Source organism: Molothrus aeneus, chromosome 5 (genome assembly GCF_037042795.1).
Source record: "Molothrus aeneus isolate 106 chromosome 5, BPBGC_Maene_1.0, whole genome shotgun sequence".
Classification (NCBI taxonomy): domain Eukaryota; kingdom Metazoa; phylum Chordata; class Aves; order Passeriformes; family Icteridae; genus Molothrus; species Molothrus aeneus.
The window spans coordinates 56468785-56602203 of NC_089650.1; the positions used below are offsets into that span (position 1 = coordinate 56468785).

Below are 133419 nucleotides of genomic sequence, written 5' to 3' on the forward strand. Positions count from 1 at the left end.
CTCCAGCACCTCCTGGGCAGCCCGTTCCGATGTCTGATCACCTTTCTGTGAATAATTCTCCCCAGTGCCCGAGCTGAGCCTGCCCAGGGCAGACTGAGGCCATTCCCTGGGGGAAGGACCCGAGCCCCAGCGGGCTACAAGGCCCTGTCGGGGCCGGGGGGGAGATGAAGCCACCCGAGCCTCCTCTTCCTCCTCTATGCGAATGCCAGATAAATACGGTTCGAAAACCTCAAGTATTTCCTCCAGTGAGAATACCAGTTAAAGTTATAATGAGTGTAAAAGAAAGCTTTTGGAAAGCAGGTGTAACTTTATATGTAATCCCCGATCAACAGCAACTGTAAAGAATGCTCGGAAGTATTTCTGTCAGAAAGTGTCATGCTCTTCCACGGAGGCAGCCGGTGCCGAACGTGGGCAGTGGGGGTGGACGGAGATCGGGCTGCTGGGGAAGGCCGGCAGGTCCTTCCCCACACGGGCTTCAGCCCCTGGCGCTGGTAAAAGGGACTGCAGGGCGCAGCGGCTGCCCCGGAGCTTGGTGCGGGCGGGAGTTCCCCCCCGGGCCTGGGTTGGTGTTGGTGCCGGTGCCGGTGCCGGTGCCGGTGCCGCCTCTCCTTTCCCGGAACCGCGGCTACCGAGAACCGAAACCGGGGCCGCTCCGCGCATGCGCGCCGCCCCCGCCCGCCTCGGCCCCGCCGCCCGCTCAGCCGAGCGCGCGCCGCTTGCTACAGACAGAGGGCGCTCGCCGGCCGTGCGGTGACGTCACCGGGCGGGCCCCGCCCAAACCAAATGAAAGAGAACGTGCGGCGCGGGACGCTTCTCGCCCGCCCCTCCCCCTGCACCGGCCAGCGGCGGGACCAATCGGAGCCCCCGCCGCGCCCGGGCCCCTCCCCCTTTGCCGTGACGTCAGGGAACCGCCTTCGGTGGCAGAGCGGTCCAACCAATCAGCGTCCCCGCGCGCGCCCGCCCAGGCCGCGATCCCGTGTTTCCGCCCCGCCCCCTCTCTCCGTGCTCCCCCCGCTCAAAACGCCAGCGGTGGCGGCGGAGCCCGGTTCTGTCCGTGCGGGCGGCGGCACCTCCCGGGGCTCGGCGACATGGAGTGCGCTGCGGCGGGAGCCGAGTTCAACATCCTCCTCGCCACCGACTCCTACAAGGTGGGCACGGACAGCCGGGCGGGAGAGAGGGGGTCACCTCTGCGGACACCGGACCCGCCGGTGCGCACCGTCCGCGGGACGCCGAGCCAGGCCGGTCCCGCCGCCACCGGCCCCCTGCCCTCCTGGCCGGGGTTGGGAGATCCCGCGGGGCGCCAGTGAGGGTGCCCGGCCTCACCCGGGCGGTGCGGGGGGAACGGCGCAGGCCTGGCCGGGGCTGCCCCTCTCGCCCCCGGCAGCCCCGAGCCGCTGCCCGCGGGGTGCCGGGGGCCGCGCAGCCGGGGGGGCAGCGGCGGCGCCAGAAAAGAAAGTGAAAGCGGGCGGGGTGGGCGCCGCCATCCCGCCGCCTCTGGGCGCGGGGGGCGGCCATGGCGGGCACGCGGGAGGCGGGGACCGCCCGGCCCCGAGCATCGTCCGGCCCCGCCGGGCTGCCCGCCCCCCGCCCTGGCCGGGGTCGCGGAGGGCGCGCACGGCGCTGCCGCGGGGCAGCCGCTCCTTCCCTCTCCCGCGCCGCGTCCCTCCCGCCGTGCTCCGCTCCGCCGCTCCTGCCCGCGGTCGTGCGCCTGGCGGCGATGCAGCGCGCCCCGGGAACCGGCTGGCGCAAAATCCGTGTTCGCTAGCCCTGTGCTCAGCTCCCGGGCACTGCGGTGTCACATTCGCTCGGCGAGGTAGAGGTTAGAGCGGAGAGGCGCACGCACGGCCCTCCCTTCGTTTCCTGGAAATAGCGGGGCTGACAGCGGTGACAAAGTGCAGGCGCCCCGGGCCGGAGCTCTCTGCCCCGGCAGCGCCTGCCGTGCCTCGCCGCCCGTGTGCCCGGGCCGGAGCTCTCTGCCCCGGCAGCGCCTGCCGTGCCTCGCCGCCCGTGTGCCCGGGCCGGAGCCGCCGCTGCTCCTGCCCCTGTGCCGCGCTCACGGGAGCGCTCAGCATCCAGGTGCTGGGCGCAGCCCCCGTGTGACTCCCCCGCCGGGCTGGACACGGGTGCCCGGCCTCTCCGGGGCTGCAGGGATCACTTATTTCCTTCAGGACCTGCGTTGCAATGTCCACGAGGTTGTTGTAAACAAAACTACAGTAACAGTCCTGGTTGTCGTTGTAAAGCATTTATTGTGTTTTAGCTCTTTGAGCGTTGGGATGCTGGGACGAGTTTTCAGGGATGAGGATACTTCTGGATAGAGGAATTGAAAAAGCAAAAGCTATGTTGTGACTAGCTCTTGTTACTGAGTAACTACCAAAGTACGAACCTCAGCAGTTGCTGACTTGTGGTGATATTATTATTACTATTATTTTCATTTTTGTTGTTATTACTATAAGTTACATCAAGACATAAAGAAAGTTAACAGCTATTGTTGCTGTTTGTGGGAACGAGTTTTGGGAGATGCTGATAAATCTTGGAGGACCTCAATCAGGGCATCCTGAGTCTGCAACTGAGGGCTTGCAAAGCTGCTTCCATTCTGAGTGTAATCTGACTACAGTGCTCTTTATGAACCAGGTTTAGGTGTTTGTTATCTAACTTATTCAGATATGGAAGATGCACTTTTTTCCATGTCTGAAACTAATCGCATTAAATACTGCAGGCCTGGATTAGAACAGTATCTACTTCAAATCTAATTTGCACACTACTTTTTCTAAATGCTCTGGGTGTGCTCCAGGATTGCTGGCAGTTCAGCACACTGGAGTGACATAAAACCAGTTTGCTTCTGTTGTGTTTGCTGTTTCATAGTATAGATGACTTGGTTACATTCCAGGAGTGGTAGAAATCTTAAAGAGGTCAAATAAAGGCCTGAGGTGTTTTCTGGGTTTTTTTCCCAGTTTAAAACCAAATTTGGATGAGGTTTTCTGTGGCAGCTTAGGAGCATTTTGCATTATCTTTAGAACAGTTGCCCCCCTCCGTTGCTTTGTTAGGACTATTCAAATTGTCTGTCTTTCCATATGCTTTTTTCCAAATCTTAGGAATTGCAGTGTCTCTGAACAATGCTTAAACAAGTAGCTGCTCTTATCTTGTTAGGTAATATGAGCAAACATCACTTATCTTCTCCCTGGATGATACTGTCGTTTCCCAATCAATGAAACTCACTTAGTGAGAGCACTTTCAGTAAAACTGCACTAAAATATCTGGTAGTTTGCAATGTCAAGCTTTTTACAGGAGTTACCAAACACTCCTATTAGCAATTAAAACAACTGAGAGTTGATTGGGGAATTTTTTCTTTTTCTTTTGTTTAGATAGTTCTGCTGTATCCACAACTGTAGCATCTGTTTGTGTATGCAGAACTGTCTGTACATAACATTTAGACTGAGAAAAAACATGGATCAGCTCAGAAGTTTACTTGGTGATCTAATTGCAGTAGATGCCAGTCCATACAAGCTAATGCTGGTGACAAAAATCACGTAGAAATAAACACCTGTATGGTATTTAAACAATACAGGTTTAAATACCATAAACACCATATGGTATGCAGACCATAGTGAGTGGTACCACCCCAGCATAGGCAGTTGTCCATCAATAAAAAAGTTGTGGCATCTCAGGGTCATGTCTGTCACAACTTGTTAGTTTTAGTACTAGCTCCAGTGTCTGAGTTCTCTGTTGCTGCAGTTGGAAATTTGGGGTGAAAACACAACTCATTACTGTTTTAGTGCCTATACAATTTCAGAAACAAAGTAATTCAATAGGCAAAGATTTGTCTGTTGAGAGCCTATCCAGCCTCCCCTCCTTCTACACCATTTTCCTGTCTGCATGTGCATCATAGGACATTTCCTCTTAAACAGTAGAGATTATTAAATACTCAGTTTCAAAATCTTTCAAGTGTTTTTGAAAAACTGCTGAGTATCATGCTGATTGCTAGTAAAGTGAATATTCCTAGACAGGAGTAGTTCCCAGTAGGTGAGAACGCACTGGTTCCAGTACCGAGCTTCTATTATACACTGGAGCTTACTCAATTGTACAAGTGCTCCAGGATTTTGAGGCTTGGCTTCAAATTATACAGTTTATCTCTAAACACAATAACAAGTTAAATGTTTTTACATCACTTAGATTCTTCTTCCTGTGTACTTTGTTCTGTATTCTTAAGCTTTTACAAATCCCCCAAAAGTATAATTGCTCCTGTATGCTGGGAATTATATGCCATCCCCTCAGAGTCTGGGCATGGGCATTTGGTATAGCGTGTGTGCAACATGCTGATAAGTAACAGCAGTCCTTTTAATTCTTCTAATCATGAGACTCTCAAGAGATTCATCAATGCAGTGTTATCTGGGGAACCTCAATGTCTTAATGTGCACTAGAGCAATGGCATTTCTATTAGTGAAGTTTTCTACTGGTGATTTGGTATTACTGAAAAGGGGAAGTATTTGAAGTTAAAATCCTTGTTGATAGAAAACTGCAAGTGAGGGGGTATCAGCTGGCTCCTTGAAAATCACTGTGTGTTGTGTGATGTCTTAGTCTTGTGTCTGCATCAAGACACAATTTATATAGCTCCATCTATACAGCTAGCTATACAATAACATTATACAACCACATTATACAATATTCTATAGCAGTCTTACCCCTCTGAGCCAGTGGGGTTCTGTTCACTGTCTGCCCTTCCCCATGAAAGGATCCATGCCCTCAGTGCCTCATTTGTCTGACATTGCTGACACACCTCCTCTGCATTTTCTTTCTCTCTGATTCCCAGTGCTCTGTTTAGCCTATATTTGTTTATTTCTGTACAGGCCAGAAATATTCCAGAGTATAGGTAGTCTGAAACGGTGTTGAGAGGATCAGCTTGGCAGAGCTGTGCTGTTCAGTGGGAAGACAGCCGTGACTGGCACGGACCAGGCCTGGGTTGGATGGACCATGAGCTGCAAGTGGGGAAAGGCTATTGACTGAACCTTGTTTGCTGCAGTAATAATTGCTTATTTTGCTTTTGCCAATGAGATCTGTTACTGTTGCTTGGCATGTTTCGTAATTAAGCTGATAGTTATAATAAGCTGCCGTGCAATTACTTCTTAGGAGGAGCTGACTTGCTATCTAGACTGTAAATTAGATCTATTTCAGAATTAATTTCTTTCTGGATGCTTCAAGGAAACCCAAAATGTATGTTTAAATTCTGTATCCCTTACATGTTGAATTTTAAGTATTTGTCACTTCAGATGACTTTTTACTCTGTGTGGATGTAGGAGAGCACTGAGTTCTGAAGCCCTTCACGTGAGTGTGTGTTTATTCTAGGCTCTGACAGCCTGTATATTCTTTATTTAGAAGACTAGAGGTATGTGAGGAAGAAACATGAGTACTCTTTAGCCTGCTGGATTTGACTAGTACTTAATGACTGCAAAATATTCTTTACAACAGCCCATATTTTTTTTTCTTAATTACAATCTTGTGGTGGGAGTGTGAGTGTTATCTCCTGTAATTCTGCCAGTGGAAAGCATCGGAAGCGTCTGGCTCGACACTCCTTGTAAGACACAATCTTCACACTCTCTAGATTCCTTATTTTCCAAGTTTTGATTTGCAGTCACACGGTCCTGCTACAAACCCCAAGACACCATTGCTCAAAAGGAGCACTGCAACTGTACAGTATTCAGATAATCTTTAAATTAATGGGAAGCAGCCCTTCTAGAACCAGTGCAGCTTTCATTGTTGAAAGGTAAATGTTTTTCCTTTTTCATTAAGGAGCAGGAAACTTACCACAGTGTGTGTGGTAGTACAGCAGACTAGTGACAAATGTGTAGAAAGTAAACATAAGGCATTTTGTCATCTCTTTTGTGATAGTCTTGGATGTAAAACTGCTGGCTTGACTGAGGTAATTTTCTTCCTAGTAGCTGGTATGAGGCTATGTTTTGGATTTGTGCTGAAAACAATGCTTATAATTCAGGGATATTTTTGATTTTGCTGAGTAGTGCCTGCACAGAGTCAAGGCCTTTTCTGCTTCATACACCATCCCACCAGCAAGAAGCTGGGAGGGGACACCAGGACAGCTGACCCCAGCTGACCCAAGGGATATTCCATACCACATGACATCATGCTTAGTGAATAAAGCTGGGCAAAGAAGGAGTAAAGGGGGAATATTTGGAGTAGTGGCATTTGTCTTCCCCAGTAAATGCTACACAGGCTGGAGCCCTGCTTTTCTGGGAATGCCTGAACACCTGCCTGCCCGTGGGAAGTGATGAATGAATTCCCTGTTCTGCTTTGCTTACATGCAGAGAAGTTTTGCTTTCCCTATAAGACTGTCTTTATCCCAACCCATGAGTTTTCCACTTTTACCCTTTGGATTCTCTCTCCTGTCCCACTGGCAGGAATGAGTGAGTGACATTTGAGGCTTGGTTGCCAGTTAGGGTTAAACCACAGCAAAAACCATGAAAGTCTTTAGTGGTAAAGCAATCAACTGCAAATTGTGGCTGTTTTTAAGCACTGTGTTTTGTCTGAGAAATTTAGAACACTTTTAGTTCTAGTGCTTACACTTGACCTTGTGTTTTAAATAAATGTGGACCTGGTCATGTACAGCAGCTCTGCTATAATGTGCAGCTTCCATAGGAATTCAGTTGTTTGCATGTGCTTTCCTTATTTTTCATAGTACTGACTGGTCTCTTAACTTCTTTTTTCTCACCTCTGGTCATCTTATTTTTCAATACACATATAAGAAATGATGGATGAACTCAAATATGGAGACATTAGAAGTGGTACAAAGTCATCATTCAGTCATAACCTCCATTAGCTTATCTCTCTCATCTCATAAGAGCTGATCTCTCCCAATATTCTCACTTTGGTTCTTGAACATTGTCTCATTCCTGTGCATTTTAATAAGGGGTCTGGAGCCTCTCTAAGGCTTTTTTTTCCCCTATGGTAATCTGAAGCTCATGTAATCAAAATAGTAAGATTCTATTTGACTCTTAGATTACTTTTTTTAACTCACTTAAGAATGTCTTGCACTTTACCTGCTGTTGTTGGATGCCCTTTCTCTTGAATTATTAAAGCTTGATTCTTCTGGCATTTCCTCTCTTGTTCAAATAAATTTATCATTTAACCATACTGGCTTTTGGTTTGGTTTTCATTTCCACTGTCACAGTGTGCATTCCTTCTGTGATTGCTTGAATGCTACCAAAGCATCCCTGTGGAATATAACTGTTAGGCACAGTTGTGTTGGGTTTTTTCCTGAAGAGGCTCACAATGCCTTATCACTGCTGTAAATTACCTCATCTCAGTGAGGTACATCTGATAGAGCAGTCCCTTTGCTCCTAAGTCCTGGTTCATCTCCTTATTGTTGCTAATAATGCTGTTTTCCATGTAGATTGTTGGCAGACTTTGCTTTTCGCTGCTCTGTTGGCTAAATCTCCTAAAGGTTTAGGTAAAGCAGTATTGCATCCATGGCCTCTTTCCATAATGTTTGTAAATAATATGTAATACCACAATTCATGGAGGTCTAGGGGTGCTTTGCAGAAGTCTCCCTGGTGTAAATACCAGCAGTACCACTGCACTAAAATTGTCTAACTCTGCAAGGCATACTGGGGGTGAGGATCCCCAAATGTCTCTTGCAGATCAGGGCTTGCAGTGCAGTGACCAGCCTGTGCTTTGGCCCCTGTGCTGCAGACCTGCAGTGTCCTGGCCAAGTGGCCCCGGGTCCAGGCCATGCTACCTCTGCCTTACCTGCCACCTGTCCCTCTGAGTCCTCGTGGTTGTGGCTGTGTGGCACCATGGGTGCAGTGGCCAGGTTGTTCTGTACCCATTTAGCACTAAGGATTTTTCAAAATAGCTGCAGAAAGTTCAAATATTGTCTTACTTGAACTGGTATCATCTTATCACGTGAGAGTTACAGTGCAGGCAAGATCCTGCTGGGTAAATGTTTGGGGGTTTGCTTTCTGCACTGTAGACAGGGCTTGGAAGCATCTTTCTGATGGTTCATGTTGGCATCTGACCTAGGGGGGCATCAGCAATTACCACCAGTGGAGATTTTGGCCACACCTGACTTCTCATGTCCTATCTGTTTTTCCCATGTTTTCAAATGGTTGAATTACATTAGGCTTAAATAATATTTTAAAGTGAGTTTGTCATGATATCCTGTACAACAAAACTTGTAGATTGTAAGAATATTTATTTTTTTTATGTCAAATATCTTATCTAGCATAGAAAAATGCAGCATTTACCTCAGTCATCCCTAGTTTATGATGAATACCCATTAATTCCTTTTTCTTAAAATGTAACTCTTAATGTTTGGGGTGGTTTTTTGATGATCTAAATGCAATTTGTGGTTTATGTTTTTTCCCTCAAAAAATTTGATTTAATTAAATAGATGTAGTCCTTGTTGAAAGTATTCTTTGTGCAGAATATACCTTTATTTGCATTAAATTAAACAAGGAGCTATCACAACTGGAATAAAAGTGCTCTATTTCAGTCATAGTACATAATCTTGTAGGTAGTAGTGCCAAAGCTGTTTGTCATATGTTTTATAGACAAAACCTAAACCACAGCCTTTGAACTAAACATCAAAAGGCCTTTGAAGATACTTGGGAGAGTTGTTTTCTTGTAAGGGTCTCTTAATCCCAGTAGAGGCTTTTGTTTGCTTTTCTGTTTGTTGGTTAGGGTTTTTTTCTTCCTGAAGAAAAGGGATTTCCTACTGACTTTATAGTCACCCCTGCTTATCAAGAGCTCGTCTGTGCAAGTCCTGCTTCTGTCATCCCCTAACTGAAAGCACAGAGTTCTCAATACTGCCTTAATCTCTTAAGTCACATAAAATTTAATATCAAATATTGTACATTGCTTTTGGTTGTTCTTTCTACTCTCCTTTAGGATACAGAAAGATGCAAGTCTTCATCAGACAACAAGGATCAGGCATTTTTGAAGCATAGTTTTCATTGTCCAAGTGCCTTATAGTGTTGTGTCAGTTTTTTTCTTGTTGGTTGCTTTTTGTTTTCAATTGCATTCTTTGTGTCTTCTGTGAACTGTTCCCACTCCTAGACCTTGACCTTTTTTTCCACACTTTTTTTTTACCACCAGGCATTTTACTACATGCCAAGCCTCCTGACCACCACTGTGGCAGATAGGTACTATTTCCCCATGTAGAAACCCAGAAATGACAGCTAGTACAATCAGCTGCTGTGACATTTTGTGGGCAGTCTGAATCTGCCCTCCTTGAGTTTAAAACCATCACTCCTTGTCCTGTTGCTACAGGCCCTGCTAAAAAGTGTGTCCACATCTTATTTATAAGCCCCCTTCAAGTAGCCAGTGGTTGGGAAGTGTGGTGCTTTTAAGATTGTGATTGTGCCTTTAAATATTGAGTAGTATTTAAAAGGCTGTCTCAGCTTTGTAGGTAAAACTAGCAACTTTGTGGAATGTCAAATGAAGTATCATTAAAATTACAGCTGTAAGGTTTGCTCAGATGTAAATATTTTAATTGCTAGGGACGTGTATTTTCACTGTTTAAATAGATTTTAATGTGTGAAGAATATAATGGAATACCATACATGTGACTTGCAAAGTTAGTTCCTTATCTCTTTCAAGTACTTACAGCAACTTAATTGATAAAATTATATTTCTGTCGAACACGAAACTTTCATATATGTTTTAATCCCTAGAAGTAACTATCTACTGGACACTAGCTAGTATGTATTTTCAGGTTAAGATCTAATCTTACATCAGAAAAGATAGCTAAACCTGTGATGCAATGTCTGAGAAACCTGAGTGGGGTTGAAACTGTCAGCAAGAAGTCAGGAGGAGCTGTGTCCCCAGGTATGCAATATAAAGGATAAATCTGTTAGCATTTCAGCCTGATTTCAACTCTAAAGTTTTGCTTTGCAGCCAGAGCACTGTTTTGTGATCATTCTTCAAAGCAGAGCTAGAATAAGTCCCTAAAAGAATGTACTTAAATGCAATAAGGAAAGGTGGCACCAGCTCAGTGGGTGCACTGTGCACCCTAAGTTAATTTGGGCCTGTAACCATTTTGACAGAGAGAAACATTTAGCAGGAGGAGATGCCTTTGAACTGTCAAAGTCGAATGTATTTTCCAGATGTGAGCAGAAGATCACACAGAAATCTGTGCAATGTAGGTGTTGGCTTCAATAACTTGCCCATAGTTAGTAAGTTGTATAAACTTATCAAAAGAACTCTGAGTGTCCTGTCTTGTGCAGGTATAGTTTTCATTGTTTGAACTATTGTGATGAAAACAGCAGCATTGCTTTGCTTTGCTCTCGAGCTTGCCACAAGGAATTGAGATATTCATGTGGAAAATTGGTCCTGGGACATGTGCTGTGTACACTTGCAGCTGCTGAGCTGTGTCAAGCCTTTACTCTGAAGTCACAAACTCAAAAGTCCAGTACCAGTTGTAAAAATGAGCAAAATTTTTCATGAGGTTGCTGTAACTTATCTTGGTGGCACCAGTGCAAGGGGAGGAGTTCCCACTCTGTGTCTTTACAGTGCATGGACATTCTAAGGATTTGTTACAGGATCTTTTTCTCAGAGTGCATTTAATACAATTTAATACACAATATGTATGTGTTCATATACCCACTAATTAGAAAGACATGGCGCCTATTTTTGTCTGCTCCATAGTAAAGAAGAGAAGATGGTGTGTGTGTGTTTTCTTTTGTGCAGGGATTTCGTTTTCCTTTAAATGTGGTGATATCATGCAGAGAGTTTTCTTTGAGCTGGCAGTGTGATGTACTTCTTGGAAGTTCTGCACAGAACTAGAAAAGGGCATGTTATAATTTGTGAAGTGAGACATTTATTAATAGCTAGAACTAAATCTAAAAGCTAGGTTTTGTCTTTGGGTCTAACATTGCTACTCTTAGGCATTCTGCTTTTGAGTGGCTGTGGAATTGTGACAGAATAGGTTTGTGCTCCATTAAATGCCTGTGGTGCCATGCTTTGTTTGAAGGCAGGGCAGAAAACGTGCAGTGACAAGCTTGGGTTTTATTTGATTGGCCTTGTAAACCTCATACAAGCAAAGACAATGGAATGATCTTTAAATTGACCTTTCTTGAATGTTTCCCTGCAGCATTGGAAACACAACCATAACAGCCTTGTGCTGGTATAGGAGAACCAGAAATTCAGTTGAGTAGCTCATTGTCCAATCTGAGTCAAATACTCAATTTAAATGACATTTGAGAGGAGAAGGGAAACTGTCCTTTTAAAATCCTTTAACATACAGTTTTAGGAATACAGGTAAAGCAACCTTCAAATATTTTTCTTTGAGGCTGTTGGAGATATATTTAAAAAATCAGGACAAGAAGGGAGAAACAGTAAAACTATCCCTTTTCCAATTCCTTGTGGCATTAGAAACAGAAAATTTTAAGGTTATTTTGCGTAAGTAACAGCAAGAAACATATAATGAATTAATACTCTAACCTGTAAATATGGGAGTTTGAAAAATATTCAGACAGGAGTTTCCAACCGTTTGAATTTTGTTCTGATGCACAGTGGTGCTTTCTCAGTTGTAGGAACAGTTTTTCCTTATTGAATGTATAGACTTGTTCACAGACTTCCCATCATAATTTAAGAAAACTCTTGATACCTTCAACTTTGGGGATACTTTACCTTGATTTGTGTATTCTGTAATTTAAACATTGATAGTACCAAGTTTCTGTCATTGTGTATTCTTTTTGTTCAGTATGGAATTAAGGATTTTGCATGGAGTTTGCTTTTTACACATTAGGAGATGAAATTGTACAGGTTTAAGGTTTTAAGTGTTTATTAGAGCGTACTTGTTTCAAATGCTGTTATTACTCAAAGTAAATTTCTGGCTAAATTTATTATCAGGAGCTCTGAAAAGCTGTAATAGTTGAATTCAGCTCAGCATTATGTGTTTTATGACCAGTTTCCATGTAATATAGGCAGCAACTTCTCATGCTTCCTTTATGTGAACTTTTTCAAATTTTGAAAAAAAAGCCCATTTAGCAAACTTTGTAGGGAGGCACAAACCTCAGGTAGATTTTAGCAGCTTTACTGACAGTAACAGGTTTGTGAACTGGCTTTGGTTGTAACCAGAGTTTGAGAGACCCACTCTGCTCACTGGGAATGGGACACATGGGTAAAGGCCATTGCCACTGCCTTCTTCAGTTAGGGTGGCTTTATTTGAGCTATGGGATGGTGGGGGGCTGCAAAACTGAACTCAGATACAAGCAGGTGTTTGGTAGAGGCATGGAATTTTGTGCTTCCTGTAGCTATTAGGCTTGGTGTGCTGGAGCAAAAACTGACCTGGCACATTGGCACTCAGTGCTGCTCCTGAATCCTAGCCAGAGTCTTTCCCAGTTAATCAAAGCCAGGTCACCAGGGGAGGGGAAGAGTAACCTCGGGAAAGAAGACTTGATAAAGAAGCAAGGAGTAACAGAGGGAAGACAGTCCTTGGAACTGAAAATTGAAAAAGGTTAAAAGCCTGGAAATTCTGTAAATACTTGTGTAGAATGTGAATGGATAAATAATCACAGTTCAGAAGAGCTGGGAGTTATATTTAATGTACAAATATGATTTCTCTTGTGCTTTGTAGTGATGTTTTGAGTTCTTACTGAATTTTTTCTTGATGTAGGTTACACACTACAAGCAATATCCACCGAACACAAGCAAAGTATATTCCTACTTTGAATGTCGTGAAAAGAAGACTGAAAATTCCAAATTAAAGAAAGTGAAATATGAAGAAACAGTTTTTTATGGCTTGCAGTACATTCTGAATAAATATTTAAAAGGTAATTGTCTTAAATTCCAGTAAAACCTTTTCTCTAATTAAATGTCTAACTTTTTTTCAAGCTTGTAGTCTTACAGTTGAAACAATTTCAGGTTATCCTGATACACCACAAGTAGTGACATGCATAATATCTTATTTATGTGATTGTGAAAAAAGCTATCCACCCTCATAAATTGGTATTAACTTCTTAATCCAGACACCTCTCTACTATCTTTATTTATGCCAGTGGTGTATTAAAACTGAAAAGGTGTTCCTGCTCCAACTTCAGGGGGCAAAATTGAAATGAATGGAAAGAGACCAAAGCTGTGCATAGAGTCACAAGCAGAGAGAAGATTTGATGGAAAATACTCTTTGCATTTTGAACATTAACTTCAGTTCTGTATTTGCTGGTTTGTTTACTGTGTAAACCAATAATGGTTTTAAATTTCCTTAAATTAAATTTTAATTTTCCTTAAATTTTGGATGTCCCTCACCTTAGATCATTGAGTATGGCAGCTACTTGTGAAAATGGTTTCTGTACTGATAATTTTAAGAGTAACATCTGAAAATTCTTTGGTGAACTTTAAGATCTTTTTTGCTTTTTTGCCTTATGTACAAATATCACCTGTTCTGACCTGAGTGCATGTTGCCTTCTGCCAAGCTTTAAAGGAAAACTTTAGTTAAATGTCTTACATGTTTTTGTCTTGATCCAATCAACATCTCTGCCAATTCTACCCAAGACTGAAATTCCATAATAATCAAAACACTTGATCATTTTGTTTTTGCCTTTAGCAATCTGAGGGTTGTTCTCTAAGGTAGATGACTGCCCTACAGCAGCAGCATGCTAATTCAAATAATGTGGTGAGTGTGCTGGTTCCTAGCACAAGTGGTCAGTCAAAGGTTGGTTGCAAAGTCTCTCCATGGGGATTCCCCCTGGAATGGCACAGCCTAACCCTTGTGCTAGATATGTCCTTGCTGCATGTACCAGCTTGCACAATCAACACATTCCTCTGTGAAAAGCACTGCTCTTCAACCTCTTGACTGGTTTTTGACTGTCATAAAAGAGGAACAATCTCAAAATTTTCCTGAGTCATCTGCAAACCACAAGTGTATTTTACCCTCATGGTTTCTTGAGCATTCTAATCTGTATAATAAGTTAAAGTTTGATTTAAACATTCTGCATTTGACGTTTCCTTCATATCTTTGTTGAAGGCAAAGTAACTTTGCTGTGCCTGAACCTTTTTGTTATTTATTTTATCAGTTGATGAATATTGCAAGTTTCTAAGCTTTAATCTGTTTCTGAAACTCCAGGTAAAGTGGTGACCAAAGAGAAAATCAAGGAAGCCAAAGAAGTATATAGGGAGCATTTTCAAGATGATGTCTTCAATGAAAAGGGATGGAACTATATTCTAGAGGTAAAAAAATTTGCTAAAATAGTTGGAGATCATTGTGAAGGATTTCTGAATCAACAGTAGAATAAATATGGCAGTCTCTCCTTTTAATCTTGATAGTAAAGACTGGATAAATTTAGCTTTTCATGTTTAGAGTAGAGGGAGTAGCAGCTGTCAAAGAATAATCATATAATTGTAATTCCTTAGAGAAAAGTAATTTCCATCCTTTCCGATGCCAAACGCGGCTTTGCAGGTAATGAGGATTTATGGCTGCCGTCAGCCAGCTCCTGTGAGTGAGTGGGGGCTCGTTGGCAGCTCTCCATGTGTGATGCAGCACTCAGTGCTTGCCTGCATCATTTACATTTCTCTCTCTAACTAGTCATTAGTGTTTAATGCAGAAAGCATTGCAACTGCTTGGCTGTATAAATAGCTGGAGAAAATACACATTTGTTCAGTTGTTTTATAAATTTTTCAGAGATATGAGTGTGGATTTTATTATAAAATACAAGGCTTGAGCACTTCTGACACAAAACCTTTCAACTTTAGTCTTTTCACAATTATCCTTTTCCCCTTTTGTTTAAAAAGTGTTAGGCTTCAAGTAATTGCAGACATCTCTTCTCTGTAAAAGCAGCATATTCAGACTAATAGCATTTATCAGAGATGTACTAATCTCTGCAGAGTAATTAAATGCTTAGTTACATTGTGGGTTTTGGTGAGTGAATATTTTTGGCATTTGAAAGCCCCTTTTTTAGTCCTCTGCATTTATATTTCCCTGGATACCCTAATTGTATGTACTGTTATGGTGGCATCTCTTTGTTAATGTATCTGGGTGTTACCCTGCCACTGGGGTGGACCATAGGTGGGCAAGAGAAGAGTGATTTTCAATTAAGTGTTGCAAATGGCAACAAGGTAAATAAACCCACAGTTTTCTAAGAGGGAGTTACGGAGAGGTTTGTGGAGGACTTGCATCCAATTCAACTAACTACAAATGTGAATTCAATCCATATTTGTGTTTAAGCTACATTATACATTGTGAACTGCTTTCATCTGTGTGAAAGTAAGCTTGATCCCTCTTTGGATAAACAGAATTAATACACTTTTAATTTTGCATGTCTGTCCTCACTGATTTGTAATGTGGCTTGACTAAGTCCATTCAACTTTTGTTCTAGTCAAAATAAACATTCCTGGATACCTTCTGTGTATGTTTATGCCTTTGTCAAACTTTCTTATTAAAATTGTGTGTGTGTGTATTTATATATATAAGAACCCCAATATGGTTTTCATGTCTTGATCTCATATGCTGGTGGCTCTCAAACTGGAAGTGTATGTACTCTTTGAGTCTGTGTGTGCCCTTTATGCACAGAATTCCTGCTCCCAGAATTCTAGTGTTTGTTCACACACCTGCCACTGTTCCTCCCTAGCTCAGTTCCTCAGGTGAGGTAGGGAAAGTGGAGGGTGCAGTGGCTGTGGGAGGGAAGTGCCAGGATGGATTTGAAATGTACACCCATCAGTTTGGACTTGAGAGTAAATGAATGGGTAAATACTGATAGGGTGAAGGGCTGGAAGAAAGAAAGGGATTTCCTGGAGAACAGTGGGCTGGTGTAAAGGCTGGAAGTTGGCAGGAGTCAGTGATGAGTGATAGAGACAGAAGTCCTAAATTGTACAAGTCAAGTCTATCCAAAATTTTTGCAAAGGGCAATAATACAGAGCCATGGCATGATACCATTTTTTCCATGGGCAAAATCAACACCTACAGCAAGTTTGAAATCTTTTTATTCTTTTTTTCACTTAACTATACTTTTGCCTTTATTGAATTGTGAATAAACTATTTTGAGCCTTTTTGAAGGCTTTGTTGTCTTTTGTTAATCCATTATCTTCAAATCTGACAACTAGACCCTGTGTGGTATATAAACACAGTTTGCTTCAGGTTATTACATTTTTGAATAAACTTTTAAACTGTAAGGTAGAAGAGATTTCCGATGTCTGGAGAATGTTTTGGTGCTACTTATGAATCTGTAATTTCTCTGAATTGATGTGATTTTTGTTGCCTTTAACAGGATATCTCATGGGAAGCTTTCTGTCAAAATATATTACCATCCAAAACATTTTCAGTATTGCCAGTACAGCTTGCAGAGCTCTTTCTGAAAGTTATAATTAGTCCTTTAGAGTTGCTATTTGCAACTCTACTCTTTTTCAAAGGGTATATTTTACACAATGTTTAGTCCTTTGGGGATAAAAGACTGACAAAGGAATTACACTCCAATGGAAGACTTCATGTTTAAGAAGTTTCAGTAATTAAGATGAAAATATTCTCTAAAATAGTTATTAAATGGATCCTGCTGTAATAAATGAACAAAGCACACATTCATACTAAGCAAAACTAGTGGGTTTTAAAAAAATATGAATAGCAGCTAAACTTTTTTTAGCTTACTACATGTCAAAGCATTGAAGAAAATGAGTAGTGAGTATTTCTCATTCTGTGGGTAAAACTTAGGTATTTTTATAGAATGCTTAAGTTCTCTACCCCTGGGCTCTATTTGCCCAAGGAATACAACTGATAACCATATTTTGTTTTGATAAAGAGACTGAGTTTTAAGTTACATGATTTTTGTCCTTTTTAAAAAAATATGGATTTTTAAAATTTATTTGCACTGGTGGGTTTATTTTTAGAGTTGAAAGAAATTAAGAAGAAAGCTCTTATTTACTCCTAGCCTTCTGTTCATTGTGGTTAAATCAAAGAGCTGTAGGTCCTAATCTTTCCTGTTGTCTAACAACATTTCTGTCCCTTACACAGAAATATGATGGCCATCTTCCCATAGAAATAAAGGCTGTTCCTGAGGGCTCTGTAATTCCCAGAGGAAATGTTCTTTTCACAGTAGAAAACACAGATCCAGAGTGCTACTGGCTCACAAATTGGATTGAGGTAAGTTGGAAATTTAACACCATTTTTCTAAGTAAATATTAGTGCACTTAAAGCTTGAATCCTGTATTGTTTTATGGGAAATCTTTGGCAACTTTCATTTTCTATTTTAGTTCTTTTCTGTAGTCATCTTACACAGACCTTTTTCCCCCACCTGACAAAGGATCATAATTACAAAAATAATAGTACAGGAAATTCACAGCAGTACTTTTATCCATAAAAAAGGAGGATGGGGGAACTGTGTGTCAGTAGTTAGCTAGTGATAACTCCTGGGAAGGTCAATACCTTGCCTACCTTATAAAGGCTAATTACTTAAGCCCTAAAGCAAACTGTTGGAGGCATCAGTACTTTCTGAACAGGGAATGAAAATAAATAGACCTTTTTGTGCCTGAATGAATGCCAGCTTGGCATTGTCAAGCTCTAAACAAATATGCAACTAATATTATGATGGATTTTGTTTTAGACAATTCTTGTACAGTCATGGTACCCAATCACAGTGGCTACAAACTCTAGAGAGCAGAAAAAGATTTTGGCCAAATATTTGCTGGAGACTTCTGGCAGCTTGGAAGGACTGGAATATAAACTGCATGACTTTGGCTACAGAGGAGTTTCTTCACAAGAGGTAAAACTGCTTGTCTAACAATTGGAAAAGTCTGATTGTTCCTAGCTGTGAGGAGTTGTAGATGTGTCTGTTAACCCCTGTGGCCCTGCTCTGCCCTGAAATGGTGAATGCACAGAGCACTGTGTTTGGGCTAAGTGCACAGGGGTGGATACAATGTCTGAGCTGTGAGCACTGGACTGGGAGAGGTTTTCTCTGTATTCCCAGTGTAAGTGAATGAAGGGAATATTAGTGAAGTGGGAATTGAGTCAAAGTCTTGCTGTTACAAACCAGTGCTGGGTGGTGACTGGAGGCTTCTGTATCTGGCATGGAAACTGACAGTTGCATCTTCTTCAGACTGCAGGAATAGGAGCTTCAGCTCACTTGGTGAACTTCAAAGGAACAGACACTGTAGCAGGAATTGCATTAATTAAAAAGTACTATGGTACAAAAGATCCAGTTCCAGGATATTCTGTTCCAGCTGCTGAACACAGGTAAGATACTAGTCTAAGCTTTTGTAATATTGGCTTAACAAAATGTGATTATTTTCTTACCCCTCTTTGTATCCAGAAATATATCATACAGTATTAGCCATGACTGATCCAGCTGTTGAAGCTGCAGTTCTGTACTGATGCCTCTGTATGTTCTAGGGGCACATAAGTAGCATGCTTGTTCTTAGCTATAAATGTATTTTAAATGTTTTTAACTTTAACCTTCTTATCAGTTCTTTTTAGAGTAAGCTTGAAGGTTTATAGTCTATAGATATTGAGAATTCACACTATGAAGTTCAAATTTTGTTTTAAATATTATATTGTCAATATAAATTGACAAACTCTGTCAGTTATACATGTGAGTTACAGTTCTGGACTCTGACTGTTCATGTTCTCCCTCCAGAAGAGGCAGTTGCTCTCAAGCTTCTCATCAGTGTAACTTGTAATGGTAAATCCTTGCTATATCACTAAGAATGGTGAATGAGTTTTTAAGAGTAAGGAAATTGGCCTCCAACATTTGGGAGTGAGAGCTCTTACTTTTTTCAAATCCATGTCCTGTACATGGTTGGGAGTGAATGCAAATCCTTGAATTTCAGTTGCATGTCTACGCACTGAAATGAGAATATAAAACAAGGTTGGTTTTGTGTTTCACAGTGAGCACAAAACCCAGTTAAATATTTACTATTGATTTGAAATAGTTGTTATTCACTTAGGATTGCCAGAAAGGCTTACATGAATAGCCCTTCTAGGGTAGTGATCATCTTTAAAGCAGCACTGCTTCATAGAACTTCTGTACCATTGCTGTAGTGCCACTCTAGAACTCCTGCCTGACCAACAGATGTGACAGTTTTTGTCTGAAATATCTGATGATCAAAACTACTATAAATTTTTTTGTAATGAAAGCAAAAACAAATACATGGAGTCAAGATCAAGTGTCTTTTGCCCAGGATATTAAAGTGGTGGCATTAGAGCAGAGACTAATCTGCCCTACCTCAAGTTTGCACTGCAGTCACCCTCTCCCAGTTAATACACAGAAAGAGTCTCATACAAGAGACCCAAATTTTTACAGAATTGTTTTACTGTTCCACAACCTCCGATACAGGGTGGTGTTGTGAGCATGGTGCTTGCCCTGGCATGTCAGTAGGGCTCTTCTGAGACTGCACCAACCTCTGTGAAATAAAGTTTGTTTGTCTCCCTCCTACCATGATCTGGGGCTTGGCCACACAGCAGATAATGCTGGAATTTTAAGGTAAAAATTCAGTGCCCACTGACTCTTATGTTGTGCATAAGAGCATTTTTAGGTCTTTGCACACAAGTTACTAAAGCCACTAATGTCAGCTGGTCTGAGCAGCTACTGCAGATCAACTGCATTCAGTAATTTACTACTGCTCTCAGCAGCTCTGTTTTATGTGCTCTCCTGTGGCCTTGTACCAAGGGTAATGCTCTGAGGTTCCTCTAGAGGACTGTTTGTATAAGTGAGAATATTTGTTTTATATCACTATTAAAAAAGAGAATAAATTCTGTTTTCTTCTTTAGCTTTCTCTAACACATGATGATGAGGTGCTTCATTCTTGACTTTGCATTTTGTAGCATGAAGTTGTCAGAGCAGATGTTCTGTTCTTGCATCTGTAGTTCCCTAACTGTCTGAATGAAGCCTGTTTATTTAGCATATAGTGTCTTTATAATCCATGCAACACAGACCTGATAAGCACATAGTTTCTGCTGTCATGTAATCATACTGCTTATCATTGCCTTGAACAGTTACTGGTAGGAAATGCAGAATGACATGTAAATGCAATTCTAATATGAATTTTTCAATTGCCTTTGCAGTACCATAACAGCTTGGGGGAAAGATCATGAAAAAGATGCTTTTGAGCACATAGTAACACAGTTTTCTTCAGTGCCTGTATCTGTGGTTAGTGACAGCTATGACATTTACAATGCTTGTGAAAAAATATGGGGTGATGACCTAAGGCATATAATTGAAGCCCGAAGTCCAGAGGCACCACTTATTATTAGACCAGATTCTGGGAATCCCCTTGACACTGTTCTAAAGGTAATCCTTCCTTGAAGCCATTTCTATACAAGATTGGGAGGGCAATTGTTTGGTTTTTTGTAATGACTGGCTAGCAAACATATAGGGCTCTAACTTGGTATGCATTGTATATATTTGATGCTGGCTAATTTGGACCTATGAAATATGTAAATGTTTACTTCACCTCAGTGTATATATATCTGGAAACTCTTTTGCAGTCCAAATAGTTTCATATTTTTCATCAATCCCATTCTTTCATATGGTTCTTGAAGCTTTTTGCAAGTTACCAGTTTTGCTGATGTAGTGATGTTGGAATGCTTTTATAAAGAGAAACTTTTATCACTTAACAAATGCAATGGGAAATCACTTCAGTGCTAGTAAATGCCAGGCCAATAACAATTCTTACTACTAAGTTTAGGTATCTTGGCATCCCACGTTAATGTAATTCATGATTTTGTGCTATAAATACATGTGTAGCCCTCTTCTCTCTTTAATAAGATGTGCATTTAAGTCAGTGGCACTGAGTCCACATGGAAAAATGCTTCTTGCCTTATTGCTCTTTAGAAAGCATAATGATTGTTTCAGTTTCATAATAAAAACTGTTGATACCTCTGAATTTGAGTAACTGCCAGCACTGTCCAAGTAAGAAGGTTGGGGCAATGTTAGTTACATTAGTACTCTATCAAATTAGATCTACACAGATTTAACACTTTTTTTTTCTTCTGGGATAAGTGGCATATCACAAATAGGAACTCTGAATGATCTTTATCAGAGCTGATAAGAAAACCTCCGAGCTGAAGTGTTTAATTTTAAATATCTGTGCCTTACAAAATCATAAAAAACTGAAAGGCTCATCCACCATCTTAAGGGAAGGCAAAAGAAGGGCAGGATCTTCAGCTGACACATTTAATAACAAAAATCACATCAAGCAAAGGGAGAAAGGGTGGAAGCATGGTTCTGATTAGCTCTTGGGTGCAACTTCTTAAAGACCATATTGTCTATGACTGCTTTAAGGGCTTCCACCACAATGGCTGGCATGCTTTTTCTGTGTGTGGATAGATTTAGAGCATGTTTATGTGGGTATATTTATGGACTTACTTTAATTTTTTAGAAAAAGCATGACTCAAATGTGGAAATTGTTTTTCTATTGGAATGGCAGGTTTTTATTTTAATTTTGAACTATCTTCTTTCCACTTTTCAATAGGTCTTGGAGATTTTGGGGAAGAGGTTTCCCATTACAGAGAATTCAAAAGGCTATAAGTTGTTGCCACCGTATCTCAGAGTTATTCAAGGGGATGGTGTGGATATCAACACATTGCAAGAGGTAGGAGATCCTGTTCATGTGTCAGGGTGACACTGATGAGATTGATATTTAATCTGGACTCTGTTACAACTAGTCAGATGTTGCAGCAGAGACTGCTGACCCCACCCCTGCCCTTCATTCCAGGCACTGGCAGTGATATCATAATGCATAAAACAAATTCATTAATACTCCACAGGAAATTAAGATGCATAAAAAACCCTAAAAGGCATTTTCTAATCCCCCTGTTGTAAGCCTTCTCTTTCCACTGTCTCTCCTTTTGTTTGCTTTCATCATGCTTGTCAAGTCTCATTGAGATCAAAATGTGGCAGTGTTTGGTCATTTCATTGATGTCTAAGGCACACTGCATGATCACTGTGCTGCAGCAGTAGTAATTAACTGCTTTGGCTCATTAGTTATGTATCTGAAGTCTGCTTGTCCTCACATATTGAAGGTGTAGTTTTGAAGGAAACTTTTTAAAACCTGGGGTAAGGAAAGCAAGTTCCTTGATTGAGCAAGTAGTGGACTAAGGATTAGTTGAGAAGCCTGGAAATATGTGTAAAAGGTTAGGCTATAGTCTGAGTCAAAACTGCAATTTTACCAAAACATAAATTATTTAGTAAATTCTGCATGCTTGAAGTAAGTCATAAATTCACCACTATTGACTAGAGGTAGATATGGGGTAATGCAATATGGTTATAAAGGTACAAACTGCAGTAGCTACAGATGACAAAGGGCATGGAAGAGAAAGAGGATTTGACTTTGTCTGGTTTGTCCTGAGTCTTCATCTCCAGCTGTATTAGAGTTCAAACCCAGAAATAAGTTGAATTAAGTTAAGATTAATTTTACTTGAATTTATTGACACTTGTGTTAGCTTTCTAGACTGACACATCTTTAGGTTCTTCTCAACAAAGCTGACTTTTGCTGTTTCTAAAAATGATGAGCAAGGGAGGTATCAGTTTTGGGTTTTAGTTAGTCTGAAGCCATCTGCATGTCTAATGTGGACACATAATGTGAACCTCAATGACAGAACTGAGATTTGTCACTCAGATCCCTAGGGAGCAGTTAATACTGAGATTGTAATCTGATAGACCAAATGGAGTGCAGTCATGCTCTGCAGGTTTTTCCCCCTCCAATGGCCTTTAAAGTAAATTCTATTCTATTTTTTTGTCCCATGTGGCTTTTTGAGAATGTACAACTATGCTAATATGCTTAACATAACACAAGCATGAGAAGTTAATAGTTGGAAACAGAGTGTAATCATTAGATAGCAGGGGAAGACACTCTGTTAAAGAGAGCAAAATCCACACAGAAGAAAAATATTTCTGCTTATTCTGACCAATGATCTAACAGGGCTCATGGCTGTGTTAGGCAAGTGTGTTATGGCTGAGATTTTCATGAGTTGTGAGAGGACAGAAACTGGACTATTCTTTCTTGTAAGGAACCCTGGTTGCTTTTTCTAAGTTATACTGGACAAAATACAAGGATGTCATATAGCATCAATTCTAATTAAATATTAAAGCAAGTAGTTTAAAATCTTTGCACTAGAGGGAAAAATGCTCTGCTCTCCAAGTTCTAAATAGAGCAGTAAAACAATTGCAACAGCTATTGGGAGAGAATGGGAGGCAGAATAAGCAATCCTTTGTTCAGGTGATCTGCCTGTTTATTTTCTTTATGAGGCTGTAATTGATTATGAAACAGCTACCTGTAACATGTAATAAAAGAGAGCAGAAGATCCAGTTCCCCAAGACATACAGAAGAAACAGATCACTGCTGCCCAGTGGCTGTTCCTCATGTCATTGAACCACTAGTCATTAAAACAATTTAGACCCCAAGTGTAGCAGCAAATTAACTCAGCCAAAAGGGGACCACTTTTGTGGTTTAGTGAATTAAATTGTACCCCAGTAAGGGGCTAATACTTGCCAGCACTATACAGAAGAAAACAAACTTGTTTTGAGCTGGGAGAAATGGGCAGGAAGGAAAGTGGCATTTTTCATTTGACAGCAGCAAATTAGGTTGGAGCAAAATGACCATGATTTTGCAACCTAATTTTAGTTTTATTTAAATATTGTGAATCTCTTCATCCTTTTATGTCAGCAAACCCCAGATTTTACCATGCTGACTTTTAGAAGATTGTGTAATAGCCTAACATTTTTTAAAATCCCTAAAACAACAACCAAAACCCAAAATAAAACAACCCACCAAAACCAAACCAACACTGAAGTATAATTGATTCTTTTCCAAAAGGAGTTCACATGAACAAATACAAATGTATCACTGTGGCCATCTTTTTTCACCCTCTTTTTTCTCTTGTAGCCTGTGCAAGATTTTTATTCCAAGTATTCTGTATCAGCTTTCAATTCTAGGCATGATTTATTGTTACAGATCAGATGAAAGGGAATGGGTACAGTAGGAAAGTCTAAAATGGGTAATGACCAATAATCTGATTTAGCTCTCCAAAGTAGCTGAAACAACAATATAGAAAACAACTCAGAGTATAAACTGGATTTTAAAATTCTTTGTTTTAATAGGGGATGCTGGTAGAACAGGTAAGGAAACTTTTTTGACTTACTTTGCATTTTCACTTTTAAAAATCATTCCAATCTGCTAACTCCACACTGTCAAAGGATTTTCTTTGAACATTCAATTTCCAGATGTCTTTAAATTTTTATACAAAATTAATCCTCTAATCTGGAGTCACAGTTCATGTATTAATTATGCTCATAATGCTCAGAGGAAGCTGGTGAAAACCTTGACACATGAATTGTTCTCCCTGTATAGGTTTGAAAGTATGAAGCAAAAAATTCTTCTGTATTTTTTTCCTTTGGGGGAGGCTTCAGTTGTTTCAGATCTCTCCCTTTTCTTCCCTACTACCACTGCTGTTTGCCATCTCTTCTCCATACCTAAGGAAGAAATAATAATATCTGGGCCTTGGCTGTGGGTCACTGGTACAGTCAGAGCTGTCTTTCAGCTTAGATTGATCTTTGTCTGGTGAGGAGGGGAAGGGAAATCCAGCCTGAGTAAGGAAGTCCCTTGAGAGAATGGGAATAGAAGCTAGTTCTTCACCCAGAGTAAGTGAGGAGTTGTGCCTGTAGCACGAGGTGAACAAACCATGTGTAACTGAGAGCAGGAACAGGAGCTGCAAGGGGGCTCACGTTTCTTCTCACCCAGGCACGAGGGTTAAGCAGCCATGCCCAGCTCTGCTGTTCTTGCACTAACATCTGTTAACCTGCAGGTATCAATTAACATGAAGCCTCAGCACCACGTGCCTTGGTGTAGGATGTTGTTTGTACAGGTAATTGTTACCTTGCAGCTGTGTTCAAGTGAGTGCAGTGTCACTCCTGCCCTTTGCAGCTGCACATTGAGGTGGGCAGAGCAGCCTGGCTCAGGCTTGGCCAGCAGCTCACATGGCTTCAGGCTTGCTCAGGGTCAGGACAGAACCATGGGGAGCTTACCTGTATTTACTCTTTAAAAGACAGCACTGATAAGTAGAGTCCATATCCAGGCCCAGTTAAATCTCATTTCTTATGGCACCACTGGGCATTGTTCTCAAGTAGAAGGTGTACAAAATACCATTTCTTAGCCTTCCTTTGTCAGCTGTAGTTACTTTTGAGGTACTTAAAGGAGAATTTAATTAATTTCAATTGTTTATCTTCCTGAGTGCCTCTTTTAACTGCTTCCAGGAGAGACTAATTACCTGAAAACAAACATAACTTTTGCTCTTGTTCACTGAGAGTGTATGATGTCTACTGCTAAAATCCACAGGACTGTCATGTATTTAAGAGGGCACTTGTTCGGGATATAAAGCTTACAGAGGGTTCTCTTAAGTAGAAGTCATGGTGGTAGAGCTTGACATTAATTTTGCTTGACTTGCCAAGTGAGGCTGGGTAAGTTGGTACCATTGGAATGATGGAAACTCACTGATAAGATTTCTCCTGGGGAAATCTGTGTCAGGAGTGTAGTGGGAGGGTGTTCCCAGCATGTCTTGGGAAGGTGATGGCCCTGCTGTCCAGGTGTCCTGTTGAGTGGCCTTGTCAGGCATTCAGACTGAGAGTACCTGTGAAGATAGTCTGCATGTGACTAAGTGCATAAGCAAAATACTAGTGTGTTCTTTTGTTTACACTACCAGTTTGTTACAGTCTGAAATTGAAATTGTGTTTTCCATTTTTTTCTCCCCTTCTATGAGCCTTAGCTGTCCCTTAAAAAAGCAGCTTGACATCAGCAGCTCCTGAAACAGTCCTGTTCAGTGTTATGCTGGCATTTCTTCTTGATGCAGGACACTAAGATTGCCCAAAATATTACCAGATTTCTGACTATGCTGATTTTTGAAACTCTGCATTTTTCCCCATAGATTATGTTCTTCCATTCCGCTTTTCATCTTCCTGTTTTTCTGGATGGATGGTACTTTGCTGTCTCACCCACTCTGGTTTTCTCACCTGCTTTTGATAGTGAAATGTTAGAAGAAGAGAGTTTGAACTCCTGTTTTGGGGCTATAGGCATCATTTCAGGCTGTCATAAGAGTAACGGGTCAGGGAAACAAATCTTGGCCCTTTATGAGCATGACTAAATGAGCACCCATTACTCCAGGCTAGAGGATGTCACATTTGTCAGGGTAGAATCAGGGTGGAGGGAAGTGGTACAGTAACTTTTACCTCCACTCTTGATAGAGTGCAGTTCACATTGATCTGTACCTGCTGGAGAAGGTGGCAAAGCAAACTCTGTGAGCAGTTTTATGTAGTCTCATTTCCCATCTTTGTCTAGAGTAACATCAGCAAGTTCAATGAGATTTTCAAGAGAATTGCTCTGTTCAAGTCATTGCTCAGAGAGGGTAATAACTTTCTGGAGTAGAGCAGGATGGCTGCATTCTCTCAGGATACAGCCTCTGCTTCCAGGTCTTCCCGTAATTCTGAGAAGTTGGAAGGCTCTGAAATACTCCCAAGAAGTCTTTTATTTTCTGTAGAGCTCTGTTTCTCTGGGCATTGCATCACTGTGCCACCTTAGTTTGGGAAGTGTATGGCCTGGTAATTGTGCTACAGCAAAAGCTTTCCAGTTCCACACTGGAGCTGTAAATAAAAATGCTAACAGTGTCCCAGGTATTGACCAAATTATTACATACATCTCCTGGAAACTGAATGTTAGTTGGCTTAATTGTCTGTAAAAGCATCTTGCTTAAGTAGTATAATTTTATGGGAAAATGGCACGGCCTAAAAGTATACTCCATCATAATTTTCTCTTTTTTTTATTAGATTGTGGAGGGAATGAAGAAGAATAAATGGAGTATTGAGAATATTGCCTTTGGATCTGGTGGAGCTTTGTTGCAGAAACTAACCAGAGACCTCTTAAACTGTTCCTTCAAATGTAGTTACGTGGTGACCAACGGCCTTGGGGTATGTCTGTGTACAGCTTCTACCCCTCTGCTTTCTGGAGAGGCCTCCCCATTTGAAAACCTGTTTGATTTCCTGTTCTGTTACCACCATCTGCATTAGGTCCCACAAAGCCCTTTCCTCCTAAAAAAAATCCTCTTCATTTTAGATAAATGTCTTCAAAGATCCTGTAGCCGATCCCAACAAAAGGTCAAAGAAAGGACGGCTGTCGTTGCATAGGACACCTGCTGGGGAGTATGTGACACTGGAGGAAGGCAAGGGAGATCTTGAAGAGTATGGACAGGTATGAATTTTCAAAATCTATACCATCATTCTTCATGCAAAAATACACTGAGATAAAGCAGGTTATAACTTAATTTCAGAATTTATTTCTGCTCTGTCATTTTGTTCAATTCCCATCTTATTACCTCAAAAATTACCTCAGTACCAAATTTGGGAACAGCAGAATGTTAGAATGACAGTAGAATGTTCAGGCTTTACAATTACAGATCTTTGTCTTTTTTTTGTCTTCAGAAACATGAGACCATTACCACTTCTCCTCAAAACTAAAGTCTCGTTGTTGCTTAATATAGACTGGCCAGGTAGTTTTGTTTGGCCAATATTGCACAATTTGAGTAGTGACTCTTGGTGGAGGTGGAACAGCTGTAACTGCTTTAGCAAGAGTGTAACTTTAGTTACACCTGGAACTAAAATGTGTTTTACTTCCCCACTGAGATTTTTTTTAAAATGATTCCTTCAGGAATTAATGCTTTGTACACAGAGTAATTCTACAGTTTTTAAAGATTCAGGAATTCAGTTTCCCTGTGAATTCTTTACAATTGTAAAATGGAATGCTATTTCCATGAAATAAGCACAAACTTTATGCCAATCTCAGGCTTTCAGTTTGATATGTCTTGTGTTTCAGCATCCAACAGCAAATCATTAAACTGCATGTTGAGTCTCTTCCCAAGTTAAGAGGACTGAAAATAAGTTGTCAAATTGCACTTCTGCTCTTAGAAGTTGAAAGTTTTCTGGTGTACAGAAGCTGGTTTTGTACCGCTAGGCAGAGGGTACTTACCAGGCACACTGCTTTACATAACTGTAAGCCTAAAACTTACATCTCTGAGAAATTTCAAGATTAAAAAAATCTGATTTGCACACACTGAAGATACTATGCTCTGGACACAAAGATATTATATATATTTGTAACTTTTCTATGCACATATTCCTGTACATATGTTAATTATGAACATTCATATATATGTAGAGAGAGAAGGACCTAATGGTGAGAAATCTCTTCAACACAAACTGCAAGACTTTGGCTCTGAAATTAGGCAATATGTTGTCCCTTCATTTTTGACAGGTCAAATGATTCATTAAAATGTTTTGGTCCCAGGAAATCAGAGAGGGTCATTGGTGTGGTACCAGTTCTGGGGCTCCCTGGAAATGCCAGGGAAATGTCCCCTTCTGTGGGCCCATTTCTCTAAAGGTCCTTGCAGTAGGTCACCAAATGCAGGGACTGCTCAGTGTTGCTGCTGTGCTGACTTTTGTTGTGCTTGTTGCCCTTGCAGTGTGCTGTGTGCCAGCCTCTCCTGATATGCTGTTTTACAAAATATATGAATAAAAGGCACAGTGAAGAAATACTTTTTTTTCTAGAGGTAGAAAATACTTCATTTAAACCTCTGTAATTGAATTGTATTTGACTGGTTGGTTGCATGTTACCTTTCTTACAGACTGCCCTAGCAAGGTGTATTTGGTGTGTATTTTGCTTTGGCCAGGTGTAGATACCACACTCAAGGGACTAGGGAGCACAAAGCTGCTGTCTGTGCACAGGATGACCCAAGCCCTTTCTTCTGTGTAACCATTAGTGAAAGGTGTCAGAAAAGGCTGTAAAGATTCAGTATCTTGACAGTCTAAAGTTCCAGCCTTATCAGGCTGGGTTTGTGTGCTTGCTTTGGAGTTTGTGTAACCTGTGTTTGCCAAATCACTCTTGCTAAAACAGCGGTGTTTCTTGCAGGACCTGCTTCACACTGTATTTAAGAATGGAAAGGTAACGAAGTCATATTCGTTTGATGAAGTCAGACAGAATGCCAGGCTGAAGAACAGTGAATTACAATCAGCATCTCACTGAGTTCCATTCCATGTCTGTGTACGTGTGTGTAACTAGTTCGTACTGCATAGCTACTGGTTTATTGTACAGATTTGTGTGTTTGTGTTTTATGACATTGTAGCCAAATTATTTGTTGGTTTATGGACATACTGCCCTATCTTTTGCCAGTCTTTAGAAGATGAAATCAGGAAATGGTACTTACCTTGTAAAACATATTTAATGCTGAAGTGTGCTTTTTAGGGCCCTTTGCCAGTAGTGATTCAATCTGGTATTGATCTTTTCACAAATGAGACAGAGCTGCGAAACTTTTTTATATATAACAGAATATCACAAAATGGATTTACATAAAATTATCATGATTGCTTTATGTTTATATTTAACTTGTATTTTTGTACAAACAAGATTGTGTAAAATATATTTAAAGTTTCAATAATTAAGTCTTTCCAACTTTTCATAATTTTTATGAGCACAGACTTTCAAGAAAATATTCAGTGGGGGGGGAATCCATTGCCTTTTGTCCATTAATCAGCAAATAAAACATGGCCTTAAAAGTTTGTTGTGACATTGTTCCATTTGACAACTAAATCAGGACTTGTATCTCCTTAAGATCCCATAGAGTTGCTGACCTCACCATTTCTTGTAATTGTCTGTATTAGTAAATCTGCATTAAACAAAATTACTGTTCTTTCTAGAAGGTTTAGGTATTACTGACCTTGCTGGCACAGTAAGGTATGTAAGTGAAATGCCAAATTTGAAAGGATTCTCTACTGCAACTTAACTTGCCAAGTCTATCCCACTTGGTATATGCACCTCAATATTTTAAGAGTAAAGTTTTTAAGAGATCTCCTCTTCCACTATAGAATATATGTGTAAAATACTGAAATACGGAAGCGGTGTATTTTAAAGTAATTACACTTCTGGGTTTATTTTTCATATACTGTAAGTGACATGAATTTAAAGCAAAATACTGGACTGGGTAGTGCACTTTTTTACTTTTTTGTATTTTTTTCATTGATTTGCCTTTTGTCAGACTGGATGTTAAATTGTAAAAATGTTTAACTATTTTTGTTAACAACTTTAATAAAACTATGCTAGCCAAACTCCTACATGAATGGCAGACCTGTTTCCCCTTCTCACCCCATCTGTTTGGGGTGAGGAGGGGCTTTTATTTTGCAGAGGGTAACTGTAAAACAATGTGTTTGAGAGATACTTTTGAACTGTCTGCACTTGATTGTATTTGCTCTCTGCATATGCTTGGTATAAGTATCTGCTGGAAAATGAAACTGTTGAGGATTTTATTTGAGAAGCTATGTAGTAACCTCTGAAATATTTGATAGTACTGTAGGATGGCTCTCACTAGAAAAGTACCTCCCTTAAAGACAAAAAAACAACAGCAAAAGCAAACAGTTCCTGTTCTGCTGGTGATCAGCTATCAGCCAATTGCTTAATATACTGATGTAATTAATGCTTCTAATTAGTAGATGATGTTACTGGAAAATGTTAAGGCCTAAGATAATTTAAGCCTACAAAATTTTATAAAACATGCTTTTAAAGGAAGATTGAAAAGCCATACTTCATTGTTCTTACTCTCTCACCAAAAAGGGCCACATCAAGGCATCCATAATATTTCCAGGGTTTGTGGTTAAGATGTTTATGCCCAGTCTCAATAGTTCTTGTTAATAAAAACCTGTTTTTCACTTGTAGTGTATGTAATTATACATTTAAGTGATGTATTGTTTCAAGAATAGTGTTTTAGTAAAACTAATGCTGACCTTTCACACTGAGGAACTGCCTTCCCTTAGCTATTAATTATATTGTTTGGTTTTGGCCTGGAAAGATTTTGAATCTGGCCTTAGGATCAGTAGCAGGTAAATAGTACAGAGCCTATTTCACTCCTCCACATGTGTACTAGGGAATTTTATGATGTATGGTTTAAAAAACAATAAAGTAAATGCTGCTTTCATTCTGTACCAATAAAAATTTTGATAACTATTGACTACCCATAACTGATATTTTTGTACTTGAGAACTGAGGATATACTGTGGAAGCACTGTTTTCATGTGTACCATGAAATACATTATAATTGTTCAGTATTGTCTAAAACTTTTCCAGCTTATTAGTTGGAAACTCAAAGCAAATTCTCTACTTGTGCATGTCACTTTCAGAAAGTTGTAATGTCACTCATTTTATTAAATGTTAATAACTTTAAAAGGGGGGGGGGGGGGGAAGAAAAACACCTGGTGCTATTCAGACCTGAACACTTGTCTCTTTGTGTTTGGCAGTTTGACATTCTGGGCATCAAGGAGTTGACAGAAATTACTGCAGTGCTTGAACCATACAATATCCTAATTCTTCCACATGAAAGCAAACAGCATGTTTGTTTGCTTTAAATTACTAGATTTGTAGTCATTGATATATTTTAATTATCCCCATTTCATAATATAATACAGTATTTGTATTTAAAAATAGGAATTGGGAATTTTGTGTTTAATACTCTGATTTGTAACCATATTTAGCGTAAGAAATGGATTTTGTAAGACTATTTTTTTTCTTCAGCTGCATGATTATAAAAAAAAAATATACTTTTTTGGTACTTTGAAAGATCTGAGGAGAGAACAGAAGAGTACTTAACTGTTTGGTTTGCCAAAATCAAAACAAAGCTTAAACAGTTCTTTTCTTATAGGTTTTTACATTCCTTCTTGTTTAGTGAAGAATAAGTATTCCTCACTTAAATCCTCTGTTAAAGTAATTTTAATGTACTTGGCATCAAATACCAGTATGTAATACACATGGAAATAAAGTTTAGTTCTGGCAGTGAAAATCATAGCCATCTGACTGTGTCTTCAAGTTCTGATGTTGGGCATCAGAGATGTCATCCTGTGCTCTCTGTTGCCAAGCCCAGGCCAGAGCAGGGCTGTGCTGCACTGCATTCCTTTAAGGAGAGCTGCTCAGCTGCCTCAGTCGGGCTTACATTGACAGCCAGCTCAGCTCCAGAGAAGAGAAAGCAAACTCAGCTCTTTTTTTCTTGTTTGGGGGGTGTGTGTGTGTGGTTTGGGGATTTGGTTGGTTTCTGGGGTTTTTTCCCTCCCTTTTTTTTGTGTGTGTGCGTGTGTGCGTACATCCATGCTTCATTTTGTCTGTGTTGAAAAGTAAAGCACTTGGCTTTGAATTTGATAGAAGAGATTATCCTCTATATTTGACATAATCCTTTCTCAAATAAAGTTTCATTATTTCAACTTTAAAGTCACTATAATGCTTGTCTAAAGGCAAATCAACCATCAGTGTTGCATCCTTCAGTTTGCTGCAGTGCTGTCAAAAATAATGTCAGCTCTGTAGCAGAGAGAGTCCTTTGGACAGGATTTTTGTATCTGGAGGAAGTTACACTTTAACTCATGGAGGACTTTAAGTTGCAGGTATGGTACCAGCAGGAATGTGTCAGTAATGGTGGATAAAGCACCTCCTGTGATGCTGTCACCATTTGTTGCTGCTCCCTGCAGCTCTTGCTGTAGCAAGGGGCTCTTATAGCCCACAATAATGCTTGAATTTAAAGGTTCTGTTCCATGATTTGCAGAGAGCACCCACAGCCCAAGTGCCAGGGCTCCCCTGCCTCCTTTGCATGGAGTTAAAACCCAGGAGCTCCAGCACTGCTGATTTCCTCACTCCTGCCAGCCTTTGTGCAAGTCAGGTCACTCACCAGCCCTGAATGGTGGTGATGGCTCCCAGGTCAGCTGCAGGAAATCAGCAGGGAAATTCCAGGCCTTGGCCTGTGCAGAAGGCAAGGGATTCACAGGAAGAGACCTATTTATGTCCTCCAATCCTACTGTGACAATTAAAATTATAACTGCTGAGCTGCTTGAGGCAGGGGCTGTGAGGGTGCATTGGTGTGATGGTAATTGCATTTCTGCATGAGAGTCCCATCAGGGTCCTGTAGGTGCACATCTCCATCAGATTTGTAAACATCTGAGTGAGAGATCATCCTCTTAAACCTGATGAATGTGGCCTTATGTGGAGAACCACATGCCTTCTAAATTACCAGGTGATAAGGAAATAATGAGATTAAAGATGCTTTGTAAAGTCATGCCTACTAAATCCCAATTGCTAACTATGGATATTATGTTCTTGGAGGGATCTTCCTGTTTTACTAGCAGCACAGCTGATCTTGGTAATGACTTTAAAACACCCTTCACAGAAAGGCATTTGGTTTCAATTAATCCAAAAAGTACTTAGCAGTAGATAATTTCCAAAAAGTATTTGACTGTGGCACCATATTTTGTTGAAAGGTACCCTGATGTCTGGTATAATCCAGTCCAGAGCAATCCAGATGATACAGGAGAGAATCACCAGGATTCTTCTCAAGTAACATATTTTGTTCCATATAATTTCCTTACTAATCTTTGCATGAGTACTCCTAATTGCTTTTTGAACAGAATTTCTAGAATTTTCAAGTTACGGTGAGGTTTCCTGGCACCAGAATGGCAGTTTTCTGCTTCTGGCTGGAGCAGAGGTCTTCTAAGGACAGATGAGGAGCCATTGTGCCCCTAGCAAGGTTTTTACTTCCCTCTTACACAACTCTTCTCAGTTCAAGGGCAAATTTATTGGTTTTTTACCATTGAGAAAAAAAAAAATCAGTAAATTTGGGTTGTATAATTCCTTTTTCTTCCCAGCAGTTTAGTTTATGTAGAAATCAATCCAAGATATTTCACAGGATCATTAGATAAATTTACATGAGCATACTCTAATTTTTAGTATATGTATTTATGCTTCATTGATAACTTGTTTGATCTGAGGATCTGATTCTTGGTAGTTGATCCAATGCTCATGTCAAGTAATCATACTGCATATAGCCAGGTAATTATAAATTGCTGAAAATAGCTTCAGAATCTTCATATAATTACAGTGCTTAAGAAATTCAAGTGGGTAGATAATGGATGCATGGAAGGTTCTGAGGGCTGGACATTTTTACTTCTTTGTCATTAATTTTTGTTATTAATGTAGCTATTTAAAGCTTCTACATCATCTCTGCTAGGAAACTTGTTTTATAATGTCTGAGTACTCTTACCATCAAAATATTTCTATAAGTAGTACACATGTCAAACAAGCTGCACAGACTCTGAACCTTATAAAACAAGGGGAGAACTTCAGCCTCAAGCTTAATTCCCTTTCCTGCAAACAGGAGAAGAAATGAGCTGTTTTCTTCAGCCTTTGGGACATGCTTTCCTCAGTTTCCTGGTAAAGAACAAGGCTGGTGTGCTCTTCCCTTTCAAGGAAGTTTTCCTTATTCCAAAAGATGCCACCCTATTTTAAGCATAAGGAGTTGCAGCTCGTTGTTGGATGTGTCAGAAGGATGACATAGCCCAGCAATTTAAGAGGATAATCTCTGGGTGAGGTGGCTTTGGGTAGAGATATGTCTGTAAGTCACAGAAAGGTCAGTCAGAGCATGACAACTAATGTCCCTCTGGTGGAGGTGCCTCCCTGCCATTTCTGTCTCAGCTGAGCAGGTTCAAGTCTATCCTGTAATCTGCTGTGAAAACATTTGAGTCTGTTCCACCAAAACAGTGTTGCCAGGCCCCTGTGATTACAAAGCAGTGGTCTGTTAATGTGCCCCAGTCTAACCTTAATCCATTTTTCAAGCCTTGTATCTTGTATCTACTTCTTAGACCAAATGCCAGTGACAAACTTCATAAAGCTCCTGTTCCTCACCCACACTGTGGATTTTGCAGCCTCACCTCCAGCACTGCTGCTTGAAGACCATTATTTGTTTTTATTGCTACTGTAAATCTCCAAAAGATAACAAGCATTATTTCACCTCTGTACAAGGTTTTGCAATCATTACACCTTCAAATCAAAGCAAATAGATTCACACGTTAAGATCAGAGGGAGGTGACCCTTTGTTACCTTTTGTGTCCAAGTTGTGACCATGAAAATGTTAACAGACATGAATCTGGCAAAAATAAGGATATATTCTCCTGAAAACTGGTTTCCATGTAAAAGCCCTATACTTTTACATGGAAACATACATTTAGAACTTTTATAGTCATTAATGAATCACTGCTGGATACTCAAGCACTGTAGCTTGGTTTCTGCAGGTGCTTCTTGACCAAATGCCAGTCCCACGTGGGTTGCCCACAGGTAATCCCATCAGACAGGGGCTGCACTGGCACATGGAGTAGCAAGATAAAGTTCTTGAGTTCCTGGAGACCACAATCCTGGGCCTTGTGTCTGCTGGGAAAGTCCAACACTCATGAAATAACCTATCCCACTGCCATCCCGACCACTAAAGGTGGGTTTGCTGAGCCTAATTCAGCTCCAGCTCTGGTTGTAGCTGTGCAGACTTCCCATGGCTCTTTTCTTTGGAGAGAGCACACATGGTTAATCCCTGGTCTGTCTTTCACAGCCCATTGTGGATTAGGCAGGACCTGGGAAGAGTTTCAGTCATTTCTTCTCTGTTACAACAGAGTCCTGCCCAAAGGCATTTTGAGACAAGAACCCATATGGTTATTGAATATGTGGTGTGCTGTAACCCAGCACGAGAGGAGGGAGTGACTTTGGGGCTCGTGGTATGACTGTAAATAATAATTCCTTCCCAAATCAATTGATTAGACACAAGTGCTGTCACTGGGATGGTTGCTATAAAATCACAGCAAAGACAAGGCAATTGTGGCAAGTTAGCTAAGGCCTCTGGTTCTTTCCCAAATGACTTTCTCTATCCACTACTCTCTTAAAACACATGGAATTTAGGAATCCATGTGTAATTTTTACCCATGTGTAATTTTCCTACAATGGCATAAATCTCTGTGTCACACTCTGTTTTTGCTTGGCCTTTGAATTGCCAGGGTTTGGTTTGGCTTGGCTTTAGTGCTTCTGCACTTTGTACTGACATTTTTATTAAGCTATTTTTATAACACCAGGACTTTCTATTTAAGAGGTAGTAGATGAATCATAGTATGTCACTTTATGCAAGGTTAGGATTATTTTCTCCTGTGCACATCGGTTTATGCCAAACTTCATGTCCTATTATAATTTACATTCACAGTGTTTCATAAAGTCCTTTTGCAATTCTTCACAATCAGCTCCCACCTTTATTGCTGTGCATGACTCAGCACCTCCAGCAAGCTGTCACCTCCTTGCCCACCCTTCTCTACATTGTTTAACATGATAAGCAGCAGGAGCTCCAGCACAGATCACCAAGTGGAGTTTCACTCTCTGAGAAAGCTGAGTAACTTCCTATTATTTTCTTTGATCAATGTTGTGTACATGTAGGGACCGCTCCTCCTGTCTCAAAACTTCTTAGCTTCCTTGAAAACTTTATTATAAATCTTGTTGAATGCCTTTTTTAAATTAAAGTAGGTTATATCCACACACCTATTGACTCCTTCAAAGGACTTCAAAGAAGGTAACTTTCTCTTGCATTTATCTATCAGAATCTCCCTCAGGAGCTTAAATTCATTCTTTCTACTGTAATTTCTCCCTTAGTCTTACTGTGCCTTTGTCCACAAGATCAAAAGTCTTTTGAAAATTTGGAAAATCCAACTCCAGGCAGCTCAGGGAATTTTGTGAAATTTGTGATTCTTGTTCTCATGCTGTCTTTGTCCTTTTGCAGTACAGTGCTTGATGGTGAATGGCACAAGATTCTGCAGTGGGGGACCTTGGCATAAAAAAACCAGTGAACCATCGGGACAAATCTGTTCTTCAGGTTTGGATTAAAGAGGGACAATTATCAAGGGACAGACCAATTTATGGGAGGCTTCACCTGGTGATGCCTCTCAGGGACTTGCATGAGCAGGAAAGCTGGACATAGCAAGAGACAGCCCCTCCAAGCACTGTGGGCTAGAGGCAGAGATAACCTAGTTTGCACAGTGCTCATCCTTGGACTCTAAAAAAAATTCTGTTCAGCAAGGGACTCAGGATTAAACCAGATTCCAGAATATTTTGAGTGAAGAGCCATTTGTTTTAAAACCACAGGCATCATCTTCATGTCCCAAAAAGATAGATTCTATACTTGAAACAAGGATGTATTGGAAGCAGTAGTTCCAGTGTGGGTGCCTCTGTCATGTTTGTTGAGCATCAAGTGAGCCCTGGCATTGGTATTTTATATAATACTCATTGTATAGGGATCACATACACATCTGTAGAGTTTCTGCACACAAAGATGCAAATCTTTCTATATATGAATAGACAGATGTTTACAGATGTGTATATATTCCAACTATAGAAGGAAATATCCATAAATACTAAGGACATTCTATTAGTGATTGTTCATGGACTATGATCTTTCATAAACTCTGTTTACCTGGATCATACTTGCTCTGCTTCTTTCTGATAACTTCATTTTATACATCAGAGGGTTGTGTAAGCATCCTTCTCAGGCACCAGCTGACTGGCAGCTCAAGCTGAAATGATAATCTATGGTTACTCCCAACTCTGGCTCTGAATTGCTTCTTGCCAAGACACTGCATGTCTGTCTCTGGAGTTGTGTAAGTTGGTATTTGGCTACCTGCCAGTGGATGTCATGGGACTGTGATCAGGCAAGTCAGGTTTGCATTACAACAACCTGTCTTTGCTCCTCTTTATTACCCCTGATTTTATCAATGGAAGGTTTATGTCATTGTCTAGGTCACCACTGAGCAAAAGAATTGTGGCAAAGAGATCCCAGTCCTGTGGCATCACTGCTAAATGTGGTCTTGCTCATTGGTGACCTGCAATGATCAATATTTTGAGATCAATGAAACAACTGGTTTTTAATCCACATAGTTAATTACCTGGCAGTTATATATTATTTGAGCTCTCAAAACCAAATGTAGTGTTGTACTAATGCCTTGGAGGAATTGACATTGCATTAAGATTTTTTCTTTATTCAACAGACCTGGAAAAATAAAATAACAAAAGAAAAAACACCAGCCCAGTTTCATTCCCTTTTTACTACCAGCTAGCAAAATGCTCTGAATTGCAATGTTAGGGAGAATCTTCTTTCTCCACTTGGGATCTCCTCCTTTTAGCTTTAAACAGGACCTGCTGCTGGCCAAATCCTTGTTTCTACTGCAATACCTAACGATGAAAAATAATGTCTTTAGGTAAAGAATGTGTTGGGAATATTTGGCTGCAGAAAACACAGCCCCAGAGAAGTGGGATCTGTTCATTAGCTGGGTAAAGTCACAGGAGGAGCAGGGTGACCTGGGGACAGCCCAGGCCTGTTCTGTCAACCATCCCTGGAGCCTGAACTGCTCCAGCCAGGACCTGACAACCCCTGGTGGCTCAACAAACCTCTCTGGGAGAGGAGCCTGTGCAGCTTCAGAGCAGCTCAAATGCAAATGTGTGCTGTATTTAGGGATTACCTATGGTGCATCAGAACAATGCACCATAATACACCTCCAGGGCCTGCCCTGGGTACCTGCCTGGTTCCTCCAGCCCTGCTTGCTTGCTCAGAGTCAGGAGTGTTCATTTGCTGCAGAAATACTCAGATTCCCACTGCAGCCTCCATGAACAGCTTCCTGGGGCCTATGAGATCCATGGGGTAACAGAGAGCTCTGCCTGGGCTGGTGTCCACCTGTGCAGGACAGACACAAAGCAAAGCAAGGTTGTGCAGAGCAAAGGAGCCTACAGGGAGCCAGCTCTGGGAATGCCAGATCCCTCTGTCTGCATCTAAGAAAAGCCAGAGGGATGAGCACTGCTTTGTGTATCCTGTATAGCTTTCCTGTATAGCTTTCACTGGAGACTTAGCAACTTCTCAAATCTTGGCTATAACTTACTGAAGTACACTTTGCCTTTACTATCACACCTGAGGAAGGGAGGGAGGGAAGGAGGGAGGGAGGGAGGGAGGGAGGGAGGGAGGGAGGGAGGGAGGGAGGAAGGAAGGAAGGAAGGAAGGAAGGAAGGAAGGAAGGAAGGAAGGAAGGAAGGAAGGAAGGAAGGAAGGAAGGAAGGAAGGAAGGAAGGAAGGAAGGAAGGAAGGAAGGAAGGAAGGAAGGAAGGAAGGAAGGAAGGAAGGAAGGAAGGAAGGAAGGAAGGAAGGAAGGAAGGAAGGAAGGAAGGAAGGAAGGAAGGAAGGAAGGAAGGAAGGAAGGAAGGAAGGAAGGAAGGAAGGAAGGAAGGAAGGAAGGAAGGAAGGAAGGAAGGAAGGAAGGAAGGAAGGAAGGAAGGAAGGAAGGAAGGAAGGAAGGAAGGAAGGAAGGAAGGAAGGAAGGAAGGAAGGAAGGAAGGAAGGAAGGAAGGAAGGAAGGAAGGAAGGAAGGAAGGAAGGAAGGAAGGAAGGAAGGAAGGAAGGAAGGAAGGAAGGAAGGAAGGAAGGAAGGAAGGAAGGAATCAGGAGCTGGCTGAGCACACTTGGAGCTCGCTGCTGCCCTGGAGATGCCAAGCTGCAGTCAGCAGCATGGCCAGGCTGTCCTGGGCCCTGCAGCAAGTGCTTTCCATCAGCTGTTGCCACCCAGATGCTGCTCTCAGGAGGGGCCTCTGAACCTGCAGCCCAGCAGCCCCTGGGCTGATTCCACTCCCAGATCAGCACAGTCCAAAGGTTGGCTCAGGCTCCAAAAGGAGAGCACACCCCTGGCTGATGGGCAGGTGTGGCACAGCCCATGGGTGTACTGTGTACTCCTGCCTCATTCATTGGCACTTCCTTCCAGATAAGATCCTCTCCCTGTCAGCTTGGTGCTGGTCAGAAATGGGCAGCAGCAACACCTGGAAGGGAAAATAATTTCAAAGGTGGAAGAATCCGGGATTCCCTGATGTCTTTCTCTGCTGCATGAATAACACACCACACAGCCACAGTGTTTGTAAGTAGACTCTCTATATTTTTAGCAACTGATCTATGAGATCATTCTGCTATTTTCTGTTGTTTGTGACTTGGGATTTTTCTGCTGGGAACATAGTGAGTGGGAGGAGCACATACCCTCAGCTTCCAGTGAGGGCCTGAGCAGACCCTGTGTACCCAGTAAATAATACTCATTTTCTGAACAGCTTACCTCCTGGAGCATCATCAGTGCAGGGCATCTGCTGCAGTCTAGAGATGCCCTGAGAAATGCCACCAAGATGCAGGAGAATGAGCACACAGCCAGGAAAAGTCTCCAGTGAGCTGACCAATAGCTTCCATAGAAGCAGGCAGTCTGCCTGAGGGCCTGGCTGGGCTCTCCCATGCCCCATTCACAAGCAAACAGCCTCTTGCTTAAAGCCAGAAATACAATTCCTGCATGTGCCCTTTGGTGCCTCAGTGGATTCAGTGCAAGGGGTCTCGCAGCACATTTCCATATCCTGCAGGTCCTGCACCATTCCCAGTGTCCACACAGTGCTGGCTACAGCACCCATGTCTGCCAGCTGGGCACCATGAGCAGGCCTGGCCTTCCAAAGGGGCAGCTTGAGCATCTCCTGCCCCTCTCCTGCTGCTCTGGGGCCCTGCAGTGTGCCTTTACTGCATCTCTTATCTCAAAGCACACAGACTGTGACCCTGAGTGCTGCTGTTCATTCATCGAATAGGGATGCAATAATTAATTGACTGAGAGATAAACCACAGATTTAATTGTATGTTAAGCCTGCAGGATTCCCTCAACAGCACCCACATGTGCTAAAACTGTTGATTTCTGCACTGATGGCAGAATTTTAACACACATTAAAGAGAGACATCCTTTTGCCCCCAGAGCCAGGCTCAGAAGAGGTGATTTACTGGGGCTGCCTGTGCATGGCACAGCCCTGGCAGGGCAGGGGCTGGAATGCAGGGCTGCCAGCCACAGCTCCAGGCCCTCCTGCCTGGCACCTTAGACTCTGCCTTAGCCCCTTGCTCCACCCAACAACTTGTTTCACATTGTAGATGTGGTTTCCTGGTAGCAGCCCGAGTTCTCCCTTTTCTCCCCCATTGGCAAGGTATGGACATCACCCACCTCTCTCATGGCATAAATAATCTCCCACTGCAACAGGCCCTATAAAAAGCAGCTTATTCTCCTTCCCCAGCAAACCTGCACCACATCAGCCACGCTGCACCAGTCCCTGCAGCCGTGGCCACCAGCACTACCATCCTCTCTGCCCAGTGTTCCCCCAGCCAGGCCTGGGGGGGACACTCACAGTGTCTGTCTGTCCTCACAGGGGCTGTCTCACAGCAGGACATGCGGACTTGGCTCACAGCCCAGTCCTGATGACCTTCAGACCTTGGCAGAGCAGCAGGGTTTCCAGCCAGCATGAAATTCTGGCTAGGAAAACCCAAGGGCAAGCCTGGGGCCAGAAAAGCTAAATTTCACCTGTGCACACCCCCAAGTTCCAGCTCATTTTTGCAGGTTGAGAGCTTTGGCAGGACTTCCATGAGTGATGTCTGAACAATGACCCAAAAACCCCGCTGGAGCCACAGGGCAGTGGAGGAGCTCCCAAGCAGCCTCATGGCCACCTCTGGCTTTCAGTGAGAAACAGCTGAGCCTTGGCACTTGGGTGCTTCCACAGCTTCACGTTCGCCAGCTCAGCCACAGAAGTTTTAAGCTACTTTACTGCATTTTTTATAGAGATTACAAGAGTACAAAATAGCACTTTTAGTACCAAAAGGAGGCTGTTTATTTTTGTTTCCTTTGGGTTAGAAAATGAGAGTGAAAGAAAATATGAACTTGCTTTCTCCAGGAAAACAAACTGACCTTTGAGTGTTATAAAAGCCTTTATACAAGGATTTGGCTGAAGGGGACTGGAATTTCTTCTGTGAAACATATTTTTCCTTAAAAAATGCCAGTTTGCTAAACCAGAACAGTTTGCAGAAAGGCTTGGTTTAAGTGAATCTGCCCATTTGATGGCTACTTAGAAAAGTTTTGAACTGCTGAAAGGCTGAATTTGTCAGCATAAGTCTTCAAATATGAAATTAATCTACAAGTAGAATTTTAAAAAGTAGAACTTAAAAAGTAGAAAAAAATACGATTTAAGTTAAAATTAAGTATTTTTGCATTATTTAAATCCAAAATGCTTAAACTGACCTATTCCAAAACACATTGTGATCATCACAACAGCTGTGAAATGTGCCTCTCTGGGGATTGGAAAGTTCACTCCCTCCCAGGTAAAGCTGCCCTGGAAAGCTTCAGGCTAGTGTAGACCAGGCTGTGGGTGGAAGTTTCATACCTGTGCTCTAGAGAAAACTGGGAACCTTGCTCAATGAAACAGGTGATTCAAGGGTCATAAAACATTCATTCCATAAAAAATAAAAATGCCTGGAGCTTTTGGAGTAAATCAAGTACAAGCTCAAAGATCATCAGTCAGGGATGCCTTTAATAGATATTTAACTAATCAATCATTGGATCATGCAATTCCTAGTTCCCTTCTAATAGACATTTTACCTGTTAATAGTTTATCTGTGCACTGATCTCACACCACAGCCCAGTGTCCTTCTCCCATTCCTGTCCATCTTTCCAAACTCCTCTGTTGTTAGATGGAACTTGTTTCTTTCAAGGACCATCTTTACTTTAACCATTTATTTAGTAGATTTATTTTGACAATCAAACTAGCATTAAAAATGCTGGTTTTAATCCAGCCCCAGGGTAACAGCTTTGGGCTGAGCTGCTTTAGATTTCAGACACAAGAAGCCAGTGCCGGGCTTGCTGAGGGTGCTCAGTGGCAGAATGTATCACACCCAGCTTTGCCTCTTGCATCTTTTCTCTCAACAGGACTACAAGGTCTTGTACAGGGAAATTATTTATAACCTCTACTATCATAAAAGAAATTAGGTAGAAGCGCACATAGGAACACTCTATTTAGGATCTAGAACTGCATTTTGCCAAAAGAGAGAGCTGGCATCTCCTGGAGTGAAAGATTGCATTTGTTCCTCCTCAAAGAACAAGAAGATACAAGGATGTCCCCACCCCTGTGGACAGATGGACAGGTATGTCCATCCTGCACCTCTTCAAAGGTGCAAAGCCTTTGTGCCCAGTGGGGGGTTCACCCTCAGGCTGTGCTGCTTCCTGGAGGCTGGGATCTGCTGGAGCAATCCCATGGGCACAAGAGCACGTTCATGTGTTTTGGCTCAAGGGTGACACCAGAATACCTTCACAGCAGTGTGTTGGAGGAGGCTGCTGCTCAAACTTGCCACTGTGTGATGGGATTGTGAGCTTTGGGAGAAGCCAGTATCAATCAATCTCAGCACCTTCAGCACCAGCCTCTGTTACAGGAAGAGCCATCTGATTCTGTGAGAGCACTTTCCCCACATCCCACTATGGAAAGGAAATTTCTTAGCTGTCTCCTCACTCCTGTGCTGGGGCACTGTAGTAAACCCCATAGATTTAGGAAAAGCACCATGGAGAATATGAACAATAGGAATGCTGAAACAGCAAAAGAAAATTCCTGTTTCCCTGTCCTCCACCCTTAACCTATCTCTGCAACCCTATAAGGCAATGTCATGTTAACCCCTTACCCATTGGTCAAGCCTGGATCCTTTCCAACCCTATAAAAGCAGCATACTGTACCCCATTAGGGGAGAAAGAAGAAGAGCAGAGACCCTTCACAGACCTCCCCCAATAAAGCCATCTCCGTGGAACAGCCTGCGCCTTCTCCTTCTCCTCTCTCTCCGTCTGCTGCAGCCTCAAGCCCGGGGCACCACTACCAAGCAAGCAGAGCTGAAATCCTGAGAGCTTGCAATCCCTATAGAGCTGATAATCACCATGCTTGCTGGATGGCAGCCCCGCGGCGTTGGCATGAGCGAGCCAGCTTCGGGCACCCGGTCCCACTCAGGGACTGAGCTCCTGAGCCCTCGTGCTCTGCTTTATGATAACGCCAATGAGAGGCTATTAGGGCACTTCTTGTTGGGAGGGTTGTTGGGGATAAGGTCTCTCTCCCTCTGTGCTCCCAGGCTGAGTAGCTGCTCCCCAGCTGGCAGGGACACTGACACCCCCATCCCCACCATGGAGCTCCCTGAAGAGAATGTGGCAGCACCAGTGGCTGCACAGCAAGTGTGTCACACACGTCACCATGTCATTTGTCACCCTGCTGCAGAGGGACTGCTGATCTCTCACTGATTGTAATTCTTTTCAATGAGAGTAGATGGACTTCAAAGTTCCAAAGGAGTGATTTCAGGCAGGGGAAGGTCGATGCATGGCTCAGTCTTGCTGAGCAACTTTGTGTGCTAAGGCTAAGATGAATTAACTGGTGGTGGGTGAGAAATGTGTGGATGTGCCTCTGCTCCAGGAGACTCACATCCTGCAACCCAGGCAGCCCCTGCCTGCTGTGACCTCCCCTGGCTCTATGGGGATACAAACACATTTTCTATGATTTGCCTTGGTGGCAGGATGCAGATCTGTGTTGGGCACAGTCACAGGGAGGGATTCCATGAGGCTCCCATGGAATGGGAGGGAACAGCTGGCAGGGAAATACTGGCAGGGAGCTACCAGAACCACTGGAAAACAAGCCAGCACAGCTTGGCCACTGACCATCAACCTGGTGAGGCCACTGCAGCACGTGTGGGCTTAATCTGTGGGTGCAGGTATGGCTGGGAGGGGTTCAAGCAAAGGAGAAGAAGATATCATGTAGACAAAAAGGAACAAATGTGATTTTTTTTTTCCCAAGGAAAAGCTACTTTTAAAACAAAAATGGAGGAGTTTTTCCCAAGGAAAAACTACTTTTAAAACAAAACCCCCTGGAGGAGTTGGGGTGCTGCTGCTCTGCCATCCTTGCTGTGAGCAAGGCAGGGATCTGGAAAGCAGCTGCCAAACAAACCCAGGGAGTGTGAGTCCAAGGCACGTGGCAACCACGCTGGCACCCCCCAGGCTTTGTTCTCCTGGGACTGAAAACCCATAGGGTGGCTGTCCCTGACTCTGCTCTCATATAAATCACTACAAATCAGGCACAGAGTGACACTGGTGCCATCTGTACCTCATTCTCAGACTCTCATATGCCATTTCACAAGGATTCCCTAACTTCTTGGTGCAAATCTCCTTTTCCACACATTTTAAAGGAAGTTAATTAACCTGAACCTGTTAATGTGTAAATCAAGTTGAAATATTTGCCGGTAGAACACAGAGCTTGGGTTAACACTGACAGCTATAAATGGAGCTAGAGCAAAATGTAGCATTTGGAAACAGAACACCTGGGTATGCACATGAGGCTGAGCTGGTTTGATGGGAACCCTGATTTTCCCCTACAGTAAATTGCTGCCATGACTTCTCAAATATTCCCTGTCCCCACTTTGTTCCAAAGCCAAGAACCACCTGCAGCACTGGAGAAAGGATGGATGAAACAATTGCTCTTTTCTGTTCTTGGCAACACAGGAAGAGCAAATTGTGAGGGGAAAGAAAAAAAGAAACAAATACATCTCTACCAAGATGAGATCTGTCCTTTTGGCCAGTGGGCTGAGCAGAGTTCATAGCATCTTTTTCAGAGGAATCATGACTGCAGTGAAAATTACAACACGGGTGTCTGGAAATTCAAAGCTTTCCCACATGAAATGACCAGAGGAGATTTTTTGTCACTGAAGACTATTAGCCTCTTCCCCAAAGACATCACAGGATTTAAAAGTGCAAGCAGATTTTCTCAAGTGACAGGATATAAATCTCTGTCTCAAGGGCAATAGAAATGGAAGTACCTCAAGTACAATTGGAAAATCTTTCATTGTTTCTTACTGGGTACAACCAAACAAAATTAAATGTCTATTTTTTTCCTTACTCAGGGCTATGCATCTTGTAGATAAAGGAAGACAAATGTACAACCATCCACCTCTGGCAGCTTGTGTGGTTGATACTCTGTGCACAGGGGCTGTAGAAAACCAACTTGCAGAGTGAGACATTGACTCATCTCTACTGAAATCAGGCCCTATTTTTCCTTTCAGCTAGGGAAGATCCAATATCAACATTGCTGTCATAGCAGTTGCACAGGAAAATAAGTGATTTCCTGTCTGAGTGTGTTCCATCACTCAGCATTTTATTTTTGTGCTGAACCAAAGCCAGGAATGTCACCCCACCCTGAGCTGGGGCACTCGTCCCCATCCCCTGCCACTGGAAAGGCACTGGGAAAACATCACAGGGGTAAAACCTGACACAAGAAGCCCCCTCAGGACCTGTGCCAAAGCCTTCTCCAGAAGTGTGTAACCAAGACAGATTTTTTTTTTTTTTTAACTTCTGGAATAGCCAAAGACTATTCTCTCAGCATATACCCCTTTCTCCCAGAGCTGTCAATCTTGTGCTGGGATAGAGTTCATTTATTTACTTAGTAGCTAGTACAGTGCTGTGTTTGGGATTTAGTATGGGAATAATGTTGGTATCCCGCTGATGGTTCAGCTGCTGCTCAGTGGTGCTGACCCCTAAGTCAAGGACCTTCAGTGTCCTGTGCTCTGTCAGGGAGCAGGTGCACCAGAAACCAGGAGGAGCATGGCCAGGACAGCTGACCCAGACTGACAGAGGGATATTCCATGGCATGGGATGCCATGCCCAGTCTATAAATGGGGGGACTTGGCTGGGAGGAGCCAATCACTGCTCAGGGATGGGAGAGACATTGGTCAACAGGAGGTGAGAATTGTATTGGGCATCCCATGTATTTTCCCTTGGATTTTATTCCTTTCCCTCTACCTCTCTTTTCCTTTACAACTGGTTCTGCTAATATATTTATTATAATTTACTTTATTTCAGTTATTAAAGTGTTCTTAACTCACAGGCTCTACTTTTTTCAGATTCTGTTCTTCATCCTAATGAAAGAGTGGGAAGTGAGCAAGTGGCCATGTGAGGCTGGATTGCTGCCTGAGGTTAAACCATGACACCTTGGCACATCTTCCAGTCCAAACTTGCTGCAGAACCCAGGAGAAAATGAAACCTTCTGTCTGGCAGTGTAAATAATGGAGGAAAAAAAAAAACCCAGATATTGTCCGGTCTTATTTTATTATTTTTTTTTCCTTTCAGTAGTAATAATTCTTATAATAAGACAGAAGGGTTAGCCAGCATCCTAAAATCCTCCTGCTTGGGTGCAGTGCCTCTGATGTCCGTAAGAGGGCTATGGGCAAGCGCATGGGTGTTTCACACTAATACAGAAAAATACAGAAAAATACAGAAAAACGCTCTGCCAGCTGCTTGCAAAATCCATGGGCAGCCCCTGCTGTTGCACAATGCCTGCTCTCAGCGAGGTGCCCTCGGGGCAGAGGCAGCAGCAGGGTGCAGTGTCACCTCCTCTGCCCAAAGCAGCCCTGGCAGCAGCAGAAAATCCATTAAATGACTCCATGTGTCCAGGGGTTCTGCTCCCACTCCGGCTCCCCACAAGCTTCTGGGCGATTTTTAGCATTGCCAGAGTGTTTGAGACAAGTGCCAAGGATTGATTTTCTTAATATGGCAGTTGAAATAAACCTCATTTTTATCACACGCAGCTGAAAGATTCTGTCAGATCCAAAATTATATGTTTTGTGTCTGATCAGGTAAGAATTTATTCTCCTTATTAAATAAAGAACATTTCAGAATAAAAAGTGCTTCCACAGTGGAAAAACTAGAGCATTTGAACAGAAAACATGTAAAAGTGGAATCTTGTCTCTAAATAAAAATATTTCACGCCTTTTTCTTCTCTGTATATATCATACCATCATTACCTTAATCCAAAAGATGCTTCCTAAATTAGATAGAATTTTTGGACAACATCTGAGAGGTTTTGGGTAAGTGATCTATAAGAAGGAAAAGAAAAAAAAAATAAAAAAAGAAAACACAAACCCCTAAACCTTTTCTAGATCAGAGAGTTTGTTTCCATTCACTTTTGCAGGCCCCAAGAGAGCTGTTGGCTCTTTTGAGTGCACCTTGAAGGAAATTCAATCCAGTCCTGAGGTCAACATGAATGTCAGCATTACCTAGATGGACAGGTCCTGCTTGAGAGGGGCATGATCTATGGACTTTGCTGCTTGATTGCAAAGGGCTGAATGTGCCCTTTAGATTGCTCCTTCATCTCATCTGAGACTTTGTACATTATTTTTGGGACATTAAGCGCAGCAGGATGAGTCGTCCAGGGAAATTGTGCAGCGCTGCCAGCATTCTGATGGCTGGTCCCCTGGAACTCGGTGTACTGCTGTCTCCAGCTTCAGGAGTCATATGATTATGTGAGGATCTCAGCTTTCACAACAACGAAAAGCTGGGTTTTAGTCATTGAGACTGTGGAGAAAAGCTGTCAAATGTGACCTCCAAAAGGTCATGGATCAAAAAACAAATCAAAGGGATCTCAGCTATATCAAGCGCCTGAATTTTAAATGCATAGCTTAAAAACAGCATCATTTTGAAGACTACTGTTAAATTTTGAATAGTTGGAATTTTTGTGAAGAGGGAAAAATTGCTTCTTGCTTTTTTTCTTCTTCCCTCCTTGCACTTCTTCCTTCCTTTCTAAGGCTCCATCCTGTTGCTTATGCTCCTTGGCTGCTCTCAGTCTGGAGCTGCCAGTGGACACCAGTCAGACAGAGTGTGAGCACTGGGAATTTTCCAGGTTTACAAAATGTTTTCCTTGCAGCTGCCAAAGCAGACGGCAGCCGTCGCTGAACGCGTGCCGCTGGAAAATCACAAGCGGGCCGGCTGCCAGGGATGCAGGGCTCTCCGGACCGAGGCACGCCGGGCGCTGCGAGCGAGGAGGACGCGGGGCAGGGCCCGAGCAGCGCTGCCGGCCCCGGGCGCGGCTCCCCCGGCAGCGCCTGCCGGGAGCTCCGCCCGCCCTCGGGAGGGAGCCTTCACTTGTATTCGAACAGCTTAACGGGAAGTAAAGTGTTCCGCAGGGAATAAACCATCTCAGCAAATGGCTTGCTCTCGGGGTCTCTAGCTGGTCAGAGTGACCCCGAGATAAGTTAGAAAGTCTGTTCCCCAGCCCGGCGCTCGAAGAAGGAGTCAGAGCTCTTCACTTCTCGGTCTCAAGGTTGTTTATTGGATCTTATCCATAAAATTCTTTCTCCTGTCCTGCCGAGGTCCGCTCAGCAGGACAGTCAGAGGCACTCTGCCTGCCCCTGGGGTGGTGTTATCTTTTTATACTAAAAGTTACATGTACAATATTTACAGTGACTTTCCAATCCCTATCACCTGTGTTAGACAGTGAGCTTCTACTCTAAACCAACCTAAAAGTGCCAACATCACAGCAGAAGACGGAGGCCAAGAAGAAGAAGGAGAAAGGCAGGACACGCCCAGATTCCTCCATCTTGCCCCCTGAACCCCATTCTAAAAACCCCAAAAATCTATTTTACACCCCGTGATAAATTCACTATCATTCTACTTAAACTTTTGTGGCTTGTAATCCTTAATACGAGGTTGGTAATTGGTTTTTCCAAGGGCTAAATCAAAGGCACAGGGGTCTTGGGCTCTGTGCCAAGGTCTCTGAGCCCCCTGGGCAGGGGCTCGAGTCCTCCAGGGCAGCCAGAGGAATTTCCTGGGTTCCAAAGCTTGCTGACATTCTATCACAGTTCAACAAGGACATTCCCAGCACCCCTTGGATCTTGTGCCAAGCCATTAAACCCTCTCACTTGGCGATGGGCGTTTGCAAAAGGAGGCTAAAAAGGAGGCTGCAGAATAATTATGTGTCAGAACCCAGGAAATTCCTCTGACTGCCCTGGAGGACTCGAGACCCTGGCAAGAGGCTCAGAGACCTTGGCACAGAGTCAAAAACACCTGTGCCTTGGATTTTAACCCATGGAAACAATTACCAACTTTATGCAAAGAGTTACAAGCCACAAGAGTTTGAATAGAATGATAGTGAATTTATCACAGGGTGAAAATGTAGAATTTTGGGGTTTTAGAATGGGGGTTCAAGAGGCCAGAGGGAGGAATCTGGGTGTGTCCTGTCCCTCCTGCTTCCTCTTAGTCTCCATCTTTTTCTGTGATGGTGGCACTTCTGGATTTGTTCAGAGTAGAGACAGACTGTCTAACATAGGTGATAGGTATTGGAAAGCTATTGTAAATAATGTACACATAGTTTTTAGTATAAAAAGATAACACCACCCTGGGGGGGGGGGGGGGGGGGTCAGTGTGCCACAAACCAACCTGCCAGACAGACCTCAGTGGGTCAGAAAGATAATGTATAAGATAAGAGAAAATAAACAACCTTGAGAGCCAGAGCCAAGGAATCCTGTCTTCTTCTTCCGTCTCGGGGCTGGGAAAAAGAGACTTTCTTACACCTCGGGGTCATCTCAACACCTCGTCAGTTATGTACCATGAGTGCAAGAAGAGGTGTGGTATGGGAAATTTAAAATTTATATTGCCTGTGTATGCCCACACCATCTGGCAGTGCTCAAAACTGGGGGAAAGGTATCTAAAAGTTTTTTGTCCCAGCCTTAAATGAGATGTGACACATATGATTTGGTGAGGCAGTCCATTTGCTATTTCATTTGTTAATTTTATAGCAACTTAATGAATTTATAGCAACTTAATTAAAAAAAAATCAAATCTATCTTACAGAAGGTCTCATCAAAACTTTTAGGGCCTAAATTCTGCCTTCTATTAACAATTTTCATTTTAAATAGGTGCTTGAAGTTCATATCTTAATGTAGATTATGTGCACATATATTTCATGTCAAGCCTATATATATATATATACCTGTTTGAAGAAGATCCTAAAAAACCCACACTGTCTGTTTTGGATGTTAACAGAAGAGCATGGAGAAGGTAGAAATTTTAGGCACTATGAACAGCCAAGAATTTGGTGCATGCTCAGTGCCGAAGGGATGAAGGGAGGAAATGCAAGTGGATTTATGGCTCTGCAACACCAGCCTAACTGGGACAGGCTCGCAGTTTGCTGCCTGTGCTCCTCAGAGGCTGTTGCAGCTTTATGTCCCAAAACGCTGCCTGGGGTGACGGACTTCCAGCAGGACCGATTAAACCAGCTACTGGAAAAATCCCCGGGAACCTTGTCAAAACACAGCATTTCCAGCCCTGAAACACGAACTGTGTTAGTGCCTGGAACCACCTCCTGGGTTCAGCTGTTAGAGTTTCCCGATCACACAGGGAGGTGGCAGCACTCGGGTGCCACCCCCAGCACAGCTGGGCACTACTGACAGGCTGAAAGACACATTGCAGTGGCACCAGCAGGTGTGTATGACCCCAGAGTAACCACATAATTCAGAAACACAGATCTTCCTTCTCAGCTTTCTGTTCTTCAAAATTTTCTCTGTGCAAAGGGCTCGGTGGTGAGCATGATGAATGGCTCGGGAAATGGCTTGTACAGCAGGATGCTGACAATAAAATGGATTTGGAGCATAAAAGGCAGTGTTATTATTATTCCTGTGCCTGGATGGCTTCTTGCCAGCCTCCTGCTGCCTTCTATCTGCCATCCCGGGAGGATCCCCCAGGATCGATTAGCATGAGAGAGACCTGTGAGAACAGAGGCGGTGTGAAGGAGGGAGGTGATGGCTGGAAGGAGAAACCAGGCTTGCAAGCACTGACACAAGCACCACAAGTGCCTGGAGAGGCGGGAGAGTGATGAGAGTCTCCGCAAGAGGGAATGAGAAGAAAATCCCAGGCAACTCCTCCCCCTATGGGTGCTCCAGCCCTCCCAGAAAAATGCTGCTCTGATATGAGGAAAAGTCAAGAGTGGCAAGGGGAGCCACCTGCCCTGGAGTGCTGGCAGTCAGCAAATTGGTGAGGCACTGCAGGGCAGGAACTGGTCATGCAGACAGACATGCTGCCAAATAATTCCCAGGCACATTTCAGGAGTGACAGTGGTCCAGGGATGGTTACAATCAGCACACAGAGCCACCATGGGTTGGAGGCTGAGGCTTTATGAGCAGAAAGTCACAGAACACCATGGCAGCTGGCTCAGAGTTCAGGGAGGCCCCTGGCCACATTTCAGTTACTGCAGCTGAAACATCTTAGGAAATGAAGGTTTTCTGCTGCATTTTCTATTACATTTTACTCTGCATTCATACTGGCACATGCTGCATTAATAAGGTCTAGAAAGTTAAGAAAACTTTTTTGAAAATTGAAAAGTCTTAAAGCAACTCTTACACATGACTTCTAAATTCTTTCTATAAGGCCCAGCTTTTTACAGCCCAAATACTTGAAAATCTGGACTTCTCAGGTCACATAAAGGAGATTTTTTTCTTTTGTTTTCCCTGTGATATTGCTTTCCTAGGATAATTTGCCAACATTGCAATTTCTCTTTGCTCAATTTTCCTGCCAGAGGTCATGCTCCTGTTGAACCCTGCAGTGTGACAGGCAGGTAGCAGTCATGGCCCAATTTATTCCCTGACTCAAAGAAGCAAGAAAAGACCAGGATCACTGTGTGCCCACTTGATTTCTTTCTGCTGAATGTCAGGTGCTGAAGCAGTCTTGAGGAAAGATGTTAAACATGCAGTTGCCAAATTGCAGTGCCAAAAGTGCAGTTTGCTTTTTCTACCTGAAGATGATCTTGGCCAAATTCTTGGCTTGCACCAAAAGACAACTCATCCTTGCATTTGAAGGACTATGAACTTTTAGACTAAGGATTTATGAACTGAGTAGTATTTGCATTTAATGACATTAAGAAAGGCTTTTTCATTTACATGGGCTGCTTGAGACTTATTTAGTTTCTGTTTCAATTTCTAGAGAATTTAGTCCAATCAGATAATAACTGAATTAACTACAAAGTGACATTTTAATTTTCTTGCATCCTCTATTTCAGTTTTCACTTTACTTCTCATAGCTGTTTGCATTTTATTTAACCTTTATGTATTTTTGAAATTTATGATCTAAAATATGTTATCTACTCAGTGCATTTCATTGCTTTGAATTTTGAAACAGACTGTAACAGTATCTATTTTGTCTCATTTGGCAGACAAATACTACCTGTTTGACCATCTGTATTCCTGTATAATTATTCCACCCAACTCCACAGACTTCCTTTCTCACCATTTAGAATAAGAAATATTTGTACTGTTAAACAGATTAATTTTTATTTTGTGGACTGATGTCCATGACCTGGATTTGAGTTATAAACCTGTGATTTGCCAGGGCTCATTATCCACTGATTGCATAAGCTATTGTTACCAGGATAAATTTCAAATTCATCTGAAAATCACAGTTAACCAGTTGACAAGCTCTACAAATAAGGTCAGCCAACATCTCCTGTCCCTAAGTTCAGTAAGCTCAGAAGCCAGACTGACTTCTGAGTTTTAGCTGCCTTGCTTTGTGTTATAATGAGAAATATCTCATTTCAGATTCAAATTACAACATTAGCTCAAGTGTGTTGGCAAGTCTTTTAAAGACTCTCATATTCTAAATATGTGCATAGATGATAAAGTAGCAAGATCTGAAATAATTGTTATTTATATCCTTCCATTGTTTCCTCCAAAAACAACACTTTAGACTTAGATATTGTTTTCAAAATTATTAAGCTGACTCCTAGAATGTTTTTCCTAAAATGTTTTTGTTTTTTCAAGTCCAATAATGCTTCACAACTATTTCCATCTGGTAGTAATAGTCTTGTTTATTCTGGAACATCTTGGTTTATATTATGCCTCTGTGTAACAAAATCTATTGAAATCATGCAAAACACCAATTTCTCTGCCAAAGTCAATAAAATTACTACTTGTTGAAGAAAACAGTAAACAACAGAACTTCATAATGATGTCATTAGCACATACTTTGTCAACACTTGGAAAATCTGGAAACTTCAAGAACAATAAAGAGGGAAAAAAAAGTAATGCATTCAGCTCAGCTGTATAATTAATTATACATAAAGTTTTAATGAGGTTTGGTTAAAAATGCAAACAATTTTATAGCAGCATTTGCTTCACAGCAGCATGGCAGCAGTAGTTCAGCAAGCAGAGTGGATGCTGTGTTTTACCCATCCATCAAATAAGTGGGCACATTTTAAATCTTCTGTAGTGCTGAGGCTGAGTGTGCTGCAGCAGGCCCTGAGCTGGTCCTGAATCCAGTTCAGGAGTCCAGTTTGATACCTTTGGGAGCTCCAAAGGCATTTTGTCCTGCCCTGGACTTTCTGCTGGGAGCAGAATTCTACTCTCACCGTTCAGATGCTCCTGGGACGTTCCCTCAAAACACCTTCTGCTTTGTGCATGCACAAGATTTTTTTTGCATCCATTTGGTACGAAAAAATACTATTTATGGGTTTATTTTTTTGTCCTGATCAGTTCAAATGCATGACAGTATAACCTTGTGCAGAAAAGAGTGCAGCCATGGGTGGAGCATGTTTATTTAGCTGTCAGTGCCAACCAAATAAAACATAAAACACCATAAAACCCAGAGGATGGCTGAAGCATTAGGGGCAGATATTGCCTAAAGTGGCACGATATGGTCAAAAGTTAATTTACTAGATTAGTTCTCAGAGATTACTCTCAAGAAATGAAGGAAAAGAGGAAGGGTTTTTCTGATTTCTAGATTGATCAAAAAGTAAATTAATAGTAGCCTAGAGAGTTGTGCTTTGCTGTGAGGTACAGATCACGCGCAGTACTAAATACAGTGAGACCAGTGTATATTCAGAGATGCTGCTGGTGATGCACACTGAATTTAATAAAGACCTCTCCTGAGAATGAGCCCTTTGCACCGCGTGCGCTGTCTCAAGGCGCCACTAGATGGTAGAACAGGACTCCACACGGTGCCGCCCCGACAAACCCTTCCAAACCAGAGAAACCCTTAAAACCAGAGAAACCCTTCCAAATTCCCAGACAAACCGACGAACCCTTCCAAATTCCCAGACAAACCCGACGAACCCTTCCAAATTCCCAGACAAACCCTTCCAAAAAGCAGCCGAGTCAATCCTGCCTGAAGATTCACAGCTCTACAGTACAACTTAGCATTTTTATTCCAGCTGCATACATCATATTCTTAGTCCTTTACAGCTAATTCATGTCTTCTAGAACTCTCTCTTCAGTGACAGTTTTCCCAGGAGTGCTTGGAGAGCAAGGCACACCCCAGCCCACTGCCCAGGGGAGTCCCATGGCACCCAACCAACACCTATGCTGTGATAAATTATGGAAATTAGGCCACAGGACTGTAAACTGTGATCCCCTGTGTAAATCACACTGCCTGGGGGGCAAGGGCAGCTGTAAGAAACTTCTGCTCAGAATCACCTTCCAGACAAGCCACTGCCTCTCTGGGCAGGGCTGTGTGCCCTCCTGCCCTTTGGAAATGGGCACAGAAATGTGGGGGTAGGGGACAGGACCACCTGCTCTTCTACAGGTATCCAGGAGAATAATGAGAGTTTTTCCAGTAGTAGAAAATTTAAATTCAAGGCAGCAAGGATACCAGTAATAGTTCAGAAATAACTAAGCTGATATGAGTAAATGAAAAAGAGGCAGTGGAAAATTACTGGATTTCTTTTTTAATGGTACAATATCTTGTGAAATCTAACTTGTATTAGCCACAGAACTTAAAACCTGCTTGGATGTGAAAGATGACTGGCACATGTGGTGAAATATGTCTCAAGGACTTTCAGCAAAGATCAAACACATTAACAGTGATTTCCAACGTTTTGGACTAAAGGCAGAGGTGTGCTACAGAAGTCAGGGAAAAGGAACAATTTAACTTAATGTTGTTGTTAGAGAGCCAGTGAGAAATAAACTGAATAATAAATATACTTACAGGTTTAAAGAGGAAAGATTTAAAGCATCAGAGTGAGTGAACAAGCAAACAGAATTATGCAGGTACTTGAAAACATACAGGAAACTAAGAAAATGCAGATTATTACATGACAAGGAACTATCTGCAGACAGTTCTGTGGCAAGTTTTAGTCCTTTTCTTTCTCCCATAGTACATTTCTTCACCTGGTGCTTCCAGCCCTGCTGAATAGACAGTGCTGGGGACAGAGCAGTCCTGGGCAATGGTTCCTCCCCTGACAGATAAGTATTAATTTAATCACCCACTTTGCTTTATCTGCAAACACAGAGCTCAGGACTTCCCTGAATTAATCCTTGTTTGGACTGTATAGGGGATTGGATGGGCAAAGAACACAATGAACCATCAAGGGTTTTTTCCACTGCTATCACAAACAACAATATTGCAAGTATTCTGAATTCCCTATTAAACAACTTTCAGTGTTTGTCTTCTGTTGGAAGATATTCTCAGAATCTCACACTTTATGTTCAATATAAATTATATTCTTTGATTACACGCCGGATCCTTTTGATAAACCTGTCTCTTTGTAGAAATCTGTGCCTTCCCTGTGTGTCCTCCCTTGAAGGCCAGCAGTAATACCTGTTAGTTACCCTTCATTTTGCTAAGCCACTCAAGTTCTTTCAGTCTTAGAAAATGAGCTCTCTGTGACTCCTCATCATCCAGGTAGTTTGAATTGATCTTCTTCAGGCATTAGTAATGAGACTGTTGCACAATGCTTCAGGGGAAGCCCCTCTCTCCTCACTTTGCTGTCTCTGTTGCACACACATCAGGGACAGCCAGGAATCCCCCTGGTCTCTCCCACAACTTTGTCAGACACCATGAGGCCAGATATATAGAAGCCACAGGTTTTGTCCTTTTTTTAACCCCCAAGGGATGGGACTCAGTATTCTGAGAAATTTTTTCAATTTTTTTTTCACTAATTATATTGATTTTCAGTTAAAGTGCATTTAGATACCTGTTTTCTAATTAAATCAGTGATTACATGCGTTTTATATCCTTCTAGAGTCACCCAATAAGAGGCCAAATACCCCACAGAACCTGAAACTACGTTACAGTGTCAAACACTATCTGTCAGCCCAGCCTTTTGATCACCTTAAGCATTGGCTAATCAGCAAAACCTGGCTCCCAAATGACCCTGCAGCCTGACATCACCTGCATTGTTCTAATTTAATTCTCTGTCAAGAGGGTTCTGCATCAGTCCCCCCTCCCTCTTTTCCTAGGAGCAGAGATAAATGGATAGGCCAGTGCTGCCATGGCAGGCAGACATGTGGATCTCAGGGTTTCAGAGATGACCTCAATCATTGTCCATATTAAGAGAGCTCCTTTATCAGCCCTGTCCAAACTGGGGGTGCTGGGTATTGACAGCTGATATAGAAGCTTTAGCAGATGTGACTCAGCACTCCCCTGAGCCCTGCTGGAGTGGAAAGGATTTATTACATGATTAGCATATTAATACTGTCCTGCTTTTTCCCAAATACAGAGTGCAATACTGGCTGTTCCTGCTTAATCTTCTTTCCCTCTTTCTTTTTTTTTTTTCCCTGTAGTTTTTTGTACTTTGATCACTTTTCTCTCTAAGCCAAGCAGATTTTACAACCAAAAGAACTATTCTTTTGTAATTTTTTTTAAGTGAACTTTTTCAGTGCTCCTTACAAATATGGAGTCTTTCTGCCTAACCCTTTCCTTGCAGAGACTTGATCCAGAGTTGCTTTCAGGTTATGATATAAGCTATTTGGAGGAACCACCTACATTTAAAATGTTTGGTATTACTCTTGTAGAATAAAATTCTCAAGCAGGAATGTTCCAAAATACTTTTAAACTCAGGGAAAAAAATAAGTTATATGGAGTGAGAAATTAAGAACCTTTCCAAGTTTCAGTTAATGAGCCCACAGCTAGAACATCGTATAGAGTTCAGAGTACATCCATACTGGACATCTGACATCTGAGAAGGCTTGAGGAAGAAAAAAACATAGAAATCAGGACTGAGAGCCTTTCTGAAAAATGCTTTAAATAATGAAATTATTTTAATTAACTGACAAGTGGAAAAGCAGAGTAATCAAACCAATGTCTATATATATTTTAGGGAGATACATTGCTTATAGGGTTTAAGTAAAATATGCAGAAGAAGGAAGACAGAAAAAATTACAGAGGCACATTGGATGAGAGGACAGAGAGTTAATTGGTTCATTTAGCCTGAACTAAGATTGTATATGCCACATATATGGAACAGATTTTATTTGGCATGGAGGATGCCAAGAAGATGAGCAAATAGACATTCCACCTTTGTCTATCCCTGGTTTTATACTCCTGTTTTACTCCTTAAAGGCACTGGCTATCCAGGCAGAGAAGCTAACCAAGGTGGCTTGAACCCTCAGCACTGCTTGTCTGGATCATGTTGGATTTTCTGGGAGATTCATATGCTAATTAACAAAGCAGCTAAAGAAAGGAAAGAGCCATCCTTTCCACAGCTTTAGCTTGTACTCCCTCAGGATCTGCAGCAGCAGGCAGATGTCAGCACCTCTCTGGTCATTGCACAGAAAAATTCTCCTTGAATCGTGAGAGGATGGCAGAGCCTGCAGCCACTCAGGCAGTTTGCAGCAGTGCAGCCCCAGGCCAGCTGAGCACTGGCTTTGTTTCCATTCTCACAGGCAGTCCCCAGCCTGGAAACTTCCTCCTGTATTCCCACCCTTGGCTGGCCTCCCATGGCTTATCCACAGCAAGAGCATCTGTTACACAGCAAACTCAGCCAAGCCCCCATCCTCCACAGCCTGAGCAGTCCTTCCTCACCTGCTGGTTTCAGCTCCATAGAGCACCTTGTGCTGCTGTTCACAGGGGTCCCAAGACCAGGGAAGAGACGAGAATCTTGACTCCATGTGTCAGAAGGCTTGATTTTATGATATATATTATATTAAAACTATACTAAAAGTAGAGAAGAAAGGATTTCATCAGAAGGCTAGCAAGAAAGAAGAAGAATGGAATGATAAAATCCTGTGACTGACAGAGACAGTCTGGACAGCTGGGCTGTGATTGGCCATTAATTAGAAACAACCACACGAGACCAATCACAGATGCACCTGTTGCATTCCACAGCAGCAGATAACCATTGTTTACACTGTGTTCCTGAGGCCTCTCAGCTTCTCAGGAGAAAAAAATCCTAAGGAAAGGATTTTTCATAAAACATGTCTGTGACAGTACCTCAGCTTGTCAGCCCCAGGACTGGAGAGCTGCAACCCCTCAGCAGCTCCATCTGAGCCAAGGGAGAGCTGATCCTGGCAGTGCTGGGACTGAGACCCTCAGCACACCTCCACCACCACCACCACCACCACCACCCTCACAGCTGAGCATGCCCCTGCTGCTCTGTGGAGGCTGCAGGCCCCCTTTGGCACAAGCTGCTGTAGCCTCTAACTACAGCCAGGAGCTGGACCCAAAGCCAGCTCTTCCACTGGCATCTCCTCAGCACCCTCTGCAAGGCTGCCTGGCAGCAGTAGTGGCACTCAGCTGGGACCCAGGGCCTTTGGCCAGGATCTGCTTCAGATCTTGCTATAAACTGCTAGATCAGCTGGATCCTGCTAGAAGTAGCTTCCTGTAGCCACCCCTTCCCAAGAGCAGCACCTGACATTCTGGTACTCCTCAAAGGCCCACAGCAAGCCCAGAAGAAATTCCTACACGATCTTGAATCAGAGCCAGGAAACTGGCAGTGAGTGCTGTGCCCATGGCCACCTTGGCTATCCATGGTCTCTGGCCAGGGAAGAGGGCAGCCCCTCTGACATCCTCAAACCTTCTTCACCATGAGCTTTAGTTCTTCGCTTTCACTGATGATTAACATATCAGCAACAAAGTGCGGTCACAGAAAACAATTAAAGCTTAAATAGTCAAAGGCAGTCAATGAGATTCTGGCAAGCACATAGACAATTAAAGCTTAAATAGCCAAAGGCAGTCAATGAGATTTTGGCAAGCACACAGACTGTCAGGTGCTTGTGCCTCATTTGCCATCAAATTATCAAGCTCAAGGTACAGCACATACAACTGTCCAAAGCGTGCTGGGTGGGAGAGAGGGAGAGGAAGGAGCTGAGGAAGAAGTCACTGCTGCCTCATTGCACAAATGGCCAGTGCTGTTCCCCTGGTGACAGCCCCCAGCACCATTTCCCCAGGCTGAAGAGCCCCAGCTGGGTATCTGTGGGTGGGTCCATGCCCACCTCCAGGTGAGGGGTGTGGCAAGGGCTGCCCTTATAGGGACATGCCAGGGATGCTGCAGCAGTTGGTTGGTGTTGGTGCTGGCTCCCTTGGTTCCTCCCAGGATGGTGGGCTTGAGGATGGACATCAGCATGCTCCTGGAGCCTCTGGGCTTTGTTAAGGTCCTTGAATGGGTGAGTGGAGCTGGGGGGGCTGGGTATCCCTGGGGAGGTGTGAGCCCCCGGGTTGCTGCTGCTGGGTGTCCAGCACTGGGCTGCTCTCAGCCTCACCCTTGGACTGCAGATCCATAAACTTGATGTGGTAATTGCAAGTGTGTTACAGCAGCACAAGCTGCTGTGTGTTATGTGTTCTGATGATTGGGGATTTAAGGTCTGGATAGTGAGAAAAGAGTGTGGTAAAAAGTGATAAAAGCTATTTAGAGAGTAAAGTTGATATGTGATACTCTGAACATGTACTTTCTGTTTGAATTCATAGTTGTGGATATGCAAGATTTGTAAGAATATTTCCTGTATCACCTGCAAGAAATACTATGCTGGCAGTTAGCATACAAAAAAAACTCTGACAAAATACAACCCCCAAAAATTTTTCTGTGCAACTGAAAATAAAATATACAGAAAGCACTTTTAGATGAGCTTTGGTTAGCAGTGTTGCTTATGCTTTTGGATTTTAGAAACTTGACATTTTCTTCTTGACATCCCTTCATACTTCAGCTTTGCTAACTTTGTTGCTATTTCTTGTCTTTAGCTATTTCAGCTAAATGTTGAGTTTGCTCCCTTTGAGCTCTAGTGGTGTGCACTAATGTGTCTGTGTATCAATTCATACAGGTTCTTGCCATCTTTGTTTTTGCCACATGCGGAGGCTTTCGAGGTGAAACTGCTCTTCTAGTTTCCTGTGAAGGTGTGGTAAACAAAACAGTTACAGCTGCTTTTGCTTATCCATTCAGGTGAGCATTAGCTCTTCAGTTATTACTTGATAACTACTTTTTATTCCCCTTTTCCCTATCTGCCTCCTTATGAACATGTGCTTACTGTATGAGTGAAGATGTGAAACTTCTGGCTTGCTCTGTAGCAGCAATAAAATATTTAGTTGAAGTCATTCAAAGCACTGGATTTGTTAGTACTTTATAGAAAGAGGTAGTTAGAAATGGCAGTAGGCTGTTATGCTCTGTATTACTCTATCTTAAGCTCCAGTCTAGCAGTGCATGAATGTAATTAGTAAGACAAAAACCACAATCCATTTTAACAGCCTAATTCTTCATCATTTTGTAGCTGCTTTGGAGGTCCAGATAAGATTATTTTGAATGTGCCATTATCCTATTTTTGTTCAGAGACTGAATGGAAGATTCTTTTCAGTTTATTCCAGTATTATCTTGGTGAAGCTGTTGGGCACAAAAAAACCTAAATACTTCAGTGTCATTGCAGTGCTCCTGTAGAGAAAAGCTCCTTTCCTGGAGCAGAAGGAAAAAGGTTTCCTCTTAGCTTTTGCAGCAGCACAGCTGCAGAGTGCAGGGTTGGTGTTCCATATGTGTTCAATAAATGTAATAACATAAATAAATACAGAGATTGATTCAATGGACAGTCAGTAAAGAGCACTATAACTGTTTAGAATTTTGTCACAAACCCCAGCATTTGGAGGGGGTAGTGAGGATCTGAAATAATTCTGTGCTGGTCACAGAGTGGTCAATAGCAGTCATACAGCTTTATTTATTCAGCTTCAGTGTTTGTGGGTTTTGTAGCCATAACGCCTTTTAAGTCCTGATCACCTTGTTTAACTGCAAGTCTCTCAAGTAATGTTGCTAAGTCTACTTCCAAATTGGGAATTTTTTGTTCAACTGCTCTAAAAATGCAATTAGGGTTCTTCTCCTGAAGGTACTGTTGTATACCTTAGTGCAGGATTGGATACAATCTTCAGAGAACTTGACAAATCTTTGTGTTGCATAACTGATTATTTATATATCTATAGTGTATCTTTCAGAGTAAACTTATACAATCAGAATGCTGAAGCTCTGTTGCTGAAGCATGGAGTATAATTAATGAAGTATAAGTAATGAAGCAAATGAAGGTCCCACTGTATAGCAAACTCTGACTACATGGATATAATCTTCACAGGCTGAATACTGCTGTATTTAGTGCACCAGACCCAAAAGGCTGTGGTGGCACTTGGACTGATGTCTGCCTCACGGGTGACTTCTCCTCTTCTGCACGCTTCTTTGTTGCACTGGCCGCATTGGTGTTCCTCTACTGTGTTACTGCCCTTGTGGTATATATTGGATATAACCATGTGTATCAGCAAAATAACAAGTTGCCACTAACTGTAAGTAATACTGAGATATTTTAATGCTTTGACTTGGAAGCTGCAAAGGGATGAGAACTACTGCTAATGCAAGAATAATTGGTGAATATCCGGTAGTTACAAAAGTTAAATGGAGTGTGAGCACAAGTATCTCAGAGTGGTCCCTACAGGGCTTGAGCAGAAAAGGGGACCCAAAGCCCTTGGCCAACCATGGCATCACACCTTATGCAGTGGAATGAACTTTCACTTTTTCAGGTGAACACTTTTTCAGTATCTTCACCACAACTTTTCTTTTGTATCATGGAATTGAGTGTATTGTTCCATAAGTGGGATGTCCTCTGTTAATCTGAAATTTTTTCTCTGTATAGAGGACCTGCTGCAATTGGCAGAGGAAAATAGTTAAACAGTTACATTGTGAATTTTAGTCACCTTCAATATTGAAGCTCTGAATGAGAAAATTCATAACATGCTTGAAAATGGACTTAATGACTTTTCAAACCAAACTTTAGCCCATCAGCCACCCAGATTTAAATCCTCTGCCCTTTTCCCATCACCCTTGCTTTACTTAACTTTGGTTTAAATTCTCATAAAATAGGTGCTAGGCATCTGCTTTTAGAAACAGATTTCTTAGGTTAAGATTGTCTTTTGCATCTATCAAGCACAAGCATATAGTTTTGTAGCTGGTTATCAACACTGAGTTGTAACTATAACATTGTTAATGACTAAATTTGCTTGTGATTGTTAGCATTGATGCAGTTATCTTGGTGATATAGCTCATACTGTCTCTGCCTTGCTCTCATGTATATGCCTGAATTTTTTTTTAACCTGTTAATGAGTATTTCTCTTGTGTAGGACTTGGCAATCAGTGTCTTGATAGCCTTTCTGTGGCTGGTCAGTACTTTTGTTTGGGCAAAGGCGCTTGCTGACATCAAGGTGTCCACAGGAGCCAGCATTGTTCCAGGAATTGAATCTTGCAAAGCACCAGGAACAACTTGCCATTTTCTTTCTGTGACCAGCATGGGAATTCTGAATGTGTCAGTGGTATGTATGCCTTCCTCCATATGGGTACAATAAATGTGTTGGGAAACAAGAAATGGCACCTGAGAGCCCTGTTCTACTGATTGCATGTGTTGCTCTGTGTTAAGATTTCTTTATGGGTTATTTGTCATCCAGGTCCATTAATACTGTGGTAAAACACTGGGCAAATAATTTCTTGGAGGAAACAAGTTTTTTTCTAAAGGAAATTAAGAGAAACATCTTGCAGGATCTGCCTCTAGAGCTGTTACATGCAGCATTTCTAGACACATTTGAGTGTCTATTTATGCTTTTAGCCCAGAGCAACTTAAAATATCTTACTGAGCCACCCACGTGGTTTGATGAGTGATATAAGTAAAGAGGAAATGCTGTGCTGGTGCTGAACCTAGCTTTTTACTCAACTGTGAGCATTTTTACACATCAGATTGAGGTTCCTTGAAACATAATGGTATGAAGCTCATGTTCATACAAAGAACCCTTCATATCAGAGCAGATTAGGCTTATTGTGTGATCTTCCTAGTGAATCCTACCTTTCAAAACTCAGGCTGTTTATTCATTGGCCTAATAATCAGTCATTTGGTATGAGGGTGCATAAGTGGGGGTGCTCAGTGACTGAAAAGAATGTCTAATTCTGTGAAAAGTATGGAGTAAGTTTGACTATCTGGCCTACAAAGAGCTCTGTTAAAAAGCCAAAATATCTTATATTACTCTGAAGAATTTGGAAATGTCTTTTCCAAATGAAAGGGGTGCCAAAAATAGTGCTTGTTACTGGTTTGTCTTGAAGAGACTTTCTGGCTTGTTTTAAAAAAAAGAAAAACAAAACCCAATCAAACACAACAAACTTAATATTACATTTTCCCCCTTTTGCTTTCTCTACAGGTATTTGGCTTGCTTAATATGATTTTATGGGCAGGAAATGTTTGGCTTGTATACAAGGACACCAACCTGCACAGCCAATGGAACAGAATTTCTGAAAGTACAACTGAAAGAGTATAAAAACAAGTTGATATTTTGAAGTGCTTCTACTTTCACATCACACTACCAAGAGCATGAGGCCATTAGGATTCATTTCAGTAATGACTGATAATTCATACAAACTTCTATTTTGTACTATAGTTTGATGGAGGGTCTTGGGTACTCCAACTGAAGTGTTTAATTATCATTAAATATATTGTGTCTTTCAAGTGCAGCATTGTATTGCAGTTTTTGAAGAGCAAAATGAAGAGGTTATCTGGATGCTGACCCTTTCTGGTTCTTAAATTAACCTTATAGGAGGCATGGCTGAGAAGCAACTCTATCTGGGTTATTACTGCATCATGTTTAGTTCTGCCAAGTCTTCTCTGAAAAATGGAAAATAAATTCACCCAGGGCAGGTGAAAATGCAGTTTTGTTTCTTCCTGCCACTGATACCTAGCAAAAGTCTCCTGAGTAGAATTCATAGCTCTGTCAAAGTTGGAGCCAAGATGTGTAGGTTTCCAGATAGTCCTATCAGATCTACTGCCGAGCCTGTCAGGAAGGACATTACTCCTATGTTTAATATGTAGTAACTGTTTAATGGTTTGTGACAATCTCTGAACAAGGCAATTTGTTGAATGAGTTCATAGCTTCTAGTCTCACTAATATGAGAGTTTGTATATGGGTGCAATAGATGACTTCAACCCTTGAAGGAGGTGGGGGAGGGAGTAAAGAGAAAGTATGGCCCAAAACACAAATACTGTAGAAATCAAAGTTGATATAGTCTGCTACTTCTTAGGCTTCTCTCTGTTACTTTTGAGGTGCATGAACAGAGTTTGTACATGAAAGGGTGTAAGGGGAGATGTCTGAATATAACAAACTCTTCATTGATGTTCAGCTCATTCATTAGGAATGGTATTTGGGTCTTCTCATGTGGACTTCTTTATTAAGGTGCCCGACTCCCTGTGAATTGCCCGGAGAGAATGCTTCAACAAAGTTAATACAAAGGCTGTTCAGTTCTTTTTGTTTTGTTTAAACTGTTTGTGATGAACATAGACATAGTAGTGTGTATATAATGCAAGTTGTAATTGTTTGGTGTGCCAGAGCTATTGACCTTCTGATAGCAAACTGTAGTGTCAAAGAGTGTAATAAAGTCATGAGTGCTGCTGAAGGAACGTGCCTTGGCTCCTTGCTGCTGTAGCAGTGCATGCAGATGCATTCATTGGCTTTGCAGTTTCTGGGGCAGGGCTTTAGCTGTGGCTGGAGGAGTTACCTGTGCTGCAGAAGGGGCTCTTACATTGGGGCCCTGCAGGTTTTTTGGTAAAGAGGGCTATGTATCACTCCTGCAGGCTTCTGCTGCTCAGCACTTTTCTGTCTGTTCAGAGCAGGGGCTTTTGTAACTTATAGCTATCCAGAATTTCATTTGAATTGCCTTTTGTAAGAGGTAATAAGGGCAATTTTCATTTGTTTGCATCACTGTGCAGGTTTATTTATTTAAAAATACATATTTCATCCTAAAATCTGAAACTCCTATTTTCATGTTGTCTAAGAAAAAAGATGGTAATTATACATTAAGCTTTTCAATCTTTGGGACTTAAGGTTATAGATGATGTGGCTAAAATTTTTTTATTAACCTTTAATATTTTCAACAGAACTATGTTCCTGTCTATTTCTTAGGTGCTTATCTATTTTGTCACAAACAGATCTCTTAGTCAATGGTGTGGCCTAGTTGTAAAATGGTGAGTATTTTTGCACACATTAGAGCTGTAATGGATTAGATCAGTATACGCCTTATTGATGGCTGAGTTCTAGCCAACAAGTGAAACAGAGCTGGAAAGCTTAGCACACTGATTGTTTCAACAAAAACTTAAATTTCATACTCACTCAAAAAGACATCCCTTGTTTCCTTAGGCTGAAATTTACCTTTATGCTTTTTGTAGAAGAAACAACTGTGTCGCATCCCCAGAGTGCTGCCCTTCAAAACATGAGGTGATGGAAGAGGCAGGGCTATAGCTTGTAAAATAGAGATTCAGAAATAAGAGGTTGTGTTTTGTACAAATTCAGGCTGCAGGTGTGTCTGTTCCATAGAGCTAAATGCAGAGCCAGGTTGCTGTTAACAGGCCAAGGTAAGTGTGATATGTAGACCACAGCAAGCAAGATTTTAAGAAAAGAAAAGTAACCCCATGTGCACTTGTGGCTCGTTAGGATAAAACTGGTTCCCTCTGCAGGGGGAGGGACTGATCAGAATCCTGCAGGCTTTGATGGCTGCTGGGTCCTGCAGCTGGAATGGCATGGGAAGCATCCTGCAGCAGGGGAAAGCAGCTGCTCTCATTTACCCTGGACACCCACAAAGGGCTGAGCAGTCCCTGCCTTTGAACTAACATCATATTTGTGCAGGCAGCACCAAAACACTCAGTGTCTTATTTACTCATGCTGGGGGAGGGGATGGCTGTCTGATTTCCCAGCTTTATCTTGAGTGCACAAGAGTCACCACTGCTATCAGGGGATGCAGTGTGCTTGATCCCTCTGTACTGAGGCAACAAAGGGCCTGGATCTCTGCCAGCTCTCTACAGGTTTGTAATCCTCAGCTGGCAGCAATTTTACTTGCAGCCATCAGTGGAGCAAGCTCATCAAAACCCTCTCATACTGCAGGAATTATCCTGGTAGCAGGCTATAGTTCTGCAGCCCTAGCAAGTTAAGTGCTGTGTGATCCCTGGTGTGATGCTGGAGAGGGGATTTTGATCAGAACCCCATGGTGGGGAGGAGGGCTGTAAGGTGATGGTGAGGGAAAATAAAGCTGAGGGGTCAGCATGGGGTAACGATAGAGAACTCCTTAGTGAAGAATAGAATCCATTAGCATTAGGAGGTGGTTAAGGAAGCAAATACATTGATTTAGGCTGCTCTGACCAGTGATCTGGGATCAGGCCTCTGTGACAATGCTGTATATTGTGCATATTCTGCATATGCTGACTCCTGGGAGTGTCCCTGCTGTGGGAGCTGGCACAGTGACAGTGCTGGCTGAGAGCTTTGCCACCAGCCTGCAGGAGAAGCAGTAGGAAATTAAATCCAAGAGAGGCCTGGCAATGCCAAATCCCCAAGAGCCAGTGCCAGTAGTGCAGGATGGAGTCACTCTGCGGTCTGTACCTCTTTGGCCCTGTCACCTCAGCAGCAAACCCATCTGCAGCACAGGCTGGGGCTGGGACACTGGAACACAAGCTGACAGGCCAGCACCATTGCTAGAATGGATTGTAATGGAGCCCAACAGTGATGGCTGGTGAATTCTTCAAGGCTCTGGCTCTGCTGCACACTTGGCTAGCAGTGGAAGGCATGGGGGTGGAGCTGCCACTGAAGAAGAGAAAGCAAACAGATGCCACCTTGGTGTGAAGGGCTGTGAGACTCTGGGTTCATCACCTCCTCATAGACACAGGGTACCTGCAGCCTGTTTATTTTCCCCCATTGCCCAGAACTGAGCAGCACATAAAGCTGGGGCCATGCTGTGCTGGTTTGGCTGCCTGCCCTACTGCAAACTCCTGGGGAGCTGTAGGGTACCTCACTCCTGGAAACTGCCTGAAGACAGTCCCTCATGCTTCCAAAAAGGCCCCACTCCTGAGCAAGTCATGACAGCACATCAAATATTCTGGATCATCATGGATCATCTACTTCTATTCTTGTGGGAGGACTTAGTGTGTGTTCATTCCTAACAGATTTGCTGTATTGCCTAAAGCAAAACTGTTGTCACAGAGACCAGAGTCAGAAGCAAGACTTTGCTGCTTAATCACCTTGAAATACTAAGCTGAATAATTAGTCAAAAGAATGGTACAGGATAGGAGTGCATCCCCATCCCTTAACTATTAGGGAATGAGGGCATTTTCTTCAAGTTTAAGATCTAGTCCCTGTGTATTAGCAACACTCCAGAGTTGCATTTTAGAGGCTGACTCAAATGTGGAATTCCCTTCTGTCATGTCAAGTGAATCCAGGTGTACCCTTACAAACACTGCTTTCCTACAGATACTGTGTAGTTAGAGCAGGTAGAAGAAATTAAAAATTTTAGCCTTGTGTTTTTAAAAATTTTCCTTTTAATATTTAGTTGTAACTTCCAAAAATTTACCTGTACTCAGTAGCTCTCTTCCTGCCTGGATCTTTCATTCTTCATCCTGAGTTAGGAAGTCAGCAAGATAGAGCTGTGTTGTGCCATCCTTAAAATTTGTGGCCACATGGACACAGTCAAAGGTTTTGCCTGTTGTTTCAGGATAAGCACACTAGGGGCCAGGGAAATATGTGCCAAACCTGACCATGTTTTTCTTTCATTCTTTCTTTGAGGAAATCTTATTCTCTGTTATCCATGTTTTCAGTTAATGTTTCACTGTGGGTTCTGCTTGGCTGACACAGGAATTCTTCCTCGGCTTCCCTCCCTCCACCTCCTGGACAAAACCCATAATACTCAGTAGAGCATTCTCCTATAAGAGCCTTCTTCTAGCTCTCTAAGTAGGCTCCCTCTCATTCTGCTACATCAGTGAGTGTTGCAAACAGTAGGGGTGTATTTGGACAGCTGGCTCTCATAATCCATCAGGCCCATGGAATCTGATTGATTGCTGCTGCTGCCAGGAGACTGTACCTGCTGCTTGCAGGTACCTGTGCCCTATCAGCAAAGGGTGGCTTGTGCTTGCTATTACATCCTATCAACAACTGAGCAACTCCTCATTTATTCATAAATCTTGCTCTGTCTTCTTGGCCTGTGACTTCACATTATCACTGCCAGCTGTGTTTCCTCCTTACTTGTCTGTGCAGCCTTTTGACTTAATGCAGTCATGGAGGAGGCTCTATGCTGATATTTAACTCACAATCTGAGTAAAAACTGGTATTAGCACAAGCTTTAATCAATTCACCTATTTGGTTTCAATTTAATTTGAAGTTTGAAGTAGCCTGCACTCAGAGCCAGAGATGTTGCTTTCTGTGGCTTAAGATCAGCAGCTGAATCCCCTGGGTTATTTCTTGTCATGTAAAGCAGTAGTCATTTCATATGCTGCACCCGCCCTGCCTTGGGATGGTATTCTATCTGTTGTTATACATGTCGATCTTCGTAGCTCATTTTTATTTTCTCATCTATGTACAACATCCCCTAAATCATCTTCCTCTGGTGACTTCAAATCTAATTCTCCACTACTTTCTACAGATACAGTAGCTATTTTTAATTTTTGCATCCCAATCTGCTTTTGCAAGCATCTAATTTTAGCTTAACGTTTAATATGATCAGGTTCCCTTGGAGCTCTCCTTTGCTCTGGGGTGAATGGCTGCACTGTGCATGCTAATCCTTCTGCTGGATTCTCCTGCTTTATGCTTCTGTGGCCTTTATTTCCCTTTTTCTGAATTGAAAATACTATATTTCACTATTACCTTTATGAGCCACTAGACTCTACTCCTTTTCAAGCTTTGTAGTATTTTCTTTTTAAACAGCTTTCAGATCCGAGAAATTATTTTCTGCTTTTACACTGGCTCTAGCAGAACAAAATGTTTTAGCTGCTCCCTCAACAGTCACATTAATACAGGAATTGTATCCTCAGGTTTCATTTCATAATCACTCTAAAATGGCTAGAGAACACTTATTTCTATATTGTGCCTGATCCTATGAACTGGAATGGCACACCTCTTCTTCCACAGAGAGGTGGCTGCAGCATGGAAGATCTCAGGGGTGGTTTTTTTGTAGATCCTCTTATATTGCTCAGATTTTCAGTTGGCATTTGGGTGGCATTAGTGGCTTGTTGAGGTCTCTGCCTGCAGTTACATAAAGATTGCTGTCCAGCCAAGAAACAAAAGACTGGGAAAACTGTAAAGGACAGATGTTGGTTATCTAATAAAAAATATTTTTCTGGTACCTAGCCTAGTCTGCACAGAGCAAAAGGAAGCTGTGATGCCTTGAGACTGAATTTGGCCTACTCTTACACAAGGAGTTTTGCACTGGGATTTTTCCCTCTCTGCAGAAGGGCCACTGTTGGCTCTGGGTCCTTTACTGACATGATGTGCTTCTACTGCCCTGGAACAGGTCCTGTTTACACCATGGAAACAGCCTGAAATTCAACTGGACATTTCACTGTGAGCTGACCAGCAAAGACCCCGATCAGCAGCAGAAGAGGAGAGGACACATTATTCTCATAATTGTGCAAAGGAGAAAAATGGGGATAGAGTCCTTCAAGATGCAGCAGCTCAGAGCTGAATTTGGGGTTTTCAGAGGTTCCCAGTAGTGACTGTGGATGCAAGGCATTTTTATGACAGTGTGCAGGCAATGATCCCAGGCACAACACCAGCAGTACCCCTGGAGAGGGCTCATACAGAAATTGGCATGATACTGGGAAGGTCTCTTCCTAGAAGATCATGAGTGCAGGTAGATGAAGCAATCATGGTTATAGAATAAAATAGTATGTGCTAGTAGAGGAGATAAGGATGATTATTTTTAGCTTTAGTTTCCACAGAGACTGTGCATCAAAAGTAATGAGAAAGGACTGGCAGGCACAGGAGGCTTTTTGCATTCAGCTCCTTGAAGAGCATCTTGAGAATGAAGATAGACCATGAAATGAATTTGAGAAATGCGTTGCTAAAGTAAAAAGCCAAAGGGCCTGTATTTCCTTTTTGTCCTGAGGCCCTGAAAACTCTTAATTAAGGAAGTAATTTAATTTTGAATTTTACTGACTGTCTGGTTTAACATGTGGCCAATGTGGGCACTCAGAGCTTTCAACATTTTCTTGCTGGAAGTTGAGCAGGAGTGCTGCAAACTTGGAAGACCTACTTTCTTCTTCAAGAGACCATGAATTCATTTTTCCATGAGCTGGGCAGTTACTTGTATGGATTTACAGCAAGTGCAATAGGCCTCCAGGCTGGAGAGATGGAGTTTTACTAGCCATGCATATGTGCTGGTGCCCCAAAATGGGCAGAAGGATCAGTCCCTTCTGGATTAATCTCTTGAGCTTCCATTCAGTTGCAACCATCTGTCATGACCTACAGCTATCAAAGCTGAAAGGACAGTGATTCTTTCATGCAAGAAGAGCCAGCAGAGTGATTACAGCCAAGTTCTGGCTGGAGGTACCCTAGGGCTGGCTGCTGCTTTATTTTGTTAAGAGAGGGTAAGTTCATGCCCTTTTAACTCTGTGGAAAAAGCTTCTGGTTCAGTGATGGGGCAGGATCTCTTCAGGAGCATGTAAGAGCATGATAGTGATTCAGCACTGGCTGTGCATGAGGAAATCCCTGTCCTGACTTACAGAGCAACACTAAAATGCTGTCCTGAAATGTCTGTTACTCTAGTTCTTTGTTGATCATCCAGGCTGGCTCCTTCACTGCACCAGTGGGTGGGGAGGGGACACAAGGGTGTGAGGTACCAGCTGCAGCTGTGCTGGTCCTGGAGGGTGCCCTGCCATGGGTGAGCTGTCAGCTGTCCCAGGGACACCACCCACCCTGTGCAGACAGACAGGCTTACACCAGTGCCCACTTCCCCCTTCTCTCTCATCCCCTCCAGCACCAGTGGCGTTGGTAGGATGCCAAAACATGTCCTGGCATCAGGCAAAGTAGTTTGGGAAATTCTTCACTGCGGTTTATATATCACTGAGCTTGATATACTGCTGTTAGATATTGGTGGGACTTGGATCTCCCTGGGCAGGCTCAAATGGGGTGCTCAGATATTTGGGGAGGCTTTTGGGATACAGATTTACAGAACAAGGTATCAAACTTCTTCAGACACTTTCATAGCTGGATAGCAGCTAAATAGGTGAAGTTTCATATCTGGATTTTAGTCCTTGCTTTTTAGTATTTCATAGCAAGAAAATACTGCTGTATTTGGTATAGTGACTAGGAAATACCCTTCAGCAGAAAGTCACTGGCAGAAATTAGTGTCCATTTTGATGTTTTTGAGTGCTGTCACTTTTCTAAACTGCTTTTTTTCCCCCTGCAACGTTGGGGGTGTCTAATCTCATAGATGTTTCTGCCACAGGCTGCAAGCTTTCACATCTCTAAGGGCATTTCAAAGTGTATTAGACAGCTAGCCGTGGTGCTGGTAGTTAACAGGGAAACCTCAGCCTCCTCTCTAGGTGTCAGTGTGGTTATGCTGCTTGCATGAAGTGGGAAGATGTGATCAGGCTGGATGTTGCAGGGAGGAGCATTTAGAAATTCAGTGTGAAAATGGATTGAATATGGTTCCTCCTTGCTTTGGTGCCCATGGCTGTGCAGAGAACTGCCGGAGCATCCTTCCCTGCCTACAATAGAGTAGGTGATGAAGGACAGGAGCACCCATCGTGTGTCTCAGCTGAACAGCGAGGAACGGGTTCAGTTCAGTGTGGCAAAGAGAAGAGCTCAAAGCAAACAGAAAATAGGTCATTTGATCGTTCCTGGAGTGACCCAATGCGCTCTGCAGCGGATAAATCCTGTAAGGGGATCATCTCTTTCCCGATACGCTTGCATCGCTACGGTGCCTGGCGGTCGGGCTCTTCTCCCTCGTTTTTCTCCAGTCACTTTTCTTTCTGCCTGATCCTCTCCCACGGGCCCTGAGGTGCTCGGGCCCCGTGCGGAGCTGGGGGAGTGCGGGCAGAGCCCGAAGGAGCCGGGGCCGGTGCCGCCGCTCCCGGCCGAGCGCTGCTCTCGGTGTCACCGAGCGGGGCTGGGCCGCGCTGGGGCCGCTCCCGGGCAGGGGGAGCCCGCGGCCCGGGGAGGCTGAGGGAGCCCACAGCAGGAGAGAGGCCCCGGGAGGCTGCGGGAGCCCGGGCAGCAGGAGCGGGGTCCCGGGGAGGCTGCAGGAGCCCGGGCAGCAGGAGCGGGGTCCCGGGGAGGCTGCAGGAGCCCGGGCAGCAGGAGCGGGGTCCCGGGGAGGCTGAGGGAGCCCGGGCAGCAGGAGCGGGGCTCTGTGGGCTCCCCACAGCCGGGCTGCCCCGGGGCAAGGCCGTGCCTCCGCTTCCCCGCCTCAAGCTGCTCCATGCCCTGCCTCCCTCTCTGCCAGCAGCGCCTGGAGGGAGTTAGAGCTGAGCAGCCGCTGACCGACTGGCACAGAGCCCTTCTCTGCCATCGCTTTCCGTACCTGCAGGAAAGGGGAGATGGATGGAGAGAGCTGGCACCAGGCCAGAGAAAGGGTGCTGGAGCTTCTCCTCCTCCTGGGGCCGATAGGGCCGGGGGTGCTCCTGTTGTTACAGAAATACAGAATAATTAGCGTTGGAAGGGGCTGTTGGAGAATATCTAGTCCAACCTTCTTGCCAAGGCAGGATCACCAAAATCGGGTTACACAGGAATGTGTCCAGGTGGGTTTTGAATGTCTCTGGAGAGGGAGATTCCATGACTGCCCTGGGCAGCTGTTCCAGTGTTCCTGCCCACAACATAAAGAAGTTCATCCTAATGTTGAGGTGGAATTTATTGTGGTTCTTTTTGGTTTTTTGGGTTTTGTTTTGTTTTGTTTTTTTGGTTTTTTGGTTTTTTTTGTTTTGTTTTTTTTTTTTTAATGGCCATTCCTCCTCCTCCTCCTGTCGCTGGCACTACTGAAAAGAGTCTGGCACATCCTCTTGGCATCATTGAGATATTTATGATGAGATTCCCTCTCAGTCTTCTCTAGATGAAGCAGGCCCAGTGCTTGCAGTCTCTTCATAAGAGAGATGCTCCAGACCCCTCATTGTCTTTGTTGCCCTTTGCTGGACCCTCTCCAGCAGCTCTTTGTCTTCCCACCCTGTCCCCTCACAGGGTGCTGTGCCCAGAGCTATGCTAAATGTGCAGATACAGCAGCTTGTGGGTCCACCAGCCCTGCTGCCCACATGGACAGGACCAGGCTGCAAACCCTCCCTGGGTAAGGTTCATGTGTATGGGATGCACACAGCCCCTCTGGAAGCTGTCACAGCTGCCCAGCAGGCAGTGCTGGCCACAGAGGGGCCAATCCTGTGCAAACACAGAGCTGCTGCTCCAGTCTGCATGGCCCCAGCTGGTGTCCACAAGAGGAATCAAAAATGAAGCACAACTGCATGGCCAGACCCGTGTAATTCACCAGCTGAAATCCCAGGCATCTATTGATCCACAGCAGCTGAAGTTTGGTACCAAAGAACTGCAGAGTGGTACCATTCTTGAATACAATTCAGGGTCAGATGCATTCATCTGTTTTGTTTGCAAGTGTGTCTCTCATTCAATAAAGAGCCTGCTGCAGAAACTTGCTGAAGCTTGTATTTGATGTCTTTTATCTCCTGGCCAGGCCCATGCTTTTCTACTAGGCTGCTGTGATGCACATCTCATGGCATCTGCTTCCAGATGCAGAATTGCCCCAAGACAGGTCCCAGAAAGCAGACCTTGGAGCACTGACAAAGTGTGGGTGGTGCCCCATCTCCCCCTGGGACCTGAGCAGGCAGCAGCAGAGCCTGGCTGACCTCCATGCTCAGTTTTTCCCTCATTTTCAGCTTCCTCAGGCACTGGTGCAGTGGCACAGGCCTGCCCTTGCCTGAACAACCTGGACTGAGACTCAGCTGATTTACCTCTGTGTGCACTCTATAGGCATTGATATCTGATCTAGGCATGCAGAAAGAGCTGCTTTCAGGGCACAGCTCATCTGATCTATTCTAGATGTCTGCTTTTTAATAAGCCACCCCCAGTGTCTCTTTCTCCCCTGTGACAACACAGGGAGCTTGCAGGGACTAGTTCAGACAAGGCATGTGCAGATGGAGGCCGGGGGGGGGGGGGCTGAGCCTGTGCTCAGCCTTTCAGCTGGAGCTTTGCAAAGGGCCTGTTGTGGCTGGGGGTGTCAGACACCCAACCAGCTGGGGCATGTGCCGTGTGCAGTTGTGGCTGCTTGCTGTTAAAATGTTAGTTACATGATGGTGTTACAATCTGGCTCCCATAACATAAGCTAGCAGCCAGATTCTTTGCTCAGGAGGAGAAGGATTACTTCCCTTATATGACCCCCCTTCTCTGAGGGGATCCAAGCTCCTATGAGGGGATCTCCTGCTCCTATGAGCAGTCACAAAGTGGCAGCCTCCTGGGCAGACCTTCTCCATCTCTGCAGCTCAAGTAGTTCTCATGTGTAGGTCTCTTTCAGATCATGAAGAAATGTAGTATCAGCATTTTTATATTCCTTGATATAAATGAAGTTACATTGCCAGAAGCTGAGACTTCTGATGTTTGTTACAAGTGCTATTTATAACACCAGCATGAAAGCAGAGCCTTTGGAGAAAAGCACAAAAACCCCAGTAATATGATCACACATAAACTGCCTGGGGGAATTAGACCCCACCAGGAAAAGTGACCTGTGCTCTTTCCTAATCACTCTTGAAACTTTCAGAGCAATGTCAATCCACAAATCTGGAAGCACTTCAGAGATATGTCATAGGTGGAGACATAGCAATTAAAAGCTGTGGCAGAACTCACGCTGATTTTTGTAGACTTCAGATAAAATTATTGCATAACATGTAATAGGCAGCTGTAGGTCAGGAACTGTTGCCCCCAGCCAGTCTGCCTGAACCACCAGGTGCCTTTCCTCCTCTTCTAGTCTCAGCTTATCAGTCTCATCACTCTAAAATAAATGGCATCAAAGTTCACACTTTGTGTTCACAGGGACTAACAGAGCTGTTGAAGACTAGAGAGGCTGTTCTCATCATCTAGTCCAACCCTCTACAGTACACAGCAGCTGTTCTTGACCTCTGAAGGCTTCAAATGATGGAAAGGGCCCATGGTCTTGGCTAATTGTTCCAATAATCAAATGCTTTTATTGTGCTGCACTTAATCTTTGCTCTCAGTCCATCTAGTGGCAGCTCTAGACACTGACTCTGTGTTCTCAAAAGACTTCTGAGTAAAAAAACCACAAAAGCTCCTCTGACAATTAGAGGAGGTTTCTAACACTTAAAGCTGTACTGTACAGCATATTAAAACTTTATGAAAAAATAGATGTTGCTTTTATATTCTAAGCATCTTTTCACATATTGTTTGATACAATAAGTAACAAGCATACACCTGGGTCAGCCAGTTCTATTTTATCTGCTTTTGTCCTACCAAAGACAAGCCAGAGATATTGATGGATATGCTTTGGCTCAGTGAGACTAAGAATTCATTATGGACTCCTTCACAGGAAGGAACACTGTTAGTAGTAGGGGCAGCTGATAGGAAAATGGTGCCTCTTTAGCATAAAGCTATTGCTCATGTAAAATCTTGTTTGTAGATCCTAAGCAAGGGAAGTAGTCCTATGCATGTCCAAAATAAGGTTTTATGGGAAAGACCAAGATGAAGAATGAGTTGGAGCTGGAGATCAGCATTTCACACCAGGAAGGGTGAAACTGTGCTTTGTGGTCAGCACTCTTGTTTCCTCATGCAGGAGCTGCATGGGACTCACAGAATGCTTTACCTTGCTTAACCCTGCCCCTGCAAATGCTGAGCACAGCAGCTAAACCCACCTTAACTGTGTGCAGACATTCTGGGCAGTGATAGTGCTTGGGTCTGGCATCTCTTCTATCCATGGCTCCTCTTAGTTCAGCTGTCAGCTGTTCTGAGTCTGGACTATGAGAGCACCACTCCAAGAGCAGTTGCTTTTCACCCAGCTGTTGTCCAGCTGTGGGAGACCATGGCATCAGCAGTGTTGGCCATGACATTGTGTTTGCATACATGGAGTTCAGAGCCTGCTGTGATACCAGGTTATGCTGCTGTTGGGGTTTTTTCCCTAAGAAGGAAGGAAATAAGTTTGTGCAGTTCAGCAGCAGGAGCAATAGTAAAGAAAGATGAGTATTCATCTGCCTCTTTGCCAGTTTCCTGGCTGAAACTACAGCCTGTCTCTCCCTTGCTTTAAAAAAAAGGCATTTATCTCTTAATCACTGAAGTAGAGCTAGAATAATCAAGGAAGAAAAGCAGCTGCCCTAGAGAAATGTTCAGGAAAGTAAATACAAAAACCTATGTGTCTTCCTGTCATGAAAAGAATGCAGTTAACTTCTTCAGGTAACAAAATCTAATGTCTGGAGGTGCCAGGTGTGCATATGGATAGATTGGTGTCAGAGTGCTGGGAAGATCAGAGTTACAGCAGCACTACCAGCTACTGCAGACTTCCTTTATGTCACTGGAAAATCACCTGAATAGAAACTGAATGTGCTGTGTTTACAGCTAAAAAATGCTAACAATGGTGGGTTGGAGCACAGAATGTGTGGCTGCCCCTGGGTGGAGGGTCAAACAAATGTTTGACAACTGCCATGGACACAGTAAAGTGATAATGTGCTCAGGGAGTATAAATCAGTCTTTCCTATCTGTATCATTGTGGTGTTCATTACACACTGGGTTTCTGATTGTGCAATGAAACAACATTTGACTGAAGATGATTTGTGGTTGTTAGGGAAGTTGCTCCCGAGCCAAGCCACTCCTTTGGAGCACAGCAAAGAGTCACAGCACCATGACAGTTGCTTTTGTGAAGGGTAGGATCCAGTAATTTCACTGTGGATTTCTCCATCCAGGTCCTTCATTGCATGACATAAACAATGTATGTGAGAGACTGAATATAATCTTCATTGACTGCCACTGCTCAACTTAAACCGAAATTTTCTTTTACCACCTGATATCAGTCCCTTGCTGTCAAAAAACGTTTTTGCAATCAGGAAAGAAAACAAGCCAAGACAAGCCATGGAGTATTAAGTCATAATTTATAATTACTTTTCTTCAGATTAAAATAATTTTATAAAATCTTGTCAGGTTTGTTTGTTTTATATCAGGTTTTTAGACAGCACTTACATTATACATGCTCACACTCAGAAAAGATTATATCACCCCATGTGTTTACTGTCATTATTCTTTTGAGTATATTCCACTTGATCCTGTAAAGCATTAAATGTGCCAGAGGAAATACCAAAGGTGAAGATATTGAATGCTCTTAGTGTTACAAAAGATAAATAAGCTGAAAGTGTTGACAGCCTGAGATGCCACAAGAAGCTGTGAGTTTTTTCTACTCCAGAACCGCTTTCAAGCCATGGACTTTTCTACAGCAAGATGGGAGGGCAAGGAAGGGCTGAAATAAAAACTGAATGAAAAGAAAATATTTTTAGCTTCTACCAGCAAACATTTCTACCCTGGTGTGCTTTTCACTCATTTGGTTGCTCAGCAGGAACAGGAGACCCCATTCACTGTGGAGAAAGCACATCTGTGTGTGCTGCCATTCCCAAAGGCAGGCAGAGGATGGGGCCATGCCTGCCAGAGGTGCAGACTTTTCTATGGGGAAACTACCAGTGTCAGTAGGAGGCAGTGGGCACTGAATGCTTCTGTCTATGACTCTGTTTTGCTTCCTCTTCTTCTCTCCTGCTTTTTCATGCACCTGCCAAAGGTGCATCCAGATTCATCCTGCCTTTGGGTCTGGTTTACACACCTTATGGCCACCTTTTGTTTTACAGCTGAGAGAGAGAGAAAAATCACATCTGATTCTTTGGTTCAGATAGGGGGTCAGTTGGGAGGTGCCTTGGAGTCTTATGCACTCTGGCCTAATAGAAAAGCAGAGCTCATTTTGGGAGAGGAGGTCAGTTCCTGCCTTAAGGGGCTGATAAGGATAAGCCCCCATCCTCAGACTCCTCTTTCTTCTGCAATCTCAGCCCAGCTTGGCCTGGTGTTTCTGATTGCCCTGCTGAGGGCTTGGCAGCTGGTTTTGTTGCTGCAGTCAGCTCTTTCCTCTTCTCTGAAGGCTCTTTTTTGCTTGCTGCCTCTGCTCCATCCACCCCTTGGCCACTCTTTTCTGTGGCACTGGACACTACCTGCATAGCCAGCACTGACTGAAGGGGCTCCTTGCTCTTCTTCCACCTCCGGGCCCCCGACCGTGTATTGAACTCATACATTCTGCCAGTAACTTGAAAGAACAAAAAGACAACAGATTAAAATCATTCTTGCCTTACCAGATTAAGACATGACAGTTCTCAGCATGGAACTGAAATGAGAAACGTGAAGCACTTGGAATTCACTCCCCCTGTGCTGGGGAGGCAGCCCTGAGAGGGAAATCCTCATTTCTGTGGGGAGCTGGGCATCGCAGTGGCCGCTCAGAGGAGATGCTGCCACTACAAGAATTGTCTTTGCAGTTAGGGGAACAGGGGTATTTAAAACATTACTCTTCCGAAAGAAATAAATGTCTTATCACCCTATGAATCTATCCAAGTTCCAGCTACCAGGGGTTAACATGGGTAGTGTAACAAACACGTCCATAGGTGTAAGGACAAAACTTCTGTCTTCAGCCATACTGAGTAAGACCATTGTAAATGTCTGTGCCTGTTTTGTCTCTAGACTTGCCTACCAGAGGTAGCAAACCCTACTTAGGAGCACAGCATGCTACATACATCTTCCAGACCATGTCAGCTCATCTGGACTGACCCAGGATTTGGAGATCCAGTGAATCTTGGTTGCACACATTCCTTCTCCATTTACACAGAATGGTTTCTTCCAGGCTTGCTGTCCACTTTGCCATTAGTAGAGTGAAGTACTGTGTGTTTCATACAAGTGCATGATTTTCTCATAGAGATAAAATATTGTTAAATTTGTGTTGTTTAGCACATATGGCTATCTCTCACTGTCAGAACGACTTCTGTCTCTATTCAGGTTTTATGGGTAATTTCTACTTGTACATTAAAAGCAAAATATCTTCTCCTCCAGTTCATTGCTACCTAGAGTTAAGTGAAAAAATTTCTGTGTGTCCAGTTTGATCACCTCACAGTCTAACTCACTGTATCTTGCTACAAAGAGAATCAGGAGCTATAATGGCACTTTCTGTAATTAAACAATAGAAGACAAACAAAAGACCATTAAGGCTTGGAAAGAAATAGTGGTTACATGTTACTAAATGTTGCAGTTTGTATCAGAATTAATGGTTTGTGACATATCAACACAATTTGAGCAACTCAAGATGAAACTGGACCTCTTTATCTGTTTGTTTTTTTTTTTTCTAACTGCTTACAAGTTGGGCATGGCAAAGCAGCCCAGATCAGGAAATAGCTTCTGACCATCCTTCTTAATCATGTTCAACAGATGATGTCCTGGGAATTATTAAATCTCATTTCCAAAGCAGCAACCTTTGATCCTCTAGGGTTTGCAATGAGTTGTGGAGAAGAGAGGGGAGGAGTGGGGAGCACACATTTCCCTGTTGTCACAACAGAGCTGTGTTAGAGCTTAATGTTTGTGTCAGGCATAACACAAATGCTGTGGCTCTGGATGAATGTTTGGATGGGCTCAGATATCCTTGAGTCCAGTATGGTCAGGTTTGTTGAGAAAGGGAGCCCCAGCTGTCCTCAGGAAGACTGGAAAGTAGCGCTTGCAGCAGCCTAGAGACTACCCATGTTTAATATATTACAAATGCAGTTGCACAGGAAAAAAGCAGGGGTTTTGGAGCCCATTCCTCCAGATCTCTTTATAAAGAGCAGGTGAGCTTGGACCTGGATCAAACCGGCCTTGAGCAGCCTTGTGGATGGACTTAATTGCACAGTAGGGTCCCACTTGTTTGCCCAAATTGTACTGAAGTCTCCATGCCTGGTGTTTCCCATTAGCTCAACACATCCAACAGCTCTGAGCCAGCTAATAAGAAACACAAGTTACAGGCACTTTGGTGGAAATTGGCCAGATGAATCCAAGCCTTGAAACAAGCCTGCCTTTTTCTGGATGATTTGTAAACCTATTGTTTCAGGCTTATTTTCAGATCTATTTTTTAAAAACTTACTTTGCCTGATTGTCACATTTTACCAGCCCCTCATCTCCATGCTGGGGCTCTCAGCCATTAGGCACAGGCCTGAGGACCCTAATTCCAGGCCAAGAATCAAAGTAAGGGGCTCAGGCAGGGCTGTGTTTCAGAGGAATGAGGTAAGCCAGATCAATCCTCAATAAAACAATTTTTTTTTTTTCCTGTAATGAGCCCTGCTGCAGACCAGTGGCTGTCACTTGGGGAGCTGGATGAGCTCCCCAGCTCATCCTGAGGTCTGTAGCTTTCACCTTATTTTTGCTTTTCCCAGCTGGTTAATCAGATATGCCCAGAGTTTGCATAGCCTGGTGACACAGTAGCTGTTGCCAGCTGATTGCCTTCCCTTTTCTCCCCAACAAGCAATGCCTGAGCCTTGGATAAACAGCAGCAGCAACACACTGTTGCTCTAAGGAAGGAGGTTTGTGCAGGAGCCAGTAACTCACCCACCCACTTCTCCAGGGAGAAGTTCAGGAGGTGAAGGCAGCACTCCTGCAGTGACATTAATCTCCTGGCCATTCTCCAGACACAAGATGGGTGAGACCATGTAGCTATGACAGCACCAGAGCAGGAGACTTGCAACACATTCCTTCTCCTCTCCCACCTTCCTATACCACATCCATACATTCCAGTTTAGCAGAGGAGTTGTGAACAGTCTGACCATCAGATGTGTGCTTTCAAGGGCTATAAGTATATTCTAGAAATATGAAAAGCCAATGTCAAGACATACTTAAATCAACTAATCCAGTTTGTTTCCAGCCTAATATTCATATCCTCTGTTAATTGCTTTTTATTACCTGGGTCTCTGGCTTCTCCATCAAAGATAGTGTTTAGCTTTGTCATTGTCTGTGAAGAAACACAAAATGTAAAATGAAAACTGTGAATTAAGTCAGAAGGAGGAGCAGTAACTTGGAAATGGTGATTTACATGGATGGAGGTGGATTTGTGTGACTTGTCTATTGCATTCCTTTAGGCTGGGTTTTATTTAAACCAGTCCAATGGCAACACATTAGACCACAGTCCAACGGCAACAAGAGCCATTTGTGGTGTAGGTTTTCCTCACTAGATATTTAAAGGAGAATTAATACGTTCTGACATGCTAAATGCCTCCACATGTGTTACCACAAGAGAATCTCCTCCACCCAGAGTAGGCTTGGGAGTTCCCTCTCTGAAGACTTTGGGGAGAGGGAGTTCACTAATCTAAGTCTCTTGCATAGTTTCACAGAATACCCTGAGTTGGAAAGGACCCATAAGAGTCATCCCAGTCCAGCTCCTGGACCTGCAAAGGACCACTGCAGGAGCCACACCATGTGCCTGAGAGCATTCTGTCTATTTGTGCAATTATGCAGCCTTTATGCAATTATGCCTATGAAAAGGAAGGAGCCCTGAGACCCAGGAGCAAAGGAACATCTCCAACAGTAGAAACATCCATGACATTTTGCTGCAAACAGCTTATCAAGGCCAAACTTCACAGCCTGGGTGTGCTGGCACACCTTGCTGGTTGCACTCAGGTGGCTCAGAGTTGGCTCCACAGGTCAGTGGAGTCTCAGCAGTGCACTGCTGCCACTAGTGAAGCTGGGGCACTTGTGGTCCCACCTCTGCAGCGAGTGTCCCTGTCATTGTTGTGGGCACAGCCTGTCTGACCTCCCAAGTACAGCATTTGGGCAGCAAAGGGGAAGCAAAGGGGCCCCAGTGCAGGTGAGCACCCCTCACACCCCTTGTTGCTTCCAAACACAGAGGGCAGCTGGGACAGTGAAGTGTTTTGCACTTGAGGGCAATCATTATTTCCTTGTCTATCATTTCTATATTCTCTTTGGAAAACAGATACCATCATAGAAAGGGTCGTATGGTCATATTGCATGATGGGGCTGGCAAAACTGGGGCTTCCTTTGAGGCCAGCAGTACTTACCACAGTTACTTCTTTCTTAGGCTTCTTCTTTTCTACAGAAAGGAAAATGCACATTGTTAATAATCAGAATTTTCTGATGGTGACCTTAGACACTAAAGTCAACATTTCCTCAAAGAAATAAGCATTCTTTCTACTCAAATGCTGAGACATCTTAAATGATTCTTATTTCTTTTCAAATGCTGAGTGAGAATCCACAGTTATCAGTGACTAAGCTAAAGACTAGCCTTGAAAAGTCAGTAATGAATGAATAGTAATTGTTATTAAACAAATTACCCTTTTCTAAATAATATAAGCAAATACAGAAATTCACCTTTGGGAATATCTGAACTAGAAATGCAGATTATTGTTTTACACAAATGTTTGTGATAGCAAAGCTTGTGTCAAATATTGGCTTGGAGACAAAACACGGAAGAGCTGCATTTTCAGTCAAGTAAAATTCAGATTGAAGAACAGTTTGGATGTGTGTGAATTTACCACACTGTTAGCTCATCCCACATGCAAACAAATACAGCAGCAGTGCCATGGGCATCTCAGCAGCACGGATTTGTGGATGGTACCCAAGCAGTTGCTATGATTTCTTCTCACTCACTTCTTGCCAATTTGTTTAATGGCCTTTCTTTGGAGAACTGTGCCTGGCCACTAATGTGCTTTCCAGCCAGGTGTGCAAACTCTGAAGTGCTGCAGGTGGATCTCAACCTGAGCACTGATGGGAAACCTGTTCTGTCTGGCCTTTGCTGCCTAGCATTTGGGAACCAATTTTTCAGAAAGCAAAAAGCATTCACTTTTTGGAAATCAGCCAACACTGAAATGTCTCAAATTGGGCAACCAAGAGAACAGCTAATTTTGTGGGGTTTGTTAGTCCTGCATTTTTTCCAGTTGGGAGATACTGACTGAGGAAAGGGGAATTACAAAAGCAGAGTCCTACTCAGCCCATATGAGCAGTGTTTTCTAGCAGAAATGTAATGGGACTAAAAAAAACAAGACTGCTTAAAAAACCATGTTTTTCCATGTGTGATTTATCTCCCTGCTAGGTTATACAAACCCTTTAGAAAGCACCAATACTTCAAAATAAATCTTTATATATGTGAAGTAATGGTGCCAAGGGAGCAAATGATCAGAGAAGTGATCAGAGACCAGGGAATTAGAGTGGAGAGGACTCTTGAAGGTGCTATAGATGGCTGGGATTATTTTTTAACAGATAGCATATAAATTGTGTGTGAAAAATACACTCATTCTTTAGCATCTATGCCAGAATACCAGACTACTCTGAATTTGGGTTTTGCCTAATAGTTAATAGATTTGAAGACTAAAAAGGCCAGGAAATCACTTTGTCAGGCCTCCTATAATTGGCCAGGATTATCTAATCTCAGTAGCTTTCTACTGCGTCAAATTTCTATCTAGAAATTAATTTACAGATTTTACACAGAATCATAAACAAGGTCTTATTTTGAAGCATTAAAATATAGAAAAGAGGTACACACCTGGAGCATTTATCCTGTAATGAACAGAAGATTAAGAATGTAGTTAACAAATGTCGTGATTTTTGCTACCAAAAAAAAAAATTATTTTCTTTCACTTGGCAAGAAGGATGTGTTTCCTCGAGTTCTGAGATTTGCTTGATTTATTTGGTTTCTGATTTTGCTTTCACAGAAAATCTGCATCATTTAATGCTGCTCTCAAACAGGAAAACAGTCCTGAGCATTGCTCTAACACTTCTTCAAGAAGGAATGCTCTTAAAATAATAAAGTCTTGTTGATGATAGCATAATGGATTTAAATAATCTGAAAAAATATTTTTCAGATATTGTCATTTTGTTCCATCCTGGGAGGAAGGTGAATTTTTTTGGGTCTGATGTGCTCAGAGAATGCCTTTAAAAATATTTGAAAGTTTATAAATGTTTTTGAAAATATAGAAATTGCTTTTAAATCTGAGACCCCAGTTCCCAATAAATCATTTGCCCAATTAATAAATAATAACAGTATCTTAGATTCATTTGTCTTTTTTATCACAACCTTTTAATGTCTTGCACACGCAATCTGAACTATAGTCACAGTCATTTAGTAGTTCTTTACATTTAATGTAACTTCCAAATTGATGTCCAAATTCTGAGAATACTTGTAGAAATCCTTGTTTTTTAAATCCCAACCACTTAAAGGACTGCTTATCTTTGTTTTGTGAGGCACAAAGTCAATTTAGAGGCAGTCTGGCTCCAGCCCACTGAGAAAGCAGCCAGCAGGGATCTCTCCACTTCCCACAGTGACTCAGAGCTGGTCCCAGGTGCTTCCATGCCTTTTGCCAAGCATGAACACTTAGAGGTAAGCTTTATGGGCCAGAGCCTTGTAACTGGCTTGGTAAAATTCCAGGAAATCTGCAGAAGTTTTGCCAGAACAATGAATTTGGCATGAGCACCAATATTTGCAAAGGACACTGGGATCTGTAGCTGAGAGGGAGGAAAATGCATCCAGTAACTACCTAGATGGGAGCTCCCTTGGAGAGGGGGTCAAATACAAACCAAAATATTTGTGGTCAGCACAGTCTGCCACAGGCTCCAACTGAGCCTCATGAGCATAGCTGCCTTTAGAGGTTACAATTGCTAATTCCACTTCTACCTTCTGCTAATGTTAATGTTATGAAAAAAGTGCCAGGGACACATTTCCTTGAGTTCATATCATTAACACCCATTAATATTGCTGTATGAGCATTTACTGCGGTACAGCCACACTGCTAGAAAAGATGTAAAACACTGATATCATCATGGCAGAAAGGCCTGAGCCAGCTCTGTCACTGCCAGGCGGTGCTGGGGCTTGCCCAGAGTGTCATTTGGGGACTCACAGAGGGGTGCTGTGTGCCTTCCCTGCTGAGGGGCAGCAGCTGTGGAGCTGTGTCAGCAGCAGGAGCCCGAGTAGAGCCATACTGCTAGAGAAGATTCAAAGCACAAATAGCATCATGGCAGAAAGGCCATCTCTGTCACTGCCAGGCGGTGCTGGGGCTTGCCCAGAGTGTCATTTGGGGACTCACAGAGGGGTGCTGTGTGCCTTCCCTGCTGAGGGGCAGCAGCTGTGGAGCTTTGTCAGCAGCAGGAGCCCCAGGTGGCCCAGCAGCCCGAGGAGCAGCAGAGCGCCGAGGGTGACAGTGAACGGCACGTACCACGCTGATGGAGAGTAGAGGTTCTCTCTTCTTGTCACAACAGTGAAGCCAGGCTTTTAAAACAAGACAGGATGAGTTCCTCAGGGCTGCAAACTGACACCAGCGTCACCTTTCATCTGGCTGAACTTCTGCACCGAGGCACCCCAGCTTGGCCAGAGGCTCAGCAGGTGACGGGCACAGGGAGGTGGAGGGAGGCAGGGACTCGTGCCATGTGCCTGCCTGCTCGCTGCCAAGGCAGCTCAGATGGATGGGATGGACTGCTGAGCTCCTGGGGCAGCCAAAGGCCCCAAAGAAATGGAAAACACAAGGAAAAGGGGAGGTTCCAAATCATGTTTCAATGTCTTATATTAAAACAAGAATGTCATAGTGGGGTTTAAGAGCCTCAGGTTGCCTGAGAGACTGTAAGCACACTGGTAGAGGGTGGGCAAGTTCAGAGAATACTGCCATTACTGAGATACTGTTTTCTTTTTACCTAAGGCAAAACTGGAAGTAGGTCATCTTCACTGCAGTAATCATTCAGACTGCTTTGTAAGAGGAGTTGAACCCTAAGGAACTGGGTTATTGTATAAAAAGAAATGGAACTCCTTCTTTTTTACCCAGTGACTTGTTCCAGAAGGAAAAACCACACTTCCTGAGCAGTTGCTATCTCCCACATCTTCCTGAGTGTCAGGAGACACATCTAGGAGCTGGCACATCACTTGGTGCTAACAGCTCATTCATTAAGGTCCCATCATGAAACTATTCTCACACATTTCAAAAATTACTCATTCACTCTACCTAGTTCATTACCTAGTGTGGTACTATTAGTTTTGATCACCTACTGAAGTTTTTATTTAATTTTCTGTAAGACATTTGTAATCACATTGAGTATGAAATTGAGCAGGGTATCTATATTTTTCCAGTTTAAGCATAATTTTAAAATAATCTATTGAGTCTTGTCAAAAAAAAAAAAAACATCCAATCCTTAGAGAAACGCTCAAATAATCTCAATATCACCACCACCACTTTCTCCTCACCTGGACTGAAGTCACAAGTGACATTTTGTAATGGGGCTTCTTTTCTACACCACCAAGTTTCCAGTTTCTGACTCATCGAGCTGCTGCACTGAACACATGTAAAGAGTAGTGATGGGAGAACTTGCTGTATTGGAAGTGCTCTTCTGGAAAATAGCCTGCAAGTGGAAGGCTGATATCTCTGGGGAGACAGATTTAATGCTGTGGTATGTGGTTGAGACTGTTTGTAGTTGTGGTGAAGCAAGGGAAAGGAATACAGAATAAGTTTATTCAGCTTAACTTTTCATTTCCACATCAAGTTGGAGGAGTAGAAGGCAGTGAAAAAATCATTTATTCTTTCCCAAAAGAGCATAAGATAAGAACAGGGTTATTAATCAGTCTGAAAATTTGGATTTAAGCATGTTCATAGCAAAGCAACCAGACTTGTATGTGCTGTTTGCAGGATCCTTTGGTTCTGGCTCAGTTACCAGAAGCCTCCAGAAGATGTAGACCATTTTATAGTAAAGGCCTCTTTTACCACTTCACTTGGATATTCCTACTTTCATTCCTGCATGCAAGAGAAAAGGATAATGCCATCTGCAGGCAGGCAGGGAATGGATGGACTGTGGATGATGGAAGGTGGTGCAGCAAGGCATGACTGGTACAAGGATAGAGACAGAGTGGTCTGTACCCTCAGGCTGTGTCACATCTACAGGCAAGACAAAAGCAAACTCTCCAGGCATCCTGCACCAGCCTTATGGAAATCAAAAATTGAACTGGTATGACAGAGCTCAACTGGGATGCTGTGCAGAGGTGAACAGTGCTGCTGGGACACAGGCCCTGGGCTCCACAGGGTGTGCAGGGTTAGAGCCCACCTGGGCTGCGAGAAGCTGTGCAGGCTTACTCAGCTCAGCCATGGACCATCACATGGGCGTGGAGGTCAGGAAAGACCCATCCCACCCCTCTGGATTTGCTGTCTGAAACCTGCTGAGGCTGTGCAAAACTGCTTCAGTTCCTGACATGCTGCTCCAAGTTTGACATGACAGTGACCTCAGGTCTGGAAAAGAGACCCTGATGAGGATTTGTTGTTGTTGTCTGTTTCAACTTTGATAGCCACAGATTAATGTGCTCCAATGATAAAGAAGCCCACAAAACTGCGAGGCACACGGGGGAGTGAATAGCTATGAATAAAAAACGAAGTAGTGCAAAATGCATGAGGTAATTTTAAGGTTCCAGGCAAAGGTTAATCCCTGCTCTTTTCTTATTAATAAAGCTGCCAAAATCTTTAACTTTCCAGTTGTATGGTAATGGCTGCATGCCCGGTCCTTTGGCTTCCTGCCCTTTTTGTTTTAGAAACTGAAATACAAAACACATGTTATGACTCTGTACCTGGGACTAATCCTTCATGACACTAAGCACATGAACCACCTCTGGCTTCATCATAAGAGCAAAAGGCTCAGAACCTCCCAGGACTAGATGCACTCCAGGGTTTTGCTTTCCTTTTTCATACATCTACCCTCTTCTCCTTACTCCTGTGGAGATTACTCCATAAAAGAAATGCAGAACTGGACATAAGTTTTAGTGAACTTACCGTAGTGGTTGTGACAGTAGTTGGGTTTGGGATAACTCTGATGCTTAAAGTGACTGTTCCAGTTTTAGTTAAGTGTGTAGTTTTGTCCCTGGCAGATACTAAATTGTCATCTGTTATGTGGACACGCAGACTGTAAACCCAGTTTGTATCAAGTCCACTCTCATAGTCAAACCTTGACGCAAGAATCAGATGAGATGTGTTGGAGCCAGCAGTTGGTGAAAAGGTGAAATGACTGTTCTCATTGCCTGCAAAAAGGTAACACCAAGATGCAAAAAAAATTACTTTAATCCCACATTAAAGTAAATGTGTGTAACAAGTGGTGAAGATGGTGAAATGCCAATGACAGGAAGGGCTCCTTGATCTTCCTTGTACCACATAAAATAATTTAAAACAATACAGTCATAAAAGCATTACAATCTAGAATAAGACCTTCTATGGGGACATAGCAGAGAGGAGGCTGTGGAAACACTTCAGAGCCATAGGGCACACAGGAGGTCACCTGAATCATCTGAACTTACAACCAGGGGAGCACCCCACAACACCCAGCTGGGGTGAGGACCCTGCCCTGTGGCAGGGCTCATTCCACTACTGGGGTGTCCCTGGAGTGCTGCTCCAGCCCCTTTCTATGGCTTCTCCCTCTGCCCAGAGGCAATGGCCTTTGAAGAGAGTTAATGGCTCAGTGACACTCATTGCCTCCAGTGCTTTGTCAGCACCATGGGGCAGGGAGGAGAGTTCAGAAATGCTGCCCCCCATCCCTTGTTTTCTGTCCATTGTAGCTGAAGAGCTGCTCATGGCCCAGGCTGCAAGCAGACCAGTTCCAGCTGTTAGGATCTGGACAGACCACATATACAGGATATCAGAGCCTTGAAAAGGCACCAAATGTGCTTTGGTTTTGCTCTTGTGGCCCCACAGAGATCAAGAGTTGACATGCCCTTGAAGGCCATGTCTGTTTTATAGCACAAAAAGGGCCATGAGCTGCTCTGTGGCTCAGAGGCCAATGCATGACACAGCTCAGGTCTGTACCACCAGGACTGGGCCTGTGGTCAGACACTGATTAACTAACACAGCCATGCTATTTGTACGGAATCATGTGTCAATACAATGTCTGTAGAGCCCCTCCTTGGCATCAAGGGGCTGCAGTAGGACAGAGATTCTCTCTTTTAATGTTCACAGCTTTTTACTGGCACCTGGACAATCTGCTCCCTCCTTCACAGCAGTCGCCTCAGCAACAAAAGAAGGAATTGCCCCAAGAGAGTGTGTTTCCATTTTTGTGAAGCTGAGTATCACCCCATACCACTGCAGTTCTCCAAGTGAATGCAGCTGTTCATGAGGTTCAAAGAAGGATTTTTAAAAGAAGGGTTTATTCTATACAGCATGGACCTATGACATGCAGGTTCAAGCAGTTGTTTTGAACACAGCACCAGCATCTATGTGATAGTGAGATATGCAGAGATACAGAACTTTCCATTGTTTCTCAAGATTTACTCAGCAGTAATTGGAAGAGAAATTTGACACTGCATATCATTCCAGCTCATTCTTCTGAAGTTCTTGTCAACTGTGTAACTAATAACCTATTAATTAATGACAGGCAATGCAGCCTTGCAAAGGAGTGGTTCCCGCTGCTAGCACCTGTAGCACCAGTAACCTGCTTGTGGAGAGGATCAGTGTAATGATATGCAGAACTTGTGGATCACAGCTAGCTCACCATGAAATTAGCACACAAATATGTTAGATATTTGTTTATAAATATAAGTGAACTATCAGCATTTGGTATTTTTTCCCACTGTTCCCAGCTCGCCCACCGTGACACAGTACCTTCAGTAATGAAGTAACGGAAAGACCTGGGATCAGAATCACGATCTTGACATTCAATCCTGAAGCCATTAATATTGGTCCCAACAGCTAAATCGACTGGGATTTGAAGTGAGAAGAAATTGGGTGAACAAACTGGTTCTTCATCATTTACCTCCAAAACATTCACAGTTACCTGGAAGAAAAGAGCAATAGCGAGCTGAAGCTGCTTCACTGTGCCAGGACAGAATTTTGCTCATTTCAGAAACTGTTTGCTTTTGCCCGTTTTGTTCTTTGATCAACAACAGTTGAAGAGCACTGAAGTCCCCTTCCAACCTAGCTCCTACCAGAAAATGTCTGTGATCATTTGTCCTTCAATTCTTCTTGTGATCAGCATTTTTCTGGGAACAGGTTCTATAACCTGAGCCATCTTCCAAAAGTGAAGGCCTCGCAAGCTGATATGTCTGTTTGAACAATCTGAATTGTGTTATAGTTAAAATGAGAAATAATAATAGTACCACAGAATCATTAAACTCCCTTCCAAAACTCTCAGTTTGCTTCACAATCATTAGTTATGCTTCTTAGCAATATTTAATAACCATTTAGAGTATGATCCATGGAAGGAAAAGTGTTTATAGACGGTTCCCAGTGAGAGAGAAATGCTGGTAATGGCCTCCTGCATGGGTAGGAGCACCCTGAGTAGAACCAGATGTGTTTGATGTCACCTGGGATTAGTTAGCTAAAAGAAAAAGGTTACCCTTATCAAAGTTCCTTCTTGTAATGTTTGTTTGTCAGACAACAGATAATCTTGGCATTGTTAAAAGCTTCTGATGCTAAAATGTCATTAATAGTCACCTTGAAACATTATAGATGATAAAGAGATTAAATACCTCCTAGTAGCAACTCTATGGGTGGTGCTTGGCTGGAATGAAGAGCAAGCCTAGTACCTGTGTTACCTCCAAGAGATGTGTAAAAATCAAATATAAAGCAGTCATGTGGGAGAAGATGTGAAAAGAAGTCAAAAGGACTCTGTCTGTGAAGAACACTGGGATCCCTTGAAAAAAGTTACTATAAAATACTTTTGTGGATATAGCATCTATACTTTTTCTTCTGAATAAAATAGGTCTGGGCAGAAAACCTAAGCCAAATCCTGCTATTAAAGCCACATCCTCTCTGTACTACTCCATGAAAACACAGCTCTGCAACACAATTCTCACATTACTTTGGACACTTTGCAGGGAAGAAAATGACAAACATAATCAAAAGCATGTTTGAGGGCCCATGGACACTACACAGACTCCAAAAAGAGTTTACCACTAAGCATGGCTACAATTAAATTGTGCTACCTGGCTTCAAGACCCCGTCCTTTTTCTATTTTCTAGTACCTCTGTAGCTATATAGAATAACTTAAATTGTCTAAGGCACAGAAAACATTTTTGCTGTCCAGGTAAAATAAGGAAAAAAAGTCTGAGAAGCAAACACCACAGTCAAAAATACTAAAATATGGTTTTATCCTTTTTGTGAGAAATAAACCAAGACTGAGTAAACACCACCTCTTTCATCTGAGTAATATCTAACTGGGCAGGGTTGCACTTGCCTTTTACAGAAAGTGCTTTGCCCAGTGTCTTACTGTGTCTTCTTGCTAGGAAGAAGAAAGAAAGATGTAGGTAAAGGCAAAGTAGTAGAGTGGATTTACTCACTGATGCTGTTGTAGACTTCTCTTGACCTTCTACAGGTCTCTCTGAGGCCTGTACTGTGAAAATATGTTTCTGAGTTGTTTCATAGTCCAATCTAGCTAAAATCCTCACATCTCCTTTCGTTGGGCTGATCCAGAAGATATTTGTATAATCCCTGGTGCCAGCTCCAGCTACAATGGAGTAAGTGATGACATTGGGTGGCCAGTCCTTGTCTATGGCATGCACTCTTCCAATGCTGGATCCAACTGAGAGACAAAAAAATCCATATTTCATTAACATTTAAAGTAATACAAGGTACAGATGACTTTGAACTAAAGATTTGGCTAGAGTTTTTCACCCAAGAAAAATAAAGCAACTGTGTGATGAGCACTAGTTCCCTGTGGTGTGCTATGGCTCCCCTGTACATGGGCTGCTAACAATAAATGCCAAAACACAGGAATGTATAGGGAACCTCAGCAGAAGTGCTCCATGGCTGGGCCAAGGGAGTCCTCACTCATCTGTGTCAGTCTGTAAAGGTTTCTGTGCACCACCACAGTCCCTCCAAAAGGCTAATTTAGCACGAGCAGAAAGACAGTCTAAAACAAGACATCTGAGTTCAGTTCCTGGCACTGCCACAGATTTCTTGTGAAATTGCTGAATTTGTCTGTGTCTCAGCTTCCATCTGTACAATTGGAGTTTTTGCCAGTTTAGTCTATTTAAGGGTAGTAGGTGGTTGTATGGTGGAGACCCTATTTGAACTGGAACTTTGAGCCATTTGCCTCATCTACATATATGAAAATTCATTTGGAGCAAAAAGGCACTTAACAACTTGGCAACATTATTTCTATCATTTAGGTGCTACTTACTGTACCTTTAGTAATTTCTGAAACACTAAATACGTAAGATAAATTACAGAAGACTGGTAAAAATTCATTCACTGGCTTTATCCTGATGTAAATGTAGATGATATCTGGAAATATAACAGAAGATTATATCAGAAGATTAAATCATAGTTAAGTATGGCTGTGAAATTTTCTCATGCATATATTCAAAATACATATGGTATTCCTCTTCCATGATGTTACAGCACAGAAAACTATCAAAAGAAATGTAAAAGGGATACTTGCTTGAGTAGTTAGGATGGGCAATATCTTGCACCCTGACAGTCAAAGTATAAACTTCAACTCCTGGATTAGCTGGGTTTTCTAGATCAACAGTTCCAGTCATCTAAATAGAAAGGAACATGATCAACAATTCCAGTCATCTAAATAGAAAGGAACATAATCATATTTGTACCTCTAAACATTAAGTCACAGTACACATGATGACAATTACTCTTTTCAGCATTCTGTAAGTATGATTTGCCCGTTGGGTATATAGAACTGTTCTATAGGAATAACACAGACTAATAGTCAATTCCAGGATTGAATTCCAGGCTTTTTCTACATGCTTACACTTCTGCCAACAAAATTTCTTCCCCTTTAGAGCAGGAAGTTTAATCATTTGGATGATAAGGTCTTGACCTTTTACCTAGTCAATTCAAAGCTTGTGTAATGAGCTGGCTGTTTATGCTGCCCTTTCTTGGCTCAACAAGGATCTGTAATTGCTAACAGCAATAGCTTGAGCTATTACCTCAGCTCATGCTTGCAGACACTAAAAAAAAGGTATCAGGTCCAGCCATGAGTGTTTTCCCAGGAACCAAATTGTTACTAAGTGGTGGCTCACAGAGATTTAAATCCTAATCTTCTGAGCTCTCTATCTTGCTGTGGAAGTTTCATAAACTTTGGGGCAGGGGATCTAACACAGAGGCATCCCCTGCTGGCTGTCTCTTCAGGGAGGTTCCTGGAGGAACAGGTTGCTTGGTGTAGTCTGTTACCTTGCACATACACAGGGATCAAAGGCTTGACAACAATCTTATCCTGTGCAGGAAGGAAAATGCTTTTTATGTTGGCAGATGAAGCAGCTAAGAGCAGTTCTTATTGACAAGGAAACCTCAGTTCTAAAATTAAAGTAAACCATACAAAATCATTTTACTGCTCCTGTAGCACTCTTGCCTTTTAGACAGAATGCCTGTTTTCTGTTGTTTCCTTCTTTCTGCAGTTGTCCATGGGGTTTTTTTAAAGCAAAAAAACAACCACCATTGCACATGTCCAGGAACTGGGGGGGTTCTGGCCAATGCCAGTTTGCCAGCAGCTATCAGCATAAGGAATCCATATTTTGACATGCAAAATCACAGAAGTGCAAATCCCACCACACTTTTGTGAAAATTTGCCACTCTAAGTGATTTTACGATTCTGACCAGTTACTGAGTGTGAGATTTCTCAAGTATTTAAATTCTTCATGCTGAATAGCAAGGATCTTCCACAGTCTGTCATGAGTAAATGGGTATGAAATGGCATCAAATTTCTCTGTTTATCCATTTCAAAGTTGGTGCTTCACACTCCCTAAAAAAGAATTTTTTTTTAATCATATCTAGCACATTTATTTAAAACTGAAGAAAACACTCTCTGTTCACTAAATTCTGTAGAATCCTTAGAAAGCATCCTATCTAGGGGTATATAGTTCACAACCAGTCAAAACAGTCATTCTCCACATCACACCTACTGTGAAATGGATTACAGTAATTTTTTTTTTTGTACAATAAATTTAAAAAATCCCTTTTAATATTTCATAAGTTGACTTCTCTAATGGGGTAATCTAGCATAAAGCCACAAATGACTGACCATAAGTCTTCCAGTGGACTCCAGAGCAAAGTTATTGCTTCCAAAACCAGATAATCCAGTGAAAATAAATTGGTTGTTTGATGGATCAGCATCAATATCTTTACAGTAATTTCTAAGATCAACAAGAAATGTCCCAGGAGTGGTATTTTCATTTGCTTCTTTCCTGTTTAAAACAAACACATTTCCCGTCAAAGCAACTAATATTTCTGCTTTTGAACTCCTCGTATATCACAGGACAAAACATTGATTTACTTTTTAAATTAAATCCTAGATCTAAATATGCAACCATGGAGGAAGCAACCCAGACAGTGACCCATGTGTTGTGATGGACAGCAGCCCAGTACAATGGGCAGGCTGATGATAAATGTCCACTTGAGCCTCAAGCTGTGGGTCTGGCGATGTGCCCTTGTCTGCACACAGGCCTGGGGCAGCAAGGCAGCACCAAGGCAAGGAAGAGACTCCATACCTGAAGGAAGAAGGATTGCATTCTGGGGGGTTGTCATTGACATCCTCAATAACAATGGTGATCTCCATTTTTCTGGCATGGCCACTGCTGGGGCTGTCCTCCACCTGCACCACCAGGGAGATGTTGGGATGGAGCCGCAGTGGAAGCGCATCCCGGTCGATCCTCCCGGCCACCTGCAACTCTCCAGTTGCTGTCAGAGCAGCCAGAAGTCAGACATTCACCATGGGGGGAAGCAACAAACAGTCATGGTGTACATGCAAGAGGGCAGGGCAGCTCAACAGAAAGGTAACAGAATAAAAACAAGTCTTCTGTCCTGTGCAAATCATGGCGGGTTTAGTTAGTTTCTTAAGCGATGCAAAATGGTTCTGAACATTCTGGATAAGATTAATGGCTAGATACCATTGCTGAAAAATACACCTTAGGAGGCCTCAGCAGAGGATTTGTAAAGCATTTAGGTCTCCCTTGCTCTCAAGCTTCTAGTGCAAGCCAGAGTTGAGCGCATTCACAGAGCATCAAGGACAACAAGCTGCTAATGCCTGTGCTGTCCTGGCTCCCTAGCTAGCAAAACAGCTTCTCTTTGCACTGTTATCATTCAAGCATCCGTCAGCACATCCAAATCTACTCACAGATCAACAGAGCTGTGACAGACTGTGCCAAGTGCTCTGGTCAGCCACTCAATACTTTTTTTTCACTTCTGTTAGCCTCTGTCAGAAATAGAAGATTTTTATGGCACAGTACTATTCCCAGAGAATAGAGGAGTTAAAAGAACAGTGCACACTGTTCACAAATCCTCTGCATTTGGGAGTGTAATGAGGAGGAAGGTGGCAATACAAGGCCAAAGAGCATAGGGAATCCAAAGCATTTATGGATCATCCTGATCCCCTACAGCACTGTGTTGTGTGGCACTTCTTACAACTGTGATAAACAGATCCAAAGCAATAGCAGACAAGGAGCAAAGCTGTCACTGAATGCCAGCCCTGGAGGCAAAACCCCTGGGGAACGGATGTACAGACCCCAGAGAGCATGAAGAAGATGAGATCACCATGAGAAAGAGGACTCTGTTGGATGGTCTTTTCTGAGGAGGGTTGTGAATGGAACAATGAAATTGAGGCGTAGATTTGCTGTGCACCTCAGTGCTAGAGAGGATTTCAGACAGGAGGGAGGACATCACGGTCTAACTACCTGCAGATATTTCAGGAGCCCCAGAAGGGTCACTGCGGTCCTCAAAGATTAAAAATAAATCAGCAATCTTACTTCCACCCATGGAACCACCTCCAGTCACAAGTCAGTATTTGTCAAGAAGTCACCTTTGGTCTACTTTCTTCAAGATAGCTTATCAAGTCTTGGTCAGCTGACCAAAGAATTGTACCCTTATAAGGGACTGAGCATACCTTATTGCTATAGGGAGCCACTAAATAAAATAAGTCTATTTAAAACTAAGATAAAAATAATTTCTCTGATAAACATCTTTTTTTATTTTATTTTTCAGATGTCAGAAGTCACATTTTTGTTTGTCTGACCTGGATTTATGGAAAAACGTCTGTCAGATGACTGGATGCTGTAGAAAAGTCTGCTGGGAGAATCTCCATCATCAGGATCTTTAGCTGTTATATTGGCAACACTGGTGCCCGGGCTTTGCTCCTCTGGAATCCGGTATATTCTTTGTTTTCTACAAGATAAAATTCAGCAAAGCATGCATCTTGTTTGTAAGGGCAGCTGATTACAGACTTAGCTGAGAAGCCAACTATAGCAGCAGAGCCATGGTGCTGCTGGGCTCGGAGATGGCTATTTGCATGTCTGGATAAATATCCCAGTCATGGGTTCTGCCAGATGGACATGTAGCAGAACTGGCATGTGGTCACGAAACATGACACAGCCACACAAGTAAGTATTCTTCCTCTGCAACTTTTCCACAGTAAAAGCAATTTGACTTTCACAGGACCACAGAAGCTGAAGAGGTAGGAGGCCATCAAGTCATGCCATCCATCTCCCTAAAGAGCCACCCGCTCATAAAGCCATTTCCTTTAATTCCCTCATTTTGCAAGAGAAAAGCAAAAATTACAATAAGTTATGTAGTTAATCATCTTTTGGAATGAATGCTGGAGCCTTCTGAGGGGCAACAGTATTACAGAAAAACATGAATTGACTTTTATAGGTCAAATATGGCCTGACAGGCAATTGTGCAGGATTGTTTACAGTGGAGGCAGTTTGATGTTCACATGTGTACTCAGGTGGATAATTTCAGTACTTGTACCACATGTGAAAAAAGGCATGGGCCAGGACAAAAATGGTGCAAGGAAATTCAGAAGACCGATTTATATTACTGAAACACACACAAACTCACATGCATCTCCTAATTCTAGAACTCAGGGGGAGTTGAAGGTCCTCAAGAGTTCAGAAACACTAGAAGTGTGTTTCAAGACTAAATACTTTTTGCACTTTTAAAACATGCTATGCTACCACTTAGGTAATTGACTGCTCTGTAGCTCCCAGTACAGGAAGACAAGAGTCCTTGCTGTTCTCTGAAGACACACATCATGGGGCACTCAGCAACTGGAGCAGAGAATTGCAGAGACAGAACAGAAGATCCCACGTCTCAAGATCTCCACTCACAATTTCAAAAATGGTTATGGAGACACACTGTCTTCAACTGTTCTGTCAGTTCATATGAAAAGAGGCAAGCATGCAGGAGAGAAATCACATAGGGTTTTCCCAGTAAAAACACCTGACTTACAGCCAGAAGAAAACAAGGAGGTTATGAAGCCTACTGTGTCTGTTATTTATGAAGTTTCTAGTCTTGGCATTGAATCCCTTCCTTCCTTGTTGTCCTGCTGCTTCCAGAGTCACACAGAAAGAAACAGATCCCGCTCACTCTCACAGCTCTAAGTGGTTTTGGCCCAAGGTAGGAAACTCCCTAGGCCCACTGGGACCCCAACTCCAACCTCTCTGTGAACAGCAAACTCACCACAGCTCCACCCTCACAGCCCTACCAACCCTGCTGCAACCTGGTTGTTATCCCATCCCCACTAGATATTTTGGGAAGTGGGGCATTATTGGGCACACCTCCGTAGCACAAAGCACCAGTACAGCTGGGGCTGCTTCCTATACAGCTGTGTCTGGGACTTGTCCTGCTGTCCATCTGTCTGCCACCTGCCAGTGGCTTTTTACAGGATGGTTCAAGCAGACCTTTTAGTCACTGCCATGTAATTGCAAAGGAAGCATATGCTTGTTTTCTTCTCTTCTCCTCTGTTTTCCTGACTCCACAAGTTTTCCATTGATTTTAACAGCAACAATTTCAAAAGGATGAATGCCAATGTAGTGTTGTGAACACCAAAACCAGATGTGCTTGCATATACTATGGGAACAATTAAAAAGACTCTTTGAAACTCTGTTCTTGACAGCTATGATTGGGATAAAATAAAGGAGGTTTGCTAACTCCTCAAGTTTCCCCACCACTGATTATTATGATGTCAGGGAGTACTCAGCTCCAGCATGCAGCTCTCATTGTAGCAGGGGACAGGCCATACATGTGCATATTAAGGATAGATCATAAAGTGCAATTTAACCTAAAATTCTTTACAAACTGAGCTGCTCTTTTTGATCTGTAGTGTCAATCTAAAAGGGAGAAGATTCAAACCAATACCAGACTCTATTTGTGCCATATGAGTCTTAGGTGTTACAGATTCTCAAGCCACTGTAGTTTTCACTAATTCAAACAAGTAGATAAATATTTAAAAGAGCTCTTTTAGCATTCCAGACACAAGGATAAATACACAAAAATGGCAACATCAGGAGGGAATAATCAGTCTAGAACACAATGTGCAGCCATTGGCACTGGGAAGAAGATTCCTTATGATGCCTTAAGTTTTAGCTTTCATATTTTCCAGATACTGCATTAGTTTATAACTCTGAATTTCATATAAAGTGTTAGAAAGTTCTCTTCACAGTTTAGTTAGACAAAACAATCCTCCAGCTTGAGAACCAAGGACACCATTGCAGCTACAGACCCAAAGGGATAAAAACCAGCAAATTGGGGAGAGCATCTGGGAGGATGAGACTTCATAATCTGAAGCTGTAATTGTACAATTAACCCCAACATGTAAATGGAATGAAACCTCTAAAAGTGTGAAAACTCGTGACCATTGTCCATCTTGGGTGTAGCTTTGGCTGGGCTCTTGCACTGCCCAAGGTGTATCCTCTGAAGGCCTTTTAATGAATACCTACTTTATTCCTTTAACTCTGCCTAGCCTCTGTTCCAGGCAGCCTCCCAAGGCATCACTCCTGCATGCAGAGGTACAGTAACATGGAATGAGTTATTAATGTTCTTGTTTATTGCAGACATGAGGTTCAAGCATTAAGTAGGTAGCGAAAAGAAAAATCACCAGCAACAGCAACAACAATTCTTGCCTATTTCTAACATTTAATTCTTTTGTTTCTTCAGATTCTTTACCCCTTTATCCACCAAGGTCCAGATCACTGGCCTCAGCCCAGGAGCCATGCATTGCTCTGGGTCAAGACAACACCCAGAAGATTGCTCCAAACAAGTGGCTGGAACCTCCTGGCATGGCCCCAGGTGCTATCCTGTCTCCATTGTTGCAGAGATGGCAGGAGAGGAGCCATCATAAATATTCTCAGCAGGGACCTTGTAGAGTCTCACAATCAGGAGACACAATGACAGTGCCTTAAATCCTATCAGTGTCTCATGCAAGTGACATAGATAAATCAACAACAGAGTCAGATCAACTGTAATAATTGTCAAGCTCCTGCTTCAGGAACAACCTCCCATTGTGCTTTCCAAAGCAAAACAGCCTGCTTGTAGCACAGGCATATTTGTTCCCATTTTTCTAAATTCTTAATATATCCTGACTCCATTAGCCTTCAAAAGCTATTTCTGACTTGTGTGTTATGACACAATTTCCTGCTTATGACACAGTAAGAGACAACAACGTTTCGAAGATCACCAGGATTGTTTACAAGTGTGTCTGGGAGGAGAAGACTGATCAAAAGGGAGAACTTTTTATGTCTAGACATTTCTGCATGAATAAACACAATTATGGTGAAATGCACACGTGCATAAGGAGCAAACCCAATATGATTGTATGCACACCAGGTGAAATTAACCTCCTTGTCTGAACTTGTCCACAGATCTTTGCATAGCTTTAACCTCTGTAAATGCTAACAAGTAAAACAAGCTTGTTTGGCTGTTCTTAGTGTGAAGGCAGAGCCTGGAAAACTTTAAACTATCAAGAATACAAATAAGAATAAATGAGTGACATCAGGACAAAGCTTTCCAGTATAAGAATAGGAATCATAGCAAAACTAAAATACTTTTGTCAGCTGTATTTTGTTGTCATAGTTATTTGCCCTTATGTTAAACCCTCCCACTGGTGCCAAAGCAGTAAACCTGAGAAATCACCTACATTTTGAGAGCAATGGAAAATTTTTACTCACGTGGTAAAGTAAGGCCTTTCATCATTGATGTTAATTATATTTATATTCACTGTTCTAGTTGAGTTGAGTCCATCTGGATCTGTCACTGTTATATTTAAGAAGTAACTGTTAAATAAGAAAAACAGAACAAGAATCATTCTGTGTATGTCAGAAAACATTTCTCTGAATGCTATAAGCAAATAGGCCATGGCAATAAAATACATTCTCACCTATGTGGATCTTTCTCATAATCAAATTCTTTTGTGGAAAAAATGGCTCCACTTTCGCTGATTAAAAATGGTGCTGTTGCAGGGAGCAGTGAATACTGAAATGGAGAGAACAAGAAATTAGTCTTTTTATCTTTAAACACCTTTCCAGTCATTCCTTGCCTTGCAAAACAGGGAAAGTTACAGAGGGTCGTGCACCAAGCAAATAACCTGCAAAATCCTCTGAGCATCTGTCCAAGGGTGTAACAGCATTTCTTTATTTGCAGCTTCCTATGGCTCAGATGTGTCAGGGGATAGAAGGCACATGGACCTCACTGCCTTGCTTTCACCCACAAAGCAGAGCTAAGCCCCCACAGCTCTGCTTCCCTCCTCACCAGCTCAGCCTGACTGGGCAAAGGCTGAGGACAGACTTAAGGTTAATTGCTTTCTTGAATAACACTAAACACTGAAGCAGCATCTTCGGGTTCAGTTCTTGAATGTACTGTATTTTATAAAGCCAAACTAAATTAAGCAAAGATACAACATAATTCTTAGCTAAATGCAGTTACTTTCCCCCAGCTACCAATGTATCATTTTCCACAAGTTTTTCTGAATACCAAGAGTATTTTCAGATCAGCCAACACATTTTCATAACTGAAGGTAGGTCACAGTTTGTTCTGGGATTGTCCAAAACCTGATATTCATTTGCCTTGTGATTTCCCTACTGTCTGATTTAAGAGAATTTAAATTGTGATACAGAAGGTTAAATTTTTTTTTACTTTTAGTCACTCTAATCTACAAGAAACATTTTGTAAGCCTTTTTTAAATTTTAAATTCACAATTTCTACTGTGTCTCTGATTAACTATATCAAATTCTGCCTTTGATATTCCTTAATTTTGGAAGGCTAAGAACTTAAAATATAGTTTTTGTCCAAGCATTAAGGCTGTTTTTTCTTAGTTTAGTATTGAGAAGGCTTCTTTTTTTCCAGATTAAAACTTTTCCTGTGTTTCTGATAAGGAAGGAAGTTGTTGAAAGATGATGGTAATTCACATTTCAGACACAGCAGATTATATAATCTCTGGAGTTTTTTGTTTAATACAACTTACTTTGAGTTTTGCATTTTCAGGATCAGCTGCATCAACTTGGTAAATGCGTTCTGGAGGTGTCCTTTCCAGCACATAGATCATCACAGCTGCATGGATGTAAGACTAAGTGTTATCTGAATAAAGCAAAGGGCACAGCAGCAAAGAGACTGATGCACTGAAGCTGTCAGCATGTATTACTGCCTGCTGCATCTTCTCACTTCACAAGTGTAATTCCAAAATCATCACAAAGATCACAGATATTCAAAGGATGAAAAGAAACCAATTACATATCTGTAAACAGGCAACCACCACTGCAATATGGATTGTCCCTCCAAGGCAAAGACTGATCTTCCCCTATGGCCTATCTTGAGTTGTTCAAAGGTTATGGAGTAAATTGTGCATTTGGGCTACATCTGTGGGGTTCTTTACTATGCAGATGGGAAGAATACAATCCTGTGCTAGGTCCTCACCACCATCCCCTTCCTGTCCACACCCTGTGCCCTGCCAGGAGAGTTCAGATGCTTTCCTCTTCATTCCTGCTTTTCCTTTACACCTGTGAAGCAGATAATTAGCAAATGGACCGCACTGACTTAAATGCTTGCTTTGCTAAGGCTGATAATTCAGTGCAAGCTACATTCATTTCCATGCCTGGGATTCTTACAGCTGGGCTATCCCACACTGGCCCACTGGCAACAGGCTCATCTCTCCTTGGGCAGAGCAATTAACAGGACAACAGATCTTCAGATCACATTATTTGCTTTATGCCCTTTTGTGTCTGCTGGATCTGCTCTTTCTGGACTATTAATTTCCACTGTGACCCCCTACTGACTGCTGCTCCTCATCAGAGCAATGGGAATCCCAGAGCAGCGTAATGAGTTGTTCCCAGAGGACAACAACATGAATGCAAAGTTTAATGAGAGGGAGATGCTTTTTCATAAACAGCAAATGTGCAATTAGTGTCTAATTGTGGCTGGTACTGTTAACTAGAGCCACACAGTGAGACAGATCAGACATCTGTGCTCACCAATTTATGGCAGCTCTAGCTGAGAGTTAAGCTGATGCCTTTATTTGTAACAAGCTCCCACGTAGTGTGTTTCATGCTGTGTCGATCCCTCCAAGTGTCAGATTTAATTATTATTAGATTCCAGTGGCACCCATGATATGCAAGACACCAGCTATCTCGAGAAGATGACACAGCCTCTTCCCTGGGGGAAGCTAATTTGCTTTACAAACTAAGTATTGTATGGAATCACGGATGTCAATGTGCTCAGGAGGCATCAGTGAGGAGAGCTGAATGTGAGCAGGCTGCTCTGAACACATCCCTGAGCAGCAGGCAAAAGTCAGGCTGCAGCTGGGCTTCACCACTCCAGTGTGGTCAGTGCAGACCTGGGGGTTAGCAGCCAGCTCTGAATACCTGCCACAAAGGGATCATAGTTTAATATTTTCAGATTTTTTAAAACTGAATAGCTGAAGTGTGCTTGGCCATACAGTGCTGTTAGGACAGGAAGTCTTCAAAAGCACTTTAGGGAGTGAACTGTTCTGTCTGCATGTGAACACATAATAAACAAATCATTATATTCTGATGCATCTGGTACAATTTTTTCAGGTCTTGTTCATTAGTAAATAAGCAAGGTCTCTTAGAGAGTAAGACAGTTATTTCCCACCCTTTCTATCAATGGCAGTGTCACTCACACCAGGTACAGCATGACTTGCAAAGCCTGCACCGGCCACAGCTGCAGCCCAGGCTCTCCAGCCTCATTCCTAAGGCTACTGTACATTCCTCCCCTGGCATCTTTGCCCTGGTCTAAAAGTCAGCATGGTTAACATCAACTGCCCCATGTAGGAGACAGAACTCTCTGCCTCATTCCATTTGTACCACCATAGATCACAGTCTCTGAGGTCTCACTCTTAAGACTGACTTCTGACTTATTTCTCATGTGAAAGTGTAAATGCAATATGTAGATATAAAACATCTGCAAAGGAAGGTTTTTATGGTTTCCCCACAGAAGTTTTTGCACATACAATATGCACTTGTTAAAATTTATCTTGCTTGTCCAAATCAGTCCAGTTTCCAACAAACTACACACTCAATGGCTATAATCCCAGAAAACTCCAATTTTCCAATTTAAAAAATAAAAAAGCATTTATTGGTATAATTTTTTCTTTTAATTCTTCAGCTGCTTCAAAATGGTTAAATTTTTTTAAACTTCAAGAAAAATTGAAAGGGCATTTCCAAAGATGAAGCATACCAACTCTTTGTGTAAAACAAAGTTCTGTTCCTCCCTTGTTTTCCTAAAGGAAGATGCCTAGACTACGTTACCTACAGGCACTGTATGAGCTCAATTTTTATAAGCTGATGTCATGTTTTCAAGTATTGTTCTTTTCAAATTCTACTATCTTCTTACTTTCAATTGCCATATTTCCTCGAAATACAGGATGTTCATTTTTATCTGTTACATGAATAGTCAATATGTTAAGGTCAGTTCTTCCAGTTGCATCATCAACAAAAATCTGCAAATCAAAGCTCTTTGGCATAGTTTCATAATCAAGGACAGGTTTTCCAGTGGTAATAACCTGAAAATAAAAGATTATTATTAGCACATGATGCAACAGATGGAACTTACAGTCCAAATGAGCGAATACAAATAAAGGGATACTTTCAATCAGTAAAGAGTGAGTGTTTAAATAATCCTGTACTTGTTGGCACATTTCTCAACAGTGGCAAAAACATGACAGAAACAGACTAAAGAGACCAAAATGTTGTGTGGCTTCATGGAGTAACTCATCCTTTGTGTGAGGAGCCCTTTGAGAAGGAGACAGCCTGGAAGAAGCTGCCCCACCTCACAGCTTTGTCTTCAGGAGTGTTCAAGCTGTGATGAGACTGAGAATTCAGAAGAAGCTTTGTAAGACACAAGGGCAGGTTCACTTTTTCTGTGAATTAGGAACATGAGGAGGAAGATCTTTTACTTGAAATAAAGAGTGTGGAGGCAGGAGACCATGTAGTCTAGCAGCTACCAGAACCTTCCTTGTGTAATGTGTATCTGGGAGAAGACTTGCAGGAAAACCACAGAAACAGATTGCTTTATGGGTACATTGACTGGGAGAGGCACCAGAATTGTTTGGGGAAAATGCTGAACTAATTGAAAAAATAGCCTAGGCCTCGAGTTTTGCAAGATTGATAAGGAAAAAGTATTTTGTTTTGGAGATTTTATTTCAAAGGCTTCCAGCTCTGCATATTGCCTCTTAACACAGAATACGTACTAGCACAAGACTGACATTTTATGGAAAAAAGTAAAGTGCAATCATTCTGGATTTAGGATGAGTCCAGAGCAACAGGAGGATGCTGAAAGTTGTATGCCTCAATCTTCACTGCTGAAGCCATTAGATCTTCCTTTTCTTGGACAAGAAAGGAAAAGGTGACAGTTAAGTTTTTTGTGTGACTAACAAACTGTGAAGCTTGAACACAGTAGCAGGGTGCTGTGAAACTGGAGAAGGAAAACTGTTGGAGCTCATGAGTGTATGTGACAAGTAGCATGTCAGTGTATTTACAATACTGCAGAATAATTAGGCTGAAGAGCATGCAGAAGGAAAACAATGAAATAAATCCCTGGGTTTAGATGAGATGCTGTGGGCCAGAGGACAAACACAAAAGTGATGTCAGCACAGTTAGAAGACAGAAGTCAAAATAGAGACAAATAACAAAGAGTTGGAGGGGAGTAAAGAGAAGCACAAATGGTTTGTGCCTTCTGGTACATAAAACAGCTTCTGTCTGGAACCTCATGGATCTTTTTGTTACAATACTGCAGGAGAAAATAACTGTCCTGGATGGTCTCCTCTCTTCCTACTGTACAGAAACAAGTTTCCCATAAAAGTGATGCTAACACAGAAGAAACATTCTAAAAAGCTTGTCACAACAGTGGAAAGCTTGATGTTCAAAATGAATGTTTGATGGAGATCTAAATACCATAAACACATACAATAAATTCAACATTTTAAACAGTCCAGTTCTAAGAAGTTATGTGTTCTGGAGATTATCCCTCCAATTCACAGCCAAATATTTTCACTAGTGATGTAACAACAGCCAGACTAAATGTGTCTAAATACACATCTTCCACCCTCCTTTATAAAGGCCTTAGAAATGAAGATGTGAATCTAAATTGTTTCTTTATAGGTTGCTTTTGAATCTTTTTGGGAACAGTATGCAACTGGTGTAGGGTGTGAGCCAGAATTCACCTTTCCTTCAGGTAGGAGCAAAGCTTACTGATAAAGGCAGGACTGCACACACTTGAAGCAGCTTCAGGCTTCATGAAAGGGGCTCTAGAGTCACCCCTAAACTATCTATCACTCATTCCACATGAGAATATCACTGTTCCCTGCTCCCTGCTCCACCACCAATACATTCAGAGAGCACCACTACGAGCACCCAGGTAGTTTCAGGCAGCAGCAGGTTTTTATGTATTCCACACATCTGCTCCTGAGAACCTTCAAACAGGAGTAAGGTGAGGAGGAAGGGACAAGACTGAGATCTCAGAAACTGTTACTTTCTCAGAAGTCTCAAAATATATCAAGAAATGTGATATTGCTTTCTGCTGTTGCAACAGGACTAAGTGTGCTTCATAAATACTGAAGAGTCTATTCGAGCAGGTACTTAGTAATCTCATAATTCATTCATGAAATACTGCCTTCTTCTATATCTAAACAAAGATTTCATGGCAGCAGGTAGAACTGAGGTGTCTGGTTTTGGATCACATCACTTTTTGTGAAATATTGTACAGATCTCCTACAACATAGCATAAGTAATTAAAAGTAGCAATCCTCATCAAATAAATTAACTAAGAACACCCATGTATTTATCCTTGCTTTATAAGTTGTAATTAGCACTCCTCTGCTAATTTGCAGAATTTTATGTAGATTGCTTTATGATTTTTTCATGACTGATATTCACTAGCTCAAACTCTTTGTTCTAGTCCCCCGAGTGACTTAGGAAATGCTGAAAAAAGCAACAGCTCAAGCAAAACATAGAAAGGTTCAGAGGCCATTCTGGTAATGTGGCTGTGGTATGAAATGGATACAAACTGGCACTTTGGAAGAAGCAGTCTCCAGTCTCCAGCTTTTTTGGCCATTCATTTTCATCCTTGTGTCATCCTCCACTGTTCTAGAACAATAATTTCTCCATCATCCTTGCCATGAAAAAAAAACAAAGAGGGACTTTTTGTCTGTTATTTTTCCTCCATATTAACTTCTCAGTCCCACTCAGCATGCAGAAATATAAATTCTTGTGCATCATAACATAAAGATGGCATGGGGTGGAAGCAAGCAGGTATATAAAAGGACTGAGGGGTTTTCTTGCAGCAGAAGGGATCACTTTAATTCAAAGTGCCAAAATAAAGCCTAGGAAAGGAGTCCTACATTATGGATTGTCTGTCAGCAAAGCCAGTTTAAGGGATGTATCCATTTCCTTCTGATTGTTACACAGGAGTCAAGGAAGGAGCATGAAGCAGAGTTCAGGGAGGTTTAGGTTACATATCAGGCAAATGTTTTTCACCCAGAAAGTGGCTGGACCCTGGAACAGGCTCCCCAGGGAAGTGGTCCCAGCACCAAGCCTGGCAGAGTTAAAGAAGCAATTGGACAATGCTCTCAGGCACTGGAGTGATTCTTGGGGTGATCCAGGAGCTAGATTAGATAGTCCTGAAGGAGCCCTTCCAACTCAGCATATTCTATAATGCTATGATTCTATGATCTCTTCAGCTGACCCAGTCCAGGTATTTGTACAGTCCCACCCTATGTTTCACAAGTGAAAGATGGCTTTTTTGAGAGGTTTTTTAACCATTTCACTGACCTGGCTGGGGAGCAGTAAAGAGCCACCACAGAGCTGGCACAAGTGATCTTTGTGCTCTGCTGGGAGGCTGGAGCATGGCAGCCACAGCAGCTCCCTGCAGGCTCATCAAATCCATGAGCCAATAGCACCCAGGGACACAGCCTTTCCTTTCCCAAATTTTCTCCTAGAATCACCAGCAAAGAGAACTAGAAAAGAGCTGTTGTATCAATTCTGTGAAAACCTGAACTTCCTTGGAAACACCCAGAAAAGGATATTCAAACCACCTTTTTAAGACTCTTCACCATTTCTATCTGTATCTATTAAAGCCACCCTTCAGTGTCCCTGTTCAGGCTCAGATGTAGAAGCAAGTTGCAGTGGAATGACAAGTTATCATGCATCTGAACACTCATTGCCTGTGACAAATGGGAGCTAATACTTGCTGATTTATTCAACAGTGAAAATCAGCCTGAAGTAATTGAAATTTCTCTGCATTTGCCATAGGACAAGAGCATGCAATGGATAGAGACAGGTCACAGATGTGTGGAAGGGTGATAACTCCTACATCAAGATAACTTCCTCATGTGTCACAGCCTTTGTTCAGAATTAAAAATTACTTTGATCTAATTCAGCTTCATTTATTTTGAGAGTGAAACAAATTAATTTTCATTCTTGGTGAGAGTGGCCAAACAGAAGCTCTATGTGGTTTAACTAAGGCACTTTCATTTCACAGAGACTTCATACATATTAAGCTGAAAAGCTTTGGATAAAACCTCAAAACAGAGGCAGATCCTCCACATTCTTCTTCACCTCTTATTTTCTAAAAATCACAGATTTTTTTCTATCACAGAACTAATGGAATTATTATGATGAGTGATTTTTCCTAGATGCAATTAAAAATCATAATTACTATTGCTATTCATCTGTCATATCTATTGCAGCATTTTTGAATAACACCACAGTCTGCATTTAAAATTCTTTCCTGATTAAAAGATGAGATATTGTGCACTGTCAGTGCTCAGTAATCCAGGAAACATCAGCCTACAACTGCAAATTACTCAAGTTAAACTTAAAACTCACCCTGAATTCAAGACTTCCTTTTGGTTCAATGGCAAAAGCTTCTGTGAGTGGATTTGAATTTACTATGGTAGGAAGAATTGCTACACCTTCAGAAGCCAATGGAGAAAGAGTCACATTAAAGTTGTAGACTGCCACACCAGCTGCAGAGTTTTCTTCGACAGTGCTTGTTGCAGGTAAGCCCTGAAGCAACTGGGGTCTTCTTCCTGCAGATGAAAATGAATGCAAAATTACTTGAGCTAACAAATACACAGCTTTTGTGAAGAGCTGTCATTAAGGAACACAAAATGCCCTGACTCTCTTTTTACCTATGAATGAGGGCATGTGGTGTAAATCCAGTGTTAATGGCAAAAGAATCCATTTTTCTTTAATTTATTCATTGTAAAAGTATTACTTCACTGCATCATTTACTTCATATATGCCTTTATACAGAAGCAAAGAAGCCCAAAATGTTTCTATTTTTTCATTTTGCTCCCTGTACTAATTAGTGCCTCTGCTCACTGTTACATCAAGAAGTACCTTGGATCACACAGACCCAGATACCAAAGAAGCAATGTTTTTTTGTAGATTACACTACCTGCAGCACCTATTTCCTCCATTTTTCCTCTTCTAATTCTTTCTATAGGAGCTGTGTGCAAGCCTGGCTCTTGAGTAGTGTGATTTCATAACAGTTTCAGTGGTGTACTGTCATGTCTCCTGCTCTGAGCAAGGAAGAGCAGCCTGGAGTCTTTGGAGAAGATGCAGGCCCACAAGAGCACCCTATGGTTCAAAACTGCATGGAAGCTGCACATGCTGGTGAGGCATCCAGCAGATTTGCACAAGCTCCTTGTTTGTCCAGACCTCTGGATTCCCCAAATCAAAACTTTTGCTTTCTCTGTCATTTAGCTTGTAGCTTTTGGTATTTTTGACAAAGGCCTTTGTGCTTCATCTTATGAACAGTGTCTAGACAACTTAAATCAGGACTGCTTTTGATGCCCTGAAACAACACTTCAGTAATCTCCCATCCCTGAACCAGCAAGGTTCTTCAACACCAGACTGTGGCAGGGCTGACTGTTGCTTGGGGATGCTTCACTGGCTCATCCAAAACACTCTCCAAGAAAGCTGGCTGTGTTCAGCCAAACTTCTACACACTCTGTGCCAAGAGGGAGACAGATAGTGCCCACTCAAGGGTCTGGACAGGCTCTTCATACACCAGCAATTACTGTGACAAAAGCTCCATGAACTCTCTTTTTTTGCTGCAGAGTTGCAAGGTGAAAAGCTGCTACAGGAACTAGTCTGAGACCATTAGAGCTGCATGGAGATTCTCATGCTCCCACACAGCAGATGCAGCAGGTTCATGGGTCACTGATCCAGCTGGGATCACTCTGGCATTTAGGGAAAAAAATTACATTGGAGATACTCTACAGGTACAGGGTGGGATGAGGGACACTGTGAGATGGGAACTGCCTGAAAGAGTTAATCTCTGACCTGACTGAAACAGGTCAGTCTGGCACCCTGGTAGGACTGAGTTCAGCTGAGCTGTTACTGATTTATGTCAGCAGGAGCAAGATACAGTGAAGGACTAAGTTTTTATTACTGTTATTACAAATTCTGGAAAACATCATCAACAAAAATCACCCATGTAAATGAGGCTGGGCTGAGAGGGGCTTCTGGAGATACATTTCCATAAGTGGAGCTGAACTTCAAATGTAATCTCCTGTGGACAGTACTTGATGAATTCAGCTCACTCATCAAGCCACAGTTCATTAATGGAAACCATTTATACAACCAATGAAATAATTTACAGTATTTAGAAATGCAGAAAGGAGTTGCCATTTTTGTGTTATGTCCAAAGATTGCATTGGCTGTTTATTCAGAATTTGTCTTTCTAAATTAAAAGTTCTAACTTCTTGCTCTTCATTTTAACTGAAATTTTAGGTGCTGCATCTGAATGGCTTCTTCTTTTTCCAACCAATTTTACAAAAACTCTCCTTCCATATTCACAAATCCTTGCTTACCTCTTTACTTTGCAGAACAAAATATTTCTGTAGCAGTTTAACACATTATTAATCAGAATTATCAATGACAATCATTGACAGATGATGAGTCCAAGACAAAGCAATAAAGAGATTATTTTGGAGAAGTTTATGTATATTTAAGACTTATTTATCTGTGATGTGCCAGTCTTTACAGTGTGCTTGAGTAACACCTTCAAGATTTTCTCTATCCACAACCATGCAAGTTAGAAAAGTGCTGTTTTTCAAAGAAAGCTGAAAGTGGCAGGCAGTGTCCTAATCACAGTTTTGGGAACATCAGAAAAACCACTGAATACTGACAGGTTTCTGAGGGGTGGCAGAACTCTTACAGTTCCTTGAGAGTAAAATGACCCTACCCGAGCTAGTAGCCTACAGCAACACCAGTGCTTTATGTGCCACTCAGACTTCAGACAGCTTGAAGATCTGCTAAGTTGCTAATGTGCAAATACTCATATTGGCAAATCTCCCATGTATTTACACTGATCAAAGTTACTTATGTTATACTACAAATATTGTCCACAACCTTCTCTCTGTTTGGTCCTGTTTGGTTGCTTGTTGTACTTTATCAAAGAGAAATATTATCAATATCTGAAAGTAGGATACTGGAGTATAACTACTAGTTACTGTTTCTTGGAGAGCTGACCTCCTTTCTCACTCCAGTGCTGACTCACTGAGCAGTGGCTATTAGAAATGAAGTGCCTCATCCAAAAAAGAGTTTTAGCAAAGAGTCATATTCTCTTCATTATACTGCTGTAACCACAGAGCCCAGTCTATTTCAGTCAGAAATAATTGTTGCTTGATTTTTCCCATCTGTGTCTGATCCCTAAATATGTATTATAAAGTTCCCTAGAGAAAGTATAACAGCCAACAGTGTTCTAATTTTAGCAGCATAATGAAATCATGTTCTTACCAGATACTACTCCCAGGAAAACTAGGAAAAGGAGCATGCTCTTCATTGTCTTTATGACCCTGTCCTTCATGTTCCCAGCATGCAAACTGAAGGAAGATCACAGTATGTTTTCCCCAGTTTACATCAGCTCCATCTAAATTCTTCCTCTTTTTCATGTAGTGCAGTGAGAAATGAAACAAAGGACCCGTGTCTCCAAGGGAGTTTCCAAACACCATCAGCTTGTTTGCTTGTCAGGGAACTGCTCCTTGCTGACACTGCATTCACAGCCCTGGTCTGTACTTGGGAAAACAGTCATTAATTGTCCTTCCACTATAATCAGCTTATTCAATGAAGCATTTTGAAGAGAATCGAGTATGTTTTAAATCTGGAAAGACCATGCTGCTTTCACCACTCCAGCAATGAGGTGCTCTCTTCATTCACCAGAATCAAATACACATGGTTTTTACCCAAACCAAGAACCTGAAGTTTTCTTATTTTTCTGACTACCAGAGAATCTCTCAGAACACACATACTACCTACTTGGAGGTGAGGCATGAGTACATGATGAAGTTTGTACATGATGCAGCTTTGCTGTAGCTGTTTCAGGAGCACCATGGATCCCCACAGAAGGGCACTGGTTCCCTTAGATTAGGCATTTAACTTGCTAGCTCACAATACAACCAACTTTTTTTTTTTTTAAACTAAGGATAGTCCTAGAGTTAGTTCATGGAGCATAGGAGAGAAGTGACACTAATACTGGAACTGGATGCAATATAGGTGCATTAGAATTCACTCATAGAATAATTTAGCCTGGAAGGGACCTCTGGAGGTCACCTAGTGAAATATCCTGCTCAAAGCAGGATTAATTAAATTAATTAATTAAATCAGGTTGCTCAGGGATTCATCAAGTTGATTCTCAACACCTCTGCACAAACTTAGCAGCTCTGCTAAGAGGCAGAATATTGAGATTCAGATTTAACACAGCTGTGGAGAAACCTGACTGATTGGTGATCTAAGCTGGCATCTCGATGTTTCTGCACAACCCTCTGTGGTTCTCCCACTGAAAGCTGACAGTAGCTCAGAAAGTTCTGGCCTTGCTTCTGTGTTTTGTGTAGCATGAGCATGTTAATTGAACATGGTGAGCATGAGCAGCCAGTTTAACACCAGGGCAGGCATTGCCTGTGCCTGCTGCATTCACACCTCAGGCTGTGGTACCTGTGTGATCTGGAGAATTCTGCTGACACAATGGACCTGGAAAAGATGCATCAGTAAAGCCTGCTGATTGGAACTGAACCATACCTACATATCAGATACTGATTTGAGGAATCATGAGAAATACTCATGTTATGGCTAAGCTGCATCTATTTTAAAGGGCTTCTAGGACCTTGTAATGGTTGTGGCCACCTTGTAAAGTGAATGTGGCCACACAGTATCATTTGGGAGCACAACCTGTAGTACTAAGGAAGCTGATCTTCCTTTGTCCCAGGAAATGTGTGCCTGGACTTCACATTAGTAGAAAAAGTGTGTGGAAAATCTCACTCTCAAATGACCTAGTTATGCTGATAATAATGTAAATATATTTATATTGTCAAAAAATTCTAACATGTCCCTTTACCTACCAGCTCTTTGCCCATCCCTTCATATGCATTTCCTGAGTTCAAAAAGAAGTTTTGATGTGACTGGACACCTCACAAAGATGAGGTCTGTGTGCACAGGCATGAATCAGGCTTGTACAATGTGATGTCTTGTACAGTGATCTTCTACTAATTACCAGAACACTGTAAAATTGCTGCTAGCTTTATTCCCTCCTTTTAGTTGTAATGTGTAACCTATCCCATTATAAGCCTGTTTCTTTAAGTCTTGAAAAAACTATAGAAACATCTGGGATAAATTTCAAAGTCTTTCAGGATTTCTAAATTTGTTTAGTATCTGCTTTGAGGGATAGGACTGATTCCATCCTATGCTCTGGATAGACAAGCCTTCTCCAGAACTCATAGGTCACAATTTTATCCTTTATTTCTTTTCTTTTCTTCTTAGGCTGGGTTTTGGTGGGGAGAAGGGGGAATTTGGTTTTGGTGTGGCTTGAGGTGTTTTTTGTTCCTATAAATATATTTCTCAGCTTCTTTGTTTTGATCCTCTTTCTGACAATGTACACAGATCTAGTTTCAGCAAGAATTCAAAGTCCATAAACATACACCAGACATTATTTATGATATAAACACTATAGAGAGCTACAGGAGACATGCATGGGAAAGGCATCAGGACTGCACATGTGCTTGCAATGCTATCCTGTCCCCAGCTTCACCTGGAAATGCAATGGGTAATTGTTTCAGGTACTAAGTAAATGCCCATAGAGCAGTTAATTTCTGCTTGCCCTCTAAATATGTCTCCAGGGCTTTCAAGTAGTTCCTGTTAAGCCTCATGGTTCAAGCATGTTGTGAGGAGACTGTAAAGGTGAATATGGAGATGAGGGGAGAGCAAGCCTGCAGGAAGGGGAGTGTGGAGAGGAGCTCATATGGGTTGAGGAAGGGTGAGCAGAAAGGGCTCTGGCTCTTTCTTCTTCCTTGAGTCACTTCCAGTATGTCTCATTACTTTCCTTAAATCCCTCACTTCTTATATTCCTCCAAGTGGATTTCTGTGGTTCTCTGATTCCACCTGCCAGGATGTCAGGGATGAAGTAAAGGGCATCCAGAATTGAAAGAGAGACTAGAAGAGGTTGAAAATCAAGTAGAGAAAAGCATACAGGCTGGTTAGGAATAGGTGAATTAGGAACAGGGTGAGCAAGGCAGAAATTCACTGGCCAGTCTAGCAACAGCAGCCCTTACCCTGTAAGGAGGTCAGGAATGAGCTTCCTGGGAATATAAAGCAGCTAGATGAAGAGAAGTCAAGGCAACACAAGCAAGACTACAACTAGGGAGTTTTCAGGCAAAATAGAGGGAAGATTAATTTTGGAGCAAATGAAGAGGACAAAAGAAAAAGTTTTTGTAATTCTCTGGTTTTCAAGATGATTTGCAACTTCATTTGGGTTCTTTGGAGCAAAATAAAATGCACTTCTGAAAAAAATGTCTTCTGGATAATCAGGTAAAGTGGAGAACATGGGGAAGATGCAATATCTTTCAAGAGATTAAAGAATCCTGGTTCCATGGAAAAGATCAACAGATGGGAGTATGATAGAATGCACTGGTCTGTGCTGGAAACAAGTTCTTCCATTACTCCAGCAGTTATACACCCAAGAGATGAAAGCATTTGCCAGAGAAGAAGGAATCCTGAGAATCTGTCTTTTGCAACAAAGAATTTGAGAACTGATTTTAGGACCACTGGGAATATGAAAGGCATTAAGGCAGCAGAGATTGTTCTGATCCTTCCCATTCCCTCTGCTTCATCTGGACAAGAGTGGTCTGAGGCAGACAGATGATTGCAAGGACATGAATTCAAGAAAGCTCCAGAGGTACTTGAATGCTCCCAATGTAAAGATCAAGTGACAACAGGAAAGCCACACACAAACTCCAGAAAAGACAGAGGTCTTAGTCCCACTCCCAAGCTCAATCATGACAACTGTAAGACACCATGACTGCAAAAAACACATTGTTGCTAAATATTTTTCTCTTTAAGAAGTTCTTGTGCTGCTTAAAAATATTACATTTTCTTCTGCCTTAACAAAACATGGAAGTCAGTGATAACAAGTTAAATATTCATTCACCCAAGCAAAAGTAGATGTTACCAGCAAGTATTCTGTGTTTTGTATTTTCTGATGAATAATGTGTAATAGAACATTTGGTGCCTGCAAAAAAATTGTGTCACTTGTCCATACCAAATACATTTAACTCTTGAATTTTAATCATACCTTCCAAACTAAGTTCTAGTGCCATTAAAGATAAAATTAAAAATGTGTTGAGGCCAATGAAGTCTTCTTCTTGTATTTACTGGTTATTGGATGAGGGCCTGAACCCACGCAGCAATACTTTGTACCTCATGATACAGCATTCACTCCCTGTTACACACTTGTTATTGTAATTGCTTGGCCACTTGAGCTGTTTGGTAAATATATAAACCAGGCTGTGAATAGCAAAAGATGCAAGTGCAACAAGAAAGAATGCTCTGGGAAAATATGGGTACACAAACTTTAAGGTTTCTATGTACACAGTGTGATGCACTTCATTTAGTCAAGTATTTATTATATCATCAAGAATTACTTAAACAGGCCTTTGCATTATGAAACATGAAAAACCTTCCCTGTTTAACCAGCAAAAGGGATTGGATTATTTTTGCAAAAGCAACCTTGCATTTTAGCACACATAAAATATTTTCGATTGACTTTGAAAAAACAACCCACAGAGAAGTGTGCAACTAACAGAAAAGGGCATGGCTGGGCACAGGGTGAGGGCTCTCCATCCATCACATGGAGATAGATGGGTTTTACACATAAGTTCCTCCATCCTTTGAACAAGAGGAGTGAGAATAATTCACTACTTCCTAACAGTGTGAAATTTTGTTTGCTTCTGGTTTCAAGAGCTTTGAGATCTTCAGCTGGGCTCTGTGGCTCTGCAGGGGACCAGAAGAGGGACATGGTATGTAAGGAGGAGTGTTTCACTCTCCATTTTTTGTTTCAGAGTACTTAATCATTGGAAAATCATTATAATGATCGTGGTCGCACAAAAATCAATGACAAGCCTGGTTTTGAAAGGAACAATTTCAGTAGACCTGGACCTTGATAAAGTGGTAAAAAGGCAAAAAAAATCCTCATCACCCAAAGGAGATAGACAATATTCATTGCTGGCCCTTTTCCTTGTTGTTCTCTGCTGACTAGAGAAAACCTTTAGAAATATCACACAGAGATAGGGTTAAATTCATCTGGGTACAGACACAGAATTACTTTTTTACAGTTGCTGAGTTTAGATTATGCTGATTTTATATGAGAACAAACATGAATGGAAAAAAATAATCCACTTACAATTGACATGAAGGCAACATTATATCTGAGTAATGACTTGACTGAATCTGCCACCACATTAATCCACAAAAGGCAGCAGGAAACCAGTGCAATATTCCAGATGTATATATTTCTTGCCTGTGGATTTGAGCATCGATATCACGGAACAGCCTGAGACCATAAGAGCTTTCTTAATGAAACAGAGGATCCCACACAGTAAACCTAGTGTCCAATAAATGTTTTGACAGAGAGCTATGAAGCTGTAAAGGTAGGTGGATGAATGCACAGAGATTTTAAAAAGCCCTGCAGCCCAGACTGAGTTTAGTCACATAAAACCTGGCTGTTACAATATGAGCTACATGGGTGATAACAAGGAAACAAGGTCAGGATGTGTCCCTTTGCTGTGTATGGCTCCCCTGACCATTGCAGGAGCTGAGGGAATATTGCCATCTAGTGCCACACAGAAATCCAGCTGTCTAAACAGAAAAGAGCCATTTAATTCATGCAGGCCACGGTTACAAAGCATTCTAAAAGGATATTATGGGATATATGTGCCCAGGACACCATTTTGGTCAGTGTCTTTGCCGGCTAATTATTAGAAATGATACATTTTCTCCTTTAAAAAAATTACTGTGTTGTGGGAGCTGAGCCACAACACTTTGGAGGAAAGACCCTGGTCAGTTGTTCTGAGGTTGTGAAAAAAGTGCAAAATATTCTCACAGCAGTTTAGCAAGAATGATGGGGTGCTCTTGAGAATGGGATTTTTCTTGCCTGCCTGAAAAACAGACCTGTATATGTTATTGTTCTATGGTCACCTTAGGCTTGTTTTGGAAACAGAGGCACTACTAGGGCACAACTGGTGTGACCAGCCTTAGCAGTTGCATTTAGGATGGGAAGTGATGTACTTCTGAAACATCTGTTTCTCTGCAGAGACAACAAGGGGGGTTTGGGATGTCTGGTTCTGATGTTCAGAGCCTTTGCACCTTCAGTGCCTGTCTCTCTGGACCATTTTTTAACCAGATAGGCAATAATTTTGAGGACCTGCTGGTGGAAAAAATAAATACCACTTTTAGACTTTTAAAGCCCATTCTCTCAGCTGTGTGATTCTCATTCAGGTTGTGAGGACCCTTATGCTGCCACAGAAGCTCCTGCTGGCCTGTACCAGGGTGCACTCCCTGCTGGGCAGGCACAGTGGGACACATTTCCCATTCACCTCTGTGTGCAGCAGCTTTAGGAAGTTCCTCCTGCTGTCATGCCAGAAAGGGGTGACAGAGCAGTTCAGTTCCCTTCAGCCAAAACCCTGCTGGGCCTGAGATGAGGGGGTTTTTAATCAGCACATATGCTTGAGATACTTTTAATGAGGCCATCAACTTGCTTATCTACGCCACCAAATACATGCCAGATGAAAACAATTTTCAGTCATTGCCCATCTGGAGCAGATTCAAACCAGTGGTTGATTTTCAAAAGCAATTTGAAAATCAAAATCAGTTAAGTAATCAAATCTTCCAAAGCTGCAAATAATGTCCAGATTTTCCAGCCAGCAGCATCATGTTTATAAATATTGACTTAAAATTACTTAAATGTCCCACCAGTACCTCTGAGTTAATTGCTATGTTATTGCTTGTGGCTGTGACTTTCCCACTATTTCTGCCCCCTAGCCATGTAAAGGAAAGGATTAAATCACAAAGAGAATCAGAGTCAATAATGTAAAAGAATATTGTTTTTCAGCCTGAGGAAGTTTTTGACACCCACTACTCCTTTTCTTTTAAATAACATGAGTGCCAATTAAGCAAGAGGTTGCTAAGTTAATTTTTTATATATATGTGCTTATATTTTAAAAATCCACTATTTCACATCATCAGATATAAATCCCTACATCAAATATAAATTCTTTCCTTTTCTACACTGATTTTAAATACACTGCAAAAAATGTGTCTCTGAAGTTCCTTCAAATGAGGACTTGTTTAGATAATAAAATGTCTCACAATAATAGTACTGTATAAAGTTATGATGTCAAACTCTGCCAGGATTTTTAGGATTATTTTCCTTGCTTTTGTTCATTTGGCAAAGTCCTTAAATATGGTATTTGAAAAAAAATAGAATATGTGCACTCTCCTGAGTGTCCATAATGTGAATTAAAATTCCATCTAAAAAGGAACCTGAAAAGCAAGAGTTGTAGATTAATAAGCATTTTAAAGCACCCAGAAATGTGACTTTCCAAAGCCCTCACTCTTATCCTCTCAGTTCCCCATAAGTAAGTTTAGCTAAAAAAAATCTAAGCTAACAGCTTCCAGAAATAAATAGCAACAAACTGGCAGCAAATTCTGGAACTCCCCCGTACCTCTTAGTCCATGGGGACACAGACTGACCTTTCAGATGCAGCCCAAACCCAACTGATTTCCTCAGGCTTTTGCCTGACTCAGACAGTTTGGGTGTTCTGGGCAGGCAGGAAAGGATTACTAACATTAGCTATATCCTAATTGCTGTACTCAAGAGCCTGCATACTGCTGGATCCAGCACAAAGTTCTCACAGATTTCACTGGGATCTGGATCAGCCTTTTAAAGTTTGAAGGAGCTGGGGAAGTGTCAGGAAAGATGGATGGCAGATTTTACCTGCTGGTACAAACTGCCAGGACTATACTGACATTTGCACCAGATGAGCCTCTATACCAGGACATGCAGTGTTATGCATCTATAACATAAAATAGAGCCACAAATTGTTTTCCTGTGCTAAGGAGCAGCAGTGGGATGACATGCCAAAGCTCTTTAGGAATCAAGAGGTGAACACCCCAAAATGTCCACACACCCAGCAGTGCAGTTGGATGAAGTGTTAACACAGAGAGGTGACGTCCATTTAAGTTGAACATCAGCACCTATGGATCTTTTGTTTCAATCAACATTAATGGCAAGTGGCAGGGCTTGCCTGTTTTGCTTTGCTGATATTTGCAAACATCTGGGACTGTTTCCTTTTATAAAATATTTTTCTGGGTATGGACATTTTTCTTGATGAAACCAGACTAAGCTGCACTGTCCACTCAGTTGTGTCACATCAGCCTGGGCTGTCTCAGGCTAATGCACCTGCACAATTGCTGGTGTTGCTGCACAGGGAACTGGATCCATGAATTGAGGCTGGATAAGAACTGAGCAAGTGGATGATATGTACAGGAAAAAATAGCCAGGAAATAGGGGTCTGGGCAAAAAAAAATCCTGTGGCATACAGCCTGAAACACACCTTTTGTTTATGTTCAGAGATGTGCAGTAATGCTGGTCCAGTTTGTGGGATACACCAAGGATGGGTTTTAAGGGCCCTGAAGCCCCTAATGTTGTTGTTGTTTGTGACTACAGAAATTTAGCCTTGTTTCTGTTAAAAAAAAAGGTGCTAAACGTTATACTGTTAGCTTTTTTCTGTTGAATTAAATTCTCTGTGAAGTAGCAGAGGGACAGTCACCATGTCCCAGCTAAATGGTTTGTTTGTAGCAAATTATTTTCTATTCTTAAGAAAAAGAATTTAATTAAGTGTCAGAAACAAACTACATCTTGACAGATTAACAGGATTGCTGCTGTTAAAATAAATTTGTTGCCAGATTTATTTACAAAACTTATTTTTTCAGGGATGGGTGAACTTCCTGGCATTTGCCAATCTTTTGAATAAATATTGTGGAGGATTTGTAAAATGAGAATTAATTAAAACTTTTCCTGTGAGTGCAAACCAGACATTTTGCTCAGTGTAAATAAATTGCTTGAAAGCTAAAGGGAACACTTTGAAGGAGGTGGGTGGAGAGGCAAGGAAATTTGAGCACTGTCTTTCCTTTTCCAAACAAATTATGGGGTATAACAAATATGACTAATACAGGAATTGTAATTTATATATCAGATTTGATATACACATCTTAAACTTTCTTTGCAGTTCTGAATTGACCTCAAGACATTTCACTTCAGCTTTCAAGCTCCTCAGAGATTTGTTTATTTTTCTACAAATCTTTTTGGTTTGGCTGCTTCTGTATGATACGTGGCAGAAGTGCTCATTTCTGGATGTGGAGCTTTTAGATACTGGCTCTTGTATATGATTTGTGTTGCTCTAAGAAGGTCTTTCAGTGTTAGCTTGGGTGGTATCACCACCTCAGACTAAGAGATAAGCTTACTGTCATCATCCATTCATTCTGTCTGAGAAAGAATCAGATCATGAAATGCATATCCAGGGAGAAAACAACGACAAATATTTGCATTTCACCTTTTCATTCACTGCAAGTTGGTTTTATTGGTGGGATTTTGGGTGTTTTACTGTATTTATAAGTGATCATGACAAAAATATTCTTCATCTGTGAAACACCAGACAGCACTTCTACTCTTTCATGGATAAAGTCAAGGAAGTGTCACTAAAGATCCTTAGAATGATTTTTCAGCGACTCCTTCGGAAAGGAAATCCAAAGATAGATTTTGAACAAAAGACAAACATTCCTTCCATTTAGACTAAGATTTTTCACTTTTTTTTCTCCCTTGGCCCTAATGTCCCTAACCTGAGAAATTAGTCCTGGACAAAAGCCTTCAGTGCTACAATTTGGAATACATTGTTTCTGACAAAGCCATGGGCAGATGTCAGCCTGGCCAAGGATAGTCTGCAAACGGCAGCAACAACTCGAGGGACACCAGCACTATCCAGGTTAATTAAGTACACAGGCCATCACTAAGTCCTACAGATAAATTACAAAACAGTTCATGGATTTCACAGAAGACACAGGATTTCACACCATTCAGTATTCAGGCAAACAGTCTTTCTTTGATTCTTTAGGTATCAGATCAGAAGGATTGATTCTTCCCAGTCATCTTTCCCTAAAAGATTTCCAGCTTTTAAAATTACCATGCCTGGTCTTAAAGGTTTGATTAGTTAGATCTACCACACACTGCTGCTGTGCTAATTAAATTAAACTCCACTGGGTCCATCCTTCCAAAGCCTTGTGCATTTGAGCAGTGTTTCCCACGGTCATATGTAGGAAGCTGCCTGTTGGCAGGAGGGATAAGCATCTCTGCTTTAGAGACAGCCTCAAGCTTCTGCTTAAAGAGGCTAACACTGCCACTAACAACTAGGAAATCCTGGCAGATAGTCCACATGAATATCTCTTTCTATATTTGCACAATGTCAAGCACACTATCAGCCCTGAATAAATAATAATCATAGAAACCTGGAGTCAGCCAGGAAATAGCTGTGAGTGAGACATTCATATTTTAAAACCTGAAACTGCAATATTATCTTGTTATGACTCTGGGAAAATGATTCTTTTCCTTTTCCCTTCTTGTTTTTTGGTTTGTTTTTTTTTTTCCCTAAAAAAGAAGAAATGCTAATACTGCTCCTAAAGGTACTAAAAAAACTTTATTTGGCCCTGTATTACAGAATGAAACATCTAAAGTGTTCTGCCTGATAAATAAATAAAAACCTTTTAAAGAGCAACATTGAGAACAGTGCTGGTTTTAATTCCAAAGAATTTATTTCTAAGTGAAAAACAAAATTAGAGATGGAATACAACTGCAACTACAAACTGGGATACAACAGTGATTATATGGGAGAAAAAGGAAGAGTAGCTGAAAGACAGTTTCACAAGGCAATATTTTGAATTTTTTTCTAAATTTAATTGAAAGTCCTTGTTTAAAAGCATTTATATTAGTCATAAATCTTTAAAACAATGAGCAAGATTCATGGGGAATTCAGTCTCCATCTCTATAGAAATAATAATGAGGGGCAACTCCCTGTAGTAAAACTAGTTGGAAGTGGTAATTCTTATTTAATTCAGACTCTTGACAAACATTCAAAGTTACTCCTTCACAAAAGAATCATTTATTTCTCCTTTTCTGTTCAGTCTATGCAGACTAAGAATGTTTCAAGACTGTATTTTTATGGTTACAGATGAGAAGAAACAGATTCTTACTTCAAAATCTGGTGTTATAATTGATGAGGGGGATACACGCACAAATTCTTTTTCATATATTAGGCACCTTTAACAGAAATCCAACAATATCTGAGATCTGAGGGCTGTCTCAGTGTAATCAAATTGCAATTAAGTTAGTCCAGAAGCATTTGTCAGAAGATATAATGGCAAGGACTATAAAGGAGAAGAATAAACTGAAAACACAGAATGCCAAAAACCACCATCTGCTGAGATGATGGGAGTATCATGCTCAAAGCTGTTAAGGTGTTACTAGAGCTGTTGTCTGTTACAACATTAAACAGTTAATTGCAGTTCATGGGTTTTAAGTAAAAGGACTGGGGACTGCTTTTTGCCATAGCAACCACAAAAAAGAAATCTCTTCTAGCGTGTGTGCAACACGCACCAACCTAAAAGCAAAGAAAATAAATATATTTGAAATTCGGCATTTAAACTATAATTATTTGGAGAAATTCCTCTTTCCAAATTTACATTCTGAGCATCCTGGAGAGAATTAGATGCTCATTCCAAATTTACCAAATGTCTTTCCTGAGGGACAAGAAGATGTATTACATTCTGTATCTTTTCCCACTAACAACAGTTAGGATGACTCCTGCTGCTTAGGTAAACCGAGTAGGGAAGGGAAAGAATACAGAAGAAAGGAAAACTTTATCATCTCACAAATGTGTGACCACATGTGCTGCAGGCAGGGCATGGGTATAAATGCATAGGTCAAGATCACCTGTGTACCATCACTTACCTTCTGCCACTCCATCCATTTCTGCTCTGTGCTGAGTTCAGCCTACTTGTGATCTTTGGGCATGAGAAACATGTTATGGTGACTGATTGTTTAATCCCAGGTCAGGTCAGGTTAAGTTTGAAAAGAAGGACAGGAGAAAAGGAAAGTGACTGTTACATCATTATCCTGCCTTGAATGCTAACACATAATATTTTGGTGCCAAAGGAACTTCTTATCCATGGTACTTTTCAAAATAAAATGCTGATGAGTTCAACCATCTTTCCAGACATGGTTTCATTTGGATAGAATACTTATTTTGAGGCATGATTTTTCTGAAGTCTTTGCAAAATCCAGACAGCTGTAGAAGAGAGGCAACCCAGCAAATTACCTGGAGCAGTGACCTAAAAGGTGAGCCAGGCAGGTGAAAAGCAGCTGGAAAGAGGGACCAGAGGTTCTGCTGGTTGCTATCCCTAGAGGATGTCCCGAGGGCAGGAGACAATAAGAAGAATTGTGTTTCACTAGCCCTGAACTAACTAAAGGTTTGAATATGGAAATGTTTTTAAAACATCTATTGTAGCTGCTGAAAACAATTAAGTCTGTGGCATCTGCCAATTCTCATAATTATCTGCTGTTGTTTCAAAAATGTGTATGGGAAATTTTGCAAAATCCAGGACCAATAATCCCATAGCTGACACAGCATGCTCTTAGACTCTTACACCACAAATGTAGTGTGAGATCAGAACAGAACAGTTGGCTACATTAAGATTCAGATTGACAAAGACAGACTGAGGGGGTTTTGTCAGCTGATGTAAAAATTTCCATAGGCAAAATCATAAAGCCCTGAATAAATGGAGGGATTCACCCATATATGAGCACTTTCAGAACCCAGAGATGTCCTTCAAATTTTCCTTCTACAAATCCAGAAGACACAGGTTCATGGCTCTATGCACCTGTAAGTTCTCCATACCAGACCAATTCTAACCCCTCCAATGTAGACTTGTCTCTCAATTTCAATTCCTATTGTACTGCTATTATATATTGTGTTTATCAAGGCACTCAAGTTGTTAGGTCTTGTCACCACTAACACTCACTCTGTTTCCATACAGCCTCTAACACTGTATTTTTTTAATAAGAACATGACATAAGTTTTGCTCCATTGCTTACAAACAACTTTAGAAATATTCAGAAGTGCCCAACTCTACTGTGACATGAACACATAATTCAATAAAATGCCACTGCTTATGCTACTAATAGATTTCAGTGAGTTGTATTAATTGTGCTAATTATGATGATGTGTGAGGGCACAGAAAAAGGGCTCCTCTTCTCCTGTAAACAGAAGAGTAGACACCTCTTTTTATAGAGAACTGACAGTCAATATATGCTTAGACAAATAATCTACTGCAAAATTTTTCAGCCCACTGTACATAAAGTATTCTCATTTTGCCAGCTTTTCTGTTACCACAGGCCACAACTGTAATATTTTGAAGTCACCAGTAGCTGCAGTGCCAATACTCTTCTTAGTGCAGAAGGAAAACCAGCCATTGTATTATCAGATTACTAGAGAATCCTTGAATGTCAACATGAATGCAAGTTTTTAAGGGCTCAGATTTAGTATATGCAGGAAAAGATTCCAATTCCATAGAGGGAGGAAGAGGAGTTCATGCTTAATGGTTTGGATTCGGGTATTTTCAAATAATCTATTATTATTGTTATATATGATTTGGCAGAATTAAACACAGACAGGGAATCCACAGATGCCTGCTGTATCCTAAAGAAAAAGCACTTTTTTATCTGTCAATTAAAAGATTTGGGAAACAACAGACAGTTCTGTTAATCTTGGATCAAATGAGTATCTGAAGTTGAATTACAAGATTCTCAAATACCAATTTTGTAATGATTTTCAGTTAATTTTTTCCCTAAACCACTACTGTTCACTTTTCATCAGTCTTGTAACTTTTGCATATACCGGATATCACATGCTGAGTATCTACAAAACAAGATTTGATTAAATGCACAGATCTGTACCACTGGATGTTATTAGCCAGTTAAAATGTTTGATGGCCATAGATGTACAAAGATTCTCTTAATCTGAGTCTGCCAAATTACAGTCTCAGCTCATAGGCATTTCAGAAGTATGCACCCTTCATAAGTAATGTGGGATATTTTTAATGATGTCTGAACTTTTGTCTTTACCAGCTATGGTTTCCATTTAAACCCAAAGTATTATTAGTTGTATGCTTATACTTGGATTCCTTAAAGGAAACAGTGCCTCAGGAACACTCATTAAAACACAGGTTTCCAAAAAATAGAAAAGGACAATGTATTTTTATCATTAAGAGAAAGATTTAATTAAAAATTCTCTCAATCGGTGAGACCATAACTGAGATCCATCCACATCAGATCTCTGCAACCACCATTGCCTTTGTAAAAGGTTGGGTGAAGTCTGATGACAGAAGTTCAGAGTGGCCCATGAGAGGTTTACACATGTCAAGTCCATGCTTAAACATCACACATAGTTTTTACTTTGGTGCATTTAGTAGTCAAACGCATCACTAACTACACCCCAATCCTGCTAAGGCCTTTCAGATGCATTTTAACTGAGCACAGAACTTGCAGTGCTTATCAGAAATACTCCATTTGACTCTTCCTGGTTGTAATGGGAATCTTATTAGGACAAATCTCCTTGCAAAATTAGCACAACAATGCAAAGAGCTACAAGAGAATTCCCTCTATAATAGATGAGACACAATTGATTTCTGGCACTCCACTTCCAGCCTCAGCCAGAAATACAAGATGAACAGGCTTGCTTTCTTCTGTGATTTCAACATGTCTGCTTCCTGTACGAGCTGGAAGTAGGACATACCACAACAACTGTCAAAACATTTCAGAACCTCGAGCAAGGTGTCATTGGAGCCAGCCTCTAGAAGCAGACAGGACTTGGGGAGCCATGTGAGTAGGCTGGGCCCTCTGCTCTCCACTGATCCAAGGACCAAAGGTGACCTTACCAAAGGTGTAGCAGTGTGACTCTCACTCAAACCTCTTCTCTGGCTGGCCCCAAACTTTCACAGCCAAGCTGAAGGACACCCGAGTGACTCCCAAACACTGAGGGCCATCCCTCCCAGGCTGAAATCTTCTGGCAGCCTGTGGGTGCCTCCCCTCAGCCCACTCACCACGGTGCCTGGCCCTGCCAGAACTGAGTCCCTTTTACGGTGGGGATCAGTGAGCTGCTGAGAGAGGGGCACTGACAGGGCTCCAGAACTTGTGGAAAATGGTGGGAGGAGAGGCAGATCCCTGCACTGGGGCCAAGGGGCTCCAGCCAGGGCCAGGGTTAGACTGGGAAGGACTGCTGGCTTCCCAAGGAGAGGCAGAGAAGAGGGGAGAAGGAGAGGGGACATGCCCCAAAACAGGAGGAATTGCTAAGAGAGGAAAAGAGGGCAACTCCAAAGAGCTTTGTGATGGAAGAGGCAGCTCACTAGTGGGAGGAGAAGAGGTGACTCAGGACTGGGAGAGACATGTCCTCCACTGACAGAGACATGGGAAAGGAGAGGAAAGTCTCCTAACTGCAAAGTAGGGGATAAAATCAAGGCAGTGTGTATTAAAAGACATGGTTGCCTCTGGTGAAGCAGCTGGGCCCAAGTGGGAGGGTGGTGAGAGATGAGCTGAGAGTGAAAAACAGGCCCCAAACTGGGGTTTCCGTGCAGGAGATGAAAATACACCATGCATGGTTAGGGTAAAGTGACAGAAAAGTGGGAACAAAACTCAGAAAAGGGAAGCATTTGGGAGAAAGAGGGATACAAACAGGACAAATATGGCATCTATGTTGAGAAGGAACAGGAGAAAATTGGCTACAATGCAATGAGGGAAAGGCAGGAAGCTGCTGTTGTCTGCTGCCAACACACACAAACATGGCTGGTGAATGGAAAGTTAAAATATACATTATTCATCAGGCAAACTTAATTTTTAATGAAAGAATATTTCTATGCCTACCTCACGAGAAATGTGTGAAGATCTTTGGGGACTCATGTTTTGTGGTTTTGGTTATTCACACGGGCATTGTGGAGAGCAAAGCACAGGAAAGCAGCACGTTATTTGAAAGCAGACTGCATACTGAGGCAAGGTAACTTTCTCCACCCCCAAGAGGTTTTATATATCAAAATCTAAAGAACTTTGCTCTGTCTTTCAAAAATGCAGGGAATTCCTACAAATTTCTTCCTTTCTGTCCCAACTGGACAGTAAAGAGCCTTCCTCTAAAATCTGGATATGGCCTTTGAGAATATTATTGTTGCTATTATTAACCAAAAACCTCTTTCAAATTAAAAAAAAAAAAAAAAACAAAAAACAACACACCAAACAACAAACAAAAACTGATTAATATTTAGTAAGTATAATACAAGTGATTTGCTGCACCAATGCTAGATATGTTTAATAATTTTAAGAAGCAGTACGAGACATGCAGTGACAATGTTTTTAAAACAATTTGTCTGTGATCTTCCCTGAGTGCCTGTCAATACAAGCAAACTGAATTTTAGCCTGCCAAGTACTCTTTGACCTGTCATTCATGTCTTTCAATTTCCAAAACATTTGCATTAGTCGTCACTCTTCTTCAGTGAATGCACTCCTCTGACCTCGTCTAACCTTGTTTCTTGCCACAAGAGCAGCTGATGAAGTGTTAGACCAGGGACTCTGGGTAGTGTGTTTTAAGGAGGGAGTTTGAGAACCATGTCTCATACAGATTATACTACAGCACTGAGAGAGGATGTTCAGGTGTTTGGTGGTGATCAGGACATGGGGAATATTTTGGAGGGAGAGAAAATAGTGGCCACTGACATGGGTCAGAAATGAATTCTCAGAGGCTCCTGGCTGAAACCTGAAACAGTTGCAGAAAAAAAAGAAACTGTTTTACTTCTCTGAAGCAATTGGTAAATGCTAGTGTTCAGTGAGGATACATGCCTGCACTGCACAAAGGGTAGCATTGCCAGCTTTGGTATCAGAAACACTCCAGCAACACTAATAAAGTAGAGAAGAAAACTTATCCTCTGGAAAAAGACAGTATAGTAGTAGGTTAATGCTTTTAGATGACAACCAACACATGAGAAAAATTGCTTAGGCACTGGAGCAAAAGGAAGTGCAATTTTTTTCACAGTGCTTGCGTAACTCTCATGGGTTTGAAATGTGCAGTAACTGTTGATTTCCATTGCTAGTTCATAGCCTTATTTTTGTATAATTTCTTCTTTAAACTTTCTAGAGTTCAATGTAGAAAGTTACCTAATTGTGCATTGTCTGTTCATAAACCTGTGTGGTGCACCTCTCTTTAGATTTCCCATTTCATCTGATTAGAGCTGCTGTAGTGTTTCAAGCATTGCTTTGTTTTGTGTGAAGCAATTTGCAACCCTTTTTTGAGAAACATGTTTTTGTTGGGATACAAGAGTATCTCACTTTGAATTTCTTTTTCAGTTCTCCATTTTTTCTGTTTCTTTTTTGAGTGCTAGTTTCTTTGGCTAAGAGGGAACCGAAAGCATAATTCAGGGGGTTTTTTCTTGTGTTATTTCAGAGGACATTAAAAATAGATTTTTCTGCTATAAATGTCTATTTAATACAGTTTTCCAGCTGAAGTCTGCTATGATGGTACTCACATAGTGTTTGAGACACCTTCTGAAATTACAAAGAGATCAGAAATATTACAGGGACCACATTTTTGGCCAGAGTGGCTCTAGGAAGACTGGCTCATAGTGGCTTCTACACTTGTCATGCTAACTCCTGAGTTGTTTTAATGGTCATCCTGTACACATCTTTTTGCAGAAACCTAGATATAGGACTTTTTTTAAAGTATCCAATTTATTTAATGAATTCGGCAACTCTAATTATCACATAGCATACTAGAATGTTACATTGTATTAAAAAAAAAAGTTTCAGAATCCATTTTAATGGAGAAGTGCAGGACTATCCATTTGGTGGACTTTGTACCTTCTCAATACAAACTTCTCTGCTAACTTGAGGTGTTGCTGTAGAATTAAAAAGAAATTTCATTTATCCACTGTGGAAAGAGAGACTGCAAATAGATGACTGCAAATAGATAATCTAAAGGTTTAAAATTAGCATGAGTGTAAAAGTCCACCATAGAAATAGCTTGCACTAGTTTTGCACTCCTCAAAATGCTGAAGGATTAAAATTTCTACACCCCTGTGACTGACAGCCAGCTACTTTGCTCGTGCTTTTCTTATGCAAACTCCATCACTACCTGTAAGAAAAACTTGTGATTCATTTACTGCTCCATTTCCACCAAAGTAGATACCTGGGTTCATAAAACTGTCTGCTATGGAATAATTTCTGCAATATAAGACAAAACCACCATTATGGTAAATCCATTGCACAACGGGATCCTGGGAAGTATTTATGAATCTCCTGCCAAACTGCTTAAATCATGACTTTGTTATAAGCATCAGATGTTTACAATCTTGTAATGATATTGAGGCCTTATACAGCTGGTTTTTTTACAATACTTTTGTAGCCAGTTTAAAGCCATCTGGTGCAGGTATTGCCAGGTATATGTGATTTTGTTGTTGTTGTGACTACACATGCACCCTCAGCACCCTCATGGTATTTTCTCAATGTGTGACAGTAGAATTGAAGTTAAATTGTGTCATTGTTTATTTGTACATGGAGACTACATATGATGTTCCTGAGAGCCACATGTGAGAATTGCTGTTTTAGTTTGTCATGTCTTCACATTCAGATCCTGAAAATTATATAAAAATGTTGTCTCCAAATAAGACAAATATTGATATGCAGCTTTGGATCTCTTCTAATGTCATAAGTTTTACTGTGCTTTTATAAAGCCCAAGTCTTTAAACATAATTAAAATAAGTAGGTATAGGAACATATAATTTTTTTCTTTTGGTTACTTGGCAAAAAGCTTTCATTTGGAGATCATCCTATTAAAAGACCAATGATATATGGATTAAAAAGATTAGAGTTGAGGTTTTATCTGTATATTGTCATTTATTAAATAAAGGCAATAATTTGCTTATAGTTTACTTTTTTAATACCATGTTATGATTGGATCACTCTAGTATTTAGAAGCTGCAACCAAAATCAAAGCTGCATTACCTTGAATTCTGAAAAAATCACATAAAAAAGGGAGCTTCTGCTTGGCAATTGAAATTAAAGAATCCTCAGGGACCAGGGAGGGAAAGAAAGACCTTTCCTGACTGACTTAATTATTTTTCTGTGGCAGAATGACTTGTTCAAGGTCATAGAAGAATTAAATTTCTGTATTGGTGAGCAGGTGGAAAAAAAAAAAACAGAGGCTGTTTAATCTGCACTTTCACGTGCAAGTCTTTTACTAATTTCTTAAGGAACAAAGTCTTCTGTGACCATGTTTGTGACTTTCCCTCACTTCTTTCCCTCTCCATCCATAAATTTTGGCCCAACTGATTAATAAAAACAAATCTGAAAGAGGAATGAAAGTCTTAAATAGGTTTGTCTTTCTATGAATTTTGTGGAAGCAGATGCCAGGAGAAGGGAAGAAGAAACCATCTGCATGGTCTGTCTACAGTAAAGCTGCAGCTCGAGCTCACGTTCACAAGACAGCACTGCATGTATTCCTAACAATGGGAAAACTCATAGGATGTCAGATCAACTCTCTTCCTATTTTGCTACAAGGCTCTGGAGCACAGTCACAGCTGTCCATGCAACATACACTGGTTTATTTGACACCAATGTGGAGTGAAACAGGAGGTGTTCTTGGGGAGAACTCCTGGTGCAGAAGTGAGGAAACTTTTCTGCAGCTTCAGCACTTGCACCCTACAAGACAAGGGAGACAAACTGAAGGCTGGTTTGCCCAGGGCTGGTGTCATTTCTTGGTGCAGATCATGGAGGCAGCATAGATATAATCAAAGCAGAACTCACACTCTTTAAACAAAAGATGCTGATCACAGGAAAGCTGGGCATATGTGTAGATGTGTCATTTAGGGACATGTTTCAGTGATGGAATAAGGGTTAATGGTTGGACTCAACCCTAAAGGTCCTTTCCAACCTAAATGATCCTATGATTCTGATTGTGGAACCATTTGTTTAATGATAATGTTGTTCTGGAATACAGGAGGGAGGAAAAATTCCTTGGAGAGGGCTTTGGAAACCTTTCTCTTAAACTGTAAGTCGCTGGATTGTTTCTCTTTAGGAAGGAATTGGTACATCTTGAATCTTTGATTTTATGCTAATTTTCCTTCATATGGTCTGTTTCTGTTAAGAACCTAGACTGCCTGTAGTGTGTCATGGTAAGCAGCATGTAGATCAGTGCCATGTGTTAAAGCTGGAAAGTTTCTACTTTTTTTTTTTTGCTTGGTTTGAGGCAGCTTGTATTAAATACTTTATCCCTCCCCTTTTTTCCCAGTTGTATGATTAGGAATTGCTTTACTACTTGTGCATCCCATGGTAGTGTTTAATATTAGTTGGACACTTGGCCATCCATACTTCCCTGAAATCTAACATTGGTTTTCATCGATGGGGATTTCCTGGGTGCTCACATGCCTTTCTTTTGCATCTTCTCTCCAGATCCACATCTAGGGTAATCACACCACTGTTATGGTATAAACTATGCAGTCTAACTTCTGTATTATGAGACTATTTGGCCACTGGCAAGACGTTTGATCAATTATCTTGCAGTGAATTTGAACACAAGTGTCAAACATGGTTGACTATTAAGTTCATGTCACTTATCATTCCTTCTAAGGAATTCCATCTTGCTATTTCTGACCAAAGAGTTTTTCAGTATAGTGGGCAGAGTTTTCAACCTCAACATAAGCAATTTATGTCTCTTCTTTCTTTCTTCCTCATTGATGTGGAAGGAATTATGTGTCCTTATAATTAAAAACATCAAACATATTCACTACCAGCTGAATTTTGTTAGACTAAGTAAAACTGTCCTCAAATGATAGAATTTGAAGTCCTCTGATCTTTCTCATAACCATGTCCACACTTTTTTTTTGATAGGAAGATAAATTTAAATTGCACATAATATTCCTAAATATATCTTGCCAGGGCTTTGTATTACATCCCAACTACCCTCTTGCTTCTGGAAATTCCCCACGTAGTCTATGAAAGACCATGCATCCTATGTCTGTTTCATGATGGCTGCTAACAAGCCTGCTGTGATTGCCTGGTTTTATTTGAAGGTTATTTTGGTGAGCTTTCTGCTTCTTTGATAATGTTACTGAAGTTTCTTGTAGCTAATGTTTACTTGACTGGAGGCACCCTGGCTAGGCCATACAGAATGAAAGCTTTTAGACTCACCTCTGGGCATTAGGGATGGGACTTGTATATTCCAGCTGCCTTTTGAAAGAGGTGGAGTGTGTTGACAGTGCACATAAGGCAGAGTGTCTGTCCTTTGCCCCAAATGTTTATCCATTTTAGCACTATAAAGAGCTTAGTCTTAATGAAGTTGTGGGAAATTTATTTAAATCCATTCTAGACTGCAGCACCATATACCTTCAGCAACTGCCCCTCTGGCCACAGCTCCAACTTTTGAGCAGGCCTGAAATGTTTTGGTGGGTTTTTGGGTCTTTTGAGGTTTGTTTGTTTGTTGTTTTTGGGGTTTTTTTTGAGTCCACATTAATTCCATGTTCTGCTTCAGTATTGCCTCACAATGGTTTGAACCAGCAAAAAGTGAACGAGTGTCTGGGAAAAGATGTAGGACAAGGATGGGATCATGCAAATCTCACATCACCACTGAGAGAAGCGTCTGTTGAACCATTAACTTCAGTGAACACCACCCCTAATGGGGCTGCAGAGCTGTATGAAAGCCACTACGTGAGGAATATGTGAGGCTGCTTAAATGAAACTAAGCCCTTCACTGGGAGCGTTTATATTTGTCTTAAGAGGTATGAGCTGAAGCAACAGGCTTATGCTGAAACTCCTAATCCAGAACAGGTATACTGAGTATAAAAATGTTCACGGATATTTTCTATTCTTACCTCAATGGTGAAATAAGCAAAAATGACACTATCCTAAATTAAAAGCATTTACGTCCCATAGGTTATGTAGAGCGAGATGAAAGCCTCGGTATTGTTTGAGAGAAGCCGGACCTGCGAGTTCAGAGCTGCTGCACCGTAGCCTAGAACACCAAGACGAGAAAAATCCCATTTGCAAACAGACGAAGCCTACTACAGCCCAGGCAGTATTTGGATAACAAAATGGCTGTGGTTGTGGCTGTAGGTGATCCACAGGAGCGCAGCTGGAAGCAGGGGAGCGAGGGAGCCCCGGCCCCGCACTCCGGGTCCGGTCCGCGGCCGCGCTGGAGCGCGGAGAGGCCGTGCCGCAGCTACCGAGAGCCCGTCCCAGGGACTTACTGCGGGCGCTGCGAGCGAGACTCTGCGGGGCGCGCAGCCCCGAGGCGCACAGGGCCGGCGGCCGCGCCCTCCCGGCGGGGCTCCTGTGCCGCC

At 42.0% G+C, this 133419-nt stretch overlaps 3 protein-coding genes across 3 annotated transcripts; 2 read left to right on the top strand and 1 right to left on the bottom strand.

Moving 5' to 3' along the window:
- The first annotated feature begins 1016 nt into the window (after nucleotides 1-1016).
- On the top strand, nucleotides 1017-31792 carry NAMPT (nicotinamide phosphoribosyltransferase). The gene is made up of 11 exons (XM_066550820.1): nucleotides 1017-1148; nucleotides 12626-12782; nucleotides 14072-14175; nucleotides 16946-17074; nucleotides 17535-17693; nucleotides 18027-18163; nucleotides 19991-20216; nucleotides 21400-21519; nucleotides 26742-26882; nucleotides 27028-27162; nucleotides 28876-31792. The coding sequence occupies exons 1-11, from the start codon at nucleotides 1089-1091 to the stop codon at nucleotides 28987-28989; spliced, it is 1482 nt and encodes a 493-aa protein (XP_066406917.1). The 5' UTR covers nucleotides 1017-1088; the 3' UTR covers nucleotides 28990-31792.
- A 27945-nt stretch (nucleotides 31793-59737) lies between these two features.
- On the top strand, nucleotides 59738-63956 carry SYPL1 (synaptophysin like 1). The gene is made up of 5 exons (XM_066550549.1): nucleotides 59738-59806; nucleotides 60458-60576; nucleotides 61742-61946; nucleotides 62778-62966; nucleotides 63840-63956. The coding sequence occupies exons 1-5, from the start codon at nucleotides 59738-59740 to the stop codon at nucleotides 63954-63956; spliced, it is 699 nt and encodes a 232-aa protein (XP_066406646.1).
- A 19988-nt stretch (nucleotides 63957-83944) lies between these two features.
- Nucleotides 83945-111484, bottom strand: CDHR3 (cadherin related family member 3). Its single transcript, XM_066550223.1, has 16 exons — nucleotides 111415-111484; nucleotides 108493-108695; nucleotides 104003-104171; nucleotides 101619-101704; nucleotides 100536-100630; nucleotides 100327-100431; nucleotides 96396-96544; nucleotides 94876-95065; nucleotides 94410-94572; nucleotides 92814-92913; nucleotides 92558-92656; nucleotides 91711-91952; nucleotides 90035-90206; nucleotides 88220-88464; nucleotides 85508-85689; nucleotides 83945-83984 (listed from the first exon to the last, which is right to left on the bottom strand). The coding sequence occupies exons 1-16, from the start codon at nucleotides 111482-111484 to the stop codon at nucleotides 83945-83947; spliced, it is 2310 nt and encodes a 769-aa protein (XP_066406320.1).
- Between the last annotated feature and the right edge of the window lie 21935 nt (nucleotides 111485-133419).

Excerpts from the sequence above, each read along its gene's own strand:
- NAMPT (XM_066550820.1), top strand. The coding sequence starts at position 1,089 with ATGGAGTGCGCTGCGGCGGGAGCCGAGTTCAACATCCTCCTCGCCACC. Across the intron at positions 17,075-17,534 it reads GGCTCACAAATTGGATTGAG|ACAATTCTTGTACAGTCATG; the intron begins GTAAGTTGGAAA and ends ATTTTGTTTTAG. Across the intron at positions 27,163-28,875 it reads ATCTTGAAGAGTATGGACAG|GACCTGCTTCACACTGTATT; the intron begins GTATGAATTTTC and ends TGTTTCTTGCAG.
- SYPL1 (XM_066550549.1), top strand. The coding sequence starts at position 59,738 with ATGGTGGGCTTGAGGATGGACATCAGCATGCTCCTGGAGCCTCTGGGC. Across the intron at positions 59,807-60,457 it reads TTGTTAAGGTCCTTGAATGG|GTTCTTGCCATCTTTGTTTT; the intron begins GTGAGTGGAGCT and ends CAATTCATACAG. Across the intron at positions 61,947-62,777 it reads ATAACAAGTTGCCACTAACT|GACTTGGCAATCAGTGTCTT; the intron begins GTAAGTAATACT and ends TCTCTTGTGTAG.
- CDHR3 (XM_066550223.1), bottom strand. The coding sequence starts at position 111,484 with ATGAAGGACAGGGTCATAAAGACAATGAAGAGCATGCTCCTTTTCCTA. Across the intron at positions 100,432-100,535 it reads TATGAGAAAGATCCACATAG|TTACTTCTTAAATATAACAG; the intron begins GTGAGAATGTAT and ends CTTATTTAACAG. Across the intron at positions 95,066-96,395 it reads ACGTTTTTCCATAAATCCAG|CAACTGGAGAGTTGCAGGTG; the intron begins GTCAGACAAACA and ends CTGCTCTGACAG.